This window comes from Amborella trichopoda, chromosome 6, assembly GCF_054954075.1.
Source record: "Amborella trichopoda isolate Santa Cruz 75 chromosome 6, AtrichopodaSantaCruz75HAP2 v2.0, whole genome shotgun sequence".
Taxonomy (NCBI): Eukaryota; Viridiplantae; Streptophyta; class Magnoliopsida; order Amborellales; family Amborellaceae; genus Amborella; species Amborella trichopoda.
In genome coordinates this window covers 22,962,991-23,107,169 of record NC_142341.1, presented here as the reverse complement: position 1 = coordinate 23,107,169, position 144,179 = coordinate 22,962,991, and positions in this window count along the sequence as shown.

Below are 144,179 nucleotides of genomic sequence, written 5' to 3'. Positions count from 1 at the left end.
TAAAAAAAGCAGAGATAGTTTTCGTTTTAAAAATAAATTGAGCTACCTTTAGGTAAAAACAGTAATTAAATGAGATAAGGAAAAGTAATTTGAGGTATTTCTTGGGTTAAAAAATTAATTTGAGTTGAGCTCGTCGCTAGTTAGAATAAACTGAGGTGTTTTCTGGTAAAAAAAATAAACTGAGGTATTCTTCGGCAATTAAAATAAACTGAGGTACTTTTTGGTGACCGAAAAATAAAATGAGGTAAAGAAAAATAGTTTGAGATCTTCTCTTAGAATAAAAAATACAACGAGGCAAAGAAAAACAATTCGATGTATTTTTTGTAAGAACAAATAAAGAGAGGTGCGTTTTGGTAATAAAAAGTAAAATGAAATGACGTAAGGAAAAATAATGTGAGGTATTTTTTGGTAAAATAAAATAAAATTGAGTTACTTTTTGGTAATTAACAAGAAACTGAGATATTTTTCGTTCGAAAAATCAATCGAGGTACTTTTTTGTTTATAAAAAATAAAATGAGGTGTAGAAAAATAATATGTGGTATTATTTTGGAAGAAAATCAATTAAGATTTTTTTTGGAAATAAAAAAACAATTAGGTAAGGATAAATAATATGAGGTATTTTTCGCTAAAAAAATAAATTGAGGTACTCTTTTCAAATTGGAAGAAACTGAGGTGTTTTTTCGTTTGAAAAATAAATTGAGGAACTATTTGGAAATACAAAATAAAATGAGGGAAAAAAATAATTCGAGGTACTTATGGGGTATGTTTTGAAAAATAAAACTAGTAAAAGAGAAAACTAATTTTAGGTATTTTTTTGTTCAAAAAATAAAGAGAAGTGCTTTTTTTGGAAAAAACATAAATAGGGGTATTTTTTTTTTGCCAAAAAATAAAACAAGGTAAAGAAAAATAAAAATAATTTGATGTATTTGTTGTTAAAAAAGGAATTGGAGCGCTCTTTTCTTTAATAAAAAATAAAACGAGGTAAGAAAAAATAATTCACAGCGTTTTTTGATAAAAAATAAATTGATATACGTTTTTGTAACAAAAAAATAAACTGAGGTACTGGTTTTTGCAATAAAACATGAAATGAGGTAAAGAAAAATTATTTGTGCTGTTATATGGTACAAAAATAAGTTGAGGATATTTATCGAAACAAAAAAAAAAAAATGTTGAGGTTATTTATACAAATAAAAAATAAAAATGAGACAAAAAATAATAATTTGAGGTGCTTTTTGCTAAATAAATAAATTAAGGTACGTCTGGCAAATAAGAATAAACTGAGGTATTTTTCATATACAAATAATTTGCGGAATTATTTGGTAATAAAGAATAAAACAAGTTGAAGAAAAATAATTTGAGGTAACTTTGGGAAATAAAAATTAACATTTGGTAAAGCAAAATAGAATGAGGTATTCCTTTTGGTACAAATATAAATTCAATAACTTTTTGGTAATTAAAATAAGCTGAGGTTTTTTGTTTTGTAAACAAATCAGCTGAAGTATTTTTTATAACAAAAAATAAAATGGGGTACGAAAAAATAATTTGAGGTATTTTCTTGATCAACTAATAAATTGAGGAAAATTTTGGAAATTAAAATAAGCAGAGATAGTTTTTGTTTTAAAAATAAATTGAGCAACCTTTCGGTAAAAGCAGTAATTAAATATGATAAGGATAAGTAATTTGAGGTATTTCTTGGGTTAAAAAATTAATTTGAGTTGTGCTCGTCGCTAGTTAAAATAAAGTGAGGTGTTTTCTGGTAAAAAAAAATAAACTGAGGTACTTTTTGGTGACCGAAAAATAAAATGAGGTAAAGAAAAATAGTTTGAGATCTTCTCTGGGAATAAAAAATACAACGAGGCAAAGAAAAACATTTCGATGTATTTTTTGTAAGAACAAATAAAGAGAGGTGCGTTTTGGTAAAAAAAAGTAACATGAAATGACGTAAGAAAAAATAATGTGAGGTATTTTTGGTAAAAAAAAAAAATTGAGTTACTTTTTGGTAATTAACAATAAACTGAGGTATTTTTCGTTTCAAAAATAAATCAAGGCACTTTTTTGTTTATAAAAAATAAAATGAGGTCTAGAAAAATAATTTGTGGTATTATTTTTGAAAAAAATCAATTAAGGTTATTTTTTGAAATAAAAAAACAATTAGGTAAAGATAAATAATATGAGGTATTTTTTGCTAAAAAAATAAATTTAGGTACTCTTTTCAAATAGGAAGAAACTGAGGTGTTTTTCGTTTGAAAAATAAATTGAAGAATTGTTTGGAAATACAAAATAAAATGAGGCAAAAAAAATAATTCGAGGTACTTATGGGGTATGTTTTGAAAAATAAAACTAGTAAAAGAGAAAACTAAGTTTAGGCATTTTTTTGTTCAAAAAATAAAGAGAAGTGCTTTTTTTGGAAAAAACATAAATAAGGGTATTTTTTTTTCGACAAAAAATAAAACAAGGTAAAGAAAAATAAAAATAATTTGATGTAATTGTTGTTAAAAAAGGAATTGGAGCGCTCTTTTCTTTAATAAAAAATAAAACGAGGTAAGAAAAAATAATTCACAGCATTTTTTGACAAAAAATAAATTGATGTACGTTTTTGGTAAAAAAAAAATAAACTGAGGTACTGGTTTTTGCAATAAAACATGAAATGAGGTAAAGAAAAATAATTTGTGCTGTTATATGGTACAAAAATAAGTTGAGGATATTTATCGAAATAAAAAAAAAAAAACGCTGAGGTTATTTATACAAATAAAAAATAAAAATAAGACAAAAAAAAATAATTTGAGGTGCTTTTTGATAAATAAATAAATTGAGGTACGTCTGGCAAATAAGAATAAATTGAGGTATTTTTCATATACAAATAAATTGAGGAATTATTTGGTAATAAAGAATAAAACAAGTTGAAGAAAAATAATTGGAGGTATTTTTTGACAAAAAAAACTTTGAGGTAACTTTGGGAAATAAAAATTAACATTTGGTAAAGAAAAATAGAATGAGGTATTTTTTTTGGTATAAATATAAATTCAATAACTTTTTGGTAATTAAAATAAGCTGAGGTTTTTTGTTTTGTAAACAAATCAGCTGAAATATTTTTTATAACAAAAAATAAAATGGCATACGAAAAAATAATTTGAGGTATTTTCTTGATCAAATAATAAATTGCTGAAAATTTTTGAAATTAAAAAAAGCTGAGATAGTTTTCGTTTTAAAAATAAATTGAGCTACCTTTAGGTAAAAACAATAATCAAATGAGATAAGGATAAGTAATTTGAGGTATTTCTTGGGTTAAAAAATTAATTTGAGTTGAGCTCGTCGCTAGTTAGAATAAACTGAGGTGTTTTCTGGTAAAAAAAATAAACTGAGGTATTCTTCGGCAATTAAAATAAACTGAGGTACTTTTTGGTGACCGAAAAATAAAATGAGGTAAAGAAAAATAGTTTGAGATCTTCTCTTAGAATAAAAAATACAACGAGGCAAAGAAAAACAATTCGATGTATTTTTTGTAAGAACAAATAAAGAGAGGTGCGTTTTGGTAATAAAAAGTAAAATGAAATGACGTAAGGAAAAATAATGTGAGGTATTTTTTGATAAAATAAAATAAAATTGAGTTACTTTTTGGTAATTAACAAGAAACTGAGATATTTTTCGTTCGAAAAATCAATCGAGGTACTTTTTTGTTTATAAAAAATAAAATGAGGTGTAGAAAAATAATATGTGGTATTATTTTGGAAGAAAATCAATTAAGATTATTTTTGGAAATAAAAAAACAATTAGGTAAGGATAAATAATATGAGGTATTTTTAGCTAAAAAAATAAATTGAGGTACTCTTTTCAAATTGGAAGAAACTGAGGTGTTTTTTCGTTTGAAAAATAAATTGAGGAACTATTTGGAAATACAAAATAAAATGAGGGAAAAAAATAATTCGAGGTACTTATGGGGTATGTTTTGAAAAATAAAACTAGTAAAAGAGAAAACTAAGTTTAGGCATTTTTTTGTTCAAAAAATAAAGAGAAGTGCTTTTTTTGGAAAAAAACATAAATAAGGGTATTTTTTTTTCGACAAAAAATAAAACAAGGTAAAGAAAAATAAAAATAATTTGATGTAATTGTTGTTAAAAAAGGAATTGGAGCGTTCTTTTCTTTAATAAAAAATAAAACGAGGTAAGAAAAAATAATTCACAGCATTTTTTGAAAAAAAATAAATTGATATACGTTTTTGTAACAAAAAAATAAACTGAGGTACTGGTTTTTGCAATAAAATGACGTAAAGAAAAATAATTTGTACTGTTATATGGTACAAAAATAAGTCGAGGATATTTATCGAAACAAAAAAAAAAAATGTTGAGGTTATTTACACAAATAAAAAAAAAAATGAGAAAAAAAAATAATTTGAGGTGCTTTTTGCTAAATAAATAAATTGAGGTACGTCTGGCAAATAAGAATAAACTAAGGTATTTTTCATATACAACAAAATTGAGGAATTATTTGGTAATAAAGAATAAAACAAGATGAAGAAAAATAATTTGTGGTATTTTTTGGTAAAAAAAACTTTGAGGTAACTTTGGGAAATAAAAATTAACATTTGATAAAGAAAAATAGAATGAGGTATTCCTTTTGGTATAAATATAAATTCAATAACTTTTTGGTAATTAAAATAAGCTGAGGTTTTTTGTTTTGTAAACAAATCAGCTGAAATATTTTTTATAAAAAAAAATAAAATGGGGTACGAAAAAATAATTTGAGGTATTTTCTTGATCAAATAATAAATTGAGGAAAATTTTGGAAATTAAAAAAGCTGAGATAGTTTTCTTTTTAAAAATAAATTGAGCTACCTTTTGGTAAAAACAGTAATTAAATATGATAAGGATAAGTAATTTGAGGTATTTCTTGGGTTCAAAAATTAATTTGAGTTGTGCTCGTCGCTAGTTAGAATAAACTGAGGTGTTTTCTGGTAAAAAAAATAAACTGAGGTATACTTCGGCAATTAAAATAAACTGAGGTACTTTTTGGTGACCGAAAAATAAAATGAGGTAAAGAAAAATAGTTTGAGATCTTCCCTGAGAATAAAATATACAACGAGGCAAAGAAAAACAATTTGATGTATTTTTTGTAAGAACAAATAAAGAGAGGTGCGTTTTGGTAATAAAAAGTAAAATGAAATGACATAAGGAAAAATAATGTGAGGTAATTTTTGGTAAAAAAAAATAAATTGAGTTACATTTTGGTAATCAACAATAAACTGAGGTATTTTTCGTTTGAAAAATAAATCGAGGTACTTTTTTGTTTATAAAAAATAAAATGAGATCTAGAAAAATAGTTTGTGGTATTATTTTGGAAAAAAATCAATTAAGGTTATTTTTGGAAATAAAAAAACATTTAGGTAAGAATAAATAATATGAGATATTTTTCAACAAATAAATAAATTGAGGTACTCCTTTAAAATTGGAAGAAACTGAGGTGTCTTTCGTTTGAAAAATAAATTGAGGATTTATTTGGAAATACAAAATAAAATGAGGCAAAAAAAAATATTCGAGGTACTTATGGGGTATGTTTTGAAAAATAAAACTAGTAAAAACGAAAACTAATTTTAGGTATTTTTTTGTTCAAAGAATAAAGAGAGGTGCTTTTTTGAAAAAAACATAAATAGGGGTATTTTTTTTTCGACAAAAAATAAAACAAGGTAAAGAAAAATAAAAATAATTTGATGTATTTGTTGTTAAAAAAAGAATTGGAGCGCTCTTTTCTTTAATAAAAAATAAAACGAGGTAAGAAAAAATAATTCACAGCATTTTTTGAAAAAAAATAAATTGATATACGTTTTTGTAACCAAAAAAAAAACTGAGGTACTGGTTTTTGCAATAAAAACATAAAATAAGGTAAAGAAAAATAATTTGTGCTGTTATATGGTACAAAAACAAGTTGAGGATATTTATTGAAACAAAAAAAAAAATTTGTTGAGGTTATTTATACAAATAAAAAATAAAAATGCGACAAAAAATAATAATTTGAGGTGCTTTTTGCTAAATAAATAAATTGAGGTACGTCTGGCAAATAAGAATAAACTAAGGTATTTTTCATAAACAAATAAATTGAGGAATTATTTGGTAATAAAGAATAAAACAAGTTGAAGAAAAATAATTTGAGGTACTTTTTGGTAAAAAAAACTTTGAGGTAACTTTGGTAAATAAAAATTAACATTTGGTAAAGAAAAATAGAATGTGGTATTCCTTTTGGTATAAATATAAATTCAATAACTTTTTGGTAATTAAAATAAGCTGAGGTTTTTTGTTTGGTAAACAAATCAGCTGAAGTATTTTTTATAACAATTAATAAAATGGGGTACGAAAAAATAATTTGAGGTACTTTCTTGGTCAAATAATAAATTGAGGAAAATTTTGGAAATTAAAATAAGCTGAGATAGTTTTCGTTTTAAAAATAAATTGAGCTACCTTTCGATAAAAACAGTAATTAAAAATGATAAGGATAAGTAATTTGAGGTATTCCTTGGGTTAAAAAATTAATTTGAGTTGTGCTCGTCGCTAGTTAGAATAAACTGAGGTGTTTTCTGGTAAAAAAAATAAACTGAGGTATTCTTCGGCAATTAAAATAAGCTGAGGTACTTTTTGGTGACCGAAAAATAAAATGAGATAAAGAAAAATAGTTTGAGATCTTCTCTGGGAATAAACAATACAACGAGGCAAAGAAAAAAAATTTGATGTTTTTTTTGTAAGAACAAATAAAGAGAGGTGTGTTTTGGTAAAAAAAAGTAAAATGAAATGACGTAAGGAAAAATAATGTTAGGTATTTTTTGGTAAAAATAAATAAATTGAGTTGCTTTTTGGTAATTAACAATAAACTGAGGTATTTTTCGTTTGAAAAATAAATCGAGGTACTTTTTTGTTTATAAAAAATAAAATAAGGTCTAGAAAAATAATTTGTGGTATTATTTTGGAAAAAAATCAATTAAGGTTATTTTTGTAAATTAAAAAACAAGTAGGTAAGGATAAATAATATGAGATATTTTTCAAAAAATAAATAAATTGAGGTACTCTTTTCAAATTGGAAGAAACTGAGGTGTTTTTCGTTTGAAAAATAAATTGATGATTTATTTGGAAATACAAAATGAAATGAGGCAAAAAAAATAATTCGAGGTACTTATGGGGTATGTTTTGAAAAATAAAACTAGTAAAAAAGAAAACTAATTTTAGGTATTTTTTTGTTCAAAGAATAAAGGGAGGTGCTTTTTTTGAAAAAAACATAAATAGGGGTATTTTTTTTTAACAAAAAATAAAACAAAGTAAAGAAAAATAAAAATAATTTCATGTATTTGTTGTTAAAAAAGGAGTTGGAGTGCTCTTTTCTTTAATAAAAAATAAAACGAGGTAAGAAAAAATAATTCACGGCATTTATTGAAAAAAAATAAATTGATATACGGTTTTGTAACAAAAAAATAAACTGAGGTACTGGTTTTTGCAATAAAACATAAAATGAGGTAAAGAAAAATAATTTGTGCTGTTATATGAAACAAAAAAAAAGTTGAGGATATTTATCGAAAGAAAAAAAAAAATTGTGGAGGTTATTTATACAAATAAAAAATAAAATGCGACAAAAAAAAATAATTTGAGGTGCTTTTTGCTAAACAAATAAATTGAGGTACGTCTGGCAAATAAGAATAAACTGAGGTATTTTTCATATACAAATAAATTGAGGAATTATTTGGTAACAAAGAATAAAACAAGTTGAAGAAAAATAATTTTAGGTACTTTTTGGAAATAAAAACTTTGAGGTAACTTTGGTAAATAAAAATTAACATTTGGTAAAGAAAAATAGAATGAGGTATTCCTTTTGGTATAAATATAAATTCAATAACTTTTTGGTAATTAAAATAAGCTGAGGTTTTTGTTTTGGTAAACAAATCAGCTGAAGTATTTTTTATAACAAAAAATAAAATGGGGTACGAAAAAATAATTTGAGGTATTTTCTTGGTCAAATAATAAATTGAGGAAAATTTTGGAAATTAAAATAAGCTGAGATAGTTTTCGTTTTAAAAATAAATTGAGCTACCTTTCAGTAAAAACAATAATTAAATATGATACGGATAAGTAATTTGAGGTATTTCTTGGGTTAAAAAATTAATTTGAGTTGTGCTCGTCGCTAGTTAGAATAAACTGAGGTGTTTTCTGGTAAAAAAAATAAACTGAGGTATTCTTCGGCAATTAAAATAAACTAACGTACTTTTTGGTGACCGAAAAATAAAATGAGGTAAAGAAAATTAGTTTTAGATCTTCTCTGGGAATAAAAAATACAACGAGGCAAAGAAAAACAATTTGATGTATTTTTTGTAAGAACAAATAAAGGGAGGTGCATTTTGGTAATAAAAAGTAAAATGAAATGACGTAAGGAAAAATAATGTGAGGTATTTTTCGGTAAAAAAAAATAAATTGAGTTACTTTTGGTAATTAACAATAAACTGAGGTATTTTTCGTTTGAAAAATAAATCGAGGTGCTTTTTTGTTTCTAAAAAATAAAATGAGGTCTAGAAAAATATATTGTTGTATTATTTTGGAAAAAAATGAACTAAGGTTATTTTTGGAAATTAAAAAACAATTAGGTAAGGTTAAATAATATGAGAAAATTTTCAAAAAATAAATAAATTGAGGTACTCTTTTCAAATTGGAAGAAACTGAGGTGTTTTTCGTTGGAAAAATAAATTGAGGATTTATTGGGAAATACAAAATGAAATGAGGCAAAAAAAGTAATTCGAGGTACTTATGGGGTATGTTTTGAAAAATAAAACTATTAAAAAAGAAAACTAATTTTAGGTATTTTTTTGTTCAAAGAATAAAGAGAGGTGCTTTTTTTGAAAAAAACATAAATAAGGGTATTTTTTGTTTGACAAAAAATAAAACTAAGTAAAGAAAAATAAATATAATTTGATGTATTTGTTGTTAAAAAAGGAATTGGAGTGCTCTTTTCTTTAATAAAAAATAAAACGAGGTAAGAAAAAATAATTCACTGCATTTATTGAAAAAAAATAAATTGATATACGTTTTTGTAACAATAAAATAAACTGAGGTACTGGTTTTTGCAATAAAACACAAAATGAGTTAAAGAAAAATAATTTGTGCTGTTATATGGTACAAAAATAAGTTGAGGATATTTATCGAAAAAAAAATAAAAAATGTTGAGGTTATTTATACAAATAATCTAGTACGTACATGTAGTACAGATTAGTAGTACATATGTGTAGTACATACTAGTAGTAAAGATTAATAGTGCATGCTTATAATATGTACTACAAGTAGTACATACTAGTATTAGTATTAGTATTAGTACGTACTACTACTACTAGGATTAGTATGTACTACTACTAGTACTAGTACGTACCACTACTACTAGTATGTACTACTACTACTAGTATGTAGTACGTACTAGTACTAGTAGTACTTACCAGTACTAGTGGTAGTAGCAGTAGTTAGTACTACTTGTAGTGGTAGTAGTAGTAGTAAGCACTAGTACTAATAGTACTTACTAGTACTTATAGTAGTTGTAGTACTATTAATAGTACTACTAGTATGTACTACTTGTCTTAGTATGTACTACTTGTCCTAGTATATACTACATGTACTAGTGCTTACTACTTCTACTAGTACTAGTACTAGTAGTGCTAGTACTTGTAGTAGTAGTAATAGTACGTACTAATAGTATGTACTACTACTGTACTACTAGTATGTACTACTCATATGTACTAATAGTAAAGATTTACATGTGTACATATGTATATATGTACGTATTAATACATATGAACCCATGTACTACTAGTACTACTTCCGTACCAATAATTAGTAATACTAGTACTTATTATTACTATTAAGTACTAATAATAGCATTATTAGTATTAGTACTATATACTACTTTGAGTAGTACTAATAGTAGTACTACTATTATTAGTAGTAATGGTACTTGTAATATTACTAGTAGTACTAGTATTTGTAGTAGTAATATTAGTAGTACATACTAGTAGTAGTACTAGTACTAGTACTAGTACTACATACAAGTAGTACTAGTAGTATATACTACTAATACATATTAATATATACTACTACTACTACTACGTATTAGTAGTATATACTACTAGTACTACTATGTACTACTAGTACTAGTGCTAGTATGTACAAGTACTTATGTACCACAAGTACCAGTACATGTGGTACTAGTATATACTAGTAATACTACTATTACCACTACTACTAGTACGTATTAGTAGTATATACTACTAGTACTACTATGTACTACTAGTACTAGTGCTAGTATGTACAAGTACTTATGTACCACAAGTACTAGTACATGTGGTACTAGTATATACTAGTAATACTTTTACTATGATTACTAGTACTACTAGTAGTATGTACTATTAGTTGTACTACTAATACTTTTACTATGATTACTAGTACTACTAGTAGTATGTACTACTAGTTGTACTACTAATATTAGTAGTACTATGTACTACTAGTAACACCAGTACTATGTAATACTAGTTCGACGAGTAGAACATAGTACATACTAGTTGTACTAGTTGTACATAATAGTAGTACTAGTAGTACATACGAACTAGTACTGCAAAGACTACAAGTACATATGTACTACTAGTATATACATAGTAGTACATACGTACTACTACTAGTACGTACTACTAGTACATACTACTAGTACTTTGTACATAGTACTATATCATACTAGTTAGTATTACTATGTAGTAGGACATTTGTTGTACTACTACATATGTATATGTACTACATATGTAGTAGTACTACTACATAGTATTACTAGTAATAGTGGTACATGCTTGTAGTATATACTACTAGTAGTACATACTAGTTGTATATAATAGTACTAGTACTAGTACAAACTACTACAACTAGTATGTACTACTACTATTAGTATGTACTACTAGTGCTAGTACGTACTACTACTACTAGTAAGTACTACTAGTACTAGTACTGGTACGTACTAGTAGTAGTAGTATGTGTACTTCCGCTACTAGTATGTACTACTTGTACTAGTACGTACTAGTAGTAGTAGTATGTGTACTTCTACTACTAGTATGTACTACTTGTACTAGTACGTACTACTAACTATAAGTATGTACTAGTAGTATTAGTAGTACATACCAGTAGTACATACTAATATGTACTACTAGTACTACTAGTATGTAGTACTAGTACTACTAGTATGTAGTATTAGTACTTCTAGTATGTAGTACGAGTACTAGTATATACTACTAGTACTTGTACTACTAGTAGTGCATACTAGTTGCACATACTAGTAGCTCTAGTAGTACATACTAATAGTATTAGTGCTAGTACTAATAATGTACTGCTAGTAGTATTAATTTCAGTACCACTAGTAGCACCTACTAGTAGTAGTAGTAGCACATACTAGTACTAGTACTAGTAGCACATACTAGTACTAGTACTAGTAGCACATACTAGTACTACTACTACTAGTATATACTAGTACTATTACTACTAGTTCTAGTAGTACATAATGTACTAGTACTAGTACTACTAGTACATACTTATACTGCTACAACTAGTACTACTCGTAGTACATACTACTAGTACTAATGTACTAGTAGTACATACTATTATGGATACTACTAGTACATACTAGTTTGTATACTGCTAGTATGTACTAGTATGTACTAGTACGTACTAGTAGTATACATACTCGTATGTACTAGAAGTGCTAATATGTACCAGTATGTATACTACTGACATGTACTAGTAGTATACATACTAGTATGTACATACTACTAGTATGTACTAGTAGTATACACACTAGTATTTACTACTAGTACTAGTAGCAATAGTACATGCTTGTCGTAGTACATACTAATAGTACTTGTAACAACTACTAGTAGTACTACTACTACTACTAGTACAAGTACTACTATTAGTAGTTGTACCAGTAGTAGTAGTACAAGTAGTATGTACTCGTAGAACTACAACTAGTACATACAACTAGAACATACTAGTAGTATTAGTAGTAAATAATAGTAGTACAGACGAGTACTACTAGTAGTACATACTAATATGTACTACTAGTATCAGTACATATTAGTATTACTACTACTAGTAGTACAGACTAGTACTACTAGTAGTACATACTAATATGTACTACTAGTACCAGTACATATTAGTACTACTACTACTAATAATACTAGTATTAGTATTACTAGCAATACATACTAGTATGTACTACTAGTACTAGTAGTTGTAGTACTAGTATGTACTAGTACGTACTAATAGTAGTAGTAGTAGTACTAGTATGTACTAGTTGTACTAGTACGTACTAGTACTTATACTACTAGTACTACTACTAGTATGTACTATTTATCTTAGTACGTCCTACTGGTACTACTTATTGTACAAGTAGTTTACTAGTATCACTAGTATGCACTACTAATATGTACCACTATTAGTACTAGTATGTACTACTAGTGCTAGTAGTTCTAGTACTATTAGAATGTACAACTAGTATATACTTCTTGAATGTAGTAGGTGTCTGTACTACTAGTATGTACTAGTTGTCTGTACTACTATTATGTACTACTACTAGTACTAATAATACTACAAGTACTTTTACTTGTACTAATACTAGTTCTAGTACTTCTACTTGTACTACTATTAGGTCTAGTACTACTACGAGTACTACTAGTAGAAGTACTAGTATCTACTAGTAATACTAGTATGTACACTTAGTAGTAGCATGTAATAGTATTAGTAGCACGTACTAGTACTAGCAGTACATACTAGTAGTAGTTGTACGTACTAGTACTAGCACCAGTGCTTGTATGTACTACTAGAATGCACTACTAGTAGTACATACTAATAGTAGTGCAAGTGCTAGTTTGTACTAGTAGTACATTCTAGTATGTACTACCAGTACAAATAAGTACTACTAGTAGTAGTACTAGTTTGCATTACTAGTACTGTTAAGTACTACTAGTACTAGTACTAGTATGTACTACTAGTAGATACTAGTATGTACTACTAGTAGTACATGTATGTACAACTAGAACTCGTAAATACTACTAGTATTAGTACTAATATGTACTACTAGTAGTACATACTAGTACATACTACTAGTAGTACATACTAATACTAGTAGTACATACTAGTACTACTCGTACAAGTATGTACTACTAGTAGTACAAGTATGTACTACTGGAAGTACATACTTGTACTACTAGTAGTACAAGTATGTACTACAAGTTGTACATACTAATACTAATACTACATACTAGTACTACATACTAGTAGTACTAGTACTAGTACTACTAGTAGTACGTACTAATACTACTACTAGTACATACTAGTAGTACTTACTAGTACTAGTAGTACATACTATTATGTACTACTAGTACAACTAGTCCTACTAGTATGTACTACTAGTTGTGATACAGTACAAGTACGGGTAGTAGTACTAGTACAAGTACAAGTACTAGTACTACTAGTATGTATTATGTACTACTAGTAGTACTAGTATTACAAGTATATACTACTTGTACTAGTACTAATTGTACATATTTGTAGTAAAAGTACTAGTAGTAGTAGTAGTAATATGTACTACTAATAATAGTAGTAGTACTACTAGTATGTACTAGTATTACTAGTACAGTATTACTAATAGTACATACTAGTACTACTAGTAGCCCATACTAGTGCTATTAGTACTAGTAATACATACTAATACTATTTGTACATACTAGTACTATTAATACTAGTAGTACATACTAGTACTTTTAGTACTATTACAGTATGTACTACTTGTACTAAAACTAGTACATTAGTAATGCTAGTGAAGCACTAGTTCTAGTACTACAGTACTTGTACTAATAGTACATACTAATACTACTAGTACTATTACAGTAGTACTAGTACAGTTTTGTACTACTAGTAGTAGCACTGTAAAACTACCATTAGTATGTACTACTAGTTGTACTAGTAGTAGTAGTATGTACTATTAATATTAGAGGTAGTAGTACTAGTACTTGTACAAGTACTAGTACTACTAGTATGTACTATGTACTACTAGTAGTTATACATACTAATAGTACTAGTATTACAAGTATATATTACTTGTACTAGTACTAGTTGTACATATCTGTAGTAAAAGTACTAGTAGTAGTAGTATGTACTACAAATAATAGTAGTACTAGTACTAGTATGTACTAGTATTACTAGTACAGTATTACTAGTAGTACATACTAATACTACTAGTAGCCCATACTCGTGCTATTAATACTAGTAATACATACTTAATACTATTTGTACATACTAGTACTATTAATACTAGTAGTACATACTAGTACTTTTAGTACTATTACAGTATGTACTACTTGTACTAAAACTAGTACATTACTAATGCTAGTGAAGTACTAGTTCTAGTACTACAGTACTTGTACTAGTAGTACATACTAGTACTATTACTGTAGTACTAGTATAGTATTGTACTACTAGTATTAGCACTGTAAAACTACTATTAGTACGTACTACTAGTTGTACTAGTAGTAGTATGTACTACTAATACTAGAAGTAGTAGTTCTAGTATGTACTAGTAGTACTAGTACGAGTAGTATTAATAGTACATACTAATAGTACATAGTAGTAGTACATACTAGTATGTACTACTTGTGCTAGTAGATGTAATACTAGTATGTACTACTAGTACAACTAGTAGTACTTGTATTAGTAGTAGTACTACAAGTAATAGTAGTAGCAGTAGTAGTATGTACTACTAGTACTAGCACTAGTTGTAATAATAACAGTAGTATTGGTACTAGTAGTACAAGTACTAGTACTTATACTAATAATATCTACTGCTAGTATGTACTCTTAGTACTAGTACAAGCATTACTAGTACTTCTATAATTAGTACTAGTAGTACATACTAGTATGTACAATTAGTACTACAATTAGTACAAGTATGTACTACGAATAGTAGTACTAGTATGTACTACTAATAGTACAAGAACTAGTACTAGTAATGTACTACTAAGACAATTAGTAGTGTGTACTACTAATACTACTAGTAGTGTGTTCTTTTAGTACTACTAGCACTACTACTATGTATTACTAGTTGTGGTGCAGTATTAATACGAGTAGAAGTACGTACTAGTAGGATTAGTACAAGTACTAGTACTACTAGTATGTATTATGTATTACTAGTAGTAATACATACTAGTAGTACTAGTACTACAAGTATATACAATCTTGCATATGTACTAGTAGTACATATTTGTAGTAAAAGTACAAGTAGTAGTAGTGGTATGTACTACTAATAATAATAGTAGTACATACTATTAGTAGTACATACTAATAGTTGTAGTACATACTACTAGTCGTACATACTAGTAGTAGTAGTACATACTACTAGTAGTACATACTAATACTAGTAGTACATACTTCTAGTAGTACATACTAATACTAGTAGTATATACTACTAGTAGTACATACTAATACTAGTAGTACAACTATGTACTACTAGTAGTACAACTATGTACTACAAGTTGTACATACTAATACTAGTACTACATACTAGTACTGTTAGTACTATGTACTAGTACTACTAGTAGTACGTACTAATACTACTAGTAGTACATACTAGTAGTACTTACTAGTACTAGTAGTACATACTAGTATGTGCTACTAGTACAACTAGTACTACTAGTATGTACTACTAGTTGTAGTGCAGTACTAGTACGAGTAGTAGTACGTACTAGTAGGACTAGTACAAGTACTAGTACTACTAGTATGTACTCTGTACTACTAGTAGTAATACATACTAGTATTACAAGTACATACTACTAGTATGTATTATGTACTACTAGTAGTAATACATACTAGTAGTACTAGTACTACAAGTATATACACTATTATTAGTAGTACTACTAATAATAGTAGTAGTAGTACTAGTATGTATTAGTATTACTAGTACTTGTAGTTAGTACTTCTAGTAAGTACTACTAGTAGTAGTACTTGTAGAAGTAGTATATTCTAGTACTAGTACATTCTAGTAGTACATACTAGTACTAGTAGTCGTACAACTAGTACTACTAGTAGTACAAACTAATAGTAGTTGCACTATTAGTAGTATGTACTATTAGTAGTAGTGCTACTCGTACATATTAGTATGTACTACTAGTCGTAGTACATACTAGTATGTACAAGTAGTACTACTACTAGTTTTACATACTATTAATAGTACTATTGTTGGTAGTAGTACATACTAGTATGTACTAGTAGTACTACTACTAGTAGTAGTAGTACTACTTGTACATACTAGTATGTACTACTATTAGTAGTACATGCTACTAGTAGTAGTAGCACTAGTACTACTAGTATGTACTACTAGTACTATTAGTAGATAATATTAGTACTACTATTATGTACTACTTGTATTAGTTGTATGGACTGTTAGTAGTAGTAGTAGTAGTATTAGTTGTTCATACTAGTAATAGTAATATTAATAGTACATACTAGTAGTAGTACTAGTAGTACTAGTAGTCCATACAACTAGTACAAACTACTATTACTATTAGCAGAAGTAGTAGTGCTAGTAGTACCTACTAGTAGTAGTACTACTAGTACTTACTAGTAGTAGTACTAATAGTACGTACTAATAGTAGTACTAGTAGTAGTACTAATAGTACATGCTAATAGTAGTACAAGTATTAGTACAACTACTAGAATATACTACTAGTAGTAGTACTACTAGTATGTACTATTAATACTACTACTACTAGTACTAGTAGTAATACTACTATTAGTATGTACTACTAGTAGTACTAGTAGTCCATACAACTAGTACATACTACTGTTACTACTAGTAGTAGTAGTAGTACTAGTAGTACATACTAGTAGTAGTACTAGTAGTAATACTAGTAGTAGTAGTACTAGTAGTACCTACTAATAATAGTACTACTAGTATATACTTCTAGTAGTACTAGTACTAGTACTACTAGTACATATTAGTACAAGTTGTACATACTACTAATACATACTAGTACTACTTCTACTACAACTACTAGTACATACTGGTATGTACTACTTGTATGTTCTACTAGTACACTAGTATATGTACCGCCAGTAATGTTAGTACTAGTACTACTAGTACATATTCGTACTACTACTACTACTACTAGTACTTGTAGTACATATTAGTACGTTGTACGGGTACATACCAATATGTACTACTAGTGTGTAGTACATGTACTACTAGTACGTACAACTACTAGTAGTAGTAGTAGTAGTAGTAATTGTTCTACTAATAGTACATATTAGTAGTACTTGTACTGGTATTACTAGTAGTACTAATTCTATGTGTACTAGTAGTAATATTACAAGTACGTACTGCAAGTACTAGTACTACTCGTAGTAGTACTACTGGTACTAGACTAGTAACATACTTCTAGTAGTACGGACTAGTAGTACTAGTGCTCGTACTTATACAAGTAGTATTAGTTCTAGTACTATTAGTAATACATACTAGTAGTACTAGTAGTACATACTAATAGTACTAGTAATGCATACTAGTAATACGTACTAGTAGTACTAGTAGAAACAGTACTACTAGTACTAGTAGTAGTTCTAGTACGACTAGTATGTACTAGTGTACCACTAGAATTAGTATTACTAGTACTACTAGTATGTACTACTAGTACTAGTAGTGCTACTAGTACTAGGACGTACTACTAGTACTAGTACTAGTAGTACGTAGTATATACTAGTAGTATGTACTACAAGTAGTACTAGTAGTAGTACTTGTACTAGTAGTACATCTACTACTACTACATACTACTTGTACTAGTACTATTTGTACAAACTAATACTACTACTACTTGTAGTACATACTACTAGTATATACTACTACTACTAGTACATACTATTATTACTAGTACTATTAGTATATATTAGTAGTAGTAAATACTATTAGTAGTAGTAAATACTACTAGTAGTAGTGAATACTACTAGTAGTAGTGAATACTACTAGTAGTAGTAAATATTACTAGTAGTACTAGTAGTAGTACTACAAGTACATACTAGTATGTATTACTACTCGTACTACTAACAGTATCTACCACTAGTACTATATTCTACTAGTAGTACTACTACTACTACTTGTAGTACATACTACTAGAATATACTACTACTACTAGTACATACTACTACTACTAGTACTATTAGTATATACTAGTACTAGTAAATACTACTAGTAGCAGTAAATACTACTTGTAGTAGTAAATACTTCTAATAGTAGTAAATACTACTAGTAGTATTAGTAGTAGTAATATAAGTACATACTAGTGTGTACTACTACTCGTACTACTAGCAGTATCTATTACTAGTAGTATATTCTACTAGTAGTAGTACTAGTAGTAAATAATAGTAGTACATATCAGTAAGACTCTGCTACTAGTACATAAAAGTAGTAGTACTAGTTGTAGTACATACAAGTACTCACTACTAATAATACATACTTGTACGTACTACTAGTAATACATGCTATTTGTTGTACTAGTAGTAGTACATACTAGTATGTACTACTTCTTGTAATATAAAGTACTATATACTAGTAGTATGTACTACTAGTACTAGTGGTAGTAGTAATAGTATGTACTTCTAGTATGTACTACAATTATGTAGTAGTACTAGAAATAGTACTACTCGTACAAGTACTAGTACTAGTATTACTTGTACTACTAATATGTACTACAAGTACACGTACGTACTACTAGTATTAACAATAGTACTAGTACTAGTTGTACGTACTACCAGTGGAACTAGTAGTACATTACTACTAGTAGTACTTGTACCTACTAGTTCCAATATTAGTAGTAGTACATACTAGTATGTACAAGTAGTACTACTACTAGTTTTACATACTATTAATAGAACTATTGTTGGTAGTAGTACATACTAGTAAGTACTAGTAGTACTACTACTTGTACATACTAGTATGTACTACGACTAGTAGTACATACTAGTATGTACTACGACTAGTAGTACATACTAGTATGTACTACTACTAGTAGTACATACTAGTTTGTACTACTACTAGTAGTACATATTATTAATAGCACTACAGCTACTAGTAGTACATACTATTAATTGCACTACAGCTAGTAGTAGTACATACTAGTATGTACTAGTAGTACTACTACTAGTAGTACATACTACTAGAAGTATTTATACTAGTACATACTACTAGTAGTAATAGTAGTAGTACATACTAATATGTACGAGTAGCACTACTACTAGTAGTACATACTACTAATAGTGCAACTACTATTAGTGTATACTACTAGTAGTACTAGTTGTACGACTACTAGTACTAGTATGTACTACTAGAATGTACTAGTACTAGAATATACTACTTCTACAAGTACTACTACTAGTAGTACTTACTAGAAGTACTAACTACAAGTACTAGTAATACTAATACATACTAGTACTACTACTACTATTATTAGTAGTACTACTAATAATAGTGTATATACTTGTAGTACTAGTACTACTAGTATGTATTACTACTAGTAGTACATAATACATACTAGTAGTATGTACTTGTAGTACTAGTATGTATTACTACTAGTAGTACATAGTACATACTAGTAGTACTAGTACTTGTACTAGTCCTACTAGTACGTACTACTACTCGTACTAGTACTACACCACAACTAGTACTTGTTCAAGAACTACTAGTAGCACATACTAGTAAATACTACTAGTACTAGTAGTAGTAGTACTAGTATGTACTACTACTTGTAGTACTACTACTAGTACTGCTAGTAATATTTACTACTACTAGTAGTATTTTCTACTACTAGTAGTATTTACTACTATTAATAGTATTTACTACTACTAATAGTATTTACTACTACTAGTATATACTAATAGTACTAGTAGTAGTAGTATGTACTATTAGTAGTAGTATATACTAGTAGTATGTACTACAAGTAGTAGTAGTATTAGTTTGTACAAATAATACTAGTACAAGTAGTACGTAGTAGTAGTAGATGTACTACTAGTACAGTACTACTACTACTAGTACTACTTGTAGTACATACTACTAGTACATACTACGTACTACTAGTACTAGTACTAGTAGTACGTCCTAGTTTTAGTACTAGTAGCACTACTAATACTAATAGTACATACTAGTAGTACTAGTAATACTAGTTGTAGTGGTACTACAAGTACATACTAGTCGTACTAGAACTACGACTAGTACTAGTAGTACTGTTTCTACTAGTACTACTAGTATGTACTACTAGTATGTACTGCTAGTACTACTAGTATGCATTACTAATAGTACTAGAACTAGTACTACTTGTACAAGTACGAGCACTAGTACTACTAGTCCATACTACTAAAAGTATGTTACTAGTTCTTGTACCAGTAGTACTACTACTAGTAGTACTAGTACTTGCAGTACGTACTTGTAATACTACTACTAGTACACATAGTATTAGTACTGCTAGTAATACCAGTACAAGTACTACTAGTAGTACTAGTACTTGCAGTACGTACTTGTAATACTACTACTAGTACACATAGTATTAGTACTGCTAGTAATACCAGTACAAGTACTACTAGTATGTACTATTAGTAGAACAATTACTACTACTACTACTACTAGTAGTTGTACGTACAAGTATGTACTACAAGTACTAGTAGTAGTAGTAGTAGTACGAATATGTACTAGTAGTACTAGTACTAACATAACTAGCAGTACATATACTAGTGTACTAGTAGAACATACAAGTAGTACATACCAGTATGTACTAGTAGTAGTAGTAGAAGTAGTACTAGTATGTACTAGTAGTATGTACAACTTGTACTAATATGTACTAGTAGTACTAGTACTAGTACTACTAAAAGTATATACTAGTAGTACTACTACGAGTAAGTACTACTAGTACTACTACTACTAGTACTACTAGTAGTACTAGTAATACATACTATTTGTTGTACTAGTAGTAGTACATACTAGTATGTACTACTTCTTGTAATACAAAGTAGTATGTACTAGTAGTATGTACTACTAGTACTATTGGTAGTAGTAATAGTATGTACTTCTAGTATGTACTACAATTATGTAGTAGTACTAGAAATAGTACTATTAGTACTACTCGTACAAGTACTACAAGTACAAGTATGTACTACAAATACAAGTACGTACTACTAGTACTAACAAGAGTACTAGTACTAGTTGTACATACTACCAGTGGTAGTAGTAATACATTACTACTAGTAGTACTTATACCTACTAGTTCCAGTACTAGTACTACTAGTATATACTAGTACTACAACTACTAGTAGTACATGCTACTAGTAGTACATACGACAAGTACATATTACTACTAGTTGTAGTAGTACTGGTAGTACTAGTAATGTTAGTAGTACTAGTACTACTACTATTAATATTTACTACTACAGGTACTAGTAGTACTAGTAGTATTTACTTCTAATAGTACTAGTAGCACATACTAGTAATACACACTAGTAGAATATACTAGTACTACTAGTACATACTAGTACAAATATTATGATACTAGTAATACATACTACTTGTACATACTATTAGTACTACTGCTATTACTAGTAGTACATACTACTAGTACTAGTAGTACATATTATTAGTTTGTACACCTAGTAGTTGTACTAGTACTAATACTAGTTCCACTAGTACAACTAGTACGTACTAGTAGGACTACTAGCAGTACTAGTTTTATTAGTAGTACATATAAATAGTACATACTAATACGTACAACTTTTTGTAATACTACTACTATTAGTATTTACTACTACAAGTACTAGTACTACTAGTAGTATTTACTACTAATAGTACTAGTAGTACATACTAGTAATACATACTAGTAGAATATACTAGTACTACTAGTACATACTAGTACAAATATTATGGTACTAGTAATACATACTTGTACATACTATTAGTACTACTGCTATTACTAGTAGTACATACTACTAGTACTAGTAGTACATACTACTAGTTTGTACACCTAGTAGTTGTACTAGTACTAATACTAGTTCCACTAGTACTTACTAGTACGTACTAGTACGTACTACTAGTAGTACTAGTTTTATTAGACGTACATACAAATAGTACATACTAATACGTACAACTTGTATATACTACTAGTGCTACTAGTAATACTAGTGTTACTAGTGCATACCATTACAACTACGAATAGTACTAGTAGTATATACTATTAATACTTGTAGTACATAATAGTAGTACTAGTACTACTACTAGTAGTACATAATAATAGTACTAGTATTAATACTTGTACTACCACTAATAATATATACTACAAGTACATACTACTACTACTCTTAGTTCTAGTAGTATATACTAGTAGTACATACTGGAAGTACATACAAGTATGCACTAGCTGTATACATACTAGTATGTACTAGTAGTAGTACATACTAGTAGTACTACAACTAGCAGTACTACAACTAGTACTACTACTAGAACTAGTAGTACTAGTACTAGTAGTACTAGTACTAGTAGTACTAGTACTAGTAGTAGTAGTTGTACTAATAGTGGTAGTCCTAGAAGTATGTACTAGTACTACTACAACTAGTACTAATATTACTAGTAGTACATGGTAGTAGTACATTCTAGTATGTATTATTTGTACTATTAATGCTATTAGTTGTAGTACAAGTATGAACTAGTAGTATGAAATACTAGTACTAGCACAACTAGTACATACTAGTAGTAGTACTAGTATGTACTAGTAGTACTAGTACGATTTCTACTACTACATATTAGTTGTACTAGTAGTACTAGTACGACTTTTAGTACTACATATAAGTTGTACTAGTAGTACTAGTCAGACTTCTAGTACTTCAGACTATTACTAGAATGTACTACTAGTAGTAGTACTACTAGTACTAGTATGTACTAATAAAATGTACTACTACTAGAATGTACTACTACTACAAGTTCTACTACTAGTACTAGTATGTACTTGTAGTATGTACTAATAAAATGTACTACTACTAGAATGTACTACTACTACAAGTTCTACTACTAGTACTAGTATGTACTTGTAGTATGTACTAATAAAATGTACTACTACTAGAATGTACTACTACTACAAGTTCTACTACTAGTACTAGTATGTACTTGTAGTATGTACTAATAGTATGTACTATTAGTACTACTAATACAACTAGTGGTAGTACTAGTAGTAGTACATTCTAGTAGTAGTACATACTACTAGTACTGCATACTGGTACTAGTAGTTATACAACTAGTACTATTAGTAGTATATACTACTAGTAGTACTAGTATGTACGAGTACTACATGTACTACTAGTAGTACTAATAGTACATACTAATAGTACTAGTACTAGTACCAGTAGCATGTACAACTAGTAGTACTAGTACTATTAGTATGTACTACTAGTATATTCTAGTAGTTCTAGTACTAGTAGTACATACTAGTAGTATTAATACATACTAGTACTCGTACAAGTACATACTTGTACTAATACTAGTACATACGAGTACTAGTACTACTAGTAGTACATAATACTAATAGTACTTGTACTAGTAGTACTAGTAGTACATACTTGTAGTACTAGTACATACTAGTTGTATATTCTAGTTTATACTACTAGTACTAGTAGCAGTAGTACTAATATGTATTATAAGTACAGCTAGTAATATTAGTATGTATTATTAGTAGTACGTACTAGTACTAGTACTACTACTAATACTAGTAGTACATACTAGTAGTTGTACTAGTCTTTATTACTAGTACTAGTACTACTCCTAGTAGTATTAGTTTTACTAGTAGTACATACTAGTATGTACTAGTTTTTACTATTATGTACTACTAGTATTTACTACTCGTACTAGTAGTAGTAGTAGTATGGACTACTAGTACTAATACTAGTACTAGTAGTCATATTACTAGTAATACTCGTACTAGTAGTAATAATACTAGAAATACTGGTACTAATAGTAATAATACTAGTAAAACTAGTACTAGTACTAGTACTTATATTACTAGTATGTACTACTAATACTAGTAGTAATTGTAGTAGTAGTATGTACTACTAGTACTAGTAGTAATTATTGTAGTAGTATGTACTACTAGTACTAGTACTAGTACTAATAGTAATAATATAGTAGTACTGTTACTAGTAGTAATAATACTAATAGTATTACGTATAGTATTAAAAGTACTAGTACTTATACTACTAGTATGTACTACTAGTACTATTATTTGAAGTACTAGTAGTACATACTAGTAGCATATACTACTAGTACATAGTAGTACTACTATCAGTAGTACTAGTACATAGTAGTACTACTATCAGTAGTACTAGTACTAGTAGAACGTACTAGTACTAATAAAAGTACTACAAGTATTACTATTATTTGTACTAGTACTTGTACTAGTAGTACTTGTTCAAGAACTACTAGTAGCACATACTAGTAAATACTACTAGTACTAGTAGTAGTAGTACTAGTATGTACTTCTAGTATGTACTACTAGTATGTACTAATACTAAAACTATTACTACATACTTGTACAACTACTACTAGTAATATATTCTACAAGTACATACTATTGCTACTCTTAGTTCTAGTGGTATATATTAGTAGTACATACTGGAAGTACATACAAGTATGCACTAGCTGTGTACTTACTAGTATGTACTAGTAGTAGTACATAATAGTAGTACTACAACTAGGAGTACTACAACTAGTACTACTACTACTAGTAGTAGTACTAGTACTAGTAGTAGTAGTTGTACTAATAGTAGTAGTCCTAGAAGTATGTACTAGTACTACTACAACTAGTACTAATATTACTAGTAGTACATGATAGTAGTACATTCTAGTATGTACTATTAGTACTATTAGTGCTATTAGTTGTAGTACGAGTATGAACTAGTAGTATGTAATACTAGTACTAACACTACTAGTACATACTAGTAGTAGTAGTACTAGTATGTACTAGTAGTATTAGTACGACTTCTACTACTACATATTAGTTGTACTAGTAATACTAGTACGACTTTTAGTACTACATATTTCTAGTACTACAGACTATTAGTACTAGTACGACTTCTAGTACTACAGACTATTAGTAGAATGTACTACTAGTACTAGTATGTACTAATAAAATGTACTACTACTAGAATGTACTACTACTACAAGTTCTACTACTAGTACTAGTATGTACTTGTAGTATGTACTAGTAGTATGTATTATTAGTACTACCAGTAGTCGTACTAGTCTTTATTACTTGTACTAGTACTACTACTAGTAGTATTAGTTTTACTAGTAGTACATACTAGTATTTACTACTAGTATTTACTACTCGTACTAGTAGTAATAGTAGTATGTACTACTAGTACTAATACTAGTACTAGTAGTAATAATATTAGTAATACTGGTACTAGTAGTAATAATACTAGTAATACTGGTACTAATAGTAATAATACTAGTAAAACTAGTACCAATACTAGTACTTGTATTACTAGTATGTAAGACTAATACTAGTAGTAATTGTAGTAGTAGTATGTACTACTAGTACTAGTAGTAATTATTGTAGCAGTATGTACTACTAGTACTAGTACTAGTACTAATAGTAGTAATATAGTAGTACTGTTTCTAGTAGTAATAATACTAATAGTACTACGTATAGTATTAAAAGTACTAGTACTTATACTACTAGTATGTACTACTAGTACTATTATTCGAAGTACAAGTAGTACATACTAGTGGCATATACTACTAGTACATAGTAGTACTACTACCAGTAGTACTGGTACTAGTAGAACGTACAAGTATTAATAAAAGTACTACAAGTATTACTATTATTAGTACTAGTACTTGTTCAAGAACTACTAGTAGCACATACTAGTAAATACTACTAGTACTAGTAGTAGTAGTACTAGTATGTACTTCTAGTATGTACTACTAGTATGTACTAATACTAAAACTATTAGTACATACTTGTACAAGTACTAGTAATAGTATACTAGTAGTAGTATACTAGTATGTAATAGTAGTAGTATACTGGTATGTAATAGTAATAAGTACGACTAGTATGTACATACTAGTAGTGCATACTAGTAATTCTTGTAGTACATATCAGTAGTATATACTAGTACTAAGAGTATGTACTAGTACTAGTACTATAAGTACATACTTGTACTACTATTACTAATACTACAAGTAGTACATATTACTAGTACAGACAGACTACTACTACTACTAGTACTAGTTGAACATACTAATAGTACATACTAGTCGTACATACTTGTATGTACTAGTACTAGGACAACTAATAATAGTAGTATTACTAGCACTACTACTACGAGAACATACTAGTACATACTAGTAGTAAAGTTCATTAGTACTAGTAGTACATACAATTTTATACTACTAGTACAAGTACATACTAGTACTACTAGTTGTAGTAGTACTAGTACTATTATTACTAGAAGTACAAACTAGTAGTACTACAAGTACATTCTAGTACGTATTACTAGTACTAGAAGTAGTTGTAATATTTTGTACTAGTAGTATGTACTACTAGTATTAGCACTACTAATAGTTGTAGTAGTAGTACAAGTATGTACCAGTAGTACTCGTACTTGTACTAGTAATACTAGTATGTGCTTGTAGTATGTACTACTAGTACTAGTAGTAGTAGTACTATGTACTACTTGTACTAGTAGTAGTTGTACTTGTATGTACTAGTTGTACTAGTATGTACTAGTAGTACTAGTACAAGTACAAGTACTACTAGTAGTACATACTAGTAATACTAGTTGAACATACTAGTATGTACTAGAAGTACTAGTAGTCGTAGTAGTCTCTACTACTAGTACAAGTACTACTTTTAGTACAGTACTAGTATTAGTGCTACTAATATGTACTACTACTACTAGTACCAGTATGTACTATTACTACTACCAGTACATACTAGTACTACTTCTACTAGTATTAGTACTACTAATTGTATTAATACTAGTACTATTAATATGTACTAATACTAGTACATACGAGTACTACTACTAATAGTTCTACTAGTAGTGGTACTAGTATGTATTACTACTAATACATACAAGTACTACTACTACTATTAGTACATACAAGTACTACTACTACTACTAGTACTAGTATGTACTACTACTAGTGCATACTAGTACTAGTATGTACTACTACTAGTGCATACTAGTACTAGTATGTACTACTACTAGTGCATACTAGTACTACTACTACTAATAATAGAAATACATACTAGTTGTACATACTAGTATATACTACTAGTAAGTACTACAAGTATGTACTACTAGCACGTACTACTAGTAGTACTAGTACTAATACTAGTACGTTCAAGTTTATTACTACTTGTACTACGAGTGTGTCCTACTAGTAGTTTCAGTGCAAGAAGTATTATATGCTAGTACAACTATTATTAGTACTAGTAGTACATACTACTAATACATACAAGTAGTACTAGTACCTGTTTATACTACTAGTACATACTACTAGTAAAAACTACTAGTACATGCATGTAGTACTATTACCAGTTTGTACTACTAATACATACTAGTAGTACTAATGGTACATACTAGTACCTGTAGTACATACTAGTATGTACTATTAGTATGTATTACTAGTGCTACGAGTATGTTCTACTAGAAGTACTAGTACTACTAGTATTTACTGTATAACTACTACTGGTACAAGTAGTACATAGTACTAGTACGTACTAATACTACTACTACTTGTACATAATAGTAGTACATACGAATTCTATTTGTACATACTAGTACTATTAATACTAGTAGTACATATTAGTACTTTTAGTACTATTACAGTATGTACTACTTGTACTAAAACTAGTACACTACTAATACTAGTTTGTACACCAAGTAGTTGTACTTGTACTAATATTAGTTCAACTAGTACGTACTAGTAGTACTGCTAGTAGTACTACTTTTTTTAGTACTACATACAAATAGTACATACTAATACGTACAACTTGTATATACTACTAGTGCTACTAGTACATACAAGTACTACTACGAATAGTACTAGTAGTACATACTATTAATACTTTTAGTACATAATAGTAGTACTAGTACTACTACTAGTAGTACATAATAATAGTACTAGTATGTGCTAATAGTACTAGTATTATTACTACTAGTAGTTAATACTCGTTGTACTAGTAGTACAAACTATTAGTGCATACTAGTTGTAATACTCGTAGTACTAGTACTAGTACATGTACTAGAAGTACTAATTCTTGTACCATTAATAATATATACTAGTAGTACTAGAAGTACATACTAGTAGTACATACTACTATGTACTACTAGCACTAGTAGTAGTAGTACTAGTTTGTACTACTAAAATGTACTACTAGTATGTACTAATAATTGTACTACTAGTACATATTAATACTACTACTACTATTACTAGTACTAATACTAATATTAGTAGTACATACTACTAGTAGTACATTACTAGTACTAGTACTAGTGCTACTAGTATGTACTACTAGTACTACTCATTCGTACTACTAGTATTAGTGCTGCTACTACTAATATATACTAGTATAACTACTATTAGTACCAGCCCTAATAATACATAATAGTACTAGTACTAAAACTAGTTGTACATATTGTGCTAGTACTAGTAGTAAGTACTAGTAGTACCTACTACTATTACAAACTAGTAATACTACTAGTAAAAGTACTAGAACTAGTTGTACATACTAGTACTTGTACTAGTATGTACTAGTTGTGCTAGTACTAGTAGTACATACTGCTAGTACAACGTAGTAATACTACTAGTAATAGCACCAGTATGTACTACTAGTAGTAGTATCAGTACTAAAACTAGTACTCCAACTAGTAGTACATACTAGTAGTACTAGTATTACATATAGCTAGTACTAGTTCTAGTACTACTAGGAGTAGTAGTACTAGTGCTACATGTAGTACTAGCGTTACTAGCACTAGTACTACTACTACTACTACTAGTGCTGTAGTACATACTAGTATGTACTAGTGGTACTAGTATGTAGCACAAGAATGTACTACTAGTACTATTACTTTTTGTACTAGTAGTACATACAAATAGTACATATAAGTAGTGTAAGTACTAGTACTTTTAGTACTAGTACTGGTGTATGTACTACTAGTATTACCAGTACAACTACTAGTACCTACTAATATGTACAGCAGTATTTACTAGTATGTACTAGTAGTACATACTATTAGTACATACTAGTAGGTACTACAAAAACGCACTATTAGTACTAGTAGTAGGTTTACTATTATGTACTAATAGTACTAGTACTAGTACTATGTAGTAGTACTACTAGTAGTACATACTTATAGTACTTGCTTCTATGTACTACTAGTATGTACTACAAGTACTTGTAGTACTTGCTTCTATGTACTACTAGTATGTACTACAAGTACTTGTAGTAGTAGTTGTATGTACTACTAGTACTAATACTTTTAGTAATAATACTAGTAGTGCGGGTACTAGTTGTAACAATACTAGTAGAACTAGTACTAGTACTAGTAGTACTTGTACTTATACTACTATTATGAGCTATTAGTTTTAGTTGTAATAGTATCACTAATACGTATTAGTACATATTAGTACGTAGTACATACTAGTATGTACAAATAGTACTAATATGCACTACTAGTGTGTACTACATGTACTACTAGTATGTACTACTATTACTAGTAGTAGTACTAATACTACGTGTACTAGCAGTAGTAGTACAAGTATGTACTGTAAGTAATAGTACTACTCGTACTAGTACTACATGTACTAGAACTAGTAAAATACTTCTAGTAGTAGTACTAGTAGAAACAGTACTACTAGTACTAGTAGTAGTTCTAGTATGACTAGTATGTACAAATAATACCACTAGAACTAGTATTACTAGTACAACTAATATGTACTACTAGTACTAGTACGTGCTACTAGTACTAGTACTATTACTAGTAGTACATCTACTACTACTAGGTATTACTTTAACTAGTACTGTAAGTACAAACTAGTACTAGCACTACTTGTAGTACATACTACTATTATATACTACTACCACTAGTACATACTAATACTACTAATACTATTAGTATATACTAGTAGTATTAATAGTAGTACTACAAGTGCATACTAGTATGTACTACTACTCGTACTACTAGCAGTATGTACTACTAGTACATACTAGTAAGACTCTGCTACTAGTACATACAAGTAGTAGTACTAGTACATACAAGTAGTAGTATTAGTAGTAGTACATACGAGTATGTACTAGTAGTACTACTAGTAATACATACTAGTAGTAGTACATACTAGTATGTACTACTTTTCGTAATACATAGTAGAATGTACTACTAGTATGTACTACTAGTACTAGTGGTAGTAGTAATAGTATGTACTTCTAATATGTACTATAAGTATGTAGTATTACTAGGACTAGTACTACTAGTACTAATCGTATAAGTACTAGTACTAGTATTACTTGTACTACTAATATGTACTACAAGTACAAGTACGTACTACTGGTACTAGTAGTAGTACTAGTACTAGTTGTACGTACTTATAGTAGTACATTACTACTAGTAGTACTTGTACCTAGTATGTAGTAGTACAATAAGTACGACAAGCATGTACTACTAGCTGTAGTATTAGTACTACTAGTAGTACATACTAGTACGTACTAATAGTACTAGTATTCGTACCAGTACTGGTTTTAGTAGTACATACTACTTGTACTAGTAGTACATACTAGTATGCTCTAATAGTATCTACTAGTAGTAGTTGTAGTACTATGTACTAGTTGTATGAACTACTAGTACTAGTAGTAGTTGTACTAATATGTATTAGTGGTGCATAAAAGTAGAACATACTAATAGTACACACTAGTATGTACTACTAGTATTAGTAGTAGTAGTACCAGTATGTACTAGTAGTACAATTTGTACTACTAGTTTCTAGTGGTACTACTAGTACATACTAGTCGTACTAGAACTACTACTAGTACTAATAGTACTATTTCTACTAGTACTACTAGTATGTACTACTAGTATGCATTACTAGTACTACTAGTATGTACTACTAGTACTATTAGTATGCATTACTTATAGTACTAGAACTAGTACTACTTGTACAAGTACGAGCACTAGTACTACTTGTTCGTAGTAGTAGAAGTATGTTACTAGTTCTAGTACTAGTAGTACTAGTACGAGTAGTACTAGTACTTGCAGTACGAACTTGTAATACTACTACTAGTACACATAGTATTAGTACTGCTAGTAGTACCAGTACAAGTACTACTAGTATGTACTATTACTAATATTATTACTACTACTACTACTAGTAGTAGTAGTACGTACTAGTAGTACATGTACTACACACTAGTAGTACATATTGGTATGTACATGTACTACGTACTAGTATGTACAACTAGTGTGTTCTACAAGTACTTGTAGTAGTAGTAGTAGTATGAATATGTACTGGTAGTACTAGTACTAACATTACTAGCAGTATATATACTAGTGTACTAGTAGAACATTCAAGTAGTATATACCAGTATGTACTAGTAGTTGTAGTAGTAGTATTAGTATGTACTAGTAGTATGTACAACTTGTACTAATATGTACTAGTAGTACTAGTACTAGTACTACTAGAAGTATATACTAGTAGTACTACTAGTACTACTACTAGTATGTACTACTAGTACTGCTAGTAGTTACAGTAGCATGTACTAGTTGTATGGACTACTACTACTACTACTAGTACTACTACTACTATTAGTAGTAGTTGCTACTACTAGTATATACTAATAGTACTACTAGTAGTAGTATGTACTAGTAGTAGTATATACTAGTAGTATGTACTACAAGTAGTAGTAGTACTAGTTTGTACAAATAGTACTAGAACAAGTAGTACGTAGTAGTAGTAGATGTACTACTAGTAGTATTAGTACGTACTACTAGTAGTACTAGTACGTAGTACTAACAGTACTAGTATGTAGTACTATTATTAGTATGTACAACTTGTAGTAGATACTTGTACAACTAGTAGTACATACTTGTACGAGTAGTAGTAGTATGTACTACTAGTATTAGTATGTACTACTAGTAGTATGCACTACTAGTATTAATATATACTACTAGTAGTATGTATTAATAGTATGTACTACTAGTAGTACGTACTACTACTATTATTAGTAGTACATAACACTACTACTACTTGTACTTTTACTACAAATATGTACTACTAGTACTAATGCAAGTAGTATATACTTGTAGTACTAATACTACTCGTATGTATTACTACTAGTAGTACATAAGACATACTAGTAGTACTAGTACTTGTATTAGTCCTACTAGTACGTACTACTACTCGTACTAGTATTGCATCACAACTAGCAGTACATACTAGTAGTACTAGTTGTACTAGTAGTACATACTAGTATGTACTACTAGTATGTATTAATAGTAGTATTCGTACGTACTACTAGTGGTACTAGTACGTAGTACTAGTAGTACTAGTACGTAGTACTAGTAGTACTAGTTTATAATACTAGTATTAGTATGTACAACTTGTAGTACATACTTGTACTACTAGTAGTACATACTTGTACGAGTAGTACTAGTATGTACTACTAGTATTAGTATGTACTACTAGTAGTATGTACTACTAGTATTGTATGTACTACTACTATTAGTATGTACTACTACTATTATTAGTTGTACATACCACTACTACTACTTGTACTTTTACTACAAATATGTACTACTAGTATTAGTGCAAGTAGTATATACTTGTAGTACTCGTACTACTAATATGTATTACTACTAGTAGTACATAGTACATACTAGTAGTACTAGTACTTGTACTTGTCATACCAGTACGTACTACTACTGGTACTAGTACTTGTACTAGTCCTACTAGTACGTACTACTACTCGTACTAGTACTGCACCACAACTAGTAGTACATACTAGTAGTACTAGTTGTTCTAGTAGTACTTACTAGTATGTACTACTAGTATTAGTAAGTACTATTAGTATGTACTACTAGTAGTATTAGTATGTACTACTGGTAGTACTAGTATGTAGTACTAGTAGTACTAGTATGTAGTACTAGTATTAGTATGTACAACCTGTAGTACATACTTGTACAACTAGTAGTACATACTTGTACGAGTAGTACTAGTTTGTACTACTAGTATTAGTATGTACTACTAGTAGTATGTACTACTAGTAGTACATATTAGTACTAATACTAATAGTACTTACTAGTTCGAGTAGTACATGCATACTAGTATCTACTAGTGGTACATACTAGTACTAGTACTAGTACTCGTAGTACTTACTAGTACTAGTAGTGCATACTAGTACTACTACTAGTACAAACTAGCACTTGCCCTACTATTAGTATGTACTACTAGTAGTACATTCTAGTAGTACATACAAGCACTGGTGCTAGTACTAGTACAAATTAGTACTACTAGTATGTACTGCTAGTACTAGTACATACTACTACTAAGTGTACATACTTGTATTACTAATAGATACTAGTACTTCTACTAGTAGTACTCGTAGTAGTACTAGAACTAGTAGTAGTACAAGTAGAAGTACTGGAACTAGTAGTAGTACAAGTAAAAGTAGCTGTAGTATTAGTAGTACTAGTAGTACATACAATTAGTACATACAAGTAGTACAGACACCTACTACATTCAAGAAGTATATACTAGTTGTACATTCTAGTAGTACTAGTAGTGGTACATAATAGTAGTGCAAAATAGTAGTACTAGTAAACTACTTGTACAATTAGTAGTACCAGTAGGACGTACTAAGAAAAATAGTACATACTAGTAGTAGTATTAGTAGTAGAAGTATTAGTACCTACTATGACTACTAGTACATACTAGTACTACTACTACTAGTATTAGTACGTACTACTACTAGTAGTACATACTAGTACTACAACTACAAGTACTAGTAGTACATACTAGTATGTATTGCTAGTAATACTAATACTAGTATTACTAGTAGTAGTAGAACTAATATGTACTGGTACAAATAGTACATGTTTGTATGTACTACTAGTAGTACTAATCTGTACTACTAGTAGTAGTAGTACTAATATGTACTTGTACTAGTAGTACATATTAGTATGTTCTACTAGTAGTACTAGTCTGTACTACTAGTATTTACTACTAGTACTACTAGTATGTTCTAGTTGTATGTACTAGTAATAGTTCTACGAGTACATACTACGTGTACTACTACTACTAGTACAACTACTCCTAGTAGTACTTGCACTAGTAGTAGTACTACTACTACTAGTAGTTGTTACAAGTACTACTAGTATGTACTACGACAAGTACGTACTACTGCTACTAGTACTAGTAGTAAATACTACATACTAGTATGTATACTGCTAGTACATACTAGTATTATGTACATACTAGTGTGTATACTACTAGTACATACCAATAGTATACATACTGGTACATATTAGCACTTGTAGTACATACGAGTATGTATACTACTAGTACTAGTATGTACAAGTATACTAGTACATACTAGTATATATATACTAGTATATAATAGTTTATATATACTAGTATATATATACTAGCATACTAGTATATACTAGTATATATTAGTATCTATATACTAGTATATGTACTAGTATATATACTAATATATACTAGTATATATATTAGTATATACTAGTACATATACTACTATATATACTAGTATTTATACTAGTATATATATACTAATATATATACTAGTATATATTAATATATATATACTAGTATATATACTAACATAAACTAGTGTATATATACTAGTATACTAATATATATATATACTAGTATATACTAGTATATATATACTAGTATATTAGTATATATAAACTAGTATATATACTAGTATACTAGAACATACTAGTATAAATTAGTATATATACTAGTATATATACTAGTAAATACTAGTAAATATACTAGTGCTAGTACTAGTATATACGAGTATATACTTGTACACTAGTACTAGTACTAGCATATATACAAGTATATACTAGTATATACTAGTACAAGTATATACTAGTACTAGTACTAGTATATACTAGTATACTAGTATATACTAGTACTAGTATACACTACTATTAGTATATACTAGTATATTAGTATATACTTGTATATACTAGTATACTAGTATATACTAGTACTAATATATACTAGTACTAGTATGTACTAGTATATATACAAGTATATATGCTAGTATATATACTAGTATACTAGTATATGTACTAATATATATACCAGTACTAGTATAAACTAGTATATACTAGTATATACTAGCACTAGTATACTAGTATACTAGTATATATACTAGTATACCAGTATATACAAGTATATAATAATATACTAGTATATACTAATACTAGTATATACTAGTATATATACTAGTATATATACTAGTACTAGTATACTACTATATACTAGTATACTAGTACTAGTACTAGTATATATACTAGTATATACTTGTATATATACTAGTATATACTAGTAAAGATACTAGTATGTTCTAGTATGTACTAATATACTAGTATATGTACTAGTATATATACTAGTATACTGGTATATATACTAGTATACTGGTATATATACTAGTATACTGGTATATATACTAGTATACTAGTATATATATTGGTACACTAGTACATACTAGTATATATATAAGTATATATACTAGTATATATACTAATATATATACTAGTATATATTAGTATATATATACTAGTATACTAGTATATATATACTAATTAATACTAGTATATATTAGTATATATACTAATATATATATACTAGTATATACTAGTATATATACTAGTATATGTATACTGGTATATAAACTAATATATACTAGTATATATACTAGTATATATATACTAGTATACTAGTATATACTGGGTATATTCTAGTATATATTAGTATATATATAGTAATATATATACTAGTATATACTAGTACTAGTACACTAGTACATATACTAGTAGATATATTAGTATATATACTAGTATATACTAGTATATATACTAGTATATATACTAATATATACTAGTACATTTATACCAGTATATACTAGTACTAGTATATACTAGTATATATACTAGTATATACTAGTATATATATACTAATATATTCTAGTATATATATACTAGTATATACTAGTACTAGTATATACTAGTACTAGTATATATACTATTATAAATACTAGTATATACTTGTATGTACTAGTATATATACTAGTATGTACTAGTATATAAACTAGTGTATACTAGTACTAGTATATATACTAGTATATACAAGTACTAGTACTAGTATATACTAGTATATACTATTATATATACTGGTAAATATACTAGTATATATACTAGTACTAGTATATATACTGGTAAATATACTAGTATATATACTAGTACTAGTATATATACTGGTAAATATACTAGTATATATACTAGTACTAGTATATACTAGTACTAGTATATACTAGTATATACTAGTACTAGTATATATACTCGTATAAATAGTAGTATATACTTGTATATACTAGTATATATACTAGTATGTACTAGTATATAAACTAGTGTATACTAGTACTAGTATATATACCAGTATATATACTAGTATATACAAGTACTAGTATATACTAGTATATATACTAGTATATACTAGTATATATATATACTAGTATATACTAGTACTAATATATATACAAGTATATATAGTAGTATATACTAGTATATACTAGTACTAATATATATCAGTATATATATATAGTAGTATATACTCGAGTATATAGTAGTATATACTAATGCTAGTATATGCTAGTACTAGTATTTATACTAGTATATATACTAGTACTCGTATATACTAGTATGTATACTAGTACTAGTATATATACTAGTACTAGTATACATACCAGTATAAACTAGTACTTGTATATATACTAGTATATACTAGTCTTAGTATATTAGTATATACTAGTATATTCAAGTTTATACTAGTATATATACTAGTACTAGTATATACTAGTATTAGTATATACTAGTCCTAGTTAGTATATACTAGTACTAGTATATATACTAGTATATATAACAATATATAGTATATATAGTAGTATATACTATATACTAGTATAAACTAGTACTAGTATATACTAATATATACTACTATATACTAGTACTAGTATATATATTAATACTAGTATATATACTAGTATATATATTAATACTAGTATATATACTAGTATATACTAGTCTATACTAGTATATATACTAGTATATTTAGTAGTATATATACCAGTATATACTAGTACTAGTATATATACTAGTATATACTAGTACTAGTATATATACTAGTACTAGTATATATACTAGAACTAGTATATACTAGTAGTATATATACTAGTACTAGTATATACGAGTATATATACTAATATATACTCGTACTAGTATATATACTAGTATATATATTAGTTTATAATAATACTAGTATATATACTAGTACTAGTATAAATACTAATACAAGTATATATACTACAATATACTAGTATATACTAGTATATACTAGTTATAGTATATACTAATACTAGTATTTATAGTAGTATATATATTAGTACTAGTATATACGAGTATATACTAGTATATACTAGTATATATATAGTAGTATATACTAGTATACTAGTATATTCTAGTATATACTAGTATATATACTAGTATATATACTAGAATATACTAGTATATACTAGTATACTAGTATATACTACTATATATATACTAATATATACTAGTATATACTAGTACTAGTGTTTATATTAGTATATATACTAGTACTAGTATTTACTAGTACTAGTATATATATTAGTATATACTAGTACTAGTTTATATACTAGTATATATACTTATACATACTAGTTAAGGGACACCTTAAGCCAGCACAATATTCCTATTTCTGGCTTTGAAATAAATACGTTAGAAACTTAATATACGGTATTTAATACCACAGAAAGAACTACTATCAAATCTATACATCCTCATGAGCAAAGCTTGAAAATCCAAGGAGTTGCTACTACAGTACCAACTACAAAAACTCCAGAACAAACTGTAGAATCTTCATCAACCAAAATAGTTGTATATGAAACAGTAGCCACACCATATAAACTCAACAATGCAAATATAGCCCGAGTGGAATTACTTCCACACATAATTGAACAGAATAATTATACAGAACTTTGTCTTCATACATTAGGACAAAAAACAAATAGATTAGAAAATCTATTACAACCTCCCATTCCCACTCACAAAGAGAAAAAACAATTGTTTTTCAAACCACCTCCTGACTTGAACAAGGATAAATTTCATGAGTTTGGAGTTTTTCGCTGATAAGTTTATGTTTGATTTCAAGTTGTAAAGATCCTAAGAAATTTTCTTTGTATTTCATATTCTGTTTAACAGTATTAATTTCTTTAATTTTTGGTTTATCCAGAAATTCAAATCTAATAGGAGTACCATGAGTATTTGTTTCAATACCTGTATGAGAAACTGTAACTGGGTATAGTAAAGTAAGAAAAGGGACGCTAAGGATCACAGCTTGACTGAGTCCTTTGACCATTATGAATGGAGTTGGAAAACAATGTCTTTCCGTACAGATTTTAGCATTGGATAATTTGTATTTGATAAAGAGTCTACTACCATCAGCCATATTGAGGATTTGAGTGGTTTTATCAAAATATTTTGTAGGGACTAATCCCTCATTAAGGCAATTCAGATCAGCGCCTGAATCTATCAATGCTAAGGATTGAAATTCATATTCATCATTTATTACTATGGTTATTAATACAAACCATTTTTGTGTTATTACTCTATTTAAAACATTTACTGAATGTCTATTTGATGATTCGCCATTTACTGAATGTCTATTTGATGATTCACCATGATCTATTTGTTCTAAATAATCATTAAGATGATATGATTTGAGTAAATGATTGAACTCTACTATGTCTTCTTCAGTATGTATTTCGGAAGTATTATCATGAAGTTCAAGGATTTGAATCCTTGTTTTTAATTGGGATAATTCTATTTTTACGGAATTGACTTCAGCTTTGAGGTCAGCAATAGTAGGTTCCTTTTGGGTGGCTTCATGCTGACTGATTCTTTTCATGATATCAGAAAAATTATAATTATCGAGAGGTTTCACCAATGGTGTATGTTTTGTTTTTGTTTTAGTTAAATTGATAAATTGGGTAATTATTTCTCGTTTCTCATTAGGGTCAGGTATTTTTTCTATTAAATCTACGATGAAATTATCTTCTTTTGTTAATGTATGAATATCAGAGGTTGTAATAGGGCATCTACATATTTCATCTTCTGTATCTGAACAATTATCTGACCAATCATTATGTAATGTTCCTATAAAAGAAGTATCACTACTGAAAGAAGTAGTACCTGAGTCTGAACTATCTGATGAATCATATAATTGAATAATATCATAGATTTATATATACTAGTATATACTAGTACTAGTATATACTAGTATATATACTAATATATACTAGTACTAGTATATATACTAGTATATATACTAGTACTAGTATATATACTAATACAAGTATACATACTAGTACTAATATATATACTAGTACTAGTATACATACTAGTACTAGTATATATACTAGTATATACTAGTACTAGTATTTATACTAGAATATATACTAGTATTAGTATATATTAGTACTAGTATATATACTAGTATATACTAGTACTAGTATATATATTAATACAAGTATATATACTAGTATTAGTATATATACTAGTACTAGTATATATACTAATACAAGTATATACACTACTATATATACTAGTATATATACTAGTACTAATATATATACTAGTACTAATATATACTAGTACTAGTCTATACTAGTACTAGTATTTATACTAGTATATATACTAGTATTAGTATATACTAGTATATATACTAGTACTAGAATAAATACTTGTATTAATATATATACTAGTACTAGTATATACTAGTACTAATATTTATACTAGTATATATACTAGTACTAGTATAAATACTAGTACTAGTATATATACTAGTACTAGTATATATACTAGTACATACTAGTACTAGTATATATACTAGTACTAGTATATATATTAATACAAGTATATATACAACTATATATACTAGTATATATACTAGTACTAGCATATATACTAGTACTAGTATGTACTAGTACTAGTCTATACTAGTATATATGCTAGTACTAGTATATATACTAGTACTAGTATATATACTAGTACTAGTATATATACTAATACAAGTATATATACTAGTATATATACTAGTATATATACTAGTACTAGTATATATACAAGTACTGGTATATACTAGTACTAGTCTACACTAGTAAATATACAAGTACATACTAGTATATATACTAGTATATACTAGTACTAGTATATACGAGTATAAACTAGTATATACTAGTATACTAGTACTAGTACTAGTACATATACTAGTATATATATTAATATATACTAGTATATATACTAGTATATACAAGTATATACTAGAATATATTAGTATATACTAGTATACTAGTATATACTACTATATATATACTAGTATATACTACTATATATATACTAGTATATATATATTAGTATATACTAGTATATACAAGTATATACTAGAATATATTAGTATATACTAATATACTAGTATATACTACTATATATATACTGGTACTAGTATATACTAGTAGATATACTAATATATACACTAGTACTAGTATATACTAGTATATACAACTAGTATATACTAGTATATATACTAGTATATACTAGTATATGTACTAGTATATATACTAGTACTAGTACTAGTATAAATACTAGAACATATACTAGTATATACTAGTATATACTAGTATATATATTAGTATATACCAGTATATAATAGTACTAGTATATACATATACTAGTATATACTAGTACCAGTATATACTAGTACTAGTATATACTAATAATAGTATATATTATTGGTAGTATATACTTGTACTAGTACTAGTATATACTTGTACTAGTACTAGTATATACTAGTACTAATACTAGTTTATATTAGTACTAGTATATATACTACTATATACTAGTACTAGTATATACTAGTACTAATATATACTAGTATACTAGTATATACTAGTACTTGTATACTTGTATTAGTATATACTAATACTAGTATAAACTAGTATATACTAGTATATATACTAGTATATACATGTATACTAGTATATACTTGTACTAATACTAATATATATACTAGTATATACTAGTATATATACAATTATATATACTAGTACATATACTAGTATATACTAGTATATACAAGTATACACTAGTATATATACTAGTATACTAGTATATATTTACTAGTATATATACTAGTACATACTAGTATATACCAGTATACTAGTACTAGTACTAGTACATAAACTAGTACATATATTAGTATATACTAGTATATATACTAGTATATTCAAGTATATACTAGAATATATTAGTATATACTAGTGTACTAGTATATACTACTATATATATACTAGTATATATATATTAGTATATACTAGTATATACAAGTATAAACTAGAATATATTAGTATATACTAGTATATACTACTATATATATACTAGTACTAGTATATACTAGTATATATACTAATATATACACTAGTACTAGTATATACACTAGTACTAGTATATACTAGTATATGTACTAATATATATACTAGTACTAGTACTAGTATATATACTAGTACATATACTAGTATATACGAGTATATACCAGTACATATACTTGTATATATACCAGTATATATACTAGTATATATATTAGTATACTTGTATATAAACTAGTACTAGTATATATACTAGTATACTAGGATATATACTAGTATAAATTATATATACTAGTACTAGTATATACTGGTATATACTAATATCGATACTAGTATATACTAGTATATATACTAGTATATAGTAGTACTAGTATATACATATACTAGTATATATTGGAACTAGTATATACTAGTATTAGTATATACTAGTACTAGTATATACTAATAATAGTATATATTAATAGTAGTATATACTTGTACTAGTACTAGTATATACTAGTACTAATACTAGTTCATATTAGTACTAGTATATATACTACTATATACTAGTACTAGTATATACTAGTATATACTAATATACTAGTATATACTAGTACTAGTATACTAGTACTAGTATATACAAATATATACTTGTACTAGTACTAATATATATACTAGTATATATACTAATATATACTAGTATATATACAGGTATATATACTAGTACATATACTGGTATATACTAGTATATACAAGTATACACTAGTATATACTACTATATATATATTAGTATATACTAGTATATACTAGTATACTAGTACTAGTACTAGTACATATACTAGTACATATATTAGTATATACTAGTATATATACCAGTATATACAAGTATATACTAGAATATATTAGTATATACTAGTATACTAGTATATACTACTATATATATATTAGTATTAGTATATACTAGTATATATACTAATACATACACTAGTACTAGTATATAGTAGTATATACTAGTACATATACTAGTATATACTTGTATATACTAGTATATACAAGTACGCTAGTATATACTAGTATACTAGTATATACTAGTATACTAGTATATATACTAGTATATATACTAGTATATACTAGTATACTAGTATATACTAGTTTATACTCGTATATACTAGTACTAGTATATACTAGTATATATTAGTATACTAGTATATACTAGTACTAGTACTAGTACATATACTAGTATATGTTCTAGTATATACTAGTACATACAACTAGTATATACTAGTATATATATTAGTATATACTAGTATATGTACTAGTATATATACTAGTACTAGTACTAGTATATATACTAGTACATATACTAGTATATACGAGTATATACCAGTACATATACTTGTATATATACCAGTATATATACTAGTATATATATTAGTATACTAGTATATAAACTAGTACTAGTATATATATACTAGTATACTAGGATATATACTAGTATACTAGTATATATACTAGTACTAGTATATACTGGTATATACTAATATCTATACTAGTATATACTAGTACATACACTAGTATACTAGTATATACTACTATATATATACTAGTACTAGTATATATACTAATATATACACTAGTACTAGTACTAGTACATATACTAGTATATGTAATAGTATATACTAGCATATACTACTAGTATATACTAGTATATATACTAGTATATACTAGTATATGTACTAGTATATATACTAGTACTAGTATATACTAGTATATGTACTAGTATATATACTAGTATATATATTAGTATACTAGTATATAAACTAGTACTAGTATATATACTAGTATACTAGGATATATACTAGTATACTTGTATATATACTAGTACTAGTATATACTGGCATATACTAATATCTATACTAGTTTATATTAGTTTATATACTAGTATATACTAGTACTAGTATATACATATACTAGTATGTACTAGTACTAGTATATACTAGTACTAGTATATACTAATAATAGTATATATTAATAGTAGTATATACTTGTACTAGTACTAGTTTATTCTAGTACTAATACTGGTTTATATTACTACTAGTATATATACTACTATATACTAGTACTAGTATATACTAGTATATACTAATATACTAGTATATACTAGTACTAGTATACTAGTACTAGTATATACTAGTATATATACAAGTATATACATGTATACTAGTATATACTTGTACTAGTACTAATATATATACTAGTATATATACCAGTATATACTAGTATAAATACAGGTATATATACTAGTACATATACTAGTATATACTAGTATATACAAGTATACACTAGTATATATACTAGTATACTAGTATGTACTACTATATATATACTAGTATATATACTAGTATATACTAGTATACTTGTACTAGTACATATACTAGTATATATATTAGTATATACTAGTATATATACTTGAATATACAAGTATATACTAGAATATATTAGTATATGCTAGTATACTAGTATATACAACTATATATATACTACTATATATATATTAGTATATACTAGTATATACAAGTATATACCAGAATATATTAGTATATACTAGTATACTAGTATATACTACTATATATATACTAGTATTAGTATATACCAGTATATATACTAATATATACACTAGTACTAGTATATACTAGTATATACTAGTACATATACTAGTATATAAGAGTATATACTATATATACAAGTACGCTAGTATATACTACTATATATATACTAGTATATACTAGTATACTAATATATACTAGTTTATACTCGTATATACTAGTACTAGTATATACTAGTATATATTAGTATACTAGTATATACTAGTATTAGTACTAGTACATATACTAGTATATGTACTAGTATATACTAGTATTAACTACTAGTATATACTAGTATATATACTAGTATATACTAGTATACGTACTAGTATATATACTAGTACTAGTACTAGTATAAATACTAGTGCATAAACTAGTATATACGAGTATATATCAGTACATATACTTGTATATATACCAGTATATATACTAGTATATATATTAGTATACTAGTATATAAACTAGTACTAGTATATATACTAGTATACTAGGATATATACTAGTATACTAGTATATGTACTAGTACTAGTATATACTGGTATATACTAATATCTATGCTAGTATATACTAGTATATATACTAGTATATACTAGTACTAGTATATACATATAGTAGTATAAACTAGTACCAGTATATACTAGTACTAGTATATACTAATAATAGTATACATTAACAGTAGTATATACTTGTACTAGTACTAGTATATACTAGTACTAATACTAGTTTATATTAGTACTAGTATATATACTACTATATACTAATACTAGTATATACTAGTACTAGTATATACTAGTACTAGTATACTTGTACTAGTATATACTAATACTAGTACATACTAGTATATACTAATATATATACTAGTATATACATGTATACTAGTATATACTTGTACTAATACTAATATATATACTAGTATATATACTAGTATATACTAGTATAGTATATACTAGTATATATACTAATATATACTAGTATATACTAGTATACTAGTACTAGTATATATACTAATATATACTAGTATATACTAATATAGTAGTACAAGTACTAGTACATAAACTAGTATATATATTAGTATATACTAGTATATATACTAGTATATACAAGTATATACTAGAATATATTAGTATATACTAGTATACTAGTATATCCTACAATATATATACTAGTATATATATATTAGTATATACTAATATATACAAGTATAAACTAGAATATATTAGTATATACTAGTATAATAGTAGATACTACAATATATATACTAGTACTAGTATATAGTAGTATATATACTAATATATACACTAGTACTAGTACTAGTACATATACTAGTATACGTAATAGTATATACTAGTATATACTACTAGTATATACTAGTATATACTACTAGTATATACTAGTATATATACTAGTATATACTAGTATATGTACTAGTATATATACTAGTACTAGTACTAGTATATATATTAGTACATATACTAGTATATACGAGTATATACCAGTACATATACTTGTATATATACCAGTATATATACTAGTATATATATTAGTATACTAGTATATAAACTAGTACTAGTATATATACTAGTATACTAGGATATATACTAGTATAAAGTATATATACTAGTACTAGTATATACTGGTATATACTAATATCTATACTAGTATATACTAGTATATATACTAGTATATACTAGTACTAGTATATACATATACTAGTATATATTGGAACTAGTATATACTAGTACTTGTATATACTAGTACTAGTATATACTAATAATAGTATATATTAATAGTAGTATATACTTGTACTAGTTCTAGTATATACTAGTACTAATACTAGTTTATATTAGTACTAGTATATTTACTACAATATACTAGTACTAGTATATACTAGTACAAGTATATACTAGTATATACTAATATACTAGTATATACTAGTACTAGTATATATTAGTACTAGTATACTAGTACTAGTATATACTAGTATATATACTAGTATATACATATATACTAGTATATACATATATACTAGTATATACTTGTACTAGTACTAATATATATACTAGTATATATACTAGTATATACTAGTATATATACAGGTCTATATACTAGTACATATACTAGTATATACTTGTATATACAAGTATACACTAGTATATATACTAATATACTACTATATACTACTATATATATACTAGTATATATACTAGTATATACGAGTATATAATAGTATACTAGTACTAGTACTAGTACATATACTAGTATATATATTAGTATATACTAGTATATATACTAGTATATACAAGTATATACTAGAATATATTAATATATACTAGTATACTAGTATATACTACTATATATATATTAGTATTAGTATATACTAGTATATATACTAATATATACACTAGTACTAGTATATAGTAGTATATACTAGTACATATACTAGTATATACTTGTATATACTAGTATATACAAGTACGCTAGTATATACTACTATATATATACTAGTATATATACTAGTATTTATACTAGTATAAACTAGTATACTAGTATATACTAGTATACTAGTATATACTAGTTTATACTCGTATATACTAGTACTAGTATATACTAGTATATATTAGTATACTAGTATATACTAGTACTAGTACTAGTACATATACTAGTATATATACTAGTATATACTAGTTGTATGTACTAGTATATACTAGTACATATACTAGTATATACTAGTATATGTACTAGTATATATAATAGTACTAGTACTAGTATATATACTAGTACATATACTAGTATATACGAGTATATACCAGTACATATACTTGTATATATATACCAGTATATATACTGGTATATATATTAGTATACTAGTATATAAACTAGTACTAGTATATATACTAGTATACTAGGATATATACTAGTATACTAGTATATATACTAGTACTATTATATACTAATATATATACTAGTATATATTAGTACTAGTATATACATATACTAGTATATACTAGTACCAGTATATATTAGTACTAGTATATACTAATAATAGTATATATTAATAGTAGTATATACTTGTACTAGTACTAGTATATACTAGTACTAATACTAGTTTATATTAGTACTAGTATATACATGTATACTAGTATATACTTGTACTAGTACTAATATATATACTAGTATATACTAGTATATATACAAAAATATATACTAGCACATATACTAGTATATACTAGTATATACAAGTATAAACTAGTATATATACTAGTATACTAGTATATACTAGTATATATATACTAGTATATATATTAGTATATACTAGTATACTAGTACTAGTACTAGTACATATACGAGTATATATATTAGTATATACTAGTATATACAAGTATATACTAGAATATATTAGTATATTCTAGTATACTAGGATATACTTCTATATATATACTAGTATATATATATTAATATATACTAGTATATACAAGTATAAACTAGAATATATTAGTATACTAGTATATACTACTATATATATACTAGTACTTGTATATATACTAATATATACACTAGTACTAGTACTAGTACATATACTAGTATATGTAACAGTATATACTAGCATATACTACTAGTATATACTAGTATATATACTAGTATATACTAGTATATGTACTAGTATATATACTAGTACTAGTATATACTAGTATATGTACTATTATATATACTAGTATATATATTAATATACTAGTATATAAACTAGTACTAGTATATATACTAGTATACTAGGATATATACTAGTATACTAGTATATATACTAGTACTAGTATATACTGGTATATACTAATATCTATACTAGTTTATATTAGTATATATACTAGTATATATACTAGTACTAGTATATACTAGTACTAGTATATACTAATAATAGTATATATTAATAGTAGTATGTACTTGTACTAGTACTAGTTTATACTAGTACTAATACTAGTTTATATTAGTACTAGTATATATACTACTATATACTAGTACTAGTATATACTAGTACTAGTATACTAGTACTAGTATATACTAGTATATACTAGTATATATACTAGTATATACATGTATACTAGTATATACTTGTACTAGTACTAATATATATACTAGTATATATACCAGTATATACTAGTATATATACAGGTTTATATACTAGTACATATACTAGTATATACTAGTATATACAAGTATACACTAGTATATATACTAGTATACTAGTATGTACTACTATATATATACTAGTATATATACTAGTATATACTAGTATACTAGTACTAGTAAATATACTAATATATATATTAGTATATACTAGTATATATACTTGTATATACAAGTATATACTAGTACATATACTAGTATATACATTAGTATATACTAGTATATATACTTGTATACACAAATATATACTAGAATATATTAGTATATACTATTATACTAGTATATACAACTATATATATACTAGTATATATATATTAGTATATACTAGTATATACAAGTATAAACTAGAATAAATTAGTATATACTAGTATACTAGTATATACTACTATATATATATTAGTATTAGTATATACTAGTATATATACTAATATATACACTTGTACTAGTATATACTAGTACATATACTAGTATATACGAGTATATACTAGTATATACAAGTACGTTAGTATATACTACTATATATATTCTAGTATATACTAGTATACTAGTATATACTAGTTTATACTCGTATATACTTGTACTAGTATATACTAGTATATATTAGTATACTAGTATATACTAGTACAAGATTTAGTACATATATTAGAATATGTACTAGTATATACTAGTATATACTACTAGTATATACTAGTATATATACTAGTATATACTAGTATACGTACTAATATATATACTAGTACTAGTACTAGTATAAATACTAGTACATATACTAGTATATACGAGTATATACCAGTACATATACTTGTACTTATACCAGTATATATACTAGTATATATAAACTAGTACTAGTATATACTAGTACATATACTAATATATACACTAGTACTAGTACTAGTACATATACTAGTATATGTAATAGTATATACTAGTATATACTACTAGTATATACTAGTATATATACTAGTATATACTAGTATATGTACTAGTATATATACTAGTACTAGTATATACTAACATATGTACTAGTTTATATACTAGTATATATATTAGTATACTAGTATATAAACTAGTACTAGTATATATACTAGTATACTAGGATATATACTAGTATACTAGTATATATACTAGTACTAGTATATACTGGTATATACTAATATCTATACTAGTATATACTAGTATATATACTAGTATATACTAGTACTAGTATATACATATACGAGTATATACTAGTAGTAGTATGTACTAGTACTAGTATATACTAATAATAGTATATATTAATAGTAGTATATACTTGTACTAATACTAGTATATACAAGTACTAATACTAGTTTATATTAGTACTAGTATATATACTACTATATACTAATACTAGTATATACTAGTACTAGTATAAACTAGTATATACTAATATACTAGTATATACTAGTACTAGTATACTAGTACTAGAATATACTAGTATATACTAATATATATACTAGTATATACTAATATATATACTAGTATATACATGTATACTAGTATATACTTGTACTAGTACTAATATATATACTAGTATATATACTAGTATATACTACTATATACAAGTATATACAAGTATATACAAGTATACATATACTACTATATACTAGTATATACAAGTATACAATAGTATATATACTAGTATATACAAGTATATACAAGTATACAATAGTATATATACTAGTATATACAAGTATATACAAGTATACATATACTACTATATACTAGTATATACAAGTATACAATAGTATATACACTAGTATACTAGTATATACTACTATATATATACTAGTATATATACTTGTATATACTACTATATATATACTAGTATTAGTATATACTACTATATATATACTAGTATTAGTATATACTAGTATATATACTAATATATACACTAGTAATAGTATATACTAGTATATACTAGTACATATACTAGTATATACGAGTATATACTAGTATATACAAGTACACTAGTATATACGAGTATATACTAGTATATATACTAGTATATACTAGTATACTAGAATATACTAGTTTATACTCGTATATACTAGTACTAGTATATACTAGTATATAATAGTTTACTAGTATATACTAGTACTAATACTAGTACATATACTAGTATATGTACTAGTATATACTACTAGTATATACTAGTATATATACTAGTATATACTAGTATACGTATTAGTATATATACTAGTACTAGTACTAGTATAAATACTAGTATATATACTAATATATACGAGTATATACCAGTACATATAGTTGTATATATACCAGTATATATACTAGTATATATATTAGTATACTATTATATAAACTAGTACTAATATCTAGACTAGTATACTAGGATATATACTAGTAAACTAGTATATATACTAGTACTAGTATATACTGGTATATATTAATATCTATACTAGTATATACTAGTATATATACTAGTATATACTAGTACTAGTATATACATATACTAGTATATACTAGTACTAGTATATACTAGTACTAGTATATACTAATAATAGTATATAATAATAGTAGTATATACTTGTACTAGTACTAGTATATACTAGTACTAATACTAGTTTATATTAGTACTAGTATATATACTACTATATACTAGTACTAGTTTATACTAGTACTAATACTAGTTTATATTAGTACTAGTATATATACTACAATATACTAGTACTAGTATATACTAGTACTAGTATATACTAGTATATTAGTATATACTAGTACTAGTACTAGTACTAGTATACTAGTACTAGTATATACTAGTATATACTAATATATATACTAGTATATACATGTATACTAGTATATACCTGTACTAGTACTAATATATATACTAGTATATATACTAGTGTATACTAGTATATATACAGGTATATATACTAGTACATATACTAGTATATACTAGTATATACAAGTATACATTAGTATATATACTAGTATACTAGTTTAAACTAGTATATATATACTAGTATATATACTAGTATATACTAATACTAGTATATACTAGTACTATAACATACTAGTATACTAATACATACTAGTACAAGTATATACTAGTATATTAGTATATACTAGTATATATACTAGTATATATATACTAGTATATACTAGTATATATACTAGTATACTAGTACATACTAGTATATACTCGTATGTACTAGTATATATACAAGTACTAGTACTAGTACATATACTAGTATATATATAATAGTATATATTAGTATAGTATATATATATACTATACTAGTATATACTAGTATATATACTAGTATATATACTAGTACTATTATATACTAGTACTAGTATATACTAGTACTAGTATATACTAGTACTAGTATATCTTAGTACTAGTATATACTAGTACTAAGATATATACCTGTATATTTACTAGTATATACTAGTATATATATATTAGTATATATTAGTATATATACTAGTAATTATACTAGTATACTACTACTAGTATATACTAGTATATATACTGCTATATAGATACTAGTATATACTAGTATACTAGTTAATATATACTAGTATATATATTAATATATATACCAGTATATATATACTAGTATATATACTAGTACATACTAGTTTATTTATACTCGTATATATATACTAATATATACTAGTATATATATATTAGTATACTAGTATATATATATTAGTATACTAGTATATATATACTAGTATATATATGCTAGTATACCAGTATATATATAATATATATACTAGTATATACTAGAATATATACTAGTATATTTACTAATATATACTAGTATATATACTAATATTTAGTAGTACACTAGTATATACTAGTACTAGTACACTAGTATACTAGTATATAATAGTACTAGCATTAATATACGAGTATATACTAGAATGTACTAGTATACTAGTATATATACTTGTATATACTAGTATATTAATACATACTAGTATATACTAGTATATATGTCCTAGTAAATATATACTGGTATACTAGTTTATATATACTAATATATACTAGTATATATATACTACTGTATATACTAGTATATACATACTAGTATATATTAGTATATATATCAGTATATATATACTGCTATATACTAGTATATATACTAATATATATATGCTGGTATATATACTAATATATACTAGTATATACTAGTACATATACTAGTATATACTAGTATATACAAGTATAGTAGTATATACTACTATATATATACTAGTATATATACTAGTATATACTAGTATACTTGTGTATACTAGTTTATACTCGTATATACTAGTACTAGTATATACTAGTATATATTAGTATACTAGTTTATACTAGTACTAGTACTAGTACATATACTAGTATATGTACTAGTATATACAAGTATATACTACTAGTATATACTTGTATATATACCAGTATATATAATAGTATATATACCAGTATATATACTAGTATATATCCTAGTATACTAGTATATATACTAGTACACTAGTATATAAACTAGGATATATACTAGTATATATACTAGTATACTAGTATATATACTAGTACTAGTATATACTAGTATATATTAATATCTATACAAGTATATACTAGTATAAATACTAGTATCTACTAGTACTAGTATATACATATACTGGTATATACTAGTACTAGTAAATACTAATAATAGTATATACTATTTGTAGTATATACTTGTACTAGTACTAGTATATACTAGTACTAATACTAGTTGATATTAGTACTAGTATATACTAGTATATATACTACTATATACTAGTACTAGTATAGACTAGTACTAGTATATACTAGTATACCAGTATATACTTGTACTAGTATATACTAGTATATACAAGTATATACTAGTATAATAATACATACTAGTATATACTAGTATATTAATACATACTAGCACAAATATATACTAGTATACTAGTATATACTAATATATATACTAGTATATATATACTGGTATATACTAGTATATATACTAGTATATACTAGTATATATACTAGTATACTACGACATACTAGTATATACTCGTATATACTAGTATATATAGAAGTTCTTGTACTAGTACATATACTAGTATATAAACTAGTATGTACTAGTATACTAGTATATACTAGTATACTAGTATACTAGAACATACTAGTATTTATATAATAGTATATACTAGTATAGTATATATACTTGTACTAGTACATATACTAGTAAATACTATGTATGTACTAGTATACTAGTATTTACTAGTACACTAGTATACTAGAACATACTAGTATATATATAATAGTATATACTAGTACTAGTATATATACCAGTTTATATACTAGTATATACTAGTACTAGTATATACTAGTTTATATATACTAGTATATATTAGTATTTATACTAGTATTTATACTAGTATACTAGTACTAGTATATACTAGTATATATACTACTACATAGATACAAATATATACTGGAATATACTAGTATACTAGTATATATATACTAGTATATATATTGGTATATATTAGTATAAATACCAGTATATATATACTAATATATATACTAGTATGTACTAGTTTATTTATACTAGTATATATATACAAATATTTTCTAGTATATATATATTAGTATACTAGTATATATATACTAGTATACCAGTATATATATAGTATATATACTAGTATACTAGTATATACTAGTACATATACTAGTATATTTACTAATATATACTAGTATATATACTTGTATGTAGTAGTACACTAGTATATACTAGTATATACTAGTACTAGTACACTAGTACACTAGTACACTAGTACTAGTACTAGTATACAAGTATATACTAGTATGTACTAGTATACTAGTATATATACTAGTATATACTAGTATATTAGAACATACTAGTATATACACTAGTATGTACTAGTATATATATCCTAGTATATATATACTGGTATACTAGTTTATATATACTAATATATTCTAGTATATATATACTACTATATATACTAGTATATTTATACTAGTATATATTAGTATGTATACCAGTATATATATACTAGTATATACAAGTATATATACTAATTTATATATACTGGTATATATACTAATATATACTAGTATATATACTATTATATATATACTAGTATACTAGTATATACTAGTATATTCTAGTATATATTAGTATCTATATAGTAGTACATATACTAGTATATATTAGTACTAATACATTAGTAGATATACTAGTATATATTAGTATATATACTACTATATATACTACTATATATACTAATATATACTAGTATATTATATTAGTATATATACTAGTATATGAATACTAGTATTTATATACTAGTATATACTAGGATATATATACTAATATATATATACTGGTATATATACCAATATATACTAGTATATATACTAGTTTAGATATACTAGTAAACTAGTATATACTAGTATATACTACTATATTCTAATATATATTAGTATCTATATAGTAGAATATATACTAGTATATACTAGAACAAGTATACTAGTAGATATACTAGTATATATATTAGTATATACTAGTATATATAGTAGTATATATACTAGTATATATTAGTATATATATACTAGTATATACTAGTATATACTAGTACACTAGTATATATAGTAGTATACTGGTACATACTAGTATATACTCGTATAAACTAGTATATATACTAGTACTATTATATACTAGTACTAGTATATACTAGCACAAGTATATACTAGTACTAGTATATACTAGTATATATATACTAGCATATATTAGTATATATACTAGTATTTATACTAGTATACTAGTACTAGTATATACTAGTATATATACTACTATATAGATACTAATATATACTAGAATAGACTATTTATTCTAATATACTAGTATATATATTAATATTTATTAGTATAAATACCAGTATATATATACTAGTTATATACTAGTATATACTAGTTTATTTATACTAGTATATATATACTAATATATACTAGTATATATATATTAGTATACTAGTATATATATACTAGTATATACTAGTATATATATACTAGTATACTAGTACATATATAGTATATATACTAATATACTAGTATATACTAGTACTTACTAGTACTAGTACATTATTATACTAGTATATACTAGTACAAGTACTAGTACACTAGTATATACTAGTATGCACTAGTATACTAGTACATACTAGTATATACACTAGTATATACTAGTATATATATACTGGTATACTAGTTTATATATACTAATATATACTAGTATATATATACTACTATATATATTAGTATATACATACTAGTGTATGTTAGTATATATAGCAGTATATATATACTAGTATATACTAGTATATATACTAATATATATATACTGGTATATATACTAATATATACTAGTATATATACTATTATATATATACTAGTATACTAGTATATTCTGGTATATATTATATCCATATAGTAGTATATATACTAGTATATACTAGTACTAGTATACTAATAGATATACTAGTATATATACTAGTATATACTAGTATATATACTACTATATATACTACTATATATACTAATATATACTAGTATATTATATTAGTACATATACTAGTATATATATACTAGTATATACTAGTATATATACTAATATATATATACTGGTATATATACTAGTATATACTAGTATATATACTAGTATAGATATACTAGTATACTAGGATATATTAGTATATATATTAGTATACACTAGTATATATAGTAGTATATATACTAGTATATATTAGTATATATATACTAGTATATACTAGTACACTAGTATATATACTAGTATACTGGTACAAACTAGTATATACTCGTATATACTAGTATATATACAAGTACTAGTACTAGTATATATACTAGTATATATACTAGTATGTACTAGTATACTAGTATATACTAGTATACTAGTATACTAGAACTTACTAGTATATATATAATAAAATATACTAGTATAGTATACATATATACTATACTAGTAAATACTAGTATATACTAGTATATACTAGTATATATACTAGTACTATTATATACTAGTATATACACTAGTACTAGTATATACTTGTACTAGTATATACTAGTATATACAAGTACTACTTTATATACTCGTATATATACTAGTACATACTAATACTAGAATATACTAGTACTAGTATTTATAGTAGTATATATACTAGTACTAGTATATACGAGTATATACTAGTATATACTCGAATACTAGTATATACTAGTACTAGTACCAGTACATATACTAGTATATATATTAGTATATACTAGTATATAATAGTATACTAGTATATACGAGTACTAGTACTACTACATATACTAGTATATATATTAGTATATACTAGTATATACTAGTATATATACTAGTATATACAAGTATATACTAGAATATACTAGTATATATTAGTATGCTAGTAAATACTACTATATATATACTAGTAAATATTAGGATATATACCAGTAAATATACTAGTCCTAGTGTATAATTTAGCATATATACTAGTTCTAGTATGTACTAGTACTGGTATATATACTAGTATATACAAGTACTACTTTATATACTACTAGTACATACTAGTATATACTAGTATATATACTAGTATATACTAGTACTAGTATTTATAGTAGAATATATACTACTACTAGTATATACGAGTATATACTAGTATATACTAGTATACTAGTATATACTAGTACTAGTACTAATACATATACTAGTATATATATTAGGATATACTAGTATATACTAGTATATATACTAGTATATACAAGAATATACTAGAATATATTAGTATATATTAGTATACTAGTATATACTACTATATATATACTAGTATATACTAGTGTATATTAGTATATATACTAGCAAATATACTAGTATAAACAATAGTATATACTAGTATATATACGAGTATATATACTAGTATATATATACCCGTATTTATACCAGTATATATACTAGTATATATACCAGTATAATAGTATATATATTAGCACTAGTATATATACTAGTATACTAGTACGTACTAGTACTACTACTAATACTAGTATACTAGTATATACTAGTACTAATACTAGTATATATACTAGTAATAGTATATACTAGTATATACTAGTTCTAGTATATACTAGTACTAGTTCATGTACTAGTATACAAGTATATATATTAGTATACTAATATATGTACTAGTATACTAGTATCTATACTAGTACTAGTATCTATACAGGTATACTAGTTTACTAGTATATATACTAGTACTAGTATAGATACTAGTATACTAGTATATATATTAGTATACTAGTATGTTAGTTTATATACTAGTATATCTATTAGTACTAGTATATACCAGTACTAGTATATACTAGTATATACTAGTACTAGTACTAGTACTAGTGTACTAGTATATACTAGTACCAGTACTAGTATATATACGAGTACTAGTATATACTAGTACTAGTATATACTAGTATATATACGAATATATACTAGTATATATTAGTACTAGTATATTCTAGTACATATACCAGTATATATATTAGTACTAGTTTATACTAGTACTAGTATGCTAGTACTAGTATATACTACTATATACTGATATATATACTGGTATATATGCTGGTATATATATTGGGATATATACTAGTATATATACTAGTACTAGTATATACAAGTACTAGTATATACTAGTATTAGTATATATACTAGTATATATACTAGTACTAGTATATGCTAGTATATATTAGTATATATACTAGTATAGACTAGTATATACTAGTATATATACTAATACTAGTATATACAAGTGTATATACTAGTATATACTAGTACTCGTATATATACTAGCATATACTAGTATATACTAGTATATATATTAGGGTACACTAGTATATATACTAGTATACACTAATATATATACTAGTGTACACTAGTTTATATACTAGTATATACTAGTACTAGTATATATACTAGTATACACTAGTATATATACTAGTGTACACTAGTTTATATACTAGTATACATACTAGTATATATACTAGTATATACTAGTACTAGAATATATACTAGTATATATTAGTGCTAGTATATATACTAGTATATATTCTAATACATACTAGTACAAACTAGTATATACTAATATATATACTAGTATATACTAGTACTAGTAAATACTAGTACTAGTATTTATAGTAGTATATATACTAGTACAAGTATATACTAGTATATATATACTAGTACTAGAATATCTACTAGTATATATATATATATACGAGTATATATAGTAGTACTAGTATATATATATATACTAGTACATATACTAGTATATATATACTAGTACTAGTTTATACTAGTATATGTACAAGTATTAGTATATATACTAGTATATACTAGTACTAATACAAGTATATATACTACAATATATACTAGTATATATACTAGTACTGGTATATACTAGTACTAGTCTATACTAGTATATTTACTAGTACTAGTATATACTGGTATATATACTAGTATATACTAGTACTAGTGTACATATTAGTATCTATACTAGTATTAGGATATACTAGTATATATACTAGTACATACTAGTATATACTAGTATATATACTAGTATATATATATTATTATATATACTAGTATATACTAATATATATACTAGTATATATACTAATACTAGTATATGTACTAGTATATATACTTGTACTAGTATATATAGTAGTATATATACTAGTACTAGTATATATACTAGTATATATTAGTACTAGTATATATAGTAGTATATATACTAGTATATAATTGTGTATATACTAGTACTACTATATATAGTAATACAAGTATATATACTTCTAAATATACTAATATATATACTTGTACTATTATATATACTAGTATTAGTATATACTAGTACTAGTCTATACTAGTACCAGTATATACTAGTACTAGTCTATACTAATACTAGTCTATACTAATACTAGTCTATACTAGTATATTTACTAGTACTAGTTTATACTAGTATATATACTCGTATATACTAATATATATACTTGTAGAGACTAGTACTTGTATATACCAGTACTAGTATGTACCAGTACTCGTATGTACCAGTACTCGCATGTACTAGTACTAGTATATACTAGTATATACTAGTACTAGTATATACGAGTATATACTAGTATTAGTACTAGTACATATACTAGTATATATATTAGTATATACTAGTATATACAAATATATACTAGATTATAGTAGTATATACTAGTATACTAGTATATAGTACTATATATATACTAGTATATACTAGTACTAATGTATATATTAGTATATATACTAGTATATACTACTATATATAAACTAGTATATACTAGTACTAGTGTATAAACTAGTATATATACTAATACTAAGGTATATAGTAGTATATATTAGTATATACACTTGTACTAGTATATATACTAGTATATATACTAGTATATACTAGTATATACTAGTGTACTAGTATATACTAGTATATACTAGTGTACTAGTATATACTAGTTTATACTCGTATTTAAAAGTACTCGTATATACTAGTACATACTAGTATATACTAGTACTAGTACTAGTACATATACTAGTATATGTACTAGTATATACTAGTACTAGTACTAGTACTAGTACATATACTATTATATGTACTAGTATATACTAGTAACAATGACATTATTTCAGTTAAGCCTTACCGCTCAGTTTCCTGCCATCAAGGCAATGACGTGTACTTACCATTAGGGCCGTAATCATTGAACCATTTAGAGTTTGAAGATGGTTCTAAAACAAATTTTCCTCCTATCTTTCAAAGTGGGGTAGGTTGAAAACAATTGGACTATGTTTGGCTCCTCAAAAGCTCAAAAGAATGAAGATATTTTATCAGATATCTGCTCTGCAGTGAAGGCAAGGACATGTCTTTAAAATTTACTTCATAACTCACAATCAAGAAGAAATTCCAAAAAGTGTTCAACATGTGAATCTAAGCTTACTCATAAACCGTTCAAATGGCAGTGGTTTGGAAGAAAATGGACCCCTTTTGGCTAGTCAAAATTTGTGGCTAGTCAAAATCCTTAACGAAGGGGGCTTAAGTACTCTTGGGTTGAGGTGGCTGTCCAAGTGTCACCAAAAGACTGTAAAATCTGGACATGTGGCACTCAATCAGCATGCATTTGACAAGTGGCCTACACAACTCATGCATGACAAAGACACATTCGGTGTTGGCACTTCACACAAATCCACACGACACTAGTACACTAGTACACTAATACATACTAGCACAAATATATACTAGTATACTAGTATATACTAATATATATACTAGTATATATATACTAGTATATACTAGTATATATACTAGTATATACTAATATATATACTAGTATACTACTACATACTAGTATATACTCGTATATACTAGTATATATAGAAGTTCTTGTACTAGTACATATACTAGTATATAGACTAGTATGTACTAGTATACTAGTATATACTAGTATACTAGTATACTAGAACATACTAGTATATATATAATAGTATATACTAGTATAATATATATACTTGTACTAGTACATATACTAGTAAATACTATGTATGTACTAGTATACTAGTATATACTAGTACACTAGTATACTAGAACATACTAGTATATATATAATAGTATATACTAGTACTAGTATATATACCAGTTTATATACTAGTATATACTAGTATATACTAGTACTAGTATATACTAGTATATACTAGTACTAGTATATACTAGTATATATATACTAGTATATATTAGTATTTATACTAGTATTTATACTAGTATACTAGTACTAGTATATACTAGTATATATACTACTACATAGATACAAATATATACTGGAATATACTAGTATACTAGTATATATATACTAGTATATATATTAGTATATATTAGTATAAATACCAGTATATATATACTAATATATATACTAGTATGTACTAGTTTATTTATACTAGTATATATATACAAATATTTTCTAGTATATATATATTAGTATACTAGTATATATATACTAGTATACCAGTATATATATAGTATATATACTAGTATACTAGTATATACTAGTACATATACTAGTAAATTTACTAATATATACTAGTATATATACTTGTATGTAGTAGTACACTAGTATATACTAGTATATAATAGTACTAGTACACTAGTACACTAGTACTAGTACTAGTATACAAGTATATACTAGTATGTACTAGTATACTAGTATATATACTAGTATATACTAGTATATTAGAACAAACTAGTATATACACTAGTATGTACTAGTATATATATCCTAGTATATATATACTGGTATACTAGTTTATATATACTAATATATTCTAGTATATATATACTACTATATATACTAGTATATTTATACTAGTATATATTAGTATATATACCAGTATATATATACTAGTATATACAAGTATATATACTAATTTATATATACTGGTATATATACTAATATATACTAGTATATATACTATTATATATATACTAGTATACTAGTATATACTAGTATATTCTAGTATATATTAGTATCTATATAGTAGTACATATACTAGTATATACTAGTACTAATACACTAGTAGATATACTAGTATATATTAGTATATATACTACTATATATACTACTATATATACTAATATATACTAGTATATTATATTAGTATATATAATAGTATATAAATACTAGTATTTATATACTAGTATATACTAGTATATATATACTAATATATATATACTGGTATATATACCAATATATACTAGTATATATACTAGTATAGATATACTAGTATACTAGTATATACTAGTATATACTAGTATATTCTAATATATATTAGTATCTATATAGTAGAATATATACTAGTATATACTAGAACAAGTATACTAGTAGATATACTAGTATATATATTAGTATATACTAGTATATATAGTAGTATATATACTAGTATATATTAGTATATACATACTAGTATAAACTAGTATATACTAGTACACTAGTATATATAGTAGTATACTGGTACATACTAGTATATACTCGTATAAACTAGTATATATACTAGTACTATTATATACTAGTACTAGTATATACTAGCACTAGTATATACTAGTACTAGTATATACTAATACATATATACTAGTATATATTAGTATATATACTAGTATTTATACTAGTATACTAGTACTAGTATATACTAGTATATATACTACTATATAGATACTAATATATACTAGAATAGACTATTTATTCTAATATACTAGTATATATATACTAGTATATATATTAATATGTATTAGTATATATACCAGTATATATATACTAGTATATATACTAGTATATACTAGTTTATTTATACTAGTATATATATACTAATATATACAAGTATATATATATTAGTATACTAGTATATATGTACTAGTATACTAGTACATATATAGTATATATACTAGTATACTAGTATATACTAGTACATACTAGTACTAGTACATTATTATACTAGTATATACTAGTACAAGTACTAGTACACTAGTATATACTAGTATGCTCTAGTATACTAGTACATACTAGTATATACACTAGTATATACTAGTATATATATACTGGTATACTAGTTTATATATACTAATATATACTAGTATATATATACTACTATATATATTAGTATATATATACTAGTGTATGTTAGTATATATAGCAGTATATATATACTAGTATATACTAGTATATATACTAATATATATATACTGGTATATATACTAATATATACTAGTATATATACTATTATATATATACTAGTATACTAGTATATACTAGTATATTATGGTATATATTATATCCATATAGTAGTATATATACTAGTATATACTAGTACTAGTATACTAATAGATATACTAGTATATATACTAGTATATACTAGTATATATACTACTATATATACTACTATATATACTAATATATACTAGTATATTATATTAGTATATATACTAGTACATATATACTAGTATATACTAGTATATATACTAATATATATATACTGGTATATATACTAATATATACTAGTATATATACTAGTATAGATATACTAGTATAGATATACTAGTATACTAGGATATACTAGTATATACTAGTATATTCTAATATATATTGGTATCTATATAGTAGAATATATATTAGTATATACTAGTACAAGAATAATAGTAGATATACTAGTATATATATTAGTATACACTAGTATATATAGTAGTATATATACTAGTGTATATTAGTATATATGTACTAGTATATACTAGTACACTAGTATATATACTAGTATACTGGTACATACTAGTATATACTCGTATATACTAGTATATATACAAGTACTAGTACTAGTATATATACTAGTATATATACTAGTATGTACTAGTATACTAGTATATACTAGTATACTAGTATACTAGAACATACTAGTATATATATAATAAAATATACTAGTATAGTATACATATATACTATACTAGGAAATACTAGTATATACTAGTATATATACTAGTACTATTATATACTAGTACTAGTATATACTGGTATATATACTAGTATATACAAGTACTACTTTATATACTAGTATGTACAAGTACTACTTTATATACTCGTATATATACTAGTACATACTAATACTAGAATATACTAGTACTAGTATTTATAGTAGTATATATACTAGTACTAGTATATACGAGTATATACTAGTATATACTCGAATACTAGTATATACTAGTACTAGTATTAGTACATATACTAGTATATATATTAGTATATACTAGTATATAATAGTATACTAGTATATACTAGTACTAGTACTACTACATATACTAGTATATATATTAGTATATACTAGTATATACTACTATATATACTAGTATATACAAGTATATACTAGAATATACTAGTATATATTAGTATGCTAGTAAATACTACTATATATATACTAGTAAATATTAGGATATATACCAGTAAATATACTAGTCCTAGTGTATAATTTAGCATATATACTAGTTTTAGTATGTACTAGTACTGGTATATATACTAGTATATACAAGTACTACTTTATATACTACTAGTACATACTAGTATATACTAATATATATACTAGTATATACTAGTACTAGTATATACTAGTACTAGTATTTATAGTAGAATATATACTATTACTAGTATATACGAGTATATACTAGTACTAGTACTAGTACATATACTAGTACATATATTAGTATATACTAGTATATACTAGTATATATACTAGTATATACAAGAATATACTAGAATATATTAGTATATATTAGTATACTAGTATATACTACTATATATATACTAGTATATACTAGTGTATATTAGTATATATACTAGCAAATATACTAGTATATACACTAGTATATACTAGTATATATACGAGTATATATACTAGTATATATATACCCGTATTTATACCAATATATATACTAGTATATATACCAGTATAATAGTATATATATTAGCACTAGTATATATACTAGTATACTAGTACGTACTAGTACTAGTACTAATACTAGTATACTAGTATATACTAGTACTAATACTAGTATATATACTAGTAATAGTATATACTAGTATATACTAGTTCTAGTATATACTAGTACTAGTTTATGTACTAGTATACAAGTATATATATTAGTATACTAATTTATGTACTAGTATACTAGTATCTATACTAGTACTAGTATCTATACAGGTATACTAGTTTACTAGTATACTAGTATATAAATTAGTATACTAGTATGTTAGTATATATACTAGTATATCTATTAGTACTAGTATATACCAGTACTAGTATATACTAGTATATACTAGTACTAGTACTAGTACTAGTGTACTAGTATATACTAGTACTAGTCCTAGTATATATACTAGTACTAGTATATACTAGTACTAGTATATACTAGTATATATACTAGTATATATACGAATATATACTAGTATATATATACTAGTATATATTAGTACTAGTATATTCTAGTACATATACCAGTATATATATTAGTACTAGTTTATACTAGTACTAGTATACTAGTACTAGTATATAATACTATATACATATATATATACTGGTATATATGCTGGTATATATATTGGGATATATACTAGTATATATACTAGTACTAGTATATACAAGTACTAGTATATACTAGTATTAGTATATATACTAGTATATGTACTAGTACTAGTATATACTAATATATATTAGTATATATACTAGTATAGACTAGTATATACTAGTACATATACTAATACTAGTATATACAAGTGTATATACTAGTATATACTAGTACTCGTATATATACTAGCATATACTAGAATATACTAGTATATATATTAGGGTACACTAGTATATATACTAGTATACACTAATATATATACTAGTGTACACTAGTTTATATACTAGTATATACTAGTACTAGTATATATACTAGTATATAGTAGTACTAGTATATATACTAGTATATATTACTAGTATATATAATAGTATACACTAGTATATATACTAGTGTACACTAGTATATATACTAGTATATATACTAGTATATACTAGTACTAGAATATATACTGGTATATATTAGTACTAGTATATATACTAGTATATATACTAATACATACTAATACAAACTAGTATATACTAGTATATATACTAGTATATACTAGTACTAGTAAATACTAATACTAGTATTTATAGTAGTATATATACTAGTACAAGTATATACTAGTATATATACTAGTACTAGAATATCTACTAGTATATATATATATATACGAGTATATATAGTAGTACTAGTATATATATATATATACTAGTACATATACTAGTATATATATTCTTGTACTAGTTTATACTAGTATATGTACAAGTATTAGTATATATACTAGTATATATATATATACTAGTATATACTAGTACTAGTATATACTAGTACTAGTATATACTAGTACTAGTATATATACTAGTATATACTAGTACTAATACAAGTATATATACTACAATATATACTAGTATATATACTAGTACTGGTATATACTAGTACTAGTCTATACTAGTATATTTACTAGTACTAGTATATACTGGTATATATACTAGTATATACAAGTATATACTAGTACTAGTGTACATATTAGTATCTATACTAGTATTAGGATATACTAGTATATATACTAGTACATACTAGTATATACTAGTATATATACTAGTATATATATATTATTATATATACTAGTATATACTAATATATATACTAGTATATATACTAATACTAGTATATGTACTAGTATATATACTTGTACTAGTATATATAGTAGTATATATACTAGTACTAGTATATATACTAGTATATATTAGTACAAGTATATATAGTAGTATATATACTAGTATATATTGGTGTATATACTAGTACTACTATATATTGTAATACAAGTATATATACTTCTAAATATACTAATATATATACTTGTACTATTATATATACTAGTATTAGTATATACTGGTACTAGTCTATACTAGTACCAGTATATACTAGTACTAGTCTATACTAATACTAGTCTATACTAATACTAGTCTATACTAGTATATTTACTAGTACTAGTTTATACTAGTATATATACTCGTATATACTAATATATATACTTGTAGAGACTAGTACTTGTATATACCAGTACTAGTATGTACCTGTACTCGTATGTACCAGTACTCACATGTACTAGTACTAGTATATACTAGTATATACTAGTACTAGTATATACGAGTATATACTAGTATTAGTACTAGTACATATACTAGTATATATATTAGTATATACTAGTATATATGCTAGTATATACAAATATATACTAGAATATAGTAGTATATACTAGTCTACTAGTATATAGTACTATATATATACTAGTATATACTAGTACTAGTGTATATATTAGTATATATACTAGTATATACTACTATATATATACTAGTATATACTAGTACTAGTGTATAAACTAGTATATATACTAATACTAAGGTATATAGTAGTATATACTAGTATATACACTTGTACTAGTATATATACTAGTATATATACTAGTATATACTAGTATATACTAGTGTAATAGTATATACTAGTATATACTAGTGTACTAGTATATACTAGTTTATACTCGTATTTAAAAGTACTCGTATATACTAGTACATACTAGTATATACTAGTACTAGTACTAGTACATATACTAGTATATGTACTAGTATATACTAGTACTAGTACTAGTACTAGTACATATACTAATATATGTACTAGTATATACTAGTATATACTAGTATATATACTGGTATATACTCGTATATACTAGTATATGTACAAGTATATATACTAGTACTAGTACTAGTATATATACTAGTACATATACTCGTATATACTAGTAGTATATACTAGTATATGTGCTAGTATATTTACTAGTATATATACCAGTATATATACTAGTATTTAAACTAGTACTAGTATATATACTCGTATATATACTAGTATACGAGTATATATACTAGTACTAGTATATACTTGTATATACTAATATATATACTAGTATATACTAGTATATACTAGTATATACAAATATATACTCGTATATTAGTACTAGTATATACTAGTATGTACTAATATATACTACTATACAAGTACTAGTATATACTAGTACTACTATATACTAATACTAGTATATACGAGTACTAGTATATACTAATAATAGTATATACTAATACTAGTATATACTTGTACTAGTACTAATATATACTAGTACTAATACTAGTATATACTAGTACTAGTATATACTAGTGTAGTAGTATATACTAGTACTAATATATACTAGTATATATACTAGTATACTAGTATATACTAGTACTAGTACAAGTATATATACTTGTTTATATTCTAATAAACTTGTATATATACTAGTACTAGTATATATACTAGTATACTAGTATATATACTAGTATATGTACTAGTATATACTTGTATACTAGTATACACTTGTACTAGTACTAGTATATATTCTAGTATATACTTGTATATTAGTATATACTTGTACTAGTACTACTATATACTAGTATATACCAGTATATATACTAGTATTTACTTGTATACTAGTATATACTTGTACTAGTATTAGTATATATTCTAGTATACATACTAGTATATATACACGTAAATATACTAGTTTATATACTAGTACATACTAGTATAAACAAGTATACACTAGTATATATACTAGTATATACAAGTATTTACTAATAAACTAGTATATACTAATACTAGTATATACTAGTACTAGTATATACTAGTATACTTTTATATACTAGTACTAGTATATACTAGTATACTAGCATATGCTAGTATATATACTAGTATATATATACTAGTATATGCTAGTATATACTAGTACACTAGTATATGTACCAGTATACTAGTACGTACTAGCATATACTCGTATATACTAGTATATATATAAGTACTTGTACTAGTATATATACTAATATATATACTAGTATACACTAGTATGTACTAGTATATATACGAGTATATATACTAGTATATATATACAAGTATATATACCAGTATATATACCAGTATAAATACAAGTATATATACCGGTATAGTAGTATATATATTAGTACTAGTATATATACTAGTATACTAGTACATACTAGTACTAGCATATTCTAGTACTAGTACTGGTATATACTAGTACATACGAGTACTAGTATATACTAGTACATACTAGTACTAGTACTAGTACTAGTACTAGTACTAGTATACTAGTATATACTAGTACTAGTACTAGTATATATACTAGTATTAGTTTATACTAGTATATAGTAGTATATCCTAGTACTAGTATATACTAGAACTAGTATATGTACTAGTATACTAGTATATATATTAGTATACTAGTATATATACTAGTATACCAATATATATACCAGTATAGTAGTGTACTAGTGTACTTGTATACTAGTATACTAGTCTATATATAAGTAAATACACTAGTATACTAATATATATACTAGTACTAGTATATACTTGTACTAGTATATACTAGTACTAGTACTAAAATACTAATATGTGCTAGTACTAGTACTAGTACATATACTAGTATATTCGAGTATATACTAGTACTAGTATATACTAGTACGAGTATATACTAGTACTAGTATATATACTAGTATACTAGTATATATACTTGTATATATTTTGGTACATATACTACTATATATACTAGTATACTAATATAAATACTAGTACTAGTATATACTAGTGCGTACTTGTACTAGTATATACTAGTATATACTAGTACTAGTACAAGTGTATATACTTGTATATATATATTAGTATACTAGTATATATACTAGTACTAGTCTATATATACTAGTATACTAGTATATATACTAGCATACTGGTATGTATACTAGTACAAGTTTATACTAGTATATACTGGCAGTATACAAGTATTTACTAGTATATACTTGTACTAGTACTACTATATATATTAGTATATATACTAGTATATACTAATATATATACACGTATATATACTAGTATATACTAGTATATACACGTATATATACTAGTATGTACTAGTATATACAAGTATTCACTAGTATATACTAGTATACACTAGTATATATACTAGTATACACTAGTATATATACTAGTATATACTGGTACTAGTATATATACTAGTATACTAGTATATAATTTAGTATATATACTAGTATACTAGTATACTAGTATACTAGTATACTAATATACTAGTATATAGACTAATATACTAGTATACTAGTCTTTATACTAGTATATACTAGTATACTAGTATATATTAGTATATATATACTAGTATATATTAGTATATATACTAATAATAATATTAGTATATACACTAGTATTTATTAGTATATATACTGGTGTATATATACCAGTATATATACCAGTATATATACAAGTATATATACCGGTATAATAGTATATATATTAGTACTAGTATATATTCTAGTATACTAGTACATACTAGTACTAGTATTGTACTAGTACTGGTATATACTAGTACATACTAGTACTAGTATATACTAGTACATACTAATACTCGTACTAATACTAGTATATACTAGTACTAGTACTAATATATTAGTATATACTGGTACTAGTACTAGTATATAATAGTACTAGTACCGCTATATACTAGTACTAGTATATACTAGTACATACTAGTACTAGTACTAGTACTGGTATACTAGTATATACTCGTACTAGTACTAGTATATATTTTAGTACTAGTATATACTGGTATATACTAGTATATAGTAGTATATCCTAGTACTAGTATATACTAGTACTAGTATATGTACTAGTATACTAGTATATATATTAGTATACTAATATATATACTAGTATACTAGTATATATACCAGTATATAGACTAGTATACTAGTATACTGGTATATATACTAATATCCTAGTATACTAGTGTACTAGTGTACTAGTGTACTAGTATACTAGTACACTAGTACACTAGTATACTAGTCTATATACTAGTATATATACTAGTATACTAGTATATATACTAGTACACTAGTATAGATACTAGTACTAGTATATACTAGTACTAGTATATACTCGTATATACTAGTATACACTGGTACTAGTACTAGTATACTAGTATATACTAGTACTAGTACTAATATATATACTAGTACTAGTGTATACTAGTATATTCTTGTATATACTAGTACTAGTATATACTAGTACTAGTATATATACTAGTATACTAGTAAATATACTAGTATACTAGCATATATTTTAGTATATATACTACTATTTATACTAATATACAAATATATATACTAGTACTAGTATATACTAGTACTAGCACTAGTATACTAGTATATACTAGTACTAATACAAGTATATATACTTGTATATATACTAGTATATTAGTATATATACTAGTACCAGTATATATACTAATACTAGTATATATACTAGCATACTAGTATGTATACTGGCATACTAGTGTATATACTAGTGCTAGTATATACTAGTATATGTACTGGTATACTAGTATATATACTAGTATATCTACCAGTATACTAGAATATATCATAGTATATAATATATACTAGTATATACTAGTACACACTAGTATACTAGTGTATACTATTATACACTAGTATACTAGTATATACTAGTATATACAAATATACTAGTACATTTGTATACTAGTTTATTTTAGTGTATACAAGTATATACTAGTATACTAGTGGATAAATATACTAGTATACACTGGTATACTAGTATATACTAGTATACAAGTATACTAGTATATTTGTATACTAGTATATATTAGTATACACTAGTGTACTAGTATATACTAGTATACTTGAATACTAGTATATACTAGTATATATAGTAGTACTAATATATATACTAGTATATATACTAGTACTACTATATATACTAGTATATACTAGTATATTAGTATACTGGTATATATACTAGTATACTGGTATAAATACTCATATATATATAATATATACTAGTATTTATACCAGTATACTAGTATATATACTACTATATATATTTACTAGTATATATACTAATATATATATATACTAGTATATACTAGTATATATACTAGTATACTAGTATCTACTAGTATATACTAGTATATACTAGTACTAGTATATACTAATATATAGAGTACTAGTGTAAGCACTACTAGTACTTCTATAATTAGTACTAGTAGTACAAACTAGTATGTACAATTAGTACTACCAGTATGTACTACGAATAGTAGTACTAGTACGTACTACTAATAGTACAAGAACTAGTACTAGTAATGTACTACTAACACAACTAGTAGTGTGTAGTACTAATACTACTAGTAGTGTGTTCTTTTAGTACTACTAGCACTACCAGTATGTACTACTAGTAGTAATACTTGTACTAATAGTAGTAATGTATTACTAGTACTAGTACTAGTATTGGTACTGGTACTAGTACTACTTGTAGTATATACTAGTATTAGTACTTGTATGTTCTACAAGTGTACTAGTACTAGTACAAGTACTACTAATGTACAATTAGTACTACTAGTAGTTTGTACTTCTAGTACTAGTACTAGTACTTATACTAGTAGTACGAGTTCTAGTACAACTAGTAATACGTACTAGTAGTACTAGTAGTACATACTTGTTGTACATTCTACCATGTACTACTAGTACTAATAGTAGTACTACTAGTACGTACTACTAATACTAATAGTAGTACTACTAGTATGTACTACCAAAATGTACTTATACTAGTACAAACTAGTACTACTACTTTTAGTACTAGTACAAACTAGTGCAACTTCTACTGTACTAGTAAGACATACTACTATTACTGCTACTAGTAGTATATACTAGTATGTACGACTAGTTATGTACTACTAGTATGTACTACTAGTTTGTACTATTAGTAACTACTACTAGTAGTTAGCACAACTAGTAAGTACTACTAGTAGTAGTACTTGTAGTAGTAGTATATTCTAGTATTAGTACATTCTAGTAGTACATACTAGTACTAGTAGTCGTACAACTAGTACTACTAGTAGTATACACTAATAGTAGTAGCACAATTAGTAGTATGTACTACTAGTAGTAGTGCTACTCGTACATATTAGTATGTACTACTACTATTACTACTAGTAGTATATATTACTAGTAGTACTTCTAGTAGTATAACTACTAATAATAGTAGTACATCCTAGTATGTACTACTACTAGCAGTAGTACTATTAATAGTATGTACTACTAGTAGTAGTAGTACTTGTACATACTAGTATGTACTAGTACTACTAGTATGTACTACTAGTACTATTAGTAGGTAATACTAGTACTACTAATATGTACTACTTGTACTAGTTGTATGGACTGTTAGTACTAGTAGTAGTATTAGTTGTACATACTAGTAATAGTAATACTAATAGTACATACTAGTAGTAGTACTAGTAGTTGTATTAGTAGTAGTACTACTAGTATATACTTATAGTAGTACTAGTACTAGTACTACTAGTACATATTAGTAAAAGTTGTACATACTACTAGTACATACTAGTACTACTACTACTACTACTACTACTAGTACATACTGGTATGTACCACTTGTATGTTCTACTAGTACACTAGTATATATACTGCTAGTAATGTTAGTACTAGTACTACTAGTACATATTCGTACTACTACTACTACTAGTACTTATAGTCCATACTAGTAATACATACTAGTACGTACTACAGGTACATACCAATATGTACTACTAGTGTGTAGTACATGTACTACTAGTACGTACTACTACTACTAGTAGTAGTAGTAGTAATTGTATTAGTAATAGTACATACTAGTAGTACTTGTACTGATACTTCTAGCAGTACTAATACTATGTGTACTTGTAGTAGTATTACAAGTACGTACTGTAAGTACTAGTACTACTCGTACTAGTAATACTGGTACTAGAACTAGTAACATACTTCTAGTAGTACGGACTAGTAGTACTAGTGCTCGTACTTGTACAAGTAGAACTAGTTCTAGACTATTAGTAATGCATACTAATAGTACTAGTAGTACATACTAGTAGTACTAGTAATGCATACTAGTAGTACATATTAGTAGTACTAGTAGAAACAGTACTACAAGTACTAGTAGTAGTTCTAATACGACTAGTATGTACTAGTAGTATCACTAAAACTAGTATTACTAGTACTACTAGTACTAGTAGTGCTACTAGTACTAGTACTAGGACATCTTACTCGTACCAGTACTAGTAGTACGTAGTATATACTAGTAGTATGTACTACAAGTAGTACTAGTAGTAGTAATACTAGTACTAGGAGTACATCTACTACTACTACGTACTACTTGTTCTAGTACTATTTGTACAAACTAGTACTACTACTACTTGTAGTACATACTACTAGTATATACTACTACTACTAATAGTACTAGTAGTACTATTAGTATATACTAGTAGTAGTAACTACTACTAGTAGTACTAGTAGTAGTAGTAGTACTAGTAGTAGTAGTAGTAGTCCATACAACTAGTACATGCTACTGTAACTACTAGCAGTACTAGTAGTACATACTAGTAGTAGTACTAGTAGTAGTACTAGTAGTAGTAGTACTAGTAGTACTACTAGTATATACTTCTAGTAGTACTAGTACTAGTACTACTAGTACATATTAGTACAAGTTGTACATACTACTAGTACATACTAGTACTACTACTACTACTACTAGTACATACTAGTATATACTACTTGAATGTTCTACTAGTACACTAGTATATATACTGTTAGTAATGTTAGTACTAGTACTACAAGTACATATTCGTAGTACTACTACTACTACAAGTACTTGTAGTACACACTAGTTGTACATACTAGTACGTAGTACATGTACATACAATTATGTACTACTAGTGTGTAGTACATGTACTACTAATACGTACTACTACTACTAGTAGTAGTAGTAGTAATTATATTAGTAATAGTACATACTAGTAGTACTTGTACTGGTACTACTAGCAGTACTAATACTATGTGTATTAGTAGTAGTATTACAAGTTCGTACTGCAAGTACTAGTACTACTCGTACTAGTACTACTAGTACTAGAACTAGTAACATACTTCTAATACTACGGACAAGTAGTACTAGTGCTCGTACTTGTACAAGTAGTACTAGTTCTAGTACTATAAGTAATGCATACTAATAGTACTAGTAGTACATACTAGTAGTACTAGTAATGCATACTAGTAGTACATACTAGTAGTACTAGTAGAAATAGTACTATTAGTACTAGTAGTAGTTCTAGTACGACCAGTATGTACTAGTAGTACCACTAGAACAAGTATTACTAGTACTACTTTTACAAACTACTACTAGTACGTACTACTTGTACTAGTACTATTTGTACAAACTAGTACTAATACTACTTATAGTACATACTACTAGTATATACTACTACTACTAGTACATACTACTACTACTAGTACTATTTGTCTTAGTACGTCCTACTGGTACTACTTATTGTACAAGTAGTTTACTAGTATCACTAGTATGCACTACTAATATGTACCACTACTAGTACTAGTACGTACTACTAGTGCTAGTAGTTCTAGTACGACTAGAATGTACAACTAGTATATACTTCTTGAATGTAGTAGGTGTCTGTACTACTAGTATGTACTAGTTGTTTGTACTACTAGTATGTACTACTACTAGTACTAATAATACTACAAGTACTTTCTTGTACTACTACTAGTTCTAGTACTTCTACTTGTACTACTATTAGGTCTAGTACTACTACGAGTACTACTAGTAGAAGTAGTAGTATCTACTAGTAATACTAGTACGTACACTTAGTAGTAGCACGTACTAGTACTAGTAGCACGTACTAGATCTAGCAGTACATACTAGTAGCAGTTGTACGTACTAGTACTAGCACCAGTGCTTTTATGTACTACTAGAATGTACTACTAGTAGTACATACTAATAGTAGTGCAAGTGCTAGTTTGTACTAGTAGTACATACAAGTATGTACGACTAGTATAAATAGGTACTACTAGTAGTAGTACTAGTTTGCACTACTAGTACTGGTAAGTACAACTAGTACTAGTACTAGTATGTACTACTAGTAGATACTAGTATGTACTACTAGTAGATACTAGTATGTACTACTAGTAGATACTAGTATGTACTACTAGTAGTACATGTATGTACAACTAGAACTCGTAAATACTACTAGTATTAGTACTAATATGTACTACTAGTAGTACATACTAGTACATACTACTAGTAGTACATACTAACACTAGTAGTACATACTAGTACTACTCGTACAAGTATGTACTACTAGTAGTACAAGTATGTACTACAAGTTGTACATACTAATACTAATACTACATACTAGTATTACATACTAGTACTACTAGTAGTACGTATTAGTACTACTAGTAGTACGTACTAGTACTACTAGTAGTACGTACTAATACTACTACTAGTACATACTAGTAGTACTTAGTAGTACTAGTAGTACATACTAGTATGTACTACTGGTAGAACTAGTCCAACTAGTATGTACTACTAGTTGTGGTACAGTATTAGAACGAGTAGTAGTACGTATTAGTAGTAAGTACTAGTAGTACTAGTACAAGTATTAGTACTACTAGTATGGACTATGTACTATTAGTAGTAATACATACTAGTAGTACTAGTATTACAAATATATACTCCTTGTACTAATACTAGTTGTACATATTTGTAGTAAAAGTACTAGTAGTAGTAGTAGTATGTACTACGAATAATAGTAGTAGTAGTACTAGTATGTACTACTAGTAATACTGTATACTAGTATATACTAGTACTAGTATATACTAGTATACTAGTATATACTAGTACTAATACTAGTATATACTAGTACTAGTATATACTAGTATATACTAATATATATACTAGTACTAGTATATATACTAGTATATATATACTAGTATATACTAGTATATATACTAGTATATATACTAGTATATATATATATACTAATATATATACTAGTATTTACTAGTATGTACTACTAGTAGAACTAGTCCAACTAGTATGTACTACTAGTTGTGGTACAGTATTAGAACGAGTAGTAGTACGTATTAGTAGTAAGTACTAGTAGTACTAGTACAAGTATTAGTACTACTAGTATGGACTATGTACTATTAGTAGTAATACATACTAGTAGTACTAGTATTACAAATATATACTCCTTGTACTAATACTAGTTGTACATATTTGTAGTAAAAGTACTAGTAGTAGTAGTAGTATGTACTACGAATAATAGTAGTAGTAGTACTAGTATGTACTACTAGTAATACTGTATACTAGTATATACTAGTACTAGTATATACTAGTATACTAGTATATACTAGTACTAATACTAGTATATACTAGTACTAGTATATACTAGTATATACTAATATATATACTAGTACTAGTATATATACTAGTATATATATACTAGTATATACTAGTATATATACTAGTATATATACTAGTATATATATATATACTAATATATATACTAGTATTTACTAGTATACTAGTATACTAGTATATATAAGAGTATATATACTTGTATATATACAAGTATGCCAGTAAATATACTAGTATATATACTAGTATATACTAGTATATATACTAGTATATATATGCTAGTATATAGTATATATACTAGTGTATACTAGTATATATACTAATATATATTAGTATATATACTAGTATATAGTATATATACTAGTATATATACTAATATATACTAGTATTTATACTAGTATATATATACCAGTACATATACTAGTATTTATATTAGTATATATATACTAGTATATATACTAGTATATATATATACTAGTATATATATGCTAGTATATATATACTAGTACATACACTAGTATATACTAGTATATATACTAGTATATACTAGTATATAGATACTAATATATACTAGTATACTAGTATATATATACTAGTAGTATATACTAGTATATATATTATATATACAAGTATATACTAGTAACACTACTAATACTAGTTCGTACTAGTCGTGCTAGTACTACTAGTATATACTTGTACTAGTATATACTATATACTAGTATATATACTTGTATTTATACTAGTGTATATACTAGTATACTAGAATATATACTAGTATATATACTAGTATACTGGTATATATACTAGTATACTAGTATATGTACTAGTATATATACTAGTATACTAGTATATATACTAGTACATATACTAGTATACTAGAATATATACTAGTATACTAGTACTAGTATATATACTAGTATATACTAATATACTAGTATATATTAGTACTAGTATGTATTAGTACTAGTATATACTAGTATATACTAGTACTAGTACATACTAGTACTAGTACATACTAGTACTAGTATACGCTAGTATACTAGTTTATATACGAGTATATACTAGTACTAGTAGACTAGTATACTAGAATATATACTAGTACATATACTAGTACTAGTATACTAGTATATTAGTATATATACTAGTATATATACTAGTACTAGTATATATACTAATATATATACTAGTATACTAGTATACTAGTATATATACTAGTATATATACTAGTATACTAGTATATAAACTAGTATATATATACTAGTATACTAGTATACAAATATACTAGTATATATATACTAGTATACTTGTATACAAATATATTAGTATACTAGTATATATATACTAGTATACTATTATATATATACTAGTATACTAGTATACAAATAAACTAGTATATATATACTAGTATACTAGTATACAAATATACTAGTATACTAGTATATATACTAGTATACTAGTATATACTAATTTACTAGTATATACTAGTACTAGTACTAGTATATATACTAGTATATGTACTAGTACTAGTACTAATACATATACTAGTATATGTACTAGTACTCGTACTAGTATACTAGTATATACTAGTATATACTAGTATACTAGTATATTTTAGTATATACTAGTACTAGTATATATACTAGTATACTAGTATATATACTAGTATATATACTAGTACTAGTATTAGTATATACTACTATACTAGTATATACTAGCAGTACTACAATTAGTACTACTACTAGTACATATTAGTATGTATACAGCTAGTTCATACTTGTATGTACTTCCAGTATGTACTACTAGTATATACTACTAGAACTAAGAGTAGTAGTAGTACGTACTTGTAGTATATATTACTAGTAGTAGTTGTACAAGTATGTACTCATAGTTTTAGTATTAGTACATACTAGAAGTACATACTATGACTTTCTAGTACTAGTAGTACATACCACTACTATTGCATAAAACTAGTTGTACATACTACTAGTAGTATGTACTACTACTAGTACTACTTGTAGTACTAGTAGTAAAGCTATTAGTACCAGTATGCACTACTAGTTTAATGTACTACTAGTAGTATATACTACAACTAAAATGTACTAGTATTAGTACTAGTACTACTACTAGTAGTATATACTACAACTAAAATGTACTAGTATTAGTACTGGTACTACTACTAGTAGTACAGATAGTAGTACATACTACTTGTACATACTAGTACTAGTAGTATAACTTATAGTAGTAGTACATACTATGAGTAGTACATACTACTAGTAGTGCTAGTAGTACATAGTAGTATGTACTCTAGTACTACTAGTATATACTATTAATGGTACAAGAATTAGTACTACTAGTACATGTACTAGTACTAGTACTACGAGTGTACAACTATTATGTACTAATAGTTTGTACTACTAGTACAACGAGTATTTACTACTAGTAGTAATAGTACTAGTACTATTAGCACATACTAGTACAACTACTACTAGTACATACTACTACTACCCCTAGTAGTACTAGTAGCACATACTTGTCGTACATACTACTATTAGTACTACTACTACTACTAGTACTACTAGTAGTTGTACAAGTATTAATACTAGTACTATTATTATGTACTACTAGTAGTAGTACTAGTACTACTATTATGTACTACAAGTATTAATAGTATGTACTTCTAGTACAATTCGTAGTAGTACTTGTATGCACTAGTAACACTAGTATTACTAGTAGCACTAGTAGTATATACAACTTGTACGTATTAGTATGTACTACTTGTATGTACTACTAATAAAACTAGTACGTATTAGTATGTACTACTTGTATGTACTACTAATAAAACTAGTACTATTAGTAGTACTACTAGTACGTACTAGTAGTACTACTAGTACGTACTAGTTGTACTAGCAGAACTAGTATTAGTACTAGTACAACTACTAGGTGTACAAACTAGTAGTATGTACTACTAGTACTAGTAGTATGTACTACTAGTAATAGCAGTAGTACTAATAGTATGTACAAGTAGTATGTATTACTAGTACCATAATATTTGTACTAGTATGTACTAGTAGTACTAATATATTCTACTAGTATGTATTACTAGTACGTACTACTAGTACTATTAGTAGTAAAAACTACTAGTAGTACTAGTACCTGTAGTAGTAAATACTAAGAGTAGTAGTACTAGTACTACTAGCATTACTAGTACTATCAGTACTACTACAACTAGTAGTAATATGTACTTGTTGTATGTACTACTAGTAGCATGTACTACTAGTAGTTGTAGTACTAGTATATACTAGTAGTACTAGTACTGGAACTAGTAGGTACAAGTACTACTAGTAGTAATGTACTATTAGTACCACTGGTAGTACGTACAACTAGTACTAGTACTACTGTTAGTACTAGTAATACGTACTTGTACTTGTAGTACATATTAGTAGTACAAGTAATACTAGTACTAGTACTTGTACAAGTAGTAGTATTTCTAGTACTACTACATAATTGTAGTACATACTAGAAGTACATACTATTACTACTACCACTAGTACTAGTAGTACATACTACTTTGTATTACTAGAAGTAGTACATACTAATATGTACTACAACTAGTACAACAAATAGTATGTATTACAAGTAGTACGTACTAGTATGTACTACTACTAGTACAACAAATAGTATGTATTACAAGTAGTTCTTGTAGTACGTACTAGTATGTACTACTACTAGTACTACAACTTTTATGTACTAGTAGCAGAGTCTTACTAGTATGTACTACTATTATGTACTAGTAGTACAACTACTAGTAGAATATACTACTAGTATTAGATACTGCTAGTAGTACGAGTAGTAGTACATACTAGTAAGTACTTGTAGTACTACTAGTAGTATTTACTACTACTAATATTACTAATAGTATTAGTAGTAGTAGTATGTACTAGTAGTAGTATGTACTATAAGTAGTAGTTGTACTAGTTTGTACAAATAGTACTAGTACAAGTAGTACGTACTAGTAGTAGTTTGTACAAGTAGTACTAGTAATACTATATCAAGTGGTACTACTAGTACATACTAGTCGTACTAGAACAACGACTAGTACTAGTAGTACTAGAACAACGACTAGTACTAGTAGTACTATTTCTTCGAGTACTACTAGTATGTACTACTAGTATGCATTACTAGTACTACTAGTATGTACTACTAGTACTACTAGTTTGCATTACTAATAGTACTAGAACTAGTACTACTAGTCCGTACTACTAGAAGTATGTTACTAGTTCTAGTACGAGTAGTACTAGTACGAGTAGTACTTGTACTTGCAGTACGTACTTGTAATACTACTACAAGTACACATAGTATTAGTACTGCTAGAAGTACCAATACAAGTACTACTAGTATGTACTATTACTAATACAATTACTACTACTACTAGTATGTGCTAGTATACTAGTATATATACTTATATCTATTAGTATATATACTAGTATTCACTAGTACTAGTATATACTAGTACTAGTACATACTAGTATTAGTATATACTAGTATATTAGTATATACTAGTATATACTAATATATACTAGTATACTAGTATATATACTAGTATACTAGTATATATACTAGTATATATACTAATACTAGTACTAGTATATACTAGTATATACTAGTATATATTAGTACTAGTGTATAATAGTACTAGTATATACTAGTATGTATACTAGTACATACTAGTATATATACTAGTATATAAACTAGTATACTAGTATATATACTAGTATATATTAGTATACTAGTATATATATATATATATATACTAGTATACTAGTATATATACTAGTATATATACTAGTATACTAATATATACTAGTATACTAGTATATACTAGTATATATACAAGTACATACTAGTACTAGTATATACTAGTACTATTATACACTAGTATATATACTAGCATATATATATACTAGTATATACTAATATACTTGTATATATACTAGTATATACTAATATACTTGTATATATACTAGTATATACTAATACTAGTACTAGTATATATACAAGTATATACTAGTATAGATACAAGTATATACTAGTATACTAGTATATATACTAGTGCTAGTACTAGTATATACTAGTAACTACATAAAAAATATAATAAATTTTTACACAAAGAACGGTTAAATATAGGATTTTTTCACTGGCTACGAAATATGTGTTTAGAAAAAAATATTACTGTTCCCTCATTTGATAAAATTCAAACAATAGAAGAAAAGACATATCTAAGTACTGATGGTACTACAACAGCTAGTATACATCCACCTGAGAAAAGTATTATACTTAAAGTAGGTATTCCAAAAAAGAATGAGCCTGTACATTCCCCATCTTTCTATGATATAGTGGCTACACCATACAAAGCCATACCGAAAGAAATAAATAAAAAACAGGAATATATACCTCATATTGTAGAACAAAATTACTCGCCGGGGAAAACAACCCATGCATTCGTTAGTTCCATATGAAGGGGAACCTTCACCCCTGAACATTCGCTCACCATCTCAATCCCCAGTTCATCAAATTACATACCCAGAAACACGAACTTCAACTCCTACATTTTCACAAGCCCAGTCAAAATCCACTCTTCCTACCAATACTCTAAGATCAGAACACATTGAAAGAGCCTTTCTGATGGACATTACCATTGATGAACATCAGGTTCACATGGATCCAAGTAAACTTGCACCATTATACCTACTGAATCATCTTAATCCTATCAATGGGGTTAAGACCCGAGAGTATTACGAAGCCATTCTAATGGAAACAGGGTCCATCTCTGTTGTCCACTACTTTCAACAGAATACCTGAATCATAGCCTATTCAAAAGTACAGATAAAGAAACTTCTTTCTTATACTGAGTGGGGTTCAAATCCCGCACAAGGAAAGAAATTACAAAATCCTGAATTTTCTTATAAGTATTTCAAATATGTTAAGTACATAGAAGCTTGGCACAAATTTTTCTATTATCAAAACCCTAACAATACTCATAGCTGGTATTTACAGTTCCGGCTACCAATTTTTGAAAGGTTTCCCACTTGGTTTCAAAATTGGTATTTTGTGTGGGGATCAACTGTTATGATTTTACCTCCTGCTTTTAAGGAGTTGCAGGAACAATTTATACAATACAATAATATCAATAATTCAGTTGACACTCACCTTTACTTCATGGCCTTGTACCAAATCCTTTGGATTATGAAATGGGATTATACCATATCACCCAATACTTCCAATGATTATACATACATCCCGCGTTTGGGAAAGACTATCTCTGTAAAATGGTGGGATATCTTTCAAATGGATCTCACCAAAGCCACTCCAAAAAGAATACCACCAAAAGCACCTATATACCAGGAAAACCCAAATACTCCAAACACTTCTTTTGATTTTCCAACCTACCTTCGCAATATGCTTCAAACTAATCCACATGCCTCCAAGGAAGAACTGGAGAAACAAATGAAAGAAATCTTTGCTGAAGCAGGAAGAAAACCCACATCTTCCGAAGAGACAGTTCAGTCTTCTCCACTGCACACCAATAGGTATCTCCAACTCAGTCAGAAGGATCCAGAAGAAACAGATCCAAAAGAAACGGATCCGGAAGAGGATGATCCAGAAGAGTTCAGCCAGAGACCATGATTCCATCATCCATGACATCACCATCCAGAAGTAATAAGCGACAATAGCAAGACATCAAATAAGGGTCCCACTACCGCAGCAAACACTGTATTCCAATTGTAATAAGGCCAAAAGAGCCACTATGCATAAGATGCTTTTTACTTTTTTGTTTTTGTCTTTTTGTACAACGAGCATCCTCTTATGCTCCTAATTTTGTCCACTAGCATCTCTCTCTCCTTTGTCGCATTCTGCCGACACTCTGTCCTCTCTTATTTGTGGCATCCTGCCGACACCTTGTCCTCTCTCCTTCGTCGCCTTCTGCCGACACCCTCTCTCTCTTTTGTCCTCTATTGCCGACTATGCTTTGCCAGCTGGTCCATCTGAGACCAAAACAGTTAAAATAGATTGGACCACTACAGAGGCTGGATTCAACCATGCCTAGTAGAGAGTCGGTGAATATATTGTGTCTTGTATCTCTTAGGCATACAAGCACAGAAGTGTTTAACCCTAGACAGGTCAAAGGTTTTACAGCTATTTGAATGAGGCCAATGTGTAAATATTTGTAATTATTTTCTTTATGTTTTTCTATTATTTTTTTCGAGAGTAGGTGAAAGTCTTCTTGATGTTGTGTTACAGATGGACTTTCTTCTACAGTTTTGATGGCATAACCCATCTTAAGTTTAAATGATCCTTTATTATAGACATCATGAATTGGTACCTTAGGAATATTCCAATTTTGAATATTTTCCTCAATATCATTTATAATAATTTGTTCTTTATTTTTAACTCTAAGTTTTGAAGATGAAGGTACAGTTTTACCAGTAAGATTCTTTATGAGATTTGCCATCCGTAGGTTGCGGATAATGACAATCTGGACATTCAGTGGCCTTAGCTTTTTTTCCTAAGCGGCTCTCCTGGCCTTGGCGGTACTTTTCGCATCGGCGTTCACTTGTCTCTTGTCTTAACTCTCGGACCAACTTTCTTGGTGGTCAATCTCACTTGGTTTCTCTTAGTAAAATGTATCTTTACCTTAACTTATGAAGTAAAAAGAACAGTTTTACAAATTCTTCAGTCGTAACTGTTTGCACAGTTCCACTGTGGAATAGTTCTACTGTTGTAATTTGTTTTGACAGTGTATCACTGTATGGCTCTGATACCACTTTGCGCCAGGATCTACAGCACTGTCATTTATGTCGATTTGACGACTTTTTATTTATTGGATTTTATGTCTCAGGTTTTCAGGATTATGTAAAAGATTATGATCAGGAATTATAACAGGTATGTAAACAGCAAGCTGTTGTATTGTATTAATGATTGTAAAATTCTATAATAATTTAAACAGAATAATATGATTCCTATGAACGGTACTAGTGAGATATCAAGTACTATCCACTGAGCATAACTAGTGTTGCCTATCTTAATATTAAATTAAATTTTAAATTGCATAACAGGCAAACATAAATTTATACTAACAGGTAGATAGAAAGTCACACTAGCATACTTTATTAATATTCACATCTGCTTACAGGTTACAAGATGAAAACAGGGAGATAATTCAAAGAAGAGAAAGAAAGATATTACATGAAAACAAGAAAGATATTACATGAAAACAGAGAAATAAAACAGAGAGGTGTAGATCAGAAAGGTATTTAGAACAAGAGACTTACTGAGCACATAAATAGTAACTGGAAAATAATTTCCAGTGATGCGGGCAGTATGAAGGTAAATCTTGGATATTACAATCACACATAAGTATTAGAGTGAGGTAAGAGAGAACCTGGTTGAGCTATGAGGGCGAAGATAGCTTCAGATAGGAACGGGATGAACTGTTGCAGAGGTTTGCACAGGTGTATGATGGCAGAGGTTTGGTTGTGATAACAGGGTTACAAAGGTTGCTGGAGTTTAGGTGCAGAGTTTCAGCAAAGGCTGCTGAGTATTAAAAGTCTTGAGAAAAATACGTCTTTATACCATTTATAATGAGACAGAGTAGGGCAACGTAAGTTAGACAGCAGATCTTCTGATCTTGCTGCTAGTAATGAGGTACTGCCTACAAAATGTAAAGTGATTGTATAGATCAGGTATTGACAGCATCACTTTCTGTATATATAACTTCTTGATTTTGTTCATTTCTTCCTGTCCATTGTCTAGTATTATTCAAAATTCTTTGTTTGGTATCATCATCCACATAAAAATCCCACCATCCTGTAAATCCATTTACTATTGCTTTGACAACTTCTTGATCATGGTTGCCTGCCATTTTATTTGCAGAAGCATACATGGTCATATGTCTCATGACATCTAATATTTTTAATTCAGATAGGCCATCAATTTGCCAGTTGACTATTGATCTTCCAGAATAAGATACTGCCTGTCGTATTGAATCTTCTTCCATTTGAATATCAACAGGAGTAGGTCTCTTATGATAGGGTAAGGCTGTTATGGGTTTCCAATATTTTCCATAAGTTATTTTGTTGATGGTGTCCATGAGAGGTGTAGTATCCATAAATGCTTTTTCCTGATTTTGGATTGTATCCTCTATTATGGGTTCTTCTTACGTGAGCATCATTGTTTCATGCTCAGGTATGACAGCTTTTCCTTTGTCAGAAGACTCAGGTATTTGGGAAGTGATGGTTGATGGAGGAATATTGATTTGAGATGAAGGTGCGCCTTTCAGATCTAGTTGGGATTATTTGGAAATTAATTGATCCATAAGGGATTTATTATTTTCTCCAATGTGGAATTTTTGAAAATATACATGCTTGAGCAACTCTATCTAATAAATCTTTTTTATTTGGAATTGGGTATCTTATCCATTTTAACACTTTATTTAATGGTTTATAATTTATAACCAGTCTAGGAACTCCTCTTTCTTTTTCAGCATTTTTATTAACATAAAAAGCTGCACAACTCCAAGGTGAAGAACTTGGTCGTATGAGCTTTCTCTGTAGGAGTTCTGTTATTTCTTTTTGACATTTTTCCAATAAAACAGTATTCATTTGTATTGGCCTAGCTTTAGTAGGGATTTGGCTTTCAGTGAAGTTTGATTCATATGGTAAGCTTATACTATGTTTTTTCCTATCCCAAAAAGCATTAGGATGTTCGCTACATATTGATGTTTCTATCTGCTTTTGTATTGATTGAATTTTTTGTTGTATTGCAGGTGTTTGTATTTGTTCTTCAATTACTTTGTATTTAACTTCCTGTTTAAGTGTGCAAAGAAATTTTTCTTTGTCTTGTAATTGGCTTTTAACATTATTTAATTCTTTTAATTTAGGTTTATGTATGAAGTTGAAATGTATTGGAATATTTTGAATTGTTGATGAAATCCCTGTTTCATTAATGGTTATGGGATAGAGCAATGTTAGGAATGGAACTCCTAAGATTACTGATTGGCTTAATCCTTTAACCATGATAAATGGTGTATCAATGCATTGATGATTATTACATACAGAGGCGTTGGATAATTTGTATTTGATAAATAATCTACTGCCATCTGCCGTATTTAATATTTGAGTAGTTTTATCAAAATATTTAGAAGGTACAAGTCCTTCATTTATACAGTTTAAGTCAGCTCCTGAATCTATAAGAGCTGATGTTTCAAAACTATAATTTGTTGCAACTATAATTTTGACTTGAACAAACCATTTCTGTATAACTATTTTATTTATCAAATTGACAGAAGGAATTGGTATTGTTGGTTCTTCTGAAGATTCTATAATTTCTATTGGATTATCTTGTATTAATTCATTGAATTCTACTTCGTCTGTTTCAGAATCTTGTTGAGACATTTGTTGTAATTCTAATATTTGAATTCTTCCTTTTAATTGTACTATTTCAGTTTTTATTTCTTTAATCTCTTTTTTGAGATCAGAAATTGTAGGTTCCTTGTGAGAAGTGTGTTGATCACTTACTCGTTTAATAATAGCAGAGAAATTATATTCATCTGGATTTTTAATGATAGATAATGATTTTGATTTATTTTTTGTAATATTGATAAATTGGGTAATGATAGCTCTTTTCTCATCAAGATCAGTTATTTTATCTATAATGTCTAGAATAAAATTATCTTCTTATGTAAGTGTATGAACATTATGTTGAGGTAATGGACACTTACAATCCTCTGAGGATTCTGTATTGGTTTCAGTGGAAGAACTATCTGTTCCTATAAAATCAAGGTCGTTACTATCTATATCTTCAGTATAAGATTCACTAGAAGATTCACTAGAAGTGGAAGAGGAAGAATCGTAGGAAATTATATTCTTTAATTTTGATTTGGTTGTATCATCTAAATTTAATGACTCTATTTTCTTTTTTAATTTACATTGGTGTTTATAATGTCCTATCTTACCACACTTATAACATACTGGGAGTTTTTTTCTTTTCTTTGTATTTGGGGAAAATTTATTAATTAATTTTCTTTTGGACTTTTTATAATATTCCTGATCCTTATCCTTGTTTTTTCTCTTGGCTTTATTTTTTTCTTTTTTGTATTTTTTCTTCTTCTTTTTGATATAATCCGGCATATTTTTTCTATCTAAGTAATAACCAAATTGCTCACAGAAATCTCCAAGTTCTTTTTTCTTGGTGAGCTTTTGTTTATCTATTTGTCTTTTTAATTTCATATCGGTGCATAGGGCTAGGCCTTCTGCACATATTTCTGCGGAGAGTTCTCCGAGTGTATATGATGAATATACTATTATTCCATTATGTTTCTTGCGAAGTAGTTCTTTGACTTTCTCTGCAAATAGATATGGAAGACCAGCTATAAATTTTTTCTTCCAATGATCTAGCTGACAGTCTTCTCGTATTAAAAGTCTTGAGAAAAATACGTCTTTATACCATTTATAATGAGACAGAGTAGGGCAACGTAAGTTAGACAGCAGATCTTCTGATCTTGCTGCTAGTAATGAGGTACTGCCTACAAAGTGTAAAGTGATTGTATAGATCAGGGTATTGACAGCATCACTTTCTGTATATATAACTTCTTGATTTTGTTCATTTCTTCCTATCCATTGTCTAGTATTATTCAAAATTCTTTGTTTGGTATTATCATCCACATAAAAATCTCACCATCCTCTTAGCCATCCTGTAAATCCATTTACTATTGCTTTGGCAACTTCTTGATCATGGTTGCTTGCCATTTTATTTGCAGAAGCATATAGGGTCATATGTCTCATGACATCTAATATTTTTAAGTCAGATAGGCCATCAATTTGCCAGTTGACTATTGATCTTCCAGAATAAGATACCGCCTGTTGTATTGAATCTTCTTCCATTTGAATATCAACAGGAGTAGGTCTCTTATGATAGGGTAAGGCTGTTATGGGTTTCCAATATTTTCCATAAGCTATTTTGTTGATGGTGTCCATGAGAGGTGTAGTATCCATAAATGCTTTTTCCTGATTTTGGATTGATCAAAATCATTATTTTTTTCTTTTTTGCATTTTTTCTTCTTCTTTTTGATATAATCCGGCATATTTTTTCTATCTAAGTAATAACCAAATTGCTCACAGAAATCTCCAAGTTCATTTTTCTTGGTGAGCTTTTGTTTATCTATTTGTCTTTTTAATTTCATATCGGTGCATAGGGCTAGGCCTTCTGCACATATTTCTGCGGAGAGTTCTCCGAGTGTATATGATGAATATACTATTATTCAATTAGATGGTGTCCATGAGAGGTGTAGTATCCATAAATGCTTTTTCCTGATTTTGGATTGTATCCTCTATTATGGGTTCTTCTTCTGTGAGCATCATTGTTTCATGCTCAGGTATGACAGCTTTTCCTTTGTCAGAAGACTCAGGTATTTGGGAAGTGATGGTTGATGGAGGAATATTGATTTGAGATGAAGGTACGCCTTTCAGATCTAGTTGGGATAGTTTGGAAATTAATTGATCCATAAGGGATTTATTATTTTCTCCAATGTGGAATTTATTTTTATTTAACTCAGGAGGTGGTTTGAATAATACTGATTTAGGAATAGGAGATATAGTAGGTGTTTCCTTGGATACTATTCTCTCTATTCGTTCAGTTTGCTTCCCAAGAGATTGTAGATATAGGTTTGTATAATTATTTTGTTCTACAATATGAGGTATATATTCCTGTTTTTTATTTATTTCCTTCGGTATGCCTTTGTATGGTGTAGCCACTATATCATAAAACTTTTATTAAAAAAGATTATTTATCAGAAGAAAATAAAAATATCCGAGAATGGTATTTAAAAAGATTTCAGCCACCTAGACTACTGCAATTACTACATAAAAAATATAATAAATTTTTACACAAAGAACGGTTAAATATAGGATTTTTTCACTGGCTACGAAATATGTGTTTAGAAAAAAATATTATTGTTCCCTCATTTGATAAAATTCAAACAATAGAAGAAAAGACATATATAAGTACTGATGGTACCACAACAGCAAGTATATATCCATCTGAGAAAAGTATTATACTTAAAGCAGGTATACTAGTATATACTAGTGTAGTAGTATATATACTAGTATATTATTTACTAGTATACTAGTATATATACTAGTGTATAATAGTACTAGTATATACTAGTATATACTAGTGTACTAGTATATATACTAGTATACTAGTATATATACTAGTATATATACTAGTACACTAGTATATACTAATATATATACTAGTATACTAGTTTATATACTAGTATATATACTAGTACATACTAGTATATATACTAGTACATACTAGTATATATACTAGTATATACTAGTATATTAGTATATAATAGTACTAATATATACTAGTATATATACTAGTATATATACTAGTATACTAGTATATACTAGTATATATACTAGTATATAAATTAGTGTACTAGTATATATACTAGTATACTAGTTTATATACTAGTATATACTAGTATACTAGTATATATACTAGTATACTAATATATATACTAGTATATACTAATATACTAGTGCATAATAGTACTAGTATATATACTAGTATACTAATATATTTACTAGTATACTAGTATATATACTAGTACTAGTATATACTAGTACTAGTATATAGTAGTACTAGTATATACTAGTACTATTATACACTAGTACTAATATATACTAGTATATACTAGTATATACCAGTATATTAATATATACTAGTATATACCAGTATATTAGTATATACTAGTACTAGTACTAGTATATATACTAGTATATACTAGTATATACGAATATACTAGTATATATTAATACTTGTATATATTAGTACTAGTATATACTAGTACTAGTGAATACTAGTATTCACTAGTACTAGTATATACTAGTATACACTAGTTCTAGTATATTTTAGTACTAGTTTATATACTAGTATACTAGTACATATACTAGTATATATACTAGTATATATATTAGTACATATACTAGTACTAGTACTAGTATATACTAGTATATACTAGTATACTAGTATATACTAGTACTAGAACTAGTATATTTATACTAGTATATATGCTAATATACTAGTATATACTAGTATATATATTAGTATATATACTAGTATATATACTTGTATATATACTAGTATATGTACTTGTATATATACTAGTATATACTAGTATATATACTAGTATATATACTAGTACTAGTCTTAGTATATACTAGTATACTAGTATATACTAGTATATACTAATATATACTAGTATATACTAGTACTAGTATATATTAGTACTAATACATATACTAGTATATATACTAGTATATATACTAGTATATATACTTGTACTAGTACTAGTACTAGTGTATACTAGTATACTAGTATATATACTAGTATACTAGTACATATACTAGTACTAGTATATACTAGTACTAGTATGTACTAGTATATACTAGTATACTAGTATGTACTAGTACTAGTATTAGTATATATACTAGTATATATACTAGTATACTAGTATATACTAGTATATATACTAGTATATATACTAGTATATATATATTAGTATATATACTTATATATATACTAGTATATATACTTGTATATATACTAGCATATACTAGTATATATACAAGTATATATACTAGTATATATACTAGTACTAGTACTAGTATATACTAGTATACTAGTATATACTAATATATACTAATATATACTAGTATATACTAGTACTAGTATAAACTAGTACTAGTATATATACTAGTATACTAGTATACTAATATATATACTAGTATACTAGTATATGAACTAGTATATATACTAGTATACTAGTATACTAGTATATATACTAGTATACTAGTATATGAACTAGTATATATACTAGTACTAGTGCTGGTATATACTAGTAACTATTACATAATAGTATATACTAGTACTAGTATATATGCCAACCAACCACAAGAAATCCCTCAACATTATATTCCCAACCAAATAATAGAACATACAGATGGAAATATTGAAATTAAATTTCAACCACAAGATGATATTAATATCAATAGGAAAAGAAATATTAAAAATAAGATACCAAGTAGAAAATCTTATTCTCACGATCCCAATGTTATCATATTACCTCCTTTTGCTCAATCTTCTTCCGATATTCAATTCATTTTGACTTGGACAAACCATTTTTGTACTATTATTTTGTTTATTAAATTAACAGAAGGAATGGGGACTGTAGGTGCTTCTGAGGATTCAGAAGTATCTATAACCTGATTTGGATCAAGGTTTATTAAATCATTGAATTCTACTTCATCTGTATCAGACTCTTGCTGAGACATTTGTTGTAATTCAAGTGATTGAATTCTATGTTTTAATTGTCCTATTTCTGCTTTTATGTCTTTAATCTCTTTTTTGAGATCTGATAATGTAGGTTCCTTTTGTTGGGAAGTATGTTGCTCACTTACTCTTTTTATTATAGCAGAAAAATTATATTCATCTGGAGTTTTATTGATAGGGAGTGGTTTTGATTTGTTTTTGGTAATAGTAATGAATTGAGTAATAACAGCTCTTTTTTCAATTCTTTATAAAATCATACCCAAAGAGTTGAATAAAAAGCAAGAATTTATACCTCATATTGTAGAACAAAACAATTATACAAATTTATATTTACAATCTATAGGGAAACAAACAGAGAGAATAGAAAGAATTGTATCTCAAGATAAAACAACTGTTACTTCTATTCCTAAATCAGTATTGTTCAAACCACCTCCAGAATTAAATAAAAATAAATTCCACATTGGAGACAATAACAAATCCCTTATGGATCAATTAATATCAAAACTATCCCAGTTAGATATTAAAGGAGTACCAACATCTCAAATTAAGGTTCCTCCACCAACCATTATTCCTCAACTACCTGAGTCTTCGGACAAAGGGAAAGCCATAGCCATACCTGAGCATGAAACAATGATGCTTGCAGAAGAAGAACCAATTATAGAAGATATTATCCAAAATCAAGAAAAAGCATTTATGGATACTACTCCTATAACTGAAACCATCAATAAAATAGCTTATGGAAAATATTGGAAACCTATAACAGCCTTACCCTATCTTAAGAGACCTACCCCTGTTGATATTCAAATGGAAGAAGATCCTATACAACAGGCAATAGCCTATTCAGGAAGATCAATAGTTAATTGGCAAATTGATGGGTTATCGGAATTAAAAATACTAGATGTAATGAGACATATGACAATGTATGCCTCTGCAAATAAAATGGCAGGCAACCATGATCAAGAGGTTGCTAAAGCAATAGTTAATGGATTTACAGGATGGTTAAGAGGATGGTGGGATTTTTATGTAGATGATGATACAAAACAAAGGATTCTCGATAATACAAGACAATGGACAGGAAGATATGAACAAAATCAAGAAGTAATATACACAGAAAGTGATGTTGTTAACACACTAATATATACAATTACTTTACATTTTGTAAGAAGTACATCATTACTAGCAGCAAGATCAGAAGATCTGCTCTCTAATTTACGCTGTCCTACTCTATCTCATTATAAATGGTATAAAGATGTATTTTTTTCACGGTTATTAATACAAGAAGATTGTCAGCTAGACCACTGGAAAGAAAAATTTATAGCTGGTCTTCCATATTTATTCGTAGAAAAAGTCAAAGAGAGACTGCGAAAGAAACATAATGGAATAATTGTATATTCATCATATACACTCGGAGAACTCTCCGTAGAAATATGTGCTGAAGGTCTAGCCTTATGCACTGACATGAAATTAAAAAGACAACTAGATAAACAAAAGATCACCAAGAGAAAAGAACTAGGTGATTTCTGTGAGCAATTTGGTTATTACTTAGATAAGAAAAATATGCCGGACAATTTATACAAGAAAAAGAAAAAATACAAAAAGGAAAAATATAAATCCAAAAATAAAGAAAAGGATAGAAAATATTATAAAAAATCTAAAAGAAAATTAATCAATAAATTTTCCCCTAATACAAAGAAAAGAAAGAAATTACCAGTATGCTATAAGTGTGGAAAAGTAGGACATTATAAACACCAATGTAAATTAAAAAAGAAAATAGAATCATTAAATCTAGATGATACAATAAAATCAAAATTATACAATATCATTTCCTATGATTCTTCCTCTTCTACTTCTAGTGATTATACACTAGTATATACTAGTGTATATACTAGTACTAGTATACTAGTATATATACTAGTATATATACTAGTATATACATTAGTCTATATACTAGTATATATACTAGTACACTAGTATATATACTAGTACATATACTAGTACACTGGTATATATACTAGTATATATACGAGTATATATACTAGTATATATACTAGTACACTAGTATATATATTAGTATATATACGAGTATATATACTCGTATATATACTAGCATAAATACTAGTATATATACTCGTATATATACTAGTATACTCGTATATATACTAGTATACTAGTATATGCCAGTATACTAGTATATATACTAGTTTATACTAGTATATATATTAGTATATAGACTAGTATACTAGTATATATATATACTAGTATATATACTAGTATATACTAGTATACTAGTAAAAATTAGTATACTAGTATATATACTAGTATATTAGTATATACTAGTATACTAGTATATACTAGTATATATATATACTAGTATACTAGTATATATACTAGTGTATAATAATACTAGTATATACTAGTATACTAGTATATATATATATACTAGTATATATTAGTATACTAGTATATATACTAGTATATATACTAGTATACTAGTATATATATATATACTAGTATATATTAGTATATATACTAGTATACTAGTATATATATATATACTAGTATATTAGTATATATACTAGTATACTAGTATATACTAGTATACATACTAGTATACTAATATATATATTAGTATACTAGTTTATATACTAGTATATACTAGTATATATACTAGTATATACTAGTATATACTAGTACTAGTTTATACTAGTACTATTATACACTAGTATTAATATATACTAGTATATACCAGTATATTAGTATATACTAAGACTAGTATTAGTATATATACTAGTATATATACTAGTATACTAGTATATACTAATATACTAGTATATACTAATACTAGTATATACTAGTGCTAGTGAATACTAGTATATACTAGTACTAGTATATACTAGTATATACTAGTATATATACTAGTATACTAGTATATATACTAGTATACTAGTTTATATACTAGTATATACTAGTATATATATTAGTATATATACTAGTATATACTAGTATATACTAGTATATATACTAGTATATACTAGTACTAGCTAGTACTAATATATACTAGTATATACCAGTATATTAGTATATACTAGTACTAGTATTAATATATATACTAGTATATATACTAGTATACTAGTAGATACTAGTCTATGCTAATATACTAGTATATACTAATACTAGTATATACTAGTACTAGTGAATACTAGTATATACTAGTATATATACAAGTAGATATAAGTATATATTAGTATATAGTATACTAGTATATATACTAGTATACTAGTATATACTAGTAGTAGTAATTGTATTAGTAATAGTACATACTAGTAGTACTTGTACTGGTACTTCTAGCAGTACTAATACTATGTGTACTTGTAGTAGTATTACAAGTACGAACTGCAAGTACAAGTACTACTCGTACTAGTACTACTGGTACTAGAACTAGTAACATACTTCTAGTAGTACGGACTAGTAGTACTAGTGCTCGTACTTATACAAGTAGTACTAGTTCTAGTACTATTAGTAATGCATACTAGTAGTACTAGTAGTACATACTAGTAGTACTAGTAATGCATACTAGTAGTACTAGTAATGCATACTAGTAGTACATTCTAGTAGTACTCGTAGAAATAGTACTAGTCGTAGTTCTAGTACGACTAGTATGTACTAGTAGTACCACTAGAACTAGTATTACTAGTACTACTTGTACAAACTACTACTAGTACGTACTACTTGTACTAGGACTATTTGTACAAACTAGTACTACTACTACTTATAGTACATACTACTAGTATATACTACTACTACTAGTACATACTACTACTACTAGTACTATTAGTAATACTAGTAGTAGTAAATACTACTAGTAGTACTACAAGTACATACTAGTATGTACTGCTACTAGTACTACTAGCAGTATCTAATACTAGTAGTATATTCTACTAGTAGTTGTACTACTAGTACATAATAGTAGTACATACTAGTAAGACTCTGCTACTAGTACATAAAAGTAGTAGTACTAGTAGTAGTACATACTAGTACGTACTACAAGAACTACTTGTAATACATACTATTTGTTGTACTAGTAGTAGTACATACTAGTTCGTACTACTAGTAATACATACTATTTATTGTACTAGTTGTAGTACATATTAGTATGCACTACTTCTAGTAATACAAAGTAGTATGTACTACTAGTACTAGTGGTAGTAGTAATAGTATGTACTTCTAGTATGTACTACAATTATGTAGTAGTACTAGAAATAGTACTACTCGTACAAGTACTAGTACTAGTATTACTTGTACTACTAATATGTACTACAAGTATAAGTACGTACTATTAGTACGAACAGTAGTACTAGTACTAGTCGTACGTACTACCAGTGGTACTAGTAGTACATTACTACTAGTAGTACTTGTACCTACTAGTTTCAGTACTAGTACTACTAGTATATACTAATACTACAACTACTAGTAGTACATGCTACTAGTAGTACATACGACAAGTACAATTACTACTAGTTGTAGTAGTACTGATAGTACTAGTATTTCTAGTAGTACTAGTACTACTACTATTAGTATTTACTACTACAGGTACTAGTACTACTAGCAGTTTTTACTACTAATAGTACTAGTAGTACGTACTAGTAATACATACTAGTAGAATATATTAGTACTACTAGTACATACTAGTACAAATATTATGGTACTAGTAATACATACTACTTGTACATACTATTAGTACTACTGCTATTACTAGTAGTACATACTACTAGTACTAGTAGTACATACTACTACTTTGTACACCTAGTAGTTGTACTAGTACTAATACTAGTTCTGCTAGTACAACTAGTACGTACTAGTAGTACTACTAGTAAGTACTAGTAGTACTACTAGTAGTACTAGTTTTATTAGTAGTACATACAAGTAGTACATACTAATACGTACAAGTTGTATATACTACTAGTGCTACTAGTAATACTAGTGTTACTAGTGCATACAAGTACTACTACGAATTGTACTAGTAGTACATACTATTAATACTTGTAGTACATAATAGTGGTACTAGTACTACTACTAGTAGTACATAATAATAGTACTAGTATTAATACTTGTAGAACTACTAGTAGTACTAGTAGTAGTAGTAGTACTAATAGTAATATGTACGACAAGTATGTGCTACTAGTACTACTAGTGGTAGTAGTAGTATGTACTAGTAGTAGTTGTACTAGTATGTGCTAATAGTAATAGGTCTATTACTACTAGTAGTAAATACTTGTTGTACTAGTAGTACAAACTATTAGTACATAATAGTTGTATTACTCGTAGTACTAGTACTAGTACATGTACTAGTAGTACTAATTCTTGTACCATTAATAGTATATACTAGTAGTACTAGAGTACATACTAGTAATACATACTACTATGTACTACTAGCACTACTAGTAGTATGTACTACTAGAATGTACTACTACTATAAGTTCTACTACTAGTACTAGTATGTACAAGTAGTATGTACTAGTAGTATGTACTACTATCTGTACTACTAGTAGTAGTACTAATACATTTTAGTTGTACTATATACTACTAGTAGTACATTAAACTAGTAGTGCATACTGGTACTAATAGCTTTACTACTAGTACTACAAGTAGTATGTACTACTAAAAGTATGCACTACTATAATAGTACGTACTACAAGTAGTACTACTAGTAATACATACTACTAGTAGTATTACAACTAGTAGTATGTACTACTAGTTTTATGCAATAGTAGTGGTATGTTCTACTAGTACTAGAATGTCATAGTATGTACTTTTAGTATGTACTAATACTAAAACTATGAGTACATACTTGTACAACTACTACTAGTAATATATACTAAAAGTACATACTACTACTACTCTTAGTTCTAGTAGTATATACTAGTAGTACATACTGGAAGTACATACAAGTATGCACTAGCTGTATACATACTAATATGTACTAATAGTAGTACTAGTTGTAGTACTGCTAGTATATACTAGTATACTAGCATATACTAGTACAAGTACTAGTATATATACTAGTATACTAGTATATATACTAGTACTAGTATATACTAGTACTAGTATATACTAGTATATACTACTACTAGTATATATACTAATATATATACTAGTACAAGTACTAGTATATACTAGTATATACTAGTATATTAAGATATACTAGTACTAGTATATACTAGTATATACTACTACTAGTATATATACTAATATATATACTAGTACAAGTACTAGTATATACTAGTATATACTAGTATATTAAGATATACTAGTATATACTAGTATACTAGTATATATACTAGTATACTAGTATATACTAGTATACTAATATATACTAGTATATTTGTATACTAGTATAATAGTATATATATATTAGTTTATTTGTATACTAGTATACTAGTATATATATACTAGTATACTAGTATATATATTAGTATATATACTGGTATATATACTAGTACTAGTATATATACAAATATATATATACTAGTACTAGTATATATACTAGTATATATACTAATATACTAGTACTAGTATATGTATATTTGTATATATACTAGTACTAGTATATATACCAGTATATATACTAATATATATACTAGTACTAGTATATATACTAGTATATATACTAATATACTAGTACTAGTATATGTACTAGTATATATACTAGTTTACTAGTGTATTAGGACTAGTATATATACTAGTTTACTAGAGTATTAGTACTAGTATATACTAATATATATACTAGTATACTAGTACTAGTATATACTAGTATTAGTATATATTAGTACTCTTATATACTAGTATACTAGTATATACTAGTATATATACTAGTACTAGTATACTAGTATATATTAGTATAAATACTAGTATATATACTAGTATATTTGTATATATACTAGTATACTAGTATATATACTAGTATACTAGTATATACTAGTATATATACTAATATATATATTAGTATATACTAGTATATATACTGGTATGCTAGTATATACTAGTATATTAGTATACTAGTATATATACTAGTATACTAGTATATGTACTAGTATATATACTAGTATACTAGTATATATACTAATATATATACTAGTATACTAGAATATATATTAGTATACTAGTTTATTATATACTAATATATATTCTAGTATACTAGTACATATACTAGTATAAATACAAGTATATATATTAGTATATAGTATATACTAGTACAAGTATATATTAGGAATACTAGCACGACTAGTACGAGCTAGTACTAGTAGTGTTACTAGTATATACTAGTATATACTTGTATATATAGTATATATACTAGTATATATATACTAGTATATACTAGTATATATTAGTATCTATATACTAGTATATACTAGTATATATACTAGTATATATACTAATATATACTAGTGTATATACTAGTATATATATACTACTATACACTAGTATATATACTAGTATATATATACTAGTATATATACTAGTATATATATACTAATATATATACTAGTATATGTACTGGTATATATATACTAGTATACTTGTAAATATATCTTAGTATATACTAGTATATAAACTAATATATACTAGCATATATACTAGTATGTATATACTAGTATATATACCAGTGTATACTAGTATGTATACTAGTATATATACTAGAATACTCTAGTATATATACTAGTATATACTCGTATATATACTAGTATATATATACTAGTATACTACTATATATATACTATTATATATACGAGTATATACTAGTATATATACTCGTATATTTACTGGCATACTAGTATACTAGTATGTACTAGTGTACTAGTATATATACGAGTATACTAGTATACTAGTAAATATACTAGTATATATATACTAGTTTATATACTAATATACTAGTATATACTAGTATACTCGTATATATACTAGTATATATACTAGTATATTAGTGCTAGTATATACTAGTATATATACTAGTACTAGTATATATACTAGTATATATTAGTACTAGTATATACTAGTACTAGTACTAGTATATACTAGTTTAGTACTAGTACATACTAGTATAAACTAGTACATACTAGTATAAACTAGTATATACTAGTACTAGTATATACTCGTATATAGTATTACTAGTAGTACATACTAGTACTACTACTACTATTATTTGTAGTACATACTAATACTAGTACTAGTACTTTTACTACAAATATGTACAACTAGTACTAGTACAAGGAGTATATATTTGTAATACTAGTACTACTAGTATGTATTACTACTAGTAGTACATAGTACATACTAGTAGTACTAGTACTTGTACTTGTACTAGTACTACTAGTACGTACTACTACTCGTTCTAGTACTGTACCACAACTAGTAGTACATACTAGTAGGACTAGTTGTACTAGTAGTACATACTAGAATGTACTTCTAGTACTATTAAGTACTACTCGTATGTACTAGTAGTAGTATTAGTACGTACTACTAGTAGTACTAGTATGTAGTACTAGTATGTAGTACTAGTATGTAGTATTAGTATTAGTATGTACAACTTGTAGTACATACTTGAACTACTAGTAGTACATACTTGTACTACTAGTAGTACATACTTATACTATTAGTAGTACATACTTGTACGAGTAGTACTAGTATGTACTACTAGTATTAGTATGTACTACTAGTATTATGTACTAGAATGTACTACTAGTAGTACATATTAGTACTAATACTAGTAGTATTTACGAGTTCTAGTTGTACATACATGTACTACTAGTAGTAGATACTAGTATCTACTAGTAGTACATACTGTACTAATACTAGTAGTACTTACCAGTACTAGTAGTGCAAACTAGTACTACTACTAGTAGTACCTATTTGTACTGGTAGTACATACTAGTATGTACTACTAGTACAAACTAGCACTTGCACTACTATTAGTATGTACTACTAGTAGTACATTCTAGTAGTACATACAAGCACTGGTGCTAATACTAGTACGTACAACTGCTACTGGTATGTACTGCTAGTCCTATTACATGCTACTAGTACTAGTACGTGCTACTACTAAGTGTACATACTAGTATTACTAGCAGATACTACTACTTTTACTAGTAGTACTCTTAGTAGTAGTAAACCTAATAGTAGTACAAGTAGAAGTACTAGAACTAGTAGTAGTACAAGTAAAAGTACTTGTAGTATTATTAGTACTAGTAGTAGTACATACTAGTAGTACAGACAACAAGTACATACTAGTAGTACAGACACTTACTACATTCAAGAAGTATATACTAGTTGTACATTCTAGTAGTACTAGAACTACTAGCACTAGTAGTACGTACTAGTACTAGTAGTGGTACATATTAGTAGTGCATACTAGTGATACGAGTAAACTACTTGTACAATAAGTAGTACCAGTAGGACGTACTAAGACAAATAGTACTAATAGTAGTAGTATGTACTAGTAGTAGTAGTCTATACTAGTAGTATGTACTATAAGTAGTAGTAGTACTAGTTTGTACAAATAGTACTAGTACAAGTAGTACGTACTAGTAGTAGTTTGTAAAAGTAGTACTAGTAATACTAGTTCTAGTGGTACTACTAGTACATACTAGTCGTACTAGAACTACTACTAGTACTAGTAGTACTATTTCTACTAGTTCTACTAGTATGTACTACTAGTATGCATTATTAGTACTACTAGTATGCACTACTAGTACTACTAGTATGCATTACTAATAGTACTAGAACTAGTACTACTTGTACAAGTACGAGCACTAGTACTACTCGTCCTTAGTACTAGAAGTATGTTACTAGTTCTAGTACTAGTAGTACTAGTACGAGTAGTACTAGTACTTGCGGTACGAACTTGTAATACTACTACTAGTACACAATGTATTAGTACTGCTAGTAGTACCAGTACAAGTACTACTAGTATGTACTATTACTAATATAATTACTACTACTAGTACTAGTAGTAGTACGTATTAGTAGTACATGTACTACACACTAGGAGTACATAATTGTATGTACATGTACTACGTACTAGTATGTACAACTAGTGTGTACTACAAGTACTTGTTGTAGTAGTAGTAGTACGAATATGTACTTGTAGTACTAGTACTAACATTACTAGCAGTATATATACTAGTGTACTAGTAGAACATTCAAGTAGTATATACCAGTATGTACTAGTAGTAGTAGTAGTACTAGTATGTACTAGTAGTATGTACAACTTGTACTAATATGTACTAGTAGTACTAGTACTAGTACTACTAGAAGTATATACTAGTAGTACTACTAGTACTACTACTACTAGTACTACTACTAGTTAGTACTACTAGTACTGCTAGTAGTTACAGTAGCATGTACTAGTTGTATGGACTACTATTACCACTACTAGTACTACTACTACTACTAGTACTACTAGTAGTAGTTACTACTACTAGTATATACTAATAGTACTACTAGTACTAGTATGTATTAGTAGTAGTAGTATATACTAGTAGTATGTACTACAAGTAATAGTAGTACTAGTTTGTACAAATAGTATTAGAACAAGTAGTACGTAGTAGTAGATGTACTCCTAGTACTAGTATTACTACTACTAGTATTACTTGTAGTACATACTACTAGTATATACTACGTACTACTAGTACTAGTACTAGTAGTATGTCCTAGTACTAGTACTAATAGCACTACTAGTACTAGTAGTACTAGTAATACTAGTTTTAGTGATACTACTAGTACATACTAGTCGTATTAGAACTACTACTAGTACTAGTAGTACTGTTTCTACTAGTACTACTAATATGTACTACTAGTATGCATTACTAGTACTCTTAGCATGTACTTCTAGTACTACTAGTATGCATTACTAATAGTACTAGAACTAGTTCTACTTGTACAAGTAGGAGCGCTAGTACTACTAGTCCGTACTACTTGAAGTATGTTACTAGTTCTAGTACCAGTAGTACTAGTACTTGCAGTACGTACTTGTAATACTACTACAAGTACACATAGTATTAGTACTGCTAGAAGTACCAGTACAAGTACTACTAGTATGTACTATTACTAATACAATTACTAGTACTACTACTACTAGTAGTAGTACGTACTAGTAGTACATGTACTACACACTAGTAGTACATATTGGTATGTACCTGTACTACGTACTAGTATGTACTATAAGTACTAGTAGTAGTAGTAGTAGTACGAATATGTACTAGTAGTACTAGTACTAACATTACTAGCAGTATATATACTAGTGTACTAGTAGAACATACAAGTAGTACATACCAGTATGTACTAGTAGTAGTAGTAGTAGTAGTAGTACTAGTATGTACTAGTGGTATGTATAACTTTTACTAATATGTACTAGTAGTACTAGTACTAGTACTACTATAAGTATATACTAGTAGTACTACTACTAGTACAACTACTAGTACTACTACTAGTATGTACTATTAGTATTACTATTACTAAATTGTACAACTAATACTACTACTAGTACTAGCAGTCCATACAACTAGTACAAGCAGTACATATTAGTAGTACTAGTATTACCTACTAATAGTACTAGTAGTACATACTAGTAGTACTAGTGCTAGTACTACAAGTAGCATGTACTATTAGTAGTAGTGCTACTGCTAGTAGTAGTACATACTAGTATGTACAAGTACTACTAATACCAGTAGTACATACTATTAATAGTACTACTGCTAGTAGTAGTACATACTAGGATGTACTACTACTATTAGTAGTTATACTACTAGAAGTACTACTAGTAATACATACTACTAGTAGTAATAGTAGTAGTACATACTAATATGTATGAGTAGCACTACTACTAGTAGTACATACTACTAATTGTGCTATTATTATTAGTGTATACTACTAGTAGTACTAGTTGTACGACTATTAGTACTAGTATGTACTACTAGAATCTACTAATACTAGAATATACTACTACTACAAGTACTACTACTAGTAGTACTTACTAGTAGTGCTAACTACTAGTAGAAGTTACTAGTAGTACAAACTAGTAGTACATACTAGTAGTACATACTAGTATGTACGACTAGTCCTAGTAGCAGTAATAGTAGTATGTCTTATTAGTACAGTAGAAGTTGCACTAGTTTGTACTAGTGCTAAAAGTAGTAGTACTAGTTTGTACTAATACAAGTACATTTTGGTAGTACATACTAGTAGTACTACTATTAGTATAAGTAGTACATACTAGTAGTACTACAATTAGTACTAGTAGTACATGGTAGAATGTACAACAAGTATATACTACTATTAGTACTACTAGTACGTATTACTAGTTGTACTAGAACTCGTACTACTAGTATAAGTACTAGTACTAGTACTAGAAGTACAAACTACTAGTAGTACTAATTGTACATTACTAGTACTTATACTAGTACACTAGTAGAACATACAAGGACTAGTACTAGTATGTACTACAAGTAGAACTAGTACCAGTACCAATACTAGTACTAGTACTAGTAAAACATTACTACTATTAGTACTAGTATTACTACTAGTAGTACATACTGGTAGTGCTAGTAGTACTAAAAGAACACACTACTAGTAGTATTAGTAGTACACACTACTAGTTGCCATAGTAGTACATTACTAGTACTAGTTCTTGTACTATTAGTAGTACGTACTAGTACTACTATTCGTAGTACATACTGGTAGTACTAATTGTACATACTAGTATGTACAACTAGTACTAATTATAGAAGTACTAGTAGTGCTTGTACTAGTACTCTTTATACTAGTATATACTAGTACTAGTATATACTAGTATATACTAGGATACTAGTATACATACTAGTATAGACTAGTATATATATATACTAATATATATACTAGTATATACTAGTATATATATATACTAGTAAATATACAAGTATATATATTAGTATATATACTAGTAAATATATATACTAGTATACAAGTACATATACTAGGATATATAGTATATATACTAGTATACTAGTATACTAGTACATATACCAGTATACTAGTATAGTAGTATATACTAGTATACATACTAGTACTGGTATATACTAGTATATACTAGTACTGGTAAATACTAGTACTAGTATATACTAGTACTGGTATATACTAGTACTAGTCTATACGAGTATATATATTAGTATATACTAGTACTAGTATATATACTAGTATAAACTAGTTTATATACTAGTACAAGTATCTATATGAATACAAGTATATATACTACTATATATTCTAGTATATATACTAGTATATACTAGTACTAGTATATATACTAGTATATATAAAAGTATGTATACTAGTATTAATATATATACTAATACTAGTATTTAAACTAATATATATACCAGTACTACTATATACTAGTATATATACTAGTACTGGTATATATATTAGTATAAATACTTGTACTAGTATATACTAGTATATATTAGTATATACTAGTATATAAACTAGTATATACTAGTACCAGTATATATACTAGTATATATACTAATACTAAGATAAACTAGTATATATACTGGTACATATACTAGTACTAGTATATGTAGTAAAATATATACTAGTATATACTAGTATATACCAGTACATATACTAGTACCAGTATATACTAGTACTAGTATATACTACTACTAGTATATATACTGGTATATATACTAGTATATGTACTAGTACTAGTATATATACTAGTACTAGTATATACTACTACTAGTATATATACTAGTATATATACTAGTATATACTAGTATATATACTAGTATATATACCAGTTTATATACTAGTATATATTACTACTAGTATATACTAGTACTATCATATATTAGTACTAGTATATATACTAGTACTAGTATATACCAATACTAGTATATACTAGTATATATAAACTAGTATATTTTAGTATATATACTAGTATATATACGAGTATATACTAGTACTAGTATATACTAGTATATATATACTAGTATATTTTAGTATACATACTAGTATATATACTAGTATATACTAGTATATATACTAGTATACTAGTACTAGTATACTAGTACTAGTATACTAGTACTAGTATATACTAGTTTATATACTAGTTTATATACTACTATATAGACACTAATATATACTAGAATATAGTAGTATATATTAGTATACTAGTATATATATACTAGTATATATACTAATATATATTAGTATATATACCAATATATATATGGTTGCATATATACTAATATATACTAGTATATATATACTTGTATATATACTAGTATATACTAGTATACTAGTACATACTAGTATATATTAGTATATATACAAATATATATATACTGGTATATATACTAATATATATTAGTATACTAGTACATACTAGTATATATACTAGTATACTAGTATATATACTAGTATACTAGTACATACTAGTATATACTAGTATACTAGTACTAGTAGTAGTATATACTAGTATACTACTGTACTAGTACTAGTATATACTAGTATACTAGTACATAGTATACTAATATATATACTAGTATATATACTATTATGTATTAGTGTACTAGTATATATACTAGTATACTAGTATATATATACTATATATATACTGATATACTAGTATATATATACTATTATGTATTAGTATACTAGTATACTAATATATATACTAGTATATATACTATTATGTATTAGTATACTAGTATATATAGTAGTATACTAGTATATATATACTATATATATACTGGTATACTAGTATATAAATACTATTATATTCTAGTATATATATACTAGTATATTTATACTAGTATACTAGTATATATATACTAGTAAATATTATTATATATATACTAGTATATGTATACTAGTATACTAGTATATATATACTAGTAAATATTATTATATATATACTAGTATATATACTAGTATATATTGGTATATATACCAGTATATATATACTAGTATATATTGGTATATATACCAGTATATATATACTAGTATATATACTAATATATACTTGTATATTTATACTAGTATATATATACTAGTATACTAGTATATACTAGTATATTCTAATATATATTAGTATCTATATAGTAGTATATATACTACTATATATTAGTACTAGTATACTAGTATATATACTAATATATACTAGTATATATATTGTAGTATATACTAGTACTAGTATATAACAGTATATATACTAGTATATATACTAGTACTAGTATATACTAGTACTAGTTTATGTACTAGTATATACTAGTATAGTATACATATATACTATACTAGTATATATATACTAGTATGTACTAGTATATATACTAGTATATACTAGTATATACTAGTATACTAGTATATACTAGTACTACATATTAGTACTACTAGTATGTACTAGTATACTTGTATATACTAGTATACTAGTATATACTAGTACTACTAGTATACTAGTACTACTAGTATATGCTAGTATACTGGTACTACTAGTATATGCTAGTATACTAGTATATACTAGTATATATACTAGCATGTACTAGTATATACTAGTATACTAGTATATACTAGTACTACATACTAGTACTACTAACTAGTACTACCTGTAGTACATACTAATACTACTTGTAATACATACTAATAGTACTTAATAGTACTAGTAATACATACTAGTATGTACTACTAGTACAACTAGTACTACTAGTATGTACTACTAGTTGTGGTGCACTACTAGTACGAGTAGTAGTACGTACTAGTAGGACTAGTACAAGTACTAGTACGAGTAGTAGTACGTACTAGTATTGCAAGTACAAGTACTAGTACTACTAGTATGTACTATGTACTACTACTAGTAATACATACAAGTAGTACTAGTACTACAAGTATATACTACTTGCACTAATACTAGTAGTACATATTTGTTGTAAAAGTACAAGTAGTAGTAGTGGTATGTACAACTAATAATAGTAGTAGTACATACTAATAGTAGTAGTACATACTACTAGTAGTACATACTAATACTAGTAGTACATACTAATACTAGTAGCGCATACTAGTACTACTCGTACAAGTATGTACTACTAGTAGTACAAGTATGTACTACAAGTTGTACATACTAATACTAGTACTAAAAACTAGTACTACTAGTATGTACTACTAGTTGTGATGCAGTACTAGTACGAGTAGTAGTACGTACTAGTAGGACTAGTACAAGTACTAGTACTACTAGTATGTACTATGTACTACTAGTAGTAATACATACTAGTAGTACTAGTACTACAAGTATATACTACTTGCACTAGTACTAGTAGTACATATTTGTAGTAAAAGTACAAGTAGTAGTAGTGGTATGTACTACTAATAATAGTAGTAGTACATACTACTAGTAGTACATACTATTAATACATACTACTAGTAGTACATACTATTAATACATACTACTAGTAGTACATACTAATACTAGTAGTACATACTAATACTAGTAGTACATACTACTAGTAGTACATACTAATACTAGTAGTACATACTACTAGTAGTACATACTAATACTAGTAGTACATACTACTACTACTCGTACAAGTATGTACTACTAGTAGTACAAATATATACTACAAGTTGTACATACTAATAATAGTACTACATACTAGTACTGTTAGTACTACGTACTAGTACTACTAGTAGTACGTACTAATACTACTAGTAGTACATCTACTACTACTACGTACTACTTGTTCTAGTACTATTTGTACAAACTAGTACTACTACTACTTGTAGTACATACTACTAGTATATACTACTACTAGTACATACTACTACTAGTAGTACTATTAGTATATACTAGTAGTAGTAACTACTACTAGTACTACTAGTAGTAGTACTAGTAGTACTAATAGTAGTAGTAGTGGTCCATACAACTAGTACATGCTACTGTAACTACTAGCAGTACTAGTAGTACATACTAGTAGTAGTACTAGTAGTACTGCTAGTTTATACTTCTAGTAGTACTAGTACTAGTACTACTAGTACATATTAGTACAAGTTGTACATACTACTAGTACAACTACTAGTACATACTGGTATATACTACTTGAATGTTCTACTAGTACACTAGTATATATACTGCTAGTAATGTTAGTACTAGTACTACCAGTACATATTCGTACTACTACTACTACTACAAGTACTTGTAGTACACACTAGCTTTACATACTAGTACGTAGTACGTGTACATACCAATATGTACTACTAATGTGTAGTACATGTACTACTAGTACGTACTATTACTACTAGTAGTAGTAGTAGGACTTATATTAGTAATAGTACATACTAGTAGTACTTGTACTGGTACTACTAGCAGTACTAATACTATGTGTACTAGTAGTAGTATTACAAGTTCGTACTGCAAGTACTAGTACTACTCGTACTAGTACTATTAGGATTAGAACTAGTAACATACTTCTAATACTACGGACAAGTAGTACTAGTGCTCATACTTGTACAAGTAATACTAGTTCTAGTACTATTAGTAAGGCATACTAATAGTACTAGCAGTACATACTAGTAGTACTAGTAATGCATACTAGTAGTACATACTTGTAGTATTCGTAGAAATAGTACTACTAGTAGTAGTTCTAGTACGACTAGTATGTACTAGTAGTACCACTAGAACTAGTATTACTAGTACTACTTGTACAAACTACTACTAGTACGTACTACTTGTACTAGTACTATTTGTACAAACTAGTACTACTACTACTTATAGTACATACTACTAGTAGTAGTACATACTAGTACGTACTATAAGAACTACTTGTAATACATACTATTTGTTGTACTAGTAGTAGTACATACTAGTACGTAATACTAGTAATACATGTTATTTGTTGTACTAGTTGTAGCACATATTAGTATATACTACTTCTAGTAATACAAAGTAGTATGTACTAGTAGTATGTACTACTAGTACTAGTGGTAGTAGTAATAGTATGTACTTCTAGTATGTACTACAATTATGTAGTAGTACAAGAAATAGTACTATTAGTACTACTCGTACAAGTACTAGTACTAGTATTACTTGTACTACTAATATGTACTACAAGTACATGTACGTACTACTAGTACTAACAGTAGTACTAGTACTAGTTGTACGTACTACCAGTGGTACTAATAGTACATTACTACTAGTAGTACTTGTACCTACTAGTTCTAGTACTAGTACTACTAGTATATACTAGTAATACTAGTGTTACTAGTGCATACAAGTACTACTACGAATAGCACTAGTAGTACATACTATTAATACTTGTAGTACATAATAGTAGTACTAGTACTACTACTAGTAGTACATAATAGTAGTACTAGTATTAATACTTGTACAACTACTTGTAGTACTAGTAGTAGTAGTAGTACTAATAGTAGTATGTACGACAAGTATGTACTACTAGTACTACTAGTGGGAGTAGTAGTATGTACTAGTAGTAGTTGTACTAGTATGTGCTAATAGTACTAGTATTATTACTATTAATAGTAAATACTCGTTGTACTAGTAGTACAAACTATTAGTACATAATAGTTGTACTACTCGTAGTACTAGTACTAGTACATGGACTAGTAGTACTAATTCTTGTACCATTAATAGTATATACTAGTAGTACTAGAAGTACATACTAGTAGTACATACTACTATGTACTACTAGTAGTATGTACTACTCGTATTATGTACTACTAGAATGTACTACTACTATAAGTTCTACTATTAGTACTAGTATGTACAAGTAGTATGTACTAGTAGTATATACTACTAGTAGTACATACAACTAGTAGTGCATACTGGTACTAATAGCTTTACTACTAGTACTACAAGTTGTATCGACTACTAATAGTATGCACTACTATAATAGTACGTATTACAAGTAGTACTACTAGTAGTACTACTAGTAGTACATACTACTAGTAGTATGTACAACTAGTAGTATGTACTACTAGTTTTATGCAATAGTAGTGGTATGTTCTACTGGTACTAGAATGTCATAGTATGTACTTCTAGTATGTACTAATACTAAAACTATGAGTACCTACGTGTACAACTACTACTAGTAATATATACTACAACTACTACTACTCTTAGTTTTAGTAGTATATACTAGTAGTACATACTGGAAGTACATACAAGTATGCACTAGCTGTATACATACTAGTATGTACTAGTAGTCGTACATACTAGTAGTACTACAACTAGAAGTACTACAACTAGTACTACTACTACAACTAGTAGTACTAGTACTAGTAGTAGTAGTTGTACTAATAGTAGTAGTCCTAGAAGTATGTACTAGTACTACTACAACTAGTACTAGTATTACTAGTAGTACATGGTAGTAGTACATTCTAGTATGTACTATTAGTACTATTAGTGCTATTAGTTGTAGTACGAGTATGAACTAGTAGTATGTAATACTAATACTAGCACTACTAGTACATACTAGTAGTAGTAGTACTAGTATGTACTAGTAGTATTAGTACCACTTCTACTACTACATATTAGATGTACTAGTAGTATTAATACGACTTCTAGTACTACATATTACTTGTACTAGTAGTACTAGTACAACTTCTAGTACTACAAACTTTTAGTAGAATGTACTACTAGTAGTAGTACTACCAGTACTAGTATGTACTAATAAATGTAGTACTACTAGAATGTACTACTACTACAAGTTATACTACTAGTACTAGTATGTACTTGTAGTATATACTAGTAGTATGTACTATTAGTACTACTAATACTACTAGTGGTAGTACTAGTAGTAGTACATTCTAGTAGTAGTACATACTACTAGTAGTGCATATTGGTACTAGTAGTTATACAACTAGTACTATTAGTAGTATATACTACTAGTAGTACTAGTATGTCCGAGTACTACATGTACTACTAATAGTCAAGTAGTACATACAAATAGTACTAGTACTAGTACCAGTAGCATGTACAGTTAGTATTACTAGTAGAACTAGTACTATTAGTATGTACTACTAGTACATTCTAGTAGTACTAGTACCAGTAGTACATACTAGTAGTATTAGTACATACTAGTACTAGTACAAGTACATACTTGTACTAGTACTAGTACATACTAGTACTAGTACTATTAGTAGTACATAATACTAATTGTACTAGTACTAGTAGTACTAGTGCTAGTACTACCACTAGTAGTACATACTAGTAATACATACTAGTAGGACATACTAGTAGTACATGCTAATATGAACTATTACTACTATTACAATTACTGCTATTATTAGTAGTAGTGGTACTTGTAATATTAGTAGTAGTAGTAGTACTAGTAGTACATACTAGTAGTAGTACTAGTACTAGTACTAGTACTACATACAAGTAGTACTAGTAGTATATACTACTAATACGTACTAGTATATACTACTAGTACTACTACTACTAGATTTACTACTACTAGTACTAGTGCTAGTATGTATTACTAGTATTACTAGTATTTACTACAATTACCACTACTATTAGTATGTTTTAGTAGTATATACTAGTAGTACTAGTACGTACTACTAGTACTAGTGCTAGTATGTACAAGTATTTATCTACCACAAGTACTAGTACATGTGGTACTAGTATATACTAATATATTTTAGTAATACTTTTACTATGATTACTAGTACTACTAGTAGTATGTACTACTAGTTGTACTACTAATATTACTAGTACTATGTACTACTAGTAATACCGGTACTATGTAATACTAGTTCGACGAGTAGTACATAGTACATACTAGTTGTACTAGTAGTACATAATAGTAGTACTAGTAGTACAAACGAACAGTACTGCAAGGACTACAAGTACTAGTAGTAGCAATAGTAGTATGTACTACTAGTACTAGTACTAGTTGTAATAATAACAGTAGTATTGGTACTAGTAGTACTAGTACTTGTACTAGTACTTATACTAATAACATCTACTGCTAGTATGTACTACTAGTACTAATTGTAGAAGTACTTACTTTTAGTACTTGTATAAGTACTACTAGAATCTACTACTAGTAGAACTAGTAGTAGTACATATTAGTATGTACTACTAGTACATACTAGTAGCAGTAGTTGTACTTATAGTAGTAGTACATTCTAGTAGTACATATTACTAGTACATACTAGTACTACTTGTATGTACTAGTAGTACATACAAGTATGTACTACTACTACTAGTAGTATTAGTATGTACTAGTACTAGTAGTACTTGTATTACTTGTACTACTTTTACTACTAGTGGTACATGCTCTATGTAGTACATTACTAATACTAGTACTACTAGTATGTACTTTTAGTACAACTTGAATATACTACTAGTAGTTTCTACTAGTTTGTTCTAGTAGTAGTAGTACTAGTAATACTACTACAACAAGTTGTACTAATACTAATAGTAGTACATACTAGTCTGTATATTACTAGCACATACAAGTACGTACTACTAGTATATACTACTAGTATATACTATTAGTACTAGTAGAAGTAGTAGTACGTACTAGTAATATGTACTACATGTAGTACTAGTAGTAGTAGTAGTATAAGCATGTACTTGTAGTACTAGTACTAGTACATACTAGTACTACTACTACTAGTACTAGTAGTATATACTAGTATGAACTACTAGTACGACTTCTACGTACTAACAGTACTACTAGTATGTTCTACTACTACTACTAGTATGTACTTCTAGTATGTACTACGGGTACTACTATTATGAATTAGTAGTACTAGTACTAATACGTACTAGTACTAGTTTGTACTACTAGTATATACTAGTAGTACAAATTGTACTATTAGTATATACTTGTAGTACAAATTGTACTACTAGTACATACTGGTACTACTACTATTAATACTAGTAGTACATACTAGTGTGTACTATTAGTATGTTCTACTTTTATGCACCACTAATACATATTAGTACAACTACTACTAGTAATAGTAGTTCATACTACTAGTACATAGTACTACAACTACTACTAGTAGATACTATTAGAGCATACTAGTATGTACTACTAAAACTAGTACTGGTGCGAATACTAGTACTACTGGTACGTACTAGTACGTACTACTAGTAGTACTAATACTACAGCTAGTAGTACATGCTTGTTGTACTTGTTGTACTACTACATACTAGGTACAAGTACTACTAGTAGTAATGTACTACTATAAGTACGTATAACTAATACTAGTACTACTACTAGTACCAGTAGTACGTACTTGTACTTGTAGTACATATTACTAGTACAAGTAATACTAGTACTAGTACTTATACGATTAGTACTAGTAGTACTAGTTCTAATAATACTACATACTTATAGTACATACTAGAAGTACATACTATTACTACTACCACTAGTACTAGTAGTACATACTAGTAGTACATACTACTATGTATTACGAAAAGTAGTACATACTAGTATGTACAACTACTAGTATAACAAATAGTATGTATTACTAGTAATACTACTAGTACATACTCGTATGTACTACTACTAATACTACTAATTGTATGTACTAGTACTACTACTTGTATGTACTAGTAGCAGAGTCTTACTAGTATGTACTAGTAGTACATACTAGTATGTACTTGTAGTACTACTATTAATACTACTAGAATATACTAATAGTACTAGTAGTATTAGTATGTACTAGTAGTAGTAGTATATAATAGTAGTATGTACCACAAGTAGTGCTAGTACTAGTTTGTACTTATAGTACTAGTTAAAGTAGTACCTAGTAGTAGTAGATTTACTACTAGTACTAGTACTAGTAGCACGTACTAGTACTAGTAGTACATATTAGTTGTACTAGTAATACTAGTTCTAATGGAATTATTTATACATACTAGTCATACTAGAACTACTACTCGTACTAGTACTACTGTTTCTACTAGTACTACTACTAGAAGTATTTTACTAGTTCTAGTACATGTAGTACCAGTACGAGTAGTACTATTACATACAGTACATACTTGTACTACTACTGCTAGTACACGTAGTATTAGTACTACTACTAGTAATAGTAGTACATACTAGTAGTACATGTAGTACACACTAGTAGTGCATATTAGTACTACTTGTACATACTAGTATGTACTACGTACTAATATGTACTAATACGTATTAGTAGTACAATTACAACTAAAACTAATAGCTCATAATAGTAGTATAAGTACAAGTACTACTAGTACTAGTACTAGTTCTACTAGTATTGTTACTACTAGTACCCGCACTACTAATATTATTACTAAAAGTATTAGTACTAGTAGTACATACAACTACTACTACAAGTACTTGTAGTACATACTAGTAGTATATAAAAGCAAGTACTACAAGTATGTACTACTAGTAGTACTACTACATAGTACTAGTACTAGTACTACTAGTACATAATAGTAAACCTACTACTAGTACTAGTAGTACGTTTTTGTAGTACCTACTAGTATGTACTAGTAGTATGTACTACTAGTACATACTAGTAGGTACTGCTGTACATATAAGTAGGTACTAGTAGTTGTACTAGTAATACTAGTAGTACATACACCAGTACTAGTACTAAAAGTACTAGTACTTACACTACTTATATGTACTACTTCTATGTACTACTAGTACAAAAAGTAATAGTATTAGTAGTACATTCTTGTGCTACATACTAGTACCACTAGTACATACTAGTAATACTTGTAGTACATACTAGTATGTACTACAGCACTAGTAGTAGTAGTACTAGTACTAGTGCTAGTAACGCTAGTACTACAAGTAGCACTAGTACTACTACTCCTAGTAGTACTAGAATTAGTACTAGCTATATGTAATACTAGTACTACTAGTATGTACTACTAGTTGGAGTACTAGTTTTAGTACTGATACTACTACTTGTAGTACATACTGGTACTATAACTAGTAGTATTACTACGTTGTACTAGCTGTATGTACTACCAGTACTAGCACAACTAGTACATACTAGTACAAGTACTAGTATGTACAACTAGTTCTAGTACTTTTACTAGTAGTATTACTAGTTTGTACTAGTAGTAGGTACTACTAGTACTTACTACTAGTACTAGCACAATATGTACAACTAGTTTTAGTACTAGTACTATTATGTATTATTAGGGCTGGTACTAATAGTAGTTATACTAGTATATATTAGTAGTAGCAACACTAGTACTAGTAGTACAAATGAGTAGTACTAGTAGTACATACTAGTAGCACTAGTACTAGTACTAGTAATGTATTACTAGTAGTATGTACTACTAATATTAGTATTAGTACTAGTACTTGAAGTACGTACTAATACTAGTAGTACATACTAGTAGTATTGGTCGTAGTGCGTACTAGTAGTATGTACTACTAGTACTAGTAGTAGTACTACTAATATGTACTAGTAGTACTATTATTAGTACATACTAGTAGTACATTTTAGTAGTACAAACTAGTACTACTACTACTAGTGTTAGTAGTACATAGTAGTACGTACTTCTAGTATGTACTTCTAGTACTACTAGTATATATTATTAATGGTACAAGAATTAGTACTTCTAGTACATGTACTAGTACTAGTACTACGAGTATTACAACTAGTATGCACTAATAGTATGTACTACTAGTACAACGACTATTTACTATTAGTAGTAATAATACTAGTACTATTAGCACATACTAGTACAACTACTACTAGTACATTCTACTACTACCACTAGTAGTACATACTTGTCGTACATACTACTATTACTACTACTACTAGTACTACTTGTAGTTGTGCAAGTATTAATACTAGTACTATTATTATGTACTACTAGTAGTAGTACTAGTACTACTATTATGTACTATAAGTATTAATAGTATGTACTACTAATACTATTCGTAGTAGTACTTGTATGTACTAGTAGCACTAGTAGTATATACAAGTTGTACGTATTAGTATGTACTATTTGTATGTACTACTAATAAAACTAGTACTACTAGTAGTACTATTAGTACGTACTAGTGGAACTAATATTAGTACAAGTACAACTATTAGGTGTACAAACTAGTATTAGTAATGTACTAGTTTTAGTACAAGTAGTACATACTGTAATAGTACTAAAAGTACCAGTATGTACTACTAGTATTAATAGTACTAGTATGTACAAATAGTATTCGTATGTACTACTATTATGTACTAGTAGTAGTAGTATTAGTACGTACTAGTACTATGTACTACTTGTACCAGTAGTAGTTATACAGTAAATACTAGTAGTACTAGTACTCCTAGTAGAACATACTCAGAGCACTAGTAATACATACTAATAGTACATACTAGTATGTACTACAGGTACTAGTATGTACCATTAGTACTACTTGTATGTATTAGTAGTACAAACTGGTAATAGTACTACATGCATGTACTAGTAGTTTTTACTAGTAGTTTTTACTAGTAGTATGTACTAGTAGTACAAACAGGTACTAGTGCTATTTGTATGTATTTGTAGTATGTACTGCTAGTACTAATAATAGTTGTACTAGCATATATAAGTACTTGCACTAAAACTAATAGTAGGACATACTCGTAGTACAAGTCGTAATAAACTTGAACGTACTAGTATTAGTACTAGTACTACTAGTAGTACGTGCTAGTAGTACATACTTGTAGTACTTACTAGTAGTATATACTAGTATGTACAACTAGTATGTACTTCTATTATTAGTAATAGTAATACTAGTATACACTAGTTGTAGTACATACTAGTAGTACTAGTACTACTAGTAGTAGTAGTACTTGTATGTACTAATAGTAGTAGTACTACTTGTATGTACTAGTAGTAATACATACTAGTACCACTATTAGTAGTACTATTAGTAGTAGTACTCGTATGTACTAATATTAGTACATATTAGTAGTACTAGTATTAATACAACTAGTAGTACTAATACTAGTAAAAGTAGTACTAGTATGTACTGGTAGCAGTAATAGTACATACTAGTACTAGTAGTAGTAGTACATACTAGTAGTAGTAGTACATACACGTAGCACTAGTACTAATACTAGTACTAGTAATGTACTAGAAGTAGTACTTTACTAGTAGTAGAGACTACTACGACTACTAGTACTTCTAGTACATACTAGTATGTTCAACTAGTATTACTAGTATGTAATACTAGTAGTACTTGTACTTGTACTAGTACTACTAGTACATACTAGTACATACGAGTACAACTAGTACATACAAGTACAACTACTACTAGTACAAGTAGCACATCGTACTACTACTACTAGTACTAGTAGTACACGCTACAAGCACATACTAGTATTACTAGTACTAGTACGAATACTACTGGTACATACTTGTACTACTACTACAACTATTAGTAGTGCTAGTACTAGTAGTGCATACTCCTAGTACAAAATATTACAACTACCTCTAGTACTAGTAATACGTACTAGAATGTACTAGTAGTACTACTAGTTTGTACTTTTAGTAATAATAGTACTAGTACTACTACAACTAGTAGTACTAGTATGTACTTGTACTAGTAGTACAAAATTGTATGTACTACTGGTACTACTTGACTTTACTACTAGTATGTACTAGTAGTATGTACTAGTATGTTCTAGTAGTAGTAGTGCTAGTAATACTACTACTACTAGTTGTACTAGTACTAGTACATACAAGTATGTACGACTAGTATGTACTATTAGTATGTACAACTAGTACTAGTAGTAGTAGTAGTCTGTCTGTACTAGTAATATGTACTACTTGTAGTATTAGTAATAGTAGTACAAGTATGTACTTATACTACTAGTACTAGTACATACTCTAAGTACTAGTATATACTACTGATATGTACTACAAGAATTACTAGTATGTACTACTAGTATGTACATACTAGTCGTACTTATTACTATTACATACTAGTATACTACTACTATTACATACTAGTATACTACTAGTAGTATACTATTACTAGTACTTGTACAAGTATGTACTAATAGTTTTAGTATTAGTACATACTAGAAGTACATACTAGTACTACTACTACTACTACTACTAGTATTTACTAGTATGTGCTACTAGTAGTTCTTGAACAAGTACTACTAGTACAAGTACTAGTACTAATAATAGAAATACTTGTAGTACTTTTATTAATACTTGTACGTTCTACTAGTACTAGTACTACTGGTAGTAGTACTACTATGTACTAGTAGTATATGCCACTAGTATGTACTACTAGTACTTCGAATAATAGTACTAGTACTTTTAATACTATACGTAGTACTATTAGTATTATTACTACTAGAAACAGTATTACTATATTATTACTATTAGTACTAGTACTAGTACTAGTAGTACATACTACTACAATAATTACTACTAGTACTAGTAGTACATACTACTACTACAATTACTATTAGTATTAGTCTTACATACTAGTAATACAAGTACTAGTACTGGTACTAGTTTTACTTGTATTATTACTATTAGTACCAGTATTACTAGTATTATTACTACTAGTACCAGTATTACTAGTATTATTACTACTAGTACTAGTATTAATACTAGTAGTACATACTACTACTACTACTAGTACGAGTAGTAAATACTAGTAGTAAATACTAGTATGTACTATTAATAACTCTAATACTACTAGTAGTAGTACTAGTACTAGTAATAAAGACTAGTACGACTACTAGTAGTACTAATAGTACATACTACTAGTACATACTATAAGTACATACTACAAGTACACACTAGTACTAGTAGTAGAACTTGTAGTAGTAGTACATTCTAGTAGTAGTACATTTTATTAGTACATACTAGTATTAGTAGTACATTCTACTAATAGTCTGTAGTACTAGAAGTCGTACCAGTACTACTAGTACAACTAATATGTAGTACTAAAAGTCGTACTAGTACAACTAATATGTAGTAGTAGAAGTCGTACTAGTACTACTAGTACATACTAGTACTACTACTACTAGTATGTACTAGTAGTGCTAGTACTAGTATTACATACTACTAGTTCATACTCGTACTACAACTAATAGCACTAATAGTACTAATAGTACATACTAGAATGTACTACTACCATGTACTACTAGTAATATTAGTACTAGTTGTAGTAGTACTAGTACATACTTCTAAGACTACTACTATTAGTACAACTACTACTACTAGTATTAGTACTACTAGTTGTCGTAGTAGTACTAGTTGTAGTACTGCTAGTTGTAGTACTACTAGTATGTACTACTACTAGTAGATACTAGTATGTACACAGCTAGTGCATACTTGTATGTACTTCCATTATGTACTACTAATATATACCACTAGAACTAAGAGTAGCAGTAGTATGTACTTGTAGAATATATTACTAGTAGTAGTTGTATAAGTATGTAGTAATAGTTTTAGTATTAGTACATACTAGTAGTACATACTAGAGTACATACTAGTACTACTACTACTAGTACTAGTAGTATTTACTAGTATGTGCTACTAGTAGTTCTTGAATAAGTACTACTAGTACAAGTACTAGTACTAATAATAGTAATACTTGTAGTACTTTTATTAGTACTAGTACGTTCTACTAGTACTAGTACTACTGGTAGTAGTACTACTATCTACTAGTAGTATATGCCACTAGTATGTACTACTAGTACTTCGAATAATAATACTAGTAGTACATACTAGTAGTATAAGTACTAGTACTTTTAATACTATACGTAATACCAGCGTTTTAAAAATCGTCGAGTCGAACCGGACTCGCCCGGTTCGACTCGAAATTCACGAAAAAGGGACCGGATCGGTTCAAAAACCGGGAATCGTCCGGTTCTAGAGAGAACCGGACGATTCCGCACAGTGACTCGCCGATTCACTGTGCAGAATCGGCGAGTCCGTGAAGAACACGGGTTGCACAGTGTTCTTCACAGATTTTTTTCAAATTTGTCATTTTTTTTGTTTTTTTCGGCACGTGATCTGTTTTGCAGGCTGTAAACAGCTTTATTCAGCTTTTTCAACGATTTAATGGTGGAAAAATTGGTTGTTTTTGGATCAAGAAAAATTCGGGGTTTAGGGTTTCCGCCATTTCTGAAATTTCATGCCAAATAGGGCATGAATCTTTCAAAATTTGTAGGCATATTGATCTTAAAGCTGTGAATCAAAAGATTTTGTTACTAATTTGTGATAATCGTTGAGAAAAACAGATTTTTTTGGAGATTGAAGGCTTCGGTTCACAAAATCAGGTAAGAACTTTGGGTTTTTTTTTTTTCCGCCATTTGATTTATTTCATGGCATATTTTGAGCAAAATGAGTTCAATAATTAGGGTTTTTAATCTTTATTGTGTCTAGTATGATTTAAAATTTTCAATTTTACGTAATCTGGTCAATTACAGCAAGAAATTTGATATGAACAGTGAGATGTCTGCGGAACCAAATTCCGTTGTTTTTTTTTTTTTTTTTCCGCCTTTTGATTTTGTTTTCATGATATATTAGAAATAATGTGTTAAAAATTTAGGTTTTTGATTCCTTATATTGTTGTTTATCAGAAAATATAGTCAATTGGATGTAATTTATTCACTTGGAGGTGAATTTTTGAGTTAAAATCGCTTATGTAAAACGACTCTGTGAAGAACAATTTTTTTTTTTGTTTGTAGCCCATGATAGAATTTTTTGTAATCTATGATCGAATTTTTTGTAATCCATGATCAAAATGTTTGTTTTTTTTTCTTGTAATCCATGATCGAATTTTATTTTTTATTTTTTATTTTTGTAACCCATGATAGAATTTTTTGTAATCCATGATCGAATATTTTGTAATCCATGATCGAAATGTTTGTTTTTTTTTGTAATCCATGATCGAATTTTTTGTTTTTTGTTTTTTATGTAACCCATGATAGAGTTTTTTGTAATCTATGATTGAATTTTTTGTTATCCATGATGTAATTGTTTTTTTCTTTTTTAGTAATCCACGATCGAATTTTTTGTTTTGTTTTGTTTTTTTTTTTTGTAATGCATGATCGAATTTTATGTAATCCGTGAACGAATTTTTTGTAATCCATGATAGAATTTTCTGTAATCCATGATCGACTTTTTTGTAATCCATGATCGAATTTTATGTAATCCATGATAGAATTTTTTGTAATCCATGATAGAATTTTCTGTAATCCATGATCGACTTTTTTGTAATCCATGATCAAAATATTTGTTTTTTTTAATTGTAATCCATGATCGAATTTTTTGTGTTTTTTTTTTTTTTGTAACCCATGATTGAATTTTTTGTAATCCATGATGGAATTGTTTTTTTTTGTTCTTGTAATCCACGATCGAATTTTTTGTTTTTTTATGTTTTTTTTTTTTTTGTAATCCATGATCGAATTTTATGTAATCCATGATCGAATTTTATGTAATCCATGATCGAATTTTTTGTAATCCATGATCGAATTTTTAGAAAATTTATGAATTTTTTTTTTTAATCCATGATCGAACTTTTTGAAAATTTGTTAATTTTTTTTTTTAATCCATGATCGAATTTTTTGAAAATTTGCTGTACTTTTTTTTTATTATTTCTTTTTATCCATGATCGAATTTTTTGAAAAATGATGATTTTTCGAAAAGATGTGAAAATCGTGATAAAGTTTTGATTATCATGATGTATTAAACATTTAAACCTAATTTTTAATTTTTATTGTTTGAGTTTGCTGTAATTTTTTTTTTTTTTTTTTCATGATCGAATTTTTTGAAAATTGATGATTTTTCGAAAAGATGTGAAAATCGTGACAAGGTTTTAATTATCATGAGGTATTAAACCATATTTTAAATTTTTATTGTTAAAGTTTTTGTTGAAAAAATTGTATGTTGATGGATTATTTATGCAAAAAAATGCATGTTATTATATTTTCAATACAAAACTGTATTTTTTTTATCTGTTGTTCATGGATTTTTAAGTTGGAATGACTGATGTTAGCCGGCTCTTTGAAGAATTGTTTTTATTATTAATTTTTTAATGCAAAAAATGTATGTTCTTGATAATTGAGTTGTAGCCATGTTTGGAGCTTGCATTTTGCATTATTCTAAATGTTTGTAATTGATATGTACGAATTATTATTGTCAAAAAAGGTATTTTGCAATAACAAATAACAACGAATATGACTACATGAACTACCGCAACATATTATCACTACATATGGTGATTATTTTTCTTTTTGAACTGTCAAGTTAATTTAAACTTTTTACATCTTAAAACAGTTGAATCATGTCAAGATCTACAGAAGACCCTGATGGCAACATGGGGTCAGACTTGATCCCAACAAGAAAGACAAAATTATTTGTAATTACTGTCAAAGAGTGATAAGTAGTGGGGTACATAGGTTCAAGCAACACTTGGCAGGGGTTAAGGGAGAAGTTTCTGTATGCACTAGTGTCCCTAGTAATGTTAAAAAACAGATGGTGGCAATTCTTAATGCTAGCAAAGGTAAAAAAATTGCCAAACATAGGATGAATGAGGAGATAGCTAGTTTATATACACCATCAAGCAGGAATGATACAGAAGAGCAATATAATTATGACCTAGAAGAGCAATATAATAATGAGCTAGACATGGCCACAAGATTGAGTTTACATGAACAATATCAGAGGGAATGTGGGTTTAGAATGCCTGGTGGGTCTAGCTCAGACATGCATGGTGAGCCTAGCTCCGATATGCATGGTGGGCCTAGTTCAGATATGCATGGCGGGTCCAGCTCGAGCATGTATGGCGGGCCCAGCTCAAATATGTATGGAGGGGTTGGTGACAATATGTATCAAGAAGAATCAGTTGTTGAAGAAATTGTTTCTAAGTTACCTAGGAGTGCCAGTATTGCAGGTCATGGTCGTAAAGACCCATTTCTCTCAAAGCCTAAGTCACAACAGATGACCTTAAAAGGCATGGTTAAAGGTACAAGAAACATGTTAGGGAGATATGTTGGTAAATGGTTCTACGATAAAGGGATTCCCTTTGATGCAGCCAATAGCCCATATTTTCCACCTATGGTTAGTGCAATCCAGAGAGCCGGGCCCGGGGTAAAACCCCCGACGGCATATGAGCTCAATGGGCCAATATTAGACGAAGAGGTAGAGGAAGTTAAAAAGTGGATTGAAGAATATAAACAGAGTTGGCCAAGGACAGGAATTACTCTCATGAGTGATGGTTGGTTGAATAAAGTTAACAAAAAGGAGTTTTTAAACTTCTTGGCCTATTCCCCAAAAGGTACAGCTTTTTTGTCTAGCAAAGACGTATCAGGGACGAAGAAGGATGCAAACTTCTACGTACGACTATATGATCAGATAGTGGAGGAGGTGGGGGATAAGCATGTAGTCCAGTTTATTACAGACAATGCGCGTGCATGTGTTTCTGCGGGCACCAAGTTGATGGATAAGAGGAAGCATCTAGTATGGACCCCGTGTGCTGCACACAGCATCGATCTTATGTTAGAGGAAATCGGTGAGATCAAAATTGTGAAGGAGACTCTAGATGAAGCAAGGTTGGTGTCGAGATTTATATACAACCACTCGAAAATATTATTTCTGTTTAGAGAACACTCTAAGAAAAAAGAGATAATCAGGCCTGCCATAACCCGCTTTGCGACTGATTACTTAGCTGTGGACTCCATTCGACAATCTGAAGGTGCATTAAAGAGATTGTTTACTTGTGAAGAGTGGTTAAATGACCGCCTCTCGAAGTCCAGTACCGGTGTAAAAGTGAATAACATAATCTCAAATAGGCTGTTCTGGTCTCGATGTTCCAGTGTTGTAGAGGCCACTGCCCCTTTGGTCACGGTGTTAAGAATGGTGGATACTGATAAGAAAGCTACCATGGGTATCCTTTATGAAGGTATTGACAGGGCGAAATCAGCTATTGGGGAGAAGTGTAATTTTGCTAGCAAAGTGATCGAGATTATAGAAAAGAGGTGGAACACCAAATTCGGACGTCCAATTCATTATGCTGGTAAATATATATTTATATCATTACAATGTTTCAGTTTAAATCATTTTTTTATGAAATTGTAAATGACATTTTTCTACCTATATATTTTTTAGGTTACTACTTCAACCCAAAATTTTTCTATTTGACACCTGAACAACCCCACAAGATTATGGAAGGGGTCAGATACATTATTGCAAGGTTGGAGAGAAGCCATCGAAATCAAGTAGCAGCAATACAAGAGGTATTATTTAATGTTTGGGTAAGAACTTCATTGAGTTGTTATATTTGTGAGGAATAATGCACTAAAACGTAATATATTTGTTTTAGCTTGCTATGTATAGGGATGCTATAGGATCCTTCGGAACTAGACTTGCCAGAAATTCTCGAACTATGATGGATCCAGGTTATCCCCTCGCTAATATTTTGTTTATTCATATATTTAATCTTATGAATTGTTCTTGCCCTTACAATACTTTTTACATTTTAATCCAGCTGAATGGTGGGAGATATATGGTACTGATGCACCTCACCTAAAGAGGATAGCAATCAAGGTGCTCTCCCAGACATGTTCTGCTAGTGGCTGTGAGCGCAACTGGAGTACGTTCCAATGGTTGCACACTATTAGAAGGAATCGACTCGCTTCTGAGAAGCTTCATAAACTAGTCTACGTTCATTATAATTTAAACCTCAGAGAGCGACAAATAAGAAGGAAGCTTGAAGACTATGGGCCGATAGACTTAGACACAATATTTGTCACAGACACAGCAGACCGATGGGTAGTTGAAGAGGAGGAGCCAGTGTTGCACAAGAGAGCGTTCCTTGAGGCTATCGATGATGAAGATATTGAAGAAACTGATGAGCGGCATGAAAGAGGAAGCAGCCAGCCAATGTATCCACAATATGTCGATGATATTGCACTTAATGAGGGAGAGTGGGAAGGGGGTCTAAGAAAAAATGAGAGAGATGATGATTCTGAGGCCACCCTATCCCAGCCATATTATTCACATATCGAGTCCCAACATCAACAATGTAGGGATGAGCACGACAGTGCAGGTGAGCATGAAGGATGGACAAGCTTCGGGGATTTTGGACTGGGAACACAACAAAACACTAACACTCAGGGATTTGGGAATAGTCAGACACCCGCTAATATCGATGATTCGTTTTTAGATCGAATCAATGAATTGTCAAACGAATTCAATCAATGGCACCAGCGTGACCAAGAAGAACAACAAAGTCGTCTATCATTTTATTTTTAGATCGTATGTTATTAATTTTATGCTTTATTGTAGTCCATGTATGTTGATATACTTATTCCATGATAATTCTATGTTTATCCTTTTGTGTGATGTAAATTAAATGTTGAATGGCGATTCATGCAGGGAAAGAACATATCAATATTCGCATATTCATCCAAAAACATGAAAATTCTTAATGGAGTACCCTCATTTTTTATTGAATTCCTAAAAAACAATATTTATAATGAATTTTAATAATTTTTTCGGATTTTTTTGAAGCTTTATTCTGACCGATTCACCCGATTCCGATCCGGACCATCGATTCGCCGATCCGGATCGCCGATTCGCCGATCCGGATCGGTTTTTGAAAAGCCTGATCCGGGTCACCGATCCGGTTTTTAAACCATTGCGTAATACTATTAGTATTACTACTACTAGTAACAGTACTACTATATTATTACTATTAGTACTAGTACTAGTACTAGTAGTACATACTACTACAATAATTACTACTAGTACTAATAGTACATACTACTACTACAATGACTACTAGTATTAGTAGTACATACTAGTAATATAAGTACTAGTACTAGTACTAGTTTTACTAGTATTATTACTATTACTACCAGTATTTCTAGTATTATTACCACTAGTACCAGTATTACAAGTATTATTACTACTAGTACTAGTATTAGTACTAGTAGTACATACTACTACTACTACTAGTACGAGTAGTAAATACTAGTAGTACATAATAGTAAATACTAGTACATACTAGTATGTACTATTAGTAAAACTAATACTACTAGTAGTAGTACTAGTACTAGTAATAAAGACTACTACAACTACTAGTATGTACTACTAGTATTGTAGTAGTACTAGTACTAGTACGTACTACTAGTAGTACATATTAGTATTACTAGCTGTACTTATAGTACATACTAGTACTACTGCTACTAGTACTAGTAGTATAAACTAGAATATACAACTAGTATGTACTAGTACTACAAGTATGTACTACTAGTACTATTAGTATTATGTACTACTAGTAGTACTAGTACTAGTATGTACTAGTACTAGTACAAGTATGTACTTGTACTAGAACTAGTATGTACTTGTACTAGTACTAGTATGTACTAATACTACTAGTATGTACTACTAGTACTAGAACTACTAGAATGTACTAGTAGTACATACTAATAATACTAGTTCTACTAGTACTACTAGTTGTACATGCTACTGGTACTAGTACTAGTACTATTAGTATATACTATTAGTAGTACTAATAGTACATGTAGTACTCGTACATACTAGTACTACTAGTAGTATATATTACTAATAGTACTAGTTGTATAACTACTAGTATCAGTATGCACTACTAGTAGTATGTACTACTACTAGAATGTACTACTACTAGTACTACCACTAGTTGTATTAGTAGTACTAATAGTACATACTACAAGTACATACTAGTACTAGTAGTAGAACTTGTAGTAGTAGTACATTCTAGTAGTCGTACATTTTATTAGTACATACTAGTACTAGTAGTACTACTACTAGTAGTACATTCTACTAATAGTCTGTAGTACTAGAAGTCGTACTAGTACTACTAGTACAACTTATATGTAGCACTAAAAGTCGTACTAGTACTACTAGTACAACTAATATGTAGTAGTAGAAGTCGTACTAGTACTACTAGTACATACTAGTACTACTACTACTAGTATGTACTAGTAGTGCTAGTACCAGTATTACATACTACTAGTTCATACTCGTACTACAACTAATAGCACTAATAGTACTAATAGTACATACTAGAATGTACTACTACCATGTACTACTAGTAATATTAGTACTAGTTGTAGTAGTACTAGTACATACTTCTAGGACTACCACTATTAGTACAACTACTACTACTAGTACTAGTACTAATAGTACTAGTACTACTAGTTGTAGTAGTACTAGTTGTAGTACTGCTAGTTGTAGTACTACTAGTATGTACTACTACTAGTACATACTAGTATGTATACAGCCAGTGCATACTTGTATGTACTTCCAGTATGTACTACTAGTATATACTACTAGAACTAAGAGTAGTAGTAGTATGTACTTGTAGTATATATTACTAGTAGTAGTATATATTACTAGTGGTTGTACAAGTATTAATACTAGTACTATTATTATGTACTACTAGTAGTAGTACTAGTACTACTATTATGTACTACAAGTATTAATAGTATGTACTACTAGTACTATTCGTAGTAGTACTTGTATGCACTAGTAACACTTGTATTACTAGTAGCACTAGTAGTATATACAAGTTGTACGTATTAGTATGTACTATTTGTATGTACTACTAATAAAACTAGTACTACTAGTACGTACTAGTAGTACTACTAGTACAACTACTAGGTGTACAAACTAGTAGTATGTACTACTAGTACTAGTAGTATGTACTATTAGTAATAGCAGTAGTACTAATAATATGTACAAGTATGTATTACTAGTACCATAATATTTGTACTAGTATGTACTAGTAGCACTAGTATATTCTACTAGTATGTATTACTAGTATGTACTACTAATACTATTAGTAGTAAATACTATTAGTAGTACTAGTACCTGTAGTAGTAAATACGAATAGTAGTAGTATTACTAAAAGTTGTACGTATTAGTATGTACTATTTGTATGTACTACTAATAAAACTAGTACTACTAGTAGTCCTACTAGTACGTACTAGTTGTACTAGTGGAACTAGTATTAGTACTAGTACAACTACTAGGTGTACAAACTAATAGTATGTACTACTAGTACTAATAGTATGTACTACTAGTAATAGCAGTAGTACTAATAGTATGTACAAGTAGTATGTATTACTAGTATCATAATATTTGTACTAGTATGTACTAGTAGTACTAGTATATTCTACTAGTATGTATTACTAGTATGTACTACTAGTACTATTAGTAGTAAATACTATTAGTACTACTAGTACCTGCAGTAGTAAATACTAATAGTAGTACTACTAGCATTACTAGTAATATGTACTTGTCGTATGTACTACTAGTAGCATGTACTACTAGTAGTTGTAGTACTAGTATATACTAGTAGTACTATTACTGGAACTAGTAGGTACAAGTACTACTAGTAGTAATGTACTACTAGTACCATTGGTAGTATGTACAACTAGTACTAGTACTCTTGTTAGTACTAGTAGTACGTACTTGTACTTGTAGTACTTGTATGAGTAGTACTAGTAGTACTATTTCTAGTACGACTACATAATTGTAGTACATACTAGAAGTACATACTATTACTACTACCACTAGTACTAGTAGTACATACTACTAGTGCATACTACTTTGTATTACAAGAAGTCGTACATACTAGTATGTACTACTACTAGTACAACAAATAGTATGTATTACTAGTAGTACTAGTAGTACTAGTAGTAGTAGTACTAGTAGTAGTAGTACTAGTAGTACCTACTAGTAGTAGTACTACTAGTATATACTTCTAGTAGTACTAGTACTAGTACTACTAGTACATATTAGTATAAGTTGTACATACTACTAGTACATACTAGTACTACTTCTACTACTACTACTAGTACATACTGGTATGTACTACTTGTATGTTCTACTAGTACACTAGTATATGTACTGCTAGTTATGTTAGTACTAGTACTACTAGTACATATTCGTACTACTACTACTACTACTAGTACATACTGGTATGTACTACTTGTATGTTCTACTAGTACACTAGTATATGTACTGCTAGTTATGTTAGTACTAGTACTACTAGTACATATTTGTACTACTACTACTACTACTAGTACTTGTAGTACATACTAGTACGTTGTACTATTAGTACATGTACTACTAGTATGTACAACTACTACTAGTAGTAGTAGTAGTAATTGTTCTACTAATAATACATACTAGTAGTACTTGTACTGGTATTACTAGCAGTACTAATACTATGTGTACTAATAGTAGTATTACAAGTACGTACTGCAAGTACTAATACTACTCGTAGTAGTACTATTGGTACAAGAACTAGTAACATACTTCTAGTAGTACGGACTAGTAGTACTAGTGCTCGTACTTGTACAAGTAGTTCTAGTTTTAGTACTATTAGTAATGCATACTAGTAGTACTAGCAGTACATACTAGTAGTACTAGCAGTACATACTAGTAGTACCAGTAGAAACAGAACTACTAGTACTAGTCGTAGTTCTAGTACGACTAGTATGTACTAGTAGTACCACTAGAACTAGTATTACTAGTACTACTAGTATGTACTATTAGTACTAGTAGTGCTACTAGTACTAAAACTAGGACGTACTACTAGTACTAGTACTAGTAGTACGTAGTATATACTAGTAGTAGTACTTGTACTAGTAGTACATCTACTACTATTACGTACTACTTGTACTAGTATTATTTGTACAAACTAGTACTACTACTACATGTAGTACATACTACTAGTATATACTACTACTACTAGTACATACTACTACTACTAGTACTATTAGTATATACTAGTAGTAGTAAATATTATTAGTAGTAGTAAATACTACTGGTAGTAGTAAATACTACTAATAGTAGTAAATACTACTAGTAGTAGTAAATATTACTAGTAGTACTAGTAGTAGTACTACAAGTACATACTACTAGTATGTACTACTACTCGTACTACTAACAGTATCTACCACTAGTAGTATATTCTACTAGTAATAGTACTACTACTACTTGTAGTACATACTACTAGTATATACTACTACTACTAGTACATACTACTACTACTAGTACTATTAGTATATACTAGTTGTCAATACTGCTAGTAGTAGTAAATACTACTTGTAGTAGTAAATACTACTAGTAGTACTAGTAGTAGTACTACTAGTACATACTAGTATGTACTACTACTCGTACTACTAGCAGTATCTACTACTAGTAGTATATTCTACTAGTAGTAGTACTACGAGTACATAATAGTAGTACATACTAATACTACTACATTCAAGAAGTATATACTAGTTGTACATTCTAGTAGTACTAGAACTACTAGCACTAGTAGTACATACTAGTACTAATAGTGGTACATATTAGTAGTGCATACTAGTGATACTATTAAATTTACTTGTACAATAAGTAGTACCAGTAGGACGTACTAAGACAAATAGTACATACTAGTAGTAGTACTAGTAGTAGAAGTACTAGTACGTACTAGTACTACTACTAGTATTAGTACGTACTAGTACATACTAGTACTACAACTACTCGTACTAGTAGTACATACTAGTATGTACTGCTAGTAATACTAATACTTGTATTACTAGTAGTAGTAGTACTAATATGTACTGGTACTAGTAGTACATATTAGTATGTTCTACTAGTAGTACTAGTCTGTACTACTAGTAGTAGTAGTACTAATATGTACTGATACTAGTAGTACATATCTGTATGTACTACTAGTAGTACTAGTCTGTACTACTATTATTTACTACTAGTACTACTAGTATGTTCTAGTTGTATGTACTAGTTGTAGTTTTACGAGTACATACTACTGGTACAACTACTAATAGTAGTACTTGTACTAGTAGTAGTACTACTACTACTAGTAGTTGTTACAAGTACTACTAGTATGTACTACGAGAAGTACGTACTACCGCTACTAGTACTAGTAGTAAATACTAATATGTATACTACTAGTACATACTAGTAGTATGTACATACTAGTATGTATACTACTAGTACATGCCAGTAGTATACATACTGGTACATATTAGCACTTCTAGTACATACGAGTATGTATACTACTAGTACGTACTAGTACATACTTGTACATACTAGAAGTATACAAACTAGTATGTACCAGTAGTATCCATACTAAAATGTACTACTAGTACATTAGTACTAGTAGTATGTACTACGAGTAGTACTAGTTGTAGCAGTATAAGTATGTACTAGTAGTACTAGTACTAGTACATTATGTACTACTAGAACTAGTAGTAGTAGTACTAGTATGTACTAGTAGTAGTACTAGTATGTGTTACTAGTACTAGTACTAGTATGTGCTACTACTACTAATAGTAGGTGCTACTAGTGGTACTGAAATTAATACTACTAGCAGTACATTATTAGTACTAGCACTAATACTATTAGTATGTACTACTAGAGCTACTAGTATGTGCAACTAGTATGCACTACTAGTAGTACAAGTACTAGTAGTATATACAAGTACTCGTACTACATACTAGAAGTACTAGTACTACATAATAGTAGTACTAGTAGTACATACCAGTAGTACATACTAGTATGTACTACTTATACTAGTATAAGTAGGAGTAGAATGTACGAATAGTACTAGTAGTACAAGTACTTGTATGTAGTAGTAGTACTAGTACTAATACTACAGTACACTAGTAGTACTAGTACTACTAGGACATACTAGTACTAGTTTGTACTACTAGTACATACTAGTAGTATATACTAGTTGTACTTATAGTACATACTACTAGTACATACTAGTACTATTACTACTAGTAATTTGTACTACTACTTCTAGTATTAATACTACTACTATTAGTACGTACTACTAGTACATACTAGTACAAGTAATAGTAGTACATTCTAATAATACTACAATCTAGTAGTACATACTACTAGTACATACTATTACTAGTTGTAGTACCACTAGTAGTATGTACTACTAATAGTACTTGTAGTAGTACATACTAGTATGTACTAGTAGTACTACTACTGGTACTGGTATGAACTAGTCGCATGTACTAGTAGTAGCACAAGCAGTAGTACATACTAATATGTACTAATCATACTACTACTAGTAGTATATACTACAAGTAATAGTACTACTACTACATACTAGTAGATACAGTACTAGTATGTACTACTAGTAGCACGAGTATGTACTTGTAATAAGTACTACTAGTAGTATTAGTAGTAGAAGTATAAGTATGTACTTGTACGTACTAGTACTAGTACATACTAGTATGTACTACTAGTAGTAGTACATATTATTAATAGCACTACAGCTACTAGTAGTACATACTATTAGTTGCACTACAGCTAGTAGTAGTACATACTAGTATGTACTAGTAGTACTACTACTAGTAGTACATACTACTAGAAGTATTAGTACTAGTACATACTACTACTAGTAATAGTAGTAGTACATACTAATATGTACGAGTAGCACTACTACTAGAAGTACATACTACTAATAGTGCAACTACTATTAGTGTATACTACTAGTAGTACTAGTTGTACGACTACTAGTACTAGTATGTACTACTAGAATGTACTAGTACTAGAATATACTACTTCTACAAGTACTACTACTAGTAGTACTTACTAGTAGTACAAACTACAAGTACTAGCAATACTAGTACATACTAGTACTACTACTACTATTATTAGTAGTACTACTAATAATAGTGTATATACTTGTAGTACTAGTACTACTAGTAGTACATAATACATACTAGTAGTATGTACTTGTAGTACTAGTATATACTAGTATTACAAGTATTACAAGTATGTACAAGTATTACAAGTATTACAAGTGTGTACTAGTACTACATGTAGTACTAGTATGTACTAGTATTCTTACTACTATTATTAGTAGTACTACTAAAAATAGTGTATATACTTGTAGTACTAGTACTACTAGTATGTATTACTACTAGTAGTACATAATACATACTAGTAGTATGTACTTGTAGTACTAGTATTACTAGTATGTATTACTACTAGTAGTTACTAGTACTTGTACTAGTCCTACTAGTACGTACTACACCACAACTAGTAGTACATACTAGTAGTACTAGTTGTACTAGTAGTACATACTAGTATGTACTACTAGTACTAGTAAGTACTACTAGTATATACTACTAGTATGCACTACTAGTAGTATTAGTACGTACTACTAGTAGTACTAGTACGTAGTACTAATAGTACTAGTATGTAGTACTATCATTAGTATGTACAACTTGTAGTACATACTTGTACTACTAGTAGTACATGTACTAGTATATAATAGTACTTGCACTAATAGTAGTAATAAACTTGAACATATTAGTATTAGTACTAGTACTACTAGTAGTACGTGCTAGTAGTACATACTTGTAGTACTTACTAGTAGTATATACTAGTATGTACAGTTAGTATGTACTTCTATTATTAGTAATAGTAGTACTAGTATACACTAGTTGTAGTACATACTAGTAGTACTAGTACTACGAGTAGTAGTAGTACTTGTATGTACTAATAGTAGTAGTACTACTTGTATGTACTAGTAGTAATACATACTAGTACCACTATTAGTAGTACTATTAGTAGTAGTACTGCCGTATGTACTAATATTAGTACATATTAGTAGTTCTAGTATTAATACAACTAGTAGTACTAATACTAGTAGAAGTAGTACTAGTATGTACTGGTAGCAGTAATAGTACATACTAGTACTAGTAGTAGTAGTACATACATGTAGCATTAGTACTAATACTAGTACTAGTAATGTACTAGAAGTAGTACTTTACTAGTAGTAGAGACTACTACGACTACTAGTACTTCTAGTACATACTAGTATGTTCAACTAGTATTACTAGTATGTAATACTAGTAGTACTTGTACTTGTACTAGTACATACTAGTACATACTAGTACAACTAGTACATACAAGTACAACTACTACTAGTACAAGTAGTATATCGTACTACTACTACTAGTACTAGTAGTACATGCTACAAGCACATACTAGTATTACTAGTACTAGTACGAATACTACTGGTACATACTTGTACTACTACATACTTGTACTACTACTACATACTTGTACTACTACTACAACGAATACTACTGGTACATACTTGTATTACTACTGCTAGTACTAGTAGTACATACTCCTAGTACAAAATATTACAACTACTTCTAGTACTAGTAATACGTACTAGAATGTACTAGTAGTACTACTAGTTTGTACTTTTAGTAATAATAGTACTAGTACTACTACAACTAGTAGTACTAGTATGTACTTGTACTAGTAGTACAAAATTGTATGTACTACTAGTACTACTTGACTTTACTACTACTATGTACTAGTAGTATGTACTAGTATGTTCTAGTAGTAGTAGTGCTAGTAATACTACTACTACTAGTTGTACTAGTACTAGTACATACAAGTATGTACGACTAGTATGTACTATTAGTATGTACAACTAGTACTAGTAGTAATAGTAGTCTGTCCGTACTAGTACTATGTACTACTTGTAGTATTAGTAATAGTAGTACAAGTATGTACTTATAGTACTAGTACTAGTACATACTTGTAGTACTAGTACTAATGCTACCAGTAGTACTACTACTAGTAAATAATAATAATAATACTACTACTAGTAAATAATAATAATAGTACTACTACTAGTACATACTAGTCTTACTAGTAGTACATACTACTAATATTACTAGTTGTACAACTACTAGTACCAGTATGCACTACTAGTAGTATGTACTACTACTAGAATGTACTACTACTAGTATTACTACTAGTAGTACTAATAGTACTAATAGTACAAACTACTCGTACATACTACAAGTACATACTAGTACTTGAAGTAGTAGTACATTCTAGTAGTAGTACATTTTATTAGTACATACTAGTACTAGTAGTACTACTACTAGTAGTACATTCTACTAATAGTATGTAGTACTAGAAGTCGTACTAGTACTACTAGTACAACTAATATGTAGTACTAGAAATCGTACTAGTACTACTAATAATACTAATTTGTAGTACTAGAAGTCGTACTAGTACTACTAGTACATACTAGTACTACTACTACTAGTATGTACTAGTAGTGCTAGTACTAGTATTACATACTTCTAGTGCATTCTCGTACTACTACTAATAGCACTAATAGTACTAATAGTACATACTAGAATGTACTACTACCATGTACTACTAGTAATACTAGTACTAGTTGTAGTAGTACTAGTACATACTTCTAGAACTACTACTATTAGTACAACTACTACTACTAGTACTAGTACTACTAGTTGTAGTAGTAGTACTAGTTGTAGTACTACTAGTTATAGTACTACTAGTATGTACTATTACTAATACATACTAGTATATATACAGCTATGGCATACTTCTATGTACTTCCAGTATGTACTACTAGTATATACTACTAGAACTAAGAGTAGTAGTAGTACGTACTTGTAGTACATATTACTAGTAGTAGTTGTATAAGTATGTACTAATAGTTTTAGTATTAGTACATACTAGTAGTACATACTAGAAGTACATACTAGTACTACTACAACTAGTACTAGTAGTATTTACTAGTATGTGCTACTAGTAGTTCTTGAACAAGTACTACTAGTACAAGTAATAGTACTTGTACTAGTACTAATAATAGTAATACTTGTAGTACTTTTATTAGTACTAGTACGTTCTACTAGTACTAGTACTACTGGTAGTAGTACTACTATGTACTAGTAGTATATGCCACTAGTATGTACTACTAGTACTTCGAATAATAGTACCAGTAGTACATACTAGTAGTACAAGTACTAGTACTTTTAGTACTATACGTAGTACTATTAGTATTATTATTACTAGTAACAGTACTACTATATTATTACTATTAGTATTAGTACTAGTACTAGTAGTACATACTACTACAATATTTACTACTAGTACTAGTAGTACATACTACTAATACAATTACTACTAGTATTTGTAGTACATACTAGTAATATAAGTACTAGTACTAGTACTAGTTTTACTAGTATTACTACTATTAGTACCAGTATTACTAGTATTATTACTACTAGTACCAGTATTACTAGTATTATTACTACTAGGATTAGTACTAGTAGTACATACTACTACTACTACTAATATGAGTAGTAAATACTAGTAGTACATAGTAGTAAATACGAGTACATACTAGTATGTACTACTAGTAAAACTAATACTACTAGTAGTAGTACTAATACTAGTAATAAAGACTAGTACGACTACTAGTATGTACTACTAGTATTAGTAGTAGTACTAGTACTAGTACGTACTACTAGTAGTACATACTAGTATTACTAGCTGTACTTATAGTACATACTAGTACTACTGCTACTAGTACTAGTAGTATAAACTGGAATATACAAAGTACTAGTTGTAGTATTACTAGTACAACTACTTGTATGTACTACTAGTAGTAGTACTACTAGTGCATACTAGTTAGCACTACTAGTACATACTAGTATGTGCTAGTAGTAGAACTTACTACTTGTACAAAATAGTAGTACAACTACAAGTACAAGTATGTACTAGTAGTATGTACTACTAGACTCTACTACTAGTAGAACTAGTAGTAGTACATATTAGTATGTACTACTAGTATATACTAGTAGCAGTAGTTGTACTTATAGTAGTAGTACATTCTAGTAGTACATACTACTAGTACATACTAGTACTACTTGTACGTACTAGTAGTACATACTAGTACTACTTGTATGTACTAGTAGTACATACTAGTACTGCTTGTATGTACTAGTAGTACATACTAGTACTACTTGTATGTACTACTACTAGTACTACTACTAGTAGTATTAGTATGTACTAGTACTAGTAGTACTTGTATTACTTCTAGTACTAGTATTACTTATACTACTTATAGTACTAGTAGTACATGCTCTATGTAGTACATTACTAGTACTAGTACTACTAGTATGTACTTTAAGTACAACTTGTATATACTACTAGTAGTTTCTACTAGTTTGTTCTAGTAGTAGTACTAGTAATACTACTACAGCAAGTTGTACTAGTACTAGTACTAGTACTAGTACTAGTACATACTAGTCTGTATATTACTAGCACATACAAGTACGTACTACTAGTATATACTATTAGTACTAGTAGAAGTAGTAGTATGTACTAGTAATATGTACTACATGTAGTACTAGTAGTAGTAGTAGTATAAGCATGTACTTGTAGTACTAATACTAGTACATACTAGTACTACTACTACTAGTACTAATACTATATACTAGTATGAACTACTAGTACGACTTATATGTACTAACAGTACTTCTAGTTTGTACTACTAGTATGTTCTACTAGTACTACTAGTATGTACTTCTAGTATGTACTACGGGTACTACTATTATAAATAATAGTACTAGTATTAGTACGTACTAGTACTAGTTTGTACTCTTAGTATATACTAGTAGTGCAAATTGTACTACTAGTATATACTAGTAGTACAAATTGTACTACTAGTACATACTAGTACTACTACTATTAATACTAGTAGTACATACTAGTGTGTACTACTAGTATGTTCTACTTTTATGCACCACTAATACATATTAGTACAACTACTACTAGTACTAGTAGTACATACTACTAGTACATAGTATTACAACTACTACTAGTAGATACTATTAGAGCATACTAGTATGTACTACTAGTACAACTAGTATGTACTACTAAAAGTAGTACTGATACCAATACTAGTACGTACTACTAGTAGTACTAATACTACTGCTAGTAGTACATGCTTGTAGTACTAGTTGTACTACTACATACTAGGTACAAGTACTACTAGTTGTAATGTACTACTATAAGTATGTACAACTAGTACTAGTACTATTACTAGTACCAGTAGTACGTACTTGTACTTGTAGTACATATTAGTAGTACAAGTAATACTAGTACTAGTACTAGTACTTATACGATTAGTACTAGTAGTACTAGTTCTAGTAATACCACATACTTGTAGTACATACTAGAAGTACATACTATTACTACTACCACTAGTACTAGTAGTACATACTAGTAGTACATACTACTATGTATTACGAAAAGTAGTACATACTAGTATGTACTACTACTAGTACAACAAATAGTATGTATTACTAGTATTACTACTAGTACATACTCGTATGTACTACTACTAATACTACTACTTGTACGTACTAGTACTACTACTTGTATGTACTAGTAGCAGAGTCTTACTAGTATGTACTAGTAGTACATACTGCTAGTAGTACGAGTAGTAGTACATACAAGTATGTACTTGTAGTACTACGTTTAATACTACTAGTATATACTAATAGTACTAGTAGTATTAGTATGTACTAGTAGTAGTAGTATGTACTAGTAGTATGTACTACAAGTAGTGCTAGTACTAGTTTGTACTTATAGTACTAGTACAAGTAGTACCTAGTAGTAGTAGATGTACTACTAGTACTAGTATTAATACTAATAGCTCGTACTAGTACTAGTAGTACATACTAGTTGCACTAATAATACCAGTTCTAGTGGTATTATTTGTACATACTAGCCATACTAGAACTACTACTAGTACTAGTAGTACTGTTTCTACTAGTACTACTACTAGAAGTATTTTACTAGTTCTAGTACATATAGTACTAGTACGAGTAGTACTATTACTAACAGTACATACTTGTACTACTACTGCTAGTACATGTAGTATTAGTACATACTAGTAGTACATGTAGTACACACTAGTAGTACATATTAGTACTACTTGTACATACTAGTATGTACTACTAATATGTTCTACAAGTAAGTACTACTTGTAGTACTGGTACATACCAGTACTACGTACTAATATGTACTACTAGTATGTACTAGTAGTATGTACCACTAATACGTATTAGTAGTACTATAACAATTAAAACTAATAGCTCATAATAGTAGTATAAGTACAAGTACTACTAGTACTAGTACTAGTTCTACTAGTATTGTTACTGTTAGTACCCGTACTACTAGTATTATTACTAAAAGTATTAGTACTAGTAGTACATAATACTACTACTACAAGTACTTGTAGTACATAGAAGCAAGTACTACAGTACATGTAGTACATACTAGTAGTACATAGAAGCAAGTACCACAAGGATGTACTACTAGTAGTACTACTACATAGTACTAGTACTAGTACTTGTACTAGTACTACTAGTACATAATAGTAAACCTACTACTAGTACTAGTACTACTAGTACATAATAGTAAACCTACTACTAGTACTAGTAGTACGTTTTAGTAGTACCTACTAGTATGTACTAGTAGTATCTACTACTAGTACATACTAGTAGGTGCTGCTGTACATATTAGTAGGTACTAGTAGTTGTACTAGTAATACTAGTAGTACATACACCAGTACTAGTACTAAAAGTACTAGTACTTACACTACTTATATGTACTACTTGTATGTACTACTAGTACAAAAAGTAATAGTACTAGTAGTACATTCTTGTGCTACATACTAGTACCACTAGTACATACTAGCACTAGTAGTAGTAGTACTAGTACTAGTGCTAGTAACGCTAGTACTACAAGTAGCACTAGTACTACTACTTCTAGTAGTACTAGAACTAGTACTAGCTATATGTAATACTAGTACTACTAGTATGTACTACTAGTTGGAGTACTAGTTTAAGTACTGATACTACTACTAGTAATACATACTGGTACTATTACTAGTAGTATTACTACGTTGTACTAGAAATGTGTACTACTAGTACTAGCACAACTAGTACATACTAGTACAAGTACTAGTATGTACAACTAGTTCTAGTACTTTTACTAGTAGTATTACTAGTTTGTACTAGTACTATGTACTACTAGTACTAGCACAATATGTACAACTAGTTTTAGTACTAGTACTAGTATGTATTAATAGGGCTGATACTAATAGTAGTTATACTAGTATATACTAGTAGTAGCAGCACTAATACTAGTAGTACAAATGAGTAGTACTAGTGTACACACTAGTAGCACTAGTACCAGTACTAGTAATGTACTACTAGTAGTATGTACTACTAATATTAGTATTTGTACTAGTACTAGTACTTGAAGTACGTATTAATACTAATAATACATACTAGTAGTACTGGTAGTAGTGCGTACTAGTAGTATGTACTACTAGTACTAGTAGTAGTGGTACTAATATGTACTAGTTGTACTATTATTAGTACATACTAGTAGTACATTTTAGTAGTACATACTAGTACTACTACTACTAGTGCTAGTAGTACATAGTAGTATGTACTACTAGTATGTACTTCTAGTACTACTAGTATATACTATTAATGGTACAAGAATTAGTACTATTAGTACATGTACTAGTACTAGTACTACTAGTATTACAACTAGTATGCACTAATAGTATGTACTACTAGTACAACGAGTATTTACTACTAGTAGTAAAAATACTAGTACTATTAGCACATATTAGTACAACTACTACTAGTACATTCTACTGCTACCACTAGTAGTACATACTTGTCGTGCATATTACTATTACTACTACTATTAGTACTACTAGTAGTTGTACAAGTATTAATACTAGTACTATTATTATGTACTACTAGTAGTAGTACTAGTACTACTATTATGTACTACAAGTATTAATAGTATGTACTACTAGTACTATTCGTAGTAGTACATGTATGTACTAGTAGCACTAGTAGTATATACAAGTTGTACGTATTAGTATGTACTATTTGTATGTACTACTAATAAAACTAGTACTACTAGTAGTACTACTAGTACGTACTAGTTGTACTAGTGGAACTAATATTAGTACAAGTACAACCACTAGGTGTACAAACTAGCAGTATGTACTACTAGTACTAGTAGTATGTACTACTAGTAATAACAGTAGTACTAATAGTATGTACAAGTAGTATGTACTACTCGTACTATAATATTTGTACTAATATGTACTAGTAGTACTAATATATTCTACTAGTATGTATTACTAGTATGTACTACTAGTACTATTAGTAGTAAATACTACTAGTAGTACCAATAGCTGTAATAGTAAATACTAATAATAGTAGTCTTAGTACTACTAGAATTACTAGTCCTACCAGTACTACTACAACTAGTAGTAATATGTACTTGTCGTATGTACTACTAGTAGTTGTAGTACAAGTATATACTAGTAGTACTAATATTGGAACTAGTAGGTACAAGTACTACTAGTAGTAATGTACTACTAGTACCACTGGTAGTACGTACAACTAGTACTAGTACTATTGTTAGTACTAGTAGTACGTACGTGTACTTGTAGTACATATTAGTAGTACAAGTAATACTAGTACTAGTACTTGTACGAGTAGTACTATTTCTAATACTACTACATAATTGTAGTACATACTAGAAGTACATACTATTACTACTACCACTAGTACTAGTAGTACATACTACTAGTACATAGTACTTTGTATTATAAGAAATAGTACATACTAGTGTGTACTACTACTAGTACAACAAATAGTATGTATTACTAGTAGTATTAGTAGTACGTACAAGTATGTACTACTACTAGTACAACAAATAGTATGTATTACTTGTAGTGAGTACTAGTATGTACTACTAGTACTACTACTTTTATGTACTAGTAGCAGAGTCTTACTGGTATGTACTACTATTATTTACTACTAGTACTACTACTAGTAGAATATACTACTAGTAGTAGATACTGCTAGTAGTACGAGTAGTAGTACCTACTAGTATGTACTTGTAGTACTACTACTAATACTACTAGTAGTATTTACTACTACTAGAAGTATTTACTACTACAAGTAGTATTTACTACTACTAGTAGTATTTACTACTACTA